Consider the following 144,179-nt stretch of genomic DNA (forward strand, 5'->3'; position numbering starts at 1 on the left):
TTTGCATTTATATTCCTAACTCCAATTAGTTTTTCTTTCCTCTTTTCTAAATGTGTGCCTGTAAGTGTCTTAATTGATATTAGTCTCAAGGAATAGTCTACATCTTTAATAACTGTTCGTACTTAGCCAAACAACACAAACGTCCATTTTAAGCCGGAAATCCGTATTCCAATCCCAAATAAACGAACTGGGATTGATATTGGTAACATAGTATTTTAGGATATAATTTTAATTTCCGAGAGAGAAAATTGACAGCCGATGTTCTGAATTTCCACCTGGCATTGTATTTCTGTAACTAAGTCACTGGTACACACGAATAATGACAAATCACGACGGAAACTTGGTTTTGTTACCTCCGTGCATGTTCACCAACGGAAGAAATTCTACTGACATCAATCGTTCAACCCAAGACCCGCCTTCTAGTGTCTGGAGAAGCGGAGAAACGATCAACTTCCCCAGTGACAAGATCAACGTAACCATTCCCCGCCTGGCGTGGATAAACGAACAGTCCATCGAGGCAGACGCCAACCCATACGTTGCAGACAGCGACTCGCACGACGCCGGTACGCCTTGCTGGAGCGAAGGAGTGTTGCTAGAATACTCCAGTCCGTGGGCCGACAAGGTGCAAGGTTCGGCTGTCTCCAGGCGGCCCAGGAAGACGCGTGTATCGGCGGGTTCGTCGTACAAGCACGTGCCGCACCGGGACAAGCCTCCCGTGCTTGTGGCTCGTCGCAACGCTCGCGAGCGACGTCGTGTGCAAGCAGTCAACACTGCCTTCAGCCGTCTCCGCAAGGTTGTGCCCCTGGAAAATAACAGGTGGGTACTATAATATTCAGGGCTTGACAATGAAGCGTTCTCCATGCGTGGTTTTAATAAGGTATTTATCATTACGACTAGTTTCGACGTGTTTTTATTAGGCATTTACCCCTGTGACTAGTTTCGCCGTGATTATAATGAAGTACTTACTTCTGTGACTAAATTCGGCGTGATTTTAATAAGGTACATTACTTTTATGATTAGTTTCGACGTGGTTTCAGTAAGACACTTTATCTTTGTGACTAGTTTAGGAGTGATTTTAATAAGATGATTTACCATTATGAATAATTCCGACATGGTTTAATAAGATACTTTATCTTTATGACTAGTTTCTTCTTGATTTTAATAAGCATATTTATCTTTGTGACTAGTTTCGGCGTGGTTTTAATAAGGTACTTTAACTTTGTAACTAGTTTCAACGTGGTTTTAATAAGGCACTTTACTTTTGTGACTAACTTTGACTTTATTTTAATAAGCTGCTTTACCATTGTGACTAGTTCCGACGTGGGTTTAATAAGGTACTTTACCTTCGTGATAAGTTTCGGCGTGGTTTCAATAATAATGTACTTACCTTTGTTACTAGTTCGGAGTGGTTTTAGTGAGATACTTTACCTCTGTGACTAGTATTGGCGTGTTTTAATAAGACACTACCTTAGTGACCGGCAGTGGCGGCTCGTGAGTTGTGGGGTGAGTGGGGCCAGATTAAAAATAAACTCATGTCGTATATACCGTATGTCTCTATAGGCGTCTCTCGATATGCCGTTATAGTTACAGCAACATATCAGTTCATATTATCAATCGTTGGACTGTAAAAAATACTGAAGAATAAAACATGCAATAATTAAAATATTTCTACACAATGTCAGTACATACACATTTATTAAAACAATAATCAATTTAAACAAATCAACAAACTTATCGCTTTCATATCTTACGCGGCTAGATTGGCAGCGAAGCTCAGAGGTAGCAAACTGGATTCGTGATTCAATTCTGGGATAGGCATAGATTTGAAACTGGCGTGGTCTAATTACTTGGTTGTTTCCTTTTTCGAGATTTCCTCCAGCTGTAAAATGAATGTCAAGCATTCTCATGATGGATACAGTAGAGCGTCTCGTTTAGACAGAGTGAAAACGTAAACAAAGTGCAGGTAACATGTGAGGGAGGAAGAGCCGTACGATAAACACGAGGGATGCACAAGGTTTTAGTTGCAACATTTATGGCGGAGCATTGATTGAAACTATATTTTCCAAAAACACAATACGAAAAAAAAAAAACAAAACAAATTGTATAACGTTGTTATAATATACACATTTTAACAAACAAGCGATTGTAACGTTGAAATAATTCAATATAACAAATCAAATTTTGCTACTTATATGATGTTGTTTTCAAGCAGCATTTTTACGGTCATGAATTTCATTCTCTGTAGGACTAACATAATATCACCGTCTTCTGTGGCTGAATTAACGAAACTACAGTATATTGGTCTGAAGTGACAACACTGTTTTCTAAACATAATTATCCTTTCTCAAAGTTCAATTTTTTCAGATACTGTACAGAAGACGGTGATATAATGTCAGTTATACAGAGAATGAAATTCATGACCGTAAAAATGTTGCTTGAAAGCAGTATCATATAAGTAGCAAAATTTGATTTGTTATATTGAACTATTTTAACGTTACAATTGCTTGTTTGTTAAAATGTGTATATGATCACGTTACACAATTTGTGCTTTTTTGTGTGTGTTTTTCGAAAATATAATTTCAATTACTACTCCGCCATAAATATTTTAACTAAAATAAGGTGACCAGATTCCCAAAATAAAAAAACGGGACACTTATTAAAGTTGACATGAATCAACACTTTATCTAAACATTCATTATTACTTTTATTTATATGATATAATGTCAGTGAGCAATAAGGTCCAGTTTTATTTATTTTGAAGTAATAAATACTACACTGTTTACAATAACTAGGCTATAGGCCTAATAATTATACATAATAGAATAGCATGGATACTTGACTTAAGTCATTGTTAACCATATTTTTATATTGCGACTAGCCTGGGTTAATTAGGTTAACTTATCTGTTTAAAAATACTGCAGGTTAGTTGGATCTTAATTATATCTATGTCACTGTATTCTGAACTTGTTTCATAACAAAATCTTTTACCTCATATTATCTTTGAACTATTTTAGCATTCTCCATGAAGATCAACTGTACAATCTGCATCATATTTCTTTGATGAGTGAATTTGCTCTAGAAGTGTTGGCCTTTCCTTCAGGAAACTATAGAAGTCCATACAAGACATTTTAAATGACATTTTATGATTAACATGGCCTTTATTGAATTCATTACGGTGACAATGATGGGAACAATATAGAATTAATCAGTGTTGTACGTGATTATTAAAGAAATTAAAAGAAAGAGAAATATTTCAACAATAATGTAAGGACACGGGACGCCATTTTTTAAAAAACGGGACATTTGTCGTCCCGAGCATACTTTTCTCGGCACAGGGGGCAAGAGGCTGAAAAAGGAAAAATCCCGTCTGGTCACCTTAAACTAAAATCTTGTGCATCCCTCGTGTTTATCGTACGGCTCTTCCTCCCCCACACGTTACGTGCACTTCGTTTACGTTTTCGCTGTGCCTAAACGAGACGCTCTACTGTATATCTCATCTCACCAAATTAACATCTCGCTGTCACCAATTTCATTGAAGTTGGGTAACTTCGCACTTGATGCAATGCTATTAAATAGCCAATTAAAATTACTTTCTAACTGCTATAGGCAATCAACACAAGTTTTCAGTTGTAGAAAACCCGTACTTGAAACCAAACCGCTTTCAAGAAAAATGCATAAAATGAGTAAATTAAAAAAATATTTTTGAGTAGACCTACTGATAGAGTTGTAGTTTACTTGCATTGTATGTTCATAACAGTGAATAGCCTTAATGATAGGAGTGGGATGTTCAAGGTATCCCATAAATCAATCATGCAATATAGGGAAAACTTTAATTTGGAAGTGCTAACCGTCTTTCTCTATACCAGTGGTACTCACTAGAAATTACAAGAACGCCGAATATAAGAAACAGTATCTGTCGGAGAGCCGCACCAAATTTCACAGTACTCAAACTTGGTAACATGCAGGCTTATTACATTTATGGATAAACATATTCATTACTGATTACTGTCATTGATTTTTATATTAATAGTTAACTGTGTTATATTATTATCATTATTATTATTAATAATATTATTATTACCATTATTATTATAATCAACATTATTATTACATAATTTTAAGATAACTTACAGTTATGTAGACTACTGCTGTGAATTTGAAGGTCGAACTCTGCTACTCTCCTGCACAATTTTGTCAATACGAGCTGGTTGATTTGTGACAGATAACCTCAGCAGGTTTTCAAAGTTCACATTGGTAAGACGAGATCTATGTTTACCCTTGATGAACTTTATCTTGCTGAAAGTCATTTCACAACTATGCGCTGATCCAAAAAGACACAACATTTTATGTGCACACGACACCAAGTTTTTGAACTGTTTTTCTGGAATTGTATTCCAAAATTAAATCTAAATTTTTTTTTTTCTCTTGAAAAATACTTCTGGTTCTGAATCCTGCTGGAGATCAGTAAGTTCATATTTTAGATTTCTAATCTCAATGCCAAAAATTGACAACCTAGTTACATCTGCTGTCGTTACTGACCAGGGATTTTCGACTAATCGAATTGGGTTTCGAAATTTTTTAAAATCATCAACTCTCGCGCTGAAATCATGGCATAGTACAGTGAGCAATTCTATGAAGGGTTGCAAGTTTATTTCTTCCCCTGAGTTTTCTTGAATAAGATGATGGAATCATGGGAAACTAGTAAAATTATTATTACTCAGATCTTCTGTATACATTTTCAATTTTTCTTCTAAAGAAAAAATTGCACTTGTCGGCAGAGTAATAAGTTTATTTGTACCTTAAATTTTAATTTGGACATCATTCAGTATTCCTATTATATCAGCCAGGAATCCAATTTTAACCACTATGAAAAAAAGTATATTCAGGGTATTCTTTAACTCTTCACTTAAAAAAAAAGAGTTTTATTTCATGGCGAAGATTAAAAATCGTTCCAAAACTCTTACTTTACTCAACCACCTGACCTCACTGTGATAAATAACATCATCATACTGTGAATTAAGCTCTTTGAGGAATTCTATGACTTGCCTATGATTTAGTTCACATGATCTAATGAAATTAACAATGTTAATTACTTTCTTCATCACAAATTTGAAAGTTTTGTCAAATCTAGCAGCAAGATTTTCTTGATGTAAAGAGCAATGTTATGTTAATAACTGGTATCTATTTAAATGTTTTTAACAGAGAAATAAATCCTGTATGACAACCTATCATTGAGGGAAAACCGTTTTGTTGACAAAGTCCACCACACAATACCATAACACAGTAAAAAGCACAATCAACAAAAGCAAACACGTAATACCGCACAACATGAAACAACAACTCAAACCAATCAAACCAGCAGCACCTAAACTCAATGCACTACCCAAAATACACAAAGAAAACATCAGACCCCTAATCAACTACAAACAGGCACCAGCACACAAACTAGTCACACACATGAACAAAATCATCAGAAACAACATAAAATTCAGAAAACAGACAACAACACATACCACACAGTGCAACACTAGCATCTTTCGATAGCACTAACTTATACACTAACATACCAATACAAGACACATTACAGATACTAAAACAAATGCTCATAGACAACAACACACCACAAGAACACATCGAAGAAATCATCGAAATCACAGACATCATAACAAAGCAAAACTATTTCACACACAACAACAAATACTACACCCAAACAGAAGGATTGCCAATGGGATCACCCATATCCAGCATACTAGCAGAGATATTTTTACACAACATAGAACAAACATACATACTCAACAATGAACACAACAAATATGCAGACAATATAATATACTGGCACAGAAACGTAGACGACATACTCATACTGTACAAAGGTAACAAAAGACAAATACACAAACTACACCAATACATAAACAAATTACACCCAAAACTTCAATACACACTGGAACTTGAAAACAACAACTCCATAAATTTCCTAGACATCACCATAACAAAAATTGACAACAAACACACCTTCAAAATATACAGAAAACCAACCACCACCACCTCATACATACACAACACATCTAACCACCCCATTCAACACAAACATGCCGCATTCAGGACAATGGTACACAGATTACTCAATATACCCATGAGCCAACAACACTACAATGAAGAAGTGAACACAATCAAATACATAGCACAAGAAAACGGTTACAATCCAAACATAATAGACAACATCATAAGAAAGACAAAACAAAAACTTAACAGACACAAAAACACGCAAAACACAACACAAACACAAGAACACAAGAAATACATCACACTAACATATGAAAATGCATACATAAGATCGCATCTTCATTCAGAAAGCAGAAATAAAACATAGCATACAGAACAGAAAACACACTACAAAGACATCTCAACACACAAAAAACACAAAGAAATAAATACGACCACGCAGGTGTATATAAACTCACATGTAATAGTTGCGAAAAGTTCTACATTGGACAGACAGGCAGATCATTCCAAACACGCTACAAAGAACACATTAAAGCAACAACCAGAGGACACAATACATCTACATACGCCGATCACATAACCAATGCTAACCATACATACAACAACATAAATGCGGACATGGAAATCCTACACATACAACCCAAGAACCAAAAACACAACACACTAGAACAATACGAAATATACAAACACACCCTGATCAAATTCTCAACACACAGATCAATTTCAGTACACACACACTATTTGACTCCACTATTCAACACTTTTCAACAATCAAACGCACCCACATAACAGGCAGAGAAGTTCGAGATGACGCCGAGATCTAGTAGGCTCTGAAGACGGTGTGATGATGCACCGAAACAGCTGTAAGCCGCACAGACTTACATAATTAACACGAGTAAGTCCACTAGTTAATAAATTACTTAGAAAATATGTATTTAGATTTAGGCTTATTATACATGTAGTTTAAATTCCGTCAATATCTATTTTATTACAAAATATTTACAGTATAGGTTTAGTCTTATATCATACTAGTTAAAAGTATATTAATATCCAATTTATTACAAAATAATTCTGAAAAAAAAAATGATTTTACAGTTAGCTACATACCAAAGTCAAGGCAACTGTAATTGAATCGATTATTTCGAAAACGTAACATGTGACATTTTCATGCCTATTTCATCCATTCCCTACACTACACTTACACGAACAATTAGCATACACTCACCCTAGTACACGACATAACTCTTCACAGATACGTCATGCATAACGTGACCCACCGAAGTGGTGTGCAATTTGAAAATGGGTCACAGTACTGCCATCTGTCCGCAGTATGCGGAACCCGAATCACGCAGAGTGAAGTGGGTAGGCATTAGGCACACACACACATACACAAACATTTTTTAACAGAGTGCTCTTTACTCTTTCCTATAACACATAGTTGTTAAAATCATAAAATAAGTCACATATTTCATGTATAGAAATGGATCAGAAATGGAATTTTAGTTTGGTTAATGTAATAAATGCTACTGAAGTAGTTTGCGCAGAATAGTACATGTTACGTTTTCGAAATAACCGATTCAGTTATTAAAGAGGACAGATAATATCTATTTAGATTTAGGCTTAGGCCTACATTATACTTAAAGTATGCCAATATATATTTTATTACAGCATAGATCTACTTATGACAAAACTTAATAATATAAAATGGTTTTACAGTTAGCTACATGTATGAAAGCAACGACAATAAGAAATAGGAGCAAAGAGAGTTATGATCGTTGGCAAAGAGTATATTCTGTCGTTGCTGCTGCCACCTACAGGCAAATTACTTGAGAAAGACGTAAAATCAGATAATTTCAAAATATCAGGCATACTAGTTACAAAAAGGCGAACATTTCTCGATTTTTTTAAAATCCGCCCGGACCCCGGACAAAGGCCTAAAAAGGAGGACATGTCCGGACAAAAGAGGACGTCCGGTCACCCTAGATGGAGAGGATATGCATTATTTTGGAGAAATATGGTCTCCAACAGTAGAGAATTTCTTGTTGGTGTACACACATCATTCATTCCAAAAATACGCTCTCACATTCTGCCGTTGAAATGATCAATATGTTCATTATATCAAGCAAAGGCTTCAGATCACTTTGATTTTGGAGTGATGCAGATTGAGATTATAAAAATACAGTAACACGTAAACCACGAATACATTCCTGTAGCCTATATCTTTCTGCGCCATGTTTAAAATTCTTTCTAGACTTCTAATGGAAGTCTTCAAAACAAATATCTGGGTCAGTCGCCATTTACTATTATCGGGGACGTCTAGATTTTCCATCAACTCTCTGAAATTGGTTTCTGTTTATTTCTCACTTCTAGAGTGATGTGGAGCTATTGTTGTTTGCTTGCGAGTTGCCAGGTTATTACTCAGACTTCGGTAGAACTGCCCTTGTTTAATTTCCTTTAGTTTTCCTTCATACTTACTTAATTGATTTTCTTCTACCAAATGATGTAGAGGATACAGAGAGACCTCCATCTTATTCTATCGAGAGCAGTTGTCCGCTACATTCCATTCAATTCTCCTTGCTCTCATAAGGATTTTTATTCCTTCCCAAGTTTATCGGGTCTTCCTTTAGGTTTCTTTCCTTCTATTCTTGCTTGCCAGTCTATTTTAGGATATCTTCCATTCCATCTTCCATAGCTACATGATTTTTCCTTCATCTACTACTACTACTACTACTACTACTACTACTACTACTACTACTACTACTACTACTACTACTACTACTACTACTACGATGGCATCACAGCCCAAAGTCGAGCCTTTGCCTCCTCAATTTTCTTCCTCCAACTGTCCCTGTCCTGTGCTAATCTTCTCCAGGCAGTTATTACGAGATATTCTGAGAATCGATTGTTACCGCATCTATCAACCTATTTTTGGATCTTCCAATTGGTTTTCCTTCATCTAAGGAAATATTATCGCAGATTCCTAGAGAGAAAACTGTCACAGTTTCCTCCATATTTCTCACCCAAATTTGAAGAGACACAATAGAACATACGCATACGAACTTAGGTTTCCAATAGTTTATGAGCATATAGCATTGATATAGAGCACTTCTGTAATTCCAAAGATAGATTCTCAAGCTCTATCAGGCATCTAACATGAGTTTTTTTTTTTTTTTTACAATTTATTTTGAAAAAGTAATTCAATTAAATGTTTTTATTATTTTCAGTCAATGACTTATCATACAATATTCAAGGAATAAATCCTTTATTCGAAAACGTTAATAGTAGTAAAAAATATGTAATATAAAAGATTTATTTCTTGAATATTGTATAATAAGTCATTGACTGAAAATAATAAAAACATTTAATTGAATCTAACACGAGACCTTTATTCATTACGGAAAATTGTAAGATGTTGTCATTTTTAAGTTCTTTGTAATCAGCTTTGTCTTGACTATCTCTATTTCAGCCATTACGAGATATCTCAAAGTGGTTAACAAGAGCTTCATAAACACACAGTACAGCTCTAACTGATCTGGCGCTTGAAGCAGTCCACCCAACTCCTAATACTCGTCAGATAGCTTTTTTTTTTTTTTTTTTTTTTTTTTTTAGGCGGAATACAAAATGTAAAGTTTATTGAAGAAATGTTTAATGCGATGAACTTCGTTAATTTACTGAATAACGTCACTGACTGCTACAGTCCATGAGGATTTACTTGTCTAGTCCCTTTTAGAAAGAGAAAGAATACTCACCATCTCTCTCTACCCTCATTTATGGTGACGGCGGTATGGTCGACACTCCTTCCAGCGACCAGGAGTTAGCAGCGGCGGCACTCTCTTCCTCTTCAAATTCTGACTCCTCTCCGCCAGAAAGTTCCTCGTCCGTGTCCGTGTCATCCAAATTTATTACGAATCGATCGCTAATTTCGTCTACTAGTCCGTCCTTCTCCCAATAAAATTGTTCGACTTTTTCCACGTGTTCACAGGCCTTTCTCCAATTATCTTCCGTCACTTTTGCAAGAGCGCTCTCAAACAACAATTTCACATCTTTACTTTTGAACGAAATATTACGCTTCGCAACGTCATTTTTAACCTGCCCCCATATTAATTCGATCGCGTTTAAATCACAATGGTATGGTGGCTGTCTCACTACAGTATGGGAGTGCATTGTCGCAATTTGGTCGATTTCGTATGTTTTGAAATTATCTTTTTTAGTTTTTACAAGTTCATATAATACAGGTTTCGTGGATCGTAAATCAAATTCAATGTTATTGTTACGAAGCCAGGACTGCATTTCAGATTTCGGTGTTGATGAAATTGGTGCCTTATTGAGTTCTGTTGAATGATAGGGGGCATTGTCCATTACAATGATGCTATTGAGAGGAATGTTTGGTAATAATTGATTAATGAACCAGTTCTTAAATACAGTGCTGTCCATCTCCTCGTGGTAGTCTTTAGTTGATTTAGATTTGAAAGTTAGAAGCGCGTTTGGAATGAAACCTGTCGAACATCCGGCGTGTAAAATAATAAACCGTTGACCTTTTCCTATTGGGGTTTGAAGTGGGAAGTCAATTTCGTGATCATCGCTTTTCCAAACTTTGCTTTTCGTATGGTTCACATTAACCCAAGTTTCGTCTAGATAAACAACGGCGCGTCCAGTGGCGCGTAATTCTTTCATTTTTCTTAAGAATTTAAATCTCTTTAAAATAACATCTGACCTTTCAATTAAAAATTTTCTGCCTTGAGTATTTTTAACATACCTAAATTTCATTTTTTTAAGAATTTCTCTCAAACTCCATATGCTTCCAGTGAATAAGCTTTCCTTAATTAATGCGTCATTTATATCCTTCAAACTAGGCAAAAAATCAGTCCGATACAAAGAATAAATTACTCGTCTTATAGCGGCGGCAGAAAATGAGTCAATTGCAGTTTTCTGAGGGGTCCTGTTTGGGCGTTTCTTTCCTGGAGTTCGCAGAACACTTCCACTTTCTAGTGCCTCCCTTTGTTTTTTTAAAATCCTGCTAACACTACGAGACGATATACCTGTCGCTGCAGCAGTTCTTTCGATAACACTCGACACAGATATTGTTTGCTTTCCGCGTTTCAGTGCCTCATATTCTTCAGTAAAGAATTTGTGTACATTAATAACCATGTTCATACTGTCCGACTTCAAGGCTTTCCCGCGTTTTCCCATATTGCCTACCATGATTATTAAAAACAAGAGCACAACACACATTACAATGTTTAAGATAACAGGGAAACCATGCAATTCCGAAAACATTTTGTTTAAATTGTGAATTATTGTATATTATATTATATTATATTATATTATATTATATTATATTATATTATATTATATTATATTAAATTGACACAACGAGACACACACTTACTTCACTATTCACTAAACACTACTGAATAAATGAACTCGAACAACGCCAAGACGCCACTGAGAGACCCACTAATTGGATTTGCAAAAGTGTGTTCTAGAAGGGCCAAGGGAGAAGGAGGGAAGGGAATTCCAAGAATTCTACAAAAGAAAACCTTTCCCCCCTTACATCTGTTGACAGTTGATAGACAAGGACCGCAGACAAGGATAGTAGAAATCACGCCAACTTAACCCTCATGCACTATAGCTTCAAACGATGGTTACTACAGTACGATTATTTAGTCCTGACAGTCGCCGACAATGTGCGCTGGGTCAGGCGAGTCCATTAAGTTACGCCAAGGAATGTTCAGGTTAGTCTGTCGCCTGCATTCAGAGCGATCGGATGTCACGCATGCGGTATAGCGTTGTGTTTCCAGTACAGCTAAGCTGTACTCCATTACTTTACCGACCGCTTGTCCTTATCTCTACTCCGGAGCTCTCCCCACTACTCCTATTACTTCCCCTCTTTCGCGTCTCTGAGCTGTCAGGACTAAATAAACGGTCTGTACAATGCAAGACGAGGACTTCATTAAGCATCTTCAGCATCATTACTGCAACGCTATTCTTTCTTCCCAACAAATTTGAAGCACTGTCAAAAGCAAAGGGAGACATTTGTAAGAGACATTTTCTTGTGAAACCTTATTTATAGAAACAGTTCAACATTACTTCTAAATAATGTTTGCACAAGTCGTACTCAATTCCACTAAATAACTGAAGAATGTGCTGCGTTTAGAGCAATGGCGTGCCGTACATGAAAGGCAAAAGAAGCATTTGTTTTCCTTGTTCATAAAGCGAAAAAGAAGAAATTTATTGGAGAAATTATATTTTAATCGTGAGAATTATGAATTCTCTAATCGTAAGGAAAGACTCCGCTGAAAAACATGAAAATTAAAAAAAAAAAAAAAAAAAAAAAAAAATATTGGCTATTTCACGTTTTTAGAATGTATATTTTCATACCACAAATGGATTTAGTTCAATTCCGATTATAAATATGTTTAAAAATGTTTTTATATTAAGGCTGTAAGGGAGCATGGCATTTAACGAGCTGTCAGAATTATTTTTTCATCAAAGAATTCTTTATTATAAATTTATAATTATAAATCTAGTTCATTTTTGTTCAAAAGTTGGCTCCCTGAAGTTACTAGATGAATGTAGGGAAGGAAAATTTTAATAAATATGTGTTACATATATATTCATTGTACTTTAAAATCCATTTTTCCGTAAGTTTATTTTTCTTGATTCAACACCTACATTTTTTATGCCAAATATTAATCAATGTGGATTCAATTTTTATTGCTACAAGTATTTATAAGGTAGCTGCATCTTTCTGTGCATTCATTTTATAATAAATGTTGCTAGTTTATTTTATTAATATTTTTAATTAATTATACAACAATTAACATATTCAAAATTTCAACTTTTTAATGTGAATAAATGAGATATTTCACAAACTGAATGCACAGAAATGTTTTTTTATGTCTGGTTAATGTAAGGAAGCTTAAAAATTGAGAGCTTGTACTAAAAACTTGGGTTTAAAAATATTTCTAAAAAAATATATAAAGAAATAAAAAGCCAAAAACATTTGGGAGTTCAAAATTTGGATTTTGTTAGTCCTTTACATAGTAAACATGCTCTCAAAGTTTGGTTTAAAAATGATTAGGAAAAAAGTTGTCATTTTTTAGTGGAGTGTCACCTTAAAATGTCACAAAATTCTTTCACTGAGCCCTGTCCTAGTCGAGGCGGATTCGTTATTCATATTCTTTGCTTGAGGCGCCTATACTGAACGATACGGATTCGTTTATTTCCGTTCGATGATTTTGCTGCTAAAGAGAGGAGAATTGCTGCGGTCTTCAAATGTATTTAGGTGAGCCGGCTGCTATCAGTATTGTACTATATATATAAAAATTTGTATTATTGCTTCCTTCACATAAAATTACACTACACGCCACTGGTTTAGAGGAATCAGGAAACACAGTTCTAATACAGATATCAAAAGTTGTTTGCTTACTTGCATTGGTGGATTCGTCAGTCATTTGCATCATTACTCCAATCTTTAACTTTCGAGTTGTTTTAGAATTAAATAATTCGACTTTTGTTATTTATTAGATTATAAAATATATTTATTTACAAATTTCCATCCTAAGACTTATCATTCTTGTTACAAATTAACATTTGCTGAAACATGTTAATAGAAAGGAAAGTATAAACTTTTCGCAGCCACCGGCATCTTCAGATACGTAGTTGTTTTACGATATCGAACATAAGTAGGCCACAATGTAGAATGTATCCACTTTTGTAATTAAATATTAATTTATTATATAACATTAAGAAGTGTAGTCATGAGTTTAATGTAGTAATAGCTTAATACAGTTATAGGAGATATGTTGATTTCAATTTAATATGCACTTGAATTTACTAAGCTGCCAAAATTGTACATGATATATTTATACATAGAATTCTGTTACAATATTTTATTACATGTGTTTATTTACTTACTTACTTACTTACTTACTTACTTACTTACTTACTTACTTACTTACGGCTTTTAACCCTGGATGAGTAACATACAATTCTAGGAACACAATGTGTAACGTGGGGTATTATTTTACCCCTATTTAGAAACATTAATTTAATTGTTAGATATATTTCAAATTTTATTAAAAACAGATGAAAAAGGTAAATTAGGATGTGAACAATCAATTATACCTGGATAATTAAACCATAGGTAACAATAAGCCACTTAAATTTGAACACTGTTGAACTACAACATTTTTTTCTGAATTCTGAATCACTCTCTTGTTTGTTGTTTCATTGTTGTTTTTAACGTTTGCACTGCAGGCATAACGAAACTTTGTGATCTTGGCAAACAGTACGCTTACATTCACTGTACTGTATCTTGCTTTTGCGGTCCTTGCTTCGAGGACAAAGATGACACCGACGTTTCGCTCCTTCTCCTTGAAGCGTGGTTGATGTCTCAGGAACGTTTTTGCCTAGTTGATCAGCAATGTTTTCTCTGATGAGGCGTGGTAGATTCTGCATCACAAGACGCTTTTCCATCCATGGAGTCGTCATTGCTTCCCCCAAAGACAGAAGAAACATTTCCCTGGGTTGCACGTGAGCTCCAACTGTTGTCATGTTGTGGCGTAGTATGACATAGGCATTCAAGCATGATGAGTTGATTATACCATAGAAGACACAAAGTGGCCATCTCTGTGTCTTCCTATTGCAGCTGTAGGTGCTACACATCTGATCGAACATGTCAACTCCACCTTTGGTTGAATTATAAAATTCAATTATCTCAGGAAGTCCTGACTCGGATACAGAAGCTCCTTAATGCATATTAGAAAGAAGTAGTACATACTTTCCTTTCTTTGGAACATACGACAAAAGGACGAGTTCGTTATCAAAGGCAAACATACTTGTATTCTCGTTTCTTCCTCTAATGTCTATCATTTCTTTAGGGATTTGTGGTTTGTTTTTCCTCAGCGTGCCCACCATTGTCAATTTACGTTGTGCCATTGCCTTGAATAATGGAATAGAGCTGAACCAGTTGTCAACTGTAATGTTTCTATTGGTGCCATATATTGGCTTTGAGAGCTCTTCAACAAAGAATTCAGCAAGTGGTTTGCCATTTGTATTCATTGTCTTTCCGGTATAAGGTATTGCAGTGAGCATGTAGCCGGTTTTTGCATCACAACACATCACTGTCTTTATACCATATTTGGCTAGTTTATTAGGAATGTACATGCGAAAAGGACACTTGCCTCTGAACGCAAGCAATTGTTCGTCAATTGTGCAGTAGCTATCGGGGTTGTAAAGCATGCGACACTTCTCTTCAAACCTATTTCAAACATCCCTAATAGCAGCAAAGGAATCCAGTTGTTTTCTTTCGGATCGTGTTGATTTTTCGTCAAAGCGGAGACAATTTGTCAGAAATCTAAATCTTCTTTGTGACATGACAGTTTCAGTAATGCGCAGACCTCTCATTTTGTGCCAAAGTAACTCTGTTGAAACTTGAAACGAAATAAATATAAAGCCATAAAAGTGCAAGTAATTCATCGTATGTAATGATACCCAGGTTTCATTGATCATCAGAATAATTCAGTCTCTGGCGTTCAATTTCTTCATTAGTGCACTGAATAATAGTCTCTAAAAATATCATTATCCAAAAATAGCAGAAAAGAACTAAGCGGAGTTTTCACATGCTTCGCATTTCCTTTTGCTCCCGGAATAGACACTACTATGTTTCGCTTAGGAGTGCGCCCAAATTTCACTGGAGCAACTGTCGACCAACGATATCCATTCTTCCCTTTGACACTAATTCTAGAAGGAACGAGAACGTGACACGCTGTAGAACTACTTGGTTTAGAAGATGGGTCTGAATGCCTAGGTTGTTTTTCAGGAGGAGTTTCCTCTTCACTTATCAATTCACTGTTCTGTAAGTCGTCCTGTAGTTCAGTGTCACTATGAACCGAGTTCAAGACTTCTTGCACGTTATCAGTAATCACATCATCTTCGTCTGAAGAATGTTCATTAGGATCACGAGGATCTTCAAGCATAAGTTCTTCGTATATTGCACCATAGTTCAAATAAGCCATATTAGAAAAACCTGGAAAATAGCGTAATACATTCTAAATTATAATATAATATAATATAATATAATATAATATAATATAATATAATATAATATAATATAATGCAATGCAATGCAATGCAATGCAATGCAATGCAATGCAATGCAATGCAATGCAATGCAATGCAATGCAATACAATACAATACAATACAATACAATACAATACAATACAATATAATATAATATAATATAATATAATATAATATAATATAATATAATATAATATAATATATCACTTGGAATGAAATTAGGAAATTGTAAGTATATCAGTCACATAAAATAAACTTGTACAATGATATATATTTTAGTAATGGAATTTCTCACCTAAAACGCTAAGAGTAACGTGGGGTTCCTCCGGACCCCAATCACTTGGTAACTCCACAACACAACTACTCACCACAAACACAAAGGAGGTACTAACTTATGACACATTGTTAGGAAAAGTAACGGAAAGCCAGATGTGCCAGTGCAACCAACACAAAAATATGTAGAAAACAAAATTCAGTGGGGTATTCAAATACCCCATGTTACTCATCCAGGGTTAAGGAACCCGGAGGTTCATTGTCGCCTTCACATAAGCCCGCCATCCTCCCTATTTTGAGCAAGATTAATCCAGTCTCTACCATCATATCCCACCTCCCACAAATCTATTTTAATATTATCCTCCCATTTACGTCTTGGCCTCCCCAAAGGTCTTATTCCCTTCGGCCTCCGAACTAACACTCTATATGCATTTCTGCATTCGCACATACGAGCTACATGCCCTGCCCATCTCAAACGTCTGGATTTTATGTTCCTAATTATGTCAGGTGAAGAACAAAATGCTGCAGTTCTGCGTTCTGTAACTTTCTCCATTCTCCTGTAACTCCATCCCTCTTACATACTTTATGGTTACAGCTCTGGCCTGGCGACGCAGTGGTTTGGGCGAGTTCACTGTTTGTCCGAAGGGATGTTCATTTTAGTCTTACCCTGGATGCGTTAGCGGTCACATCTCGGGAGCGTTAGTGTGGGCATACAGTCGCGCTAAGGACGTACTATACCACCACTGTATTGTGTATTGCAATTTAGTGTGTTTGTTACGTACATTTCATTTAGTTACTTAAATAGTTGTAGTGCTTCTGTTTTGTATTGTTTAGTATGTAGTATTTATTGTCAGGATTCACTGCTATTTTCTGTTTGTTAAAATGCTGCCTATTAGAAGCAACCTGTAAGGTCGGATTTTGCATTCACAGTCACGAGAAGTCATGAGCAACGTGTAGCGCTTTATGAAGATAGCGTCGGAAGAAAAAACGTAACGAATGTTGAAAAACTTGTAGCAGAGGTTACCGCTGTGTCCGTGAGCAGTATTAGCCAAATAATAAGGGAGACTAAAGACATTGATTCCTGGGCTTCAGCTTCCTTTAGTGCTCCAAGTAAAGAAAGATATTGATCGGCGCCAGAATCAACTGTGGACAACTTTAATGAAGCCGTCATAAGGCGAACCATACACGAGTTCTATATTTCACAGAAACAGCGGCCCACACTTAAAAAAAAAATATATATTATTGAAATTGAAAAACTATCGACTTTCAGGGAGGTATCTCGACTTTGAGGATAGTTTTTTTTAAATTAGGATTTCTTTGGAAAAAAAAATAATAATCACCAAATTCTGGTGGAGCATCACAGCATTAGGGCCAAAAACAAAGGAAAACAAAGAAATACAGAGATGAAGGCCGCCCCATCATTTACATGCGTGATGATGATGATGATGATGATGATGATGATGATGATGATGATGATGATGATGATGATGATGGGAAAGGTAACAGTGAAGCACTTATGAACATTACCGGTATTTTCGCATGAGTATATTTCATTGTTAATTAGTGATTAACTGTTAAATATAGTGATTCGATTGCTGCTCATTGTATTTCCACATTAGTGTTTATTAGTGACTATTGTTCCGAACTGCTGCTCATTGTATTTCCACATTAGTTTACTTCTTTAGTGTTTATTATTGTTCGGAACTGCTGCTCATTGTATTTCCACATTAGTTTACTTCTTTAGTGTTTATTATTGTTCCGAACTACTGCTCATTGTATTTCCACATTAGTTTACTTCTTTAGTGTTTATTATTGTTCCGAACTGCTGCTCATTGTATTTCCACATTAGTATTTATTAGTGATTATTGTTCCGAACTGCTGCTCATTGTATTTCCATATTAGTTTACTTCTTTAGTGTTTATTATTGTTCCGAACTACTGCTCATTGTATTTCCACATCAGTTTACTTCTTTAGTGTTTATTGTTCCGAACTGCTGCTCATTGTATTTCCTCATTAGTTTACTACTTTAGTGTTTATTAGTGACTGTTGTTCCGAACTGCTGCTCATTGTATTTCCACATTAGTTTACTTGTTTAGTGTTTATTAGTGACTATTTGTTCCGAACTGCTGCTCATTGTATTTCCACATTAGTTTACTTCTTTAGTGTTTATTATTGTTCCGAACTGCTGCTCATTGTATTTCCATATTAGTTTACTTCTTTAGTGTTTATTATTGTTCCGAACTGCTGCTCATTGCATTTCCACATTAGTTTACTTCTTTAGTGTTTATTATTGTTCCGAACTGCTGCTCATTGTATTTCCACATTAGTTTACTTCTTTAGTGTTTATTATTGTTCCGAACTGCTGCTCATTGTATTTCCATATTAGTTCTTTAGTGTTTATTAGAGACTATTGTTCCGGAGTATGAAGTGAACACAGTGACTGGAGCTCAGAAGTATGCAGACGCTGCAACGTGCGAGAGAGCAACGTGAGACTTCATTTCTAATATGACTGTATTTCCCTCCCTCGCTCGTTCCGTCTCGGATCGGTCTCCCTTCCACACTCGAACCTTCTCCTCTCACGCTTCGACGAGCTGTCACCATAAAGTAACTGGGCTGTATCCCAAATATTTTCGTAAGCACCTGATTCTCAAATACCCTTAACCTTTGTTCCTCTCCCAAAGTGAGAGTCTAAGTTTCACAGCCGTATAGAAGAACCGGTAATATAATTGTTTTATAAATTCTAATTTTCATTTTTTTAGAGAGACTTGATGATAAAAGCTTCTCAACGTCATCCGCATAAACAAGGAGCTGATGTAACCCGTTCAATTCCAAACCCTCTCTGTTATCCTGGACTTTCCTAATGGCATATTCTAGAGCAAAGTTAAAAGGTAAAGGTGATAGTGCATCTCCTTGCTTTAGCCCGCAATGAATTGGAAAATTATCTGACAGAGACTGGCCTATACGGACCCTGCTGTACGTTTCACTGAGACACATTTTAATTAATCAACTAGTTTTTTGCGAATACATGTGTTTATTAACACTGTTAAAAATTAAAATTTGATAATATAAATAAAATATCGTCATATATATATACATATATATGTTAAAATTTGATATAGATTTTATGTAAAAACATTACTGATGTTGTGGTTGATTGTTTATGAAATGTGTTTCATAATATCATCACATGAGTGATTAGATTGACGAATGCTGTCTATCTCCAAGCCAGTCATAGTCTGCATATCTAACAAATTTGGCAAATCATAAAATGGCGTGTTGAGTTTTACCAACGTGTACACTGTTCTGAACACATGGCACATATTTTCGTGATAAGCTATACCTACGGAAATTGCCTTCGATTAAGTTAAAATTTTCACTGCTGCTTGATGTACATTACTGTTTTTATGATCAAATATTTTCTTCCGTGTTCATTGCCTCCTTTTTTCGTCACTATCACCAAAAGAAACACGAAACACTGCAATCTTTCCACTCTGTAGAAAACCTTAGTCACTGAGTAGTCGTTTCAGAGACACTAACACTAGAAGCACTACAAGACTTAATTCTGAAGCATTAATTGCACTGTTATTATTGTTGTTCAGTCAACTGTCCGAAGACAGATTTAAACTTCACAAGTGACACCAAGAAGGCACCACTTGTGAGGCAACTAGGCCAGGAAATAAGGGGGTAGGGTGGCCAGTTCCTTTCTCCCTCCATTGCATACATCGCCGACTAGCTACATATGTGATCGTGACTAGCAGACGAAAATTTACGAGTTGTATTAAGAGTGACAATTTGTAACGTATTTTCTAGAGTCGGGCAGACTGCCTCATATTATCGCCCGTTCTCGGTTGCGTAATCTCCACAGTCTCGCTTAGTGCGCGCGTACCGAACGTAGCCAAATGACTCATTGATAGAGAACACGAGATTCTCTTGGTCCCGAGATTACCGATACTAGATCACTCCCGGCAGTCTCGGACGTCTAGGCGGGACTGTAGTAATGATAAGCAAGCAATATCGCTCGGTCCGTGCAGTCCTATAGGAAGCATTGGCTTATACATTTCCCGGTCCTTTAAATATATATCATGTCGTAGCTCCTATAATACTTAATCAATCGCGCTGTAATTTTTTGGATTGATAGCTCAATGTCTAAGGAAAGCATAGAAAAAAAATCGAACTGAAAATCATTTTTGGAAAGTGAGAAAAAAAAATAACTTCGATGGAGATTGATCTGTTCAGAATAGACATTTGCAACTTCACCTCTCGTAAGCGGAAAACTTTTTTGTTTTTCACGTTAGATGGGGGGTCAAAGCGAGAGAAATGTTGAGAAATGATGGAAATTACTTTTAAAAGTGATGGCTACTCAAAATCTTTACTAGTTCTCGAATAACGGCGAGTTAACCAAAGAAGTTGTTGGCGTAGGACTCATGACTCAAACGTTTGTTCCGTAAAATTTGTACGGAACCCTTCAACGCATGAAAACCCGTTATTGTACGGATGGTATTAAATGTTATTTTAATACAGTATGTATAACATGAGGCTGGCCTTCCATATAGGCCAGTGGTACTCATTACGCGGTCCGCGGCCCGCTTGCGGCTCTCAGAAACATTGCGGCCTATTACTATTACTATAATTTTTTTATGATATATATATATATATATATATATATATATATATTAATTTCTGTAATAATGCGCAACTGGAGAAAACTTTGGTTACCCTGCATCATTGCTGTCAATGAAGATTTTCAGCTACTACACGTAGCTATTTGTTCTTTTTATAAAAGGATAGAGTCATGATGTCCCATGTGCTTATTATGTCTTGATATAATAATGGGATGTAAACGTGTTTATCTTAATATATATTACAATAGCATGGATTCAAAATTTGATAAGAAGTGTCCAAAATATTCTCATCCAAGAACAAAAGGCTGAAAATATTAAAAATGTCTCTGATATCTGAACAGAAATCAATGCATTGCACTGTACATAAAAACGAACTAAAACCAAAGTATCATATCACGTAGCAGAAATTAAGCCATTTACAGGTGCGGAGAGTGTTAAAGGAGTGTCTTTCAGCTGTAGGCCTATGTGACACTTTATTTTCAAAATTTGGAAATTAAAAACAGATAACAGATTAAATAACAATTCAACCTTCTCGTACTATTGATGTGATTTTGCAGAAGAGTAGCAAAGTTCGCCCTTAATTTTCAGAAACACCAATCACATACTATTATTATTATTATTATTATTATTATTATTATTATTAAATAACTCATAATAAAATAATAATAATAATAATAATAATAATAATAATAATAATAATAATAATAATAATAATAATAATAATAATAATAAATCCACGTATTTTGTTAAGCTTTAATACTATGAAATGCATTGTGGCTCTCGGAAAATAACCATTTCTCAATACTGGCTCTTCAATAATTGCTAGTGAGTACCACTGATCTAGGCGGTTCGGGTTCACACCCCGGTCATGTCTGGATGGAATTTGTGGTGGATAAAATAGACGTTGCAAATGGTTTTCCTCGGGTTACTCCCGTTTCTCTCATTCATCCCACCAATACACTCCACCGTCTCTCATTTCACTTATCATATGTAATAGTCAAAAAGAGGCTGGAATGATATCCAGGAGTAGTGCGGATTTCCGATGCTTACCGAGGTTGTAAGAGCTTGAAGCTCCGGGCCCCGGGTTTGGGCTTGTTAGTAGATTATGGGACCTTGCCTGCAAGGTACAAGAAGGATGGCGTGCTTGTCAGTGTCGATACACGGATGCCACCCGGGCCATCTTTCGGACTTATTGTTAGACAATCATTGCATATAGGGGATACAATGGGCCTAACTGGCCAAAGTGCAAGGATCCATCCCGTATCCAGCCCTTGTGAAATCAATCAATCAATCAAACACAAAATTAAGCTCAAGTATAACATAGTACATCTCACTTCGATTTCAACACAAACTGTATAACCTTCAGGGAATAAGGACGTATGGAGACAGGTATCTGTGTTATGGTTACTTGGGTTAAAACGGGTCAACTTGGATGCGAGATGATAACAGCCGTCACATTTTTTCTCAGATTGGACGATATGCTCAAGAGCAAATGTCATCGATATCTCAATCTATTTATGAAGTGTAGACTGTAGAGATCACTCATTAACCCAGTATGCTATACGTGGTGATGAGTTGCGCTTGCTAAATACAATTCAGTCTAATACAAAAGAAACCGTGAGGAGTAAATTAGCGGATGGAACCTACAAATTAGTGGGAAAGATTGTAAATGACAAAACAAGTGCATGTTTGATAAATTTTAAGGTATGAATTTTTAAGGAAATTAAGGAAGTTGTTCTTTAGTTATAATATTTCATTTTGACAAATTAATACTAATCCACGGTAATACTATAAATTCGTGAATTAAAGACTAGTATTTACTGTATGTAAAGAAACGCACGGTAGCGTCGCTGTTAAGGCGTAACGCTCAAGCCGGAAGGTCGCGGGTTCGATTCCCGATGGGGTTATGGATTTTTCCACTGATCTAATCCTTCCAGCCGCACTATGGCCCTGAGGCCTACTCAATCTCTAACAGAAGTGAGTAGGCCTACCAGAGACATATTTCATTGGGAGGTAAAGGCGGCGAGCACGTAGGACTGACACCCCTACTGCCATTAAATGCCGAGTGTCTGTAAAGGTGGAAGCCTTAACCTCTCGCTATCCTCTCGACCTATTTGGCATGTCATGGGGTTGGCTTTACTTTATTTGTAATAGTACACTTTTTTAAAATCTTAAATATTTAAAATTACTATCTCAAATTATCTCATTTTGTAGTATTTAATTTTGTAATGACATAATTTGAAACCATAATTTGTCTTTTATGAGTTCTAACATTTATATTCCTATTATTATTGATTTACCATTTCAAATACTATCTCAAATTATTTCATTTTGTAGTATTTAATTTTGTAATTACATAATTTGAAACCATAAGTCTTTTATGAGTTCAAACATTTATATTCCTATTATTAATGATTTTAAATTGCTATTATACTGTCTAAAATTCTTTGATTTTGTAATATTTAATTTTGTAATGACATAATTTTAAACCATACTTTGTCTTTTATGAGTTCTAACATTTAAATTCCTATTATTAATGATTTTAAATTGCCAGTTATACTATCTCACTTTATTTCATTTTGTAACGTTTTATTTCATGTGAAAAAATTGGAATACTTTGCTTGTCTACTATGCGTCCTGTAATTAATTTTTTATTGCCAATATTCTACTACTTCAATTTATTATTCTAACATATTATATTGCCGTATTAATTATTTTATTGTCAATCATACTAACTCAAATTATATCATTTTGTTTTATAATATGTATTCTTATTGTAAAATCGTTCGTGTAATTTGTTGTCCAGTACCTACTCTTTAATTAGCTTTCATTTTTACTAATTTCGGAACCGTAGCCTGAGGCTTATTGTACCTAGACCCACAACTCTAATCAACACACGCATACACTGCAGGACTTTCCCCCTTACTGAGTCAGAGTATTCGGGGGGCCGCTGCGAGACACCACACACATTTGGACAATGGACAGACAACCAGTCCCCGTGAAGAGGTCCGAATTAAATACTCCTGACTTCACGACCGAGAATCGAACCCGGTCCATCTTGATCAGACCAAGGAGGCGGACTAGCTTTTACTTACTATTGTAAATATACACTCTTGTATATCCATTACAATAGCGGTATTCAAAAACACTATTGAATGAATAAAAACAATGTGAACGAAATACTGATAACAAGAAAACACGCTATAGATCCAATCACAGCTTGTTATTGAAGAGCTTAGGCAAATACTGAAAATGCTGCAATATTTTGTCTCCCGAGAAAGGCAACAGTTAATTAAAATAATGTGAATTCTACAAGAATGTCGTCATCATAATATGTTGTATTATTGTGTAGCCTACACACTTTATAAGCATTAACATTTCAATAAGAGTCACGAATTGTTGTGATGAGCGGTAATTAAGCCGGCAGTCAGTGTACGCATTTCATAACGATAAGTCGGTCGTGCGATAACAGGCCGGGACCCGGTATACATCTTTCTCGGGTCAGGATCATCAAGTACTCTGAGATTACCAAGAGCAGGTTGTGAGATTGTAAACTGCGCAACCTGCGCATGCGCGGCCATTTCATGCACTGCCAGTGATATCCTTACCGGTATTTACTTCATGCGAGTAAACGGAAGCTTGTTATTAGAATATTTACATGTGAATATACAAATGTGCAACGTAAATATTGCGTACCTACCTCTAAAGACAATTAAACGGAAGCTTGTTATTCGAATATTTACGTGTGAATATACAAACGTGCCACGTAAATATTGCGGATCCTTACCGGGATTCACTTTGTGTGAGAAAACGGAATTTTGCCATTCGAATTCTGTTTATGTACTTTTTGTATATTTACATGTGAATATACAAAATAATGGGCCACGTAAATGTTGTGTACCTGCCTGTAAAGGCAATTATTTAACTGGTTCGAAAGTGAGTGTATTTTTATTCCCTAAGGATGAAGATTTACGCCGGAAATACATCAGGGTGATGCATCGGGATAATTTTGTCAGTCAATGTATTTTTATTCCCTAAGGATGAAGATTTACGCTGGAAATATATTAGGGAGATGCATCGGGATAATTTTAGTCTCAAATGTGAGGTAAGTATTTAGTAGAATTTGAATAAGAGGTTATGTAACATCAACTGATATGTAGCCTATGTTGTAAAACTTAACTTGAGAAACAAAAACTAATGAGTATTAATTTGTTTCGCAGGTATGCGAGTTACATTTTGAAACCCAGAATATTGAAAGAGAAGCATCAGTGTGTGATTCGAAGACTGGGACATTATGAACAACAAATGTAACGTCCCCGTCTTAAGAAAGGTAAGTTGCAATTTGTAAAGGAAAATTAGTTAGGCTACATAAGCTGTAATAGCTTCCTATACACTAGTGTAATTTGTTAATACAGTACTGCGACTTGTTCACATCCTGAAAGACTCAGAATTATTATTTTGCTCCAGGTTTGAGGTTATGACCTCAACACCAATAAGACACATTGCTTTCTTTTATTGATTATTTTGCTTCCATTCTATAAAATATAATTAAATAAGAATTGCATAAAATCTTCACCATAATCTGAAATCGTTTTCATATGTAAAATTTATTTCAGATACGTGCCTTCAAAACGTCCTGACTGTCCATATCTTTGTGAAGCATCATCATCCAGGGAGAATCCTATTGATCGTAGGGAACGTCTACAATACAATCGCCTTAAAAGTTCAATGGAGGAGAGTTTATCTGTGTATAATAAACAAATGGAAATTATATTTAATTCTTTAGATGAACTTACTTCTAAATCGAAATTGGACAGTGATTGGGTACTAATGACGAAAGATCCTCTGTGTGTTTGTTGTTAATTTGTGAAGTTCCTTACCCAGAATACTGTAGCCTATTATGTAGTTATTACTAGTGATTAGTTATAGTGCATGTGAAAGATATACAAGTAAGAAGGATAGACAACGCAACTCTTCCAGTCATGGTAAGTGACATAAGATGTAAGTTAAACACTATAGTGAATGAAATTAGTGTTAGATTTAAAAACTGAGAATATGCAGTTACTGACAAACTGGAATTGATTCAACACTTGCTAAACAGTTTGTGTATCGATCTGTCAGGAAAAGAGCCAATTAGTTTGCTATTTTTATAGTTCAACAAGTTTCTCTGTTAAATTGTAAGAAGTCAGCATGAGATATTCATGGAAGTTAATGGTTTTCTGGTCACTGGTACAATCTGTATCCATAGGCTACATTGTTACAGATACATAAGAAGCAAATCAGGTTTATTGTTGCCTTTTGAAATTACATTAAGTAGGATCTGCAACAATTTTTCCACATATACAATAATAGATCAACAGTCTTCAAATTTTTTAAATTATTTGCCCAAGAAAGTATAATTTCTAAAAGACGAAGATAAAATTGTCTTACTGCTCGTGGATGAAATCCATTTAAAAGCCCAGTTTGAATACAAGAATGGGAATATAATAGTTGGTCAGGCAGAAGGAAATTCACAGTTTTTATGGCACAAAGTTTGGACACAAGTTATTTAGACGTAGCACATATCTTGCGTGTTGCAACCATAAAAGCCGAACATTTGTATATGTTTGGAAGCGGTATTATTTTAAAGCCGGAGGAGATAGATTGCCACGTTTTTGACATTGTCTCAGTTAACAATGCTATAAACAGAAATACTGTTTCATTATTTAGTAATGCCCCAATAGCAATCTCACAGAGCGACCCCTGTACTTTATTTTTGGCAGTGTAGGCCTACTTATTTTAAAGTGAGTTATGTCAGAAATAACTGGCTGAACCAAACAGATCAGGTTATTAGATTTAAATGTTTCTGTGATGATATAGCTGCAGAGAAGGAGAGACTTCTTTTGCTGCTCTTAAAGTCCTTCATGCCCTAGAAGACAATTTATTGAAATATGGTAAAACTCTGATGTGTTAAATTGTTAGTCGTTATTCAGCAGTGTTTTCCATTAAATCATTAAAATGTGCATAATACTAAAATGTTACAGGTGGCTATTAAAACACTTAAAAAGTTAAAAGTTTCAGGGCTTTAAATACTGTCCTATCCTCAGTAGCTATTGAGTCAGCCAGCTAAAAACACGTACCAGGAACCAATACTCTAAATTCTCAGAATAGTACAGAATTTAAGACTCGCTTTTCTGTGTGGTTGAGCAAAGGAATGACAGGTTTCAGTATGCAGGCAGTCGTTATTCTATCACACAACAGTTGTCTTGCTTGATTTATTTTCATTGGATCAACATAATGCATAGGAACTATTTTTTAACTTGTTGGGTGCAAACAGATGACCTGGAAGACAGATGTGGTAACTACCATCAAATGAGTGCTGGGAATTACCACATATCTGTCAGACAGGTTTATGAAACAGAAGCAAAATTAAGAGTAGAAATTTATTTGCAGTTAATTACGAGATCGAACAAAGTAGGAAATATCTTAATTTCACAAAATGAAATCTATGTAAATGATTTAATGTGAAAGGTGGTAAATGATGTACAGTTTCCCTGGAAAAGGACGAGACGATTGAATATTCCTAAGTCTCAGATGTAAGACACAGCGCATGATCAGGGACCAGAGCACTGATACACAAGATAACGAATATTGAGTTTTTAAATTCAGGCTATTTGGTTTGTTACTAGCATCGTTCCGAAATTCACTTCAAAAACTGCAAAAAAATATGATAATATTACTTAAATAAAAGATAAATGTATACATAAATCGTGTAGTTAAATCTACAATGGACCTTCATGACTAGATCGACACTCTGCACAGAAAGGAAAACTTTCATGTCGTTTCAATAGCTCAGACGGTAAGACTTCTGCGTGTTGTGCAGAAGAGTGCGAGTTCGATTCTTAGTCTACACAACGATTTTTTTGTCTAAATAACGTTGAAATAGCTAAGTAACGTTGAAATAGGGTTTTTAAAAGTCCTGAGATTAAGTGTTAATGATCGCAAACAATACAAAATTACAAGTTATAATATTATAAACGTTAATCTAATGAATGCATTTATACACACACATATACAATGTAAATGCATATATATTAAAAACTAACAATTAAAATGAAATTAAAAAATATAAGTATATAATAATAGACAAACTTTTACAAAGGTTTAGAGTCCTTAGGCTATGTCATTTGTTGAGTAATTATTACAATATTTTATTAATAGCTTTCCCATATGTATAAGAAATGCACTCGCACAAAACAATTTTTGTTAAAAGTATGGCTTTGGATTATTTCATTCTCACTCCTTCAGTTAATTTTAACTATTTTATCTACGTGTTTGCAATAGTGTTTAATTTAATGTGCATTCAATTTTATTCATGTTATGATTGAATGAAAAAGCACTGTTGCAGTTATTGACTAATTACATATATTAATACTAATTATTAAATGCATCTGTTAAGTAACCAATTGCAGTATCTTTTGCAAAATCTTGAATGTTTAAGTTGTCAATAATATTTCTGTACTATATACTATAATACATTAAAAGAATTTGCAATAGATTTGGGATCCTCTACTTTATAATCATTGGTTTTAATGAAAAAATATTTTCTTTCTTAGGATATCTACAAGTTTAAATTTAATAATATTCCGAATAGATTTAATTGCATTATCTGAATTTTGTACTTTTCTATTCAAATATATTCTATTTCCCTCTTTAATAATTTTTGATAAATTACACTGTACTTCTTGCGGTATTTAAGAACATGAGGATCATTACATTGCAACTCATTACATATAGATTCTTCTTTTTAATACATGAGATTTTGAAGTCCCTGCGTTATCTACATGTTTTTACTTTTGAATTTTTTCACAACATTGAGTGGAGAACATCCACTGAAATGATTTACTCTTAATATCAGTAGTACCAATATCATATATGTTTTTCCAAGATTCATTTTGTATACATAAACGTAAATAATCACTAGATACTACACCATTTACGATCCTTTCTTAGTTTTTAAATTACTATTTTGAAATTGTTCAGTGACATTGGAAACACTTAGGATTTGTTTATCATGTTCAGACAAGCCATTGATTATAGGTTCTGTCGCATAGGAATTCAGTCTAATTCTGTATACAAAACATTTATCAATGGCTGTGCTACTTCAGCTTGTATGCTGTGGGAAAATGACTCTGCGACGAAGTTTTCCAGTTTCAAGGAGTGAATTTAATTTACTTTTACGGAAAAGTTCCGAGAGATAATCTATGTTTATGTCACTACAGATCACAAATTCCATATGAGATTTCTAAAGTCTTTTCTTTACAAATTCAATGTTGGCTATAAATATTAATAAATAATGTAAGAAATATGAATGATTGTAGTTAGAAGTCTGATTTACATTATAAAAAGCAAGAAGTTACATTCCTCGGCAAGATTCGAACTTTCGATGATGGTTTTGTCGTCCAACGCACAACCACGGACCTATTCAATGTTTATGTTAATAACCTACAATTTAGCTGTAGCAATGTGGTGTCATAACTTGGGGTTTGTTTACTTAATGTAATTAGATTTAATTTGATTAGTTTCGCAACAATTGGACTTCCTGTTATATCCTGTTATTTAGATATTTAATTTAGGGTTGATTTATTAACTCTTACTATGCAAGATGCCTCTTATTTCAATAATTCTATATCACGTTAAATAGTCATTGTCTACACTGAAGTATTATCGTCATCCCTCATTTCTCATCGTAATGGCGACCCGACGTGACATGAGACAGCGAGTTATAGCTCTAGTTGAGGCTGGATATGGGGCTAGATCTGCTGGCCGTTTGGTCGGTGTTCCTGGAAGTACAGCCGCGAGGTGGGTTCATCGTTACCAAAATTTAGGGGAGGTCGAAAATCGCCCTATTCCTGGGCGTCCGCGGATTTCTTCATTGGAAGAGGATGCTGTCTTATTCGAGACAGTTCGACTGGACCCTTTTCTGACTGCTAACGAAATAAGAGCAGCATCTAACTTTCCCGGCTCTTCACAGACTGTGATCAGCAGGTTGAGCAACCGCGGTGTTAGGAGCCGGAGGGTTGCGCAAATGGAAATATTGGGGGACGCACAAGCTGTCGACCGCCTTGCCTTCGCTACCAATCGAGTGGATTTCGATTGGAGAAATGTAATTTTCTCCGACGAAACAACCATCTCGAGTGATTACGAAGGTCCTGTCCGTGTCTATCGTGAGGATGGTCTCCGACATGATCAGCGCTATGTGCACCGACGTGAAAGATCGGGGCGCTTTAGCATATCGTGTTGGGGGTGGATGTCTTACGATGGACCTGGCGTTATAGAACGCATCAATGGCCGGTTTAATGCGGGAACTTACGAGCACATTCTGGAAAATATATTCCTTCCCTCCGCCCGAGAACGTTTTCCCGAAGGAACATTGCTGTTCGAGTAGGATAACCATCCCGTGCACTATGCTGCAAGCATTCAAAGATGGTTTCAAAGGAGACCCGAGATCGAAATCATTAATTGACCTCCGAAGTCACCTGATTTGAATGTCATCGAAAATTTATGGGCGGAATTGAAAAAGAGAAAGATAGCCACCTATGCCCACCGACGCCCTCGAAATCGAGACGAATTGTGGGATCAAGTTGTTGACACCTGGGAAGATCGGATCAGTACTTATTCCACAATCTCGTGACATCCATGCCGGATCGACTTAGAGCTGTAATAGAAGCTGATGGCATGTGGACAAGATTTTAAGTTAACAGGTCTCTTTTTGTTTCTTATGATTTTTGTTTGAGGAAGAATACTTTTAACTTCCAAGAAAGATTTTTTTTTGACGAGGTTCAGCCCACTTGTAAGACCCAGAAATTGGGCATAAATTATTCCATATTTTTCGACAAATTAGACAGTCGAGGAACTCTGAACAAATTAATTACACCTCAATAAAAAAAAGTCTTACCCGGGATCGAACACGAGACGTTTCGGTTATAAAGTGGAACCGACACGCTACTATATGAGCTACCGAGACAAGACAGTGACAGCACCAGGCATTTGCCATTCGGTACAGTGAAGCAATGATATTTTGTGACTCGAGCTATGTTGTGAAATCCTGGCCTTAAATGGCTATCTTCTTCATGATCCTTATTCTGGTCCTTATCCTTGTTGTGGTCCTTGTAACAATTCTTGTACTATTTGTCATGGTATGTATCGTTACGTCGATATCGAGTGAACCGCGCTGTAGAACTTTAACTTCCGACGACCAAGAATCGTCTCATTCTTTTTCAGGGTAACTGTACATTATGAATTTAATGTTACTGTAATGGAGGATGACATAAATGATTTAGATGAGAGTACTTTTCCTGTATTGAGTCATTCCATGCCAAATCACTCAGCCCACAACCTTACATCCTCTGATCTTCATCAAATTTGACATATTTGCAGACCTTGTTAAAGTAAATATTCATATAAAATTTTAGGTTCATATCTTATATACTTTAAGGAATACAGGACTTCAAAGAATTTAAAAGTAAATGATTTTCTAGCATATGACTCTATTTATTGGTATAACTCAAATAATAGGCCTAATTAGTTTACAGACATGGGAAAGGCCTTAATCGAAAACTAATGAAAAAAACATTTCAAATGATATATATATATATATATATATATATATATATATATATATATATATAACACAGCTATGTTTGTAATCATTTAGTTTGCAAGGTCATGTAATTTGACCTGTGAACTTGAGTAACGCAAAATATGTCATCTCAAAAAATTCTGAAAAAATTACACAGAAATTAGCAATATTAACTTCATAATTACCCAGAATATCAAACTGGGACGCTAACATGTGATCATGAAATAAAATTTCATACAGTGAAATATACATCATAAAGCAATGTAAAAGTGAATTGGTCAGAGCTAAAAGGCATTAACTTACGTCAGTTTTTACAAGTTTTCAGGAGAAGAAAAAAATGTTGTATCTTCAAAAGATTTTTTGTACACATTTTTCACTCATTCAGTATTGTAGAGTACTAACAGCCACGACGTTTTCAATAATGGATAAATATTTGGAGATGTTTAATCATTTAAAAATAATTGTTATACAAAACTGACAATGCCTTTTAGCACGGAAGTTAATTTCCAGTAATGGAATCAGTTTGAAATTTTATATATCTTTATTTTTATTCACCGAAATATGGTTATAGAATATTAAACAGTGTTAAGAAGTAGTCTGCTGTGTTTATCCAGTAGTAATAGAAAACATAATAATTCAGTTTTTAAACTGTAGGTATTCAAAATTAATAACAAATACCCGCTAGATGATAGTAATAGGTTTACTTGTATAAAAAGTCGTCAAGTCGTTATTTAAAAAATTATATATATTTAAAAAATTAGCAAAAAAAAGCTGTTCAAATACATTATGTTATATTCTCTATCCATTACTGATTTGTTATCATCTCCTCCCCTGGCGGTAGTATCTTCTGCAGGTTATTTCAGAATTTTTTTTTTAACTCAGTGTCTCAGGTTTCACACATTTAACTAATATTTTAATATCCTGTATCTTTTTAGAATTGGTTCGTACTTTTCCATCATAATATGTTTTATCTTGAAACTTAGTGCAAAGAATGTTTAACTCTGACTTTTTCAGAGTGTCTGTTTCATTGAAGAAACATTGTAAAATCTGAAATATACAAGATGTTAAAAAAAGTATCCAATATTTTAGGAGGTGATAGTATGCATCAAAATAAGAAAATGTTAATAGACATGAGTCCTACAACACATACTTTCGGAGCTCTGTACACTTGCTCATAGGAGGTGCTCAATGTGACGTCCATTTATGGCAATGCATTTCTCTGCCCTACAATACTGCAGACTACCAGATAATCATACCGTAGTTGACACCTGGCATGGAATAATGATAGGTCGCAAGGAATACTGAAAACAAAAATCTGGTTGCAGATTTGAGCGGGATTCATCAGAGATGGTGTTGTGAATTTTCATAATCAGCATGTGTGGGCAGATGAAATCCCCATGCAGTTGAAGAAACAAGGCATCAGCACCGATTCTCAATCACCGTATGGGCAGGCGTTCTTGGTAATAGATTAACAGGGCCATACGTGCTACCACAGAGATTAACTGGGGATAGTTATCAGGACTTTCTTATTAACATATTAAGATAAATTCAAATGGTGAGTGATTCCTTACGCCGAAGGGCAGAGGAATGCATTGCCATGAATGGACGTCACATTGAACAGCTCTGTTGGGATTCTTATCATTAGGGATTATACTGGACACCAAATTGACATGGTAACACCTTATATGTTAAACTTTCAAGATTCATTTATTTATTAAGGCATTTAAAACATCTTATCCCCAAACATATCTTCAAAACTCATATTATGCACTTCTCTATGGTGTAATATCTTATGCATTCGTATAGCAGTGCTATGTATCCGAGGTGGAAAATTTCAAATACCTGGGAGCAACAATAACAAATATAAATGATACTCGGGAGGAAATTAAACACAGAATAAATATCGGAAATGCCTGTTATTATTCGGTTGAGAAGCTTTTATCATCCAGTCTGCTGTCAAAAAATCTGAAAGTTAGAATTTACAAAACAGTTATATTACCGGTTGTTCTTTATGGTTGTGAAACTTGGACTCTCACTTTGAGAAAGGAACATAGGTTAAGGGTGTTTGAGAATAAGGTGCTTAGGATAATGTTTGGGGCTAAGAGGGATAAAGTTACAGGAGAATGGAGAAAGTTACACAACAAAGAATGCACGCATTGTATTCTTCACCTGACATAATTAGGAACGTTAAATCCAGATGTTTGAGATGGGCAGGGCAGGGCATGTAGCACGTATGGGCGAATCCAGAAATGCATATAGAGTGTTAGTTGGGAGGCCGAGACGTAGATGGGAAGATAATATTAAAATGGATTTGAGGGACGTGGATATGATGATAGAGACTGGATTAATCTTGCTCAGGATAGGGACCAATGGCGGGCTTATGTGTAGGCGGCAATGAACCTCCAGGTTCCTTAAAAGCCAGTAAGTAAGTAACTTAAGTGCTATGTATCCAAATTTCTCATTCTCAAAAAAAAGGTATACAGACTTTCCTTATGATAAACATTATACAGAGTGTAACAAAAGTTTCTGTAACAGTATGTTAAAATTATTCTCTTGTTAATTTCCATTTTCTCAGGAACCATGACCAAATTTTATGGTGTAGGAGTTGGAACTACTTGATTGTGGTGTGATGCAATCCTTTATTAATAATTTGGCTGAAAATTTAATATTTACCATCAAATATTTGAAAAAAAAACTAAAATTTTCACTGTACCAGAAACTTTTGTTACACTCTCTAGATCTTTATTCATCAGAGAAAAAATTTTAACTGTCGTAAATCTATGCATACTAACCTGTTTATTAGATGTTGACAAAACTTCAACAATTATGTTAATAGATCTAAATTTCACAGTTACAGCACGAAATATAATTATCTTTCTGAACCAAATATTTACACTGAACAAATCAAACATCTGTTTTAGCTCCATAGTAGTTGCTACAATCAATAAATTGTCACAAGAGATACATATATTGTAAATTTTAACACATTTAAAATCATCTTGCAACATTTGGTAATAGAAACCCACTTTTATGATATTAGGATTGTTTTGAGTGCCACGTAGGTGTGAGGCTGGCAAAATAGACGGGGTAAAACGGCACATTAGAGAAGAGCAGCACTATAGAACAATGGAGTTAAGCATGTTGTTAATGCCTTGACAGCAGTTTTCAGTTTGGTTTTGATAGTTCACCTGTATTGTTAAGAATTATGTTTGACATTACAGATATAGACAAAACTCTGCATTTTACCCATATATTCAAGAAACAGGTTTATGGCTTCATTCATCAGGCATACTAGGAGCAAGTCCTGATGGACTGAATGATGTTGAGGGGAAAAACATGTACACTTGAAGTAAAATGCCCCTATATTCACTACAAATACATTAAACAATATTATAATTAATTAATAAAACACATTACGCACTTAAACTTCTTCCTACGACTGTTTTTGTGAACATTATATATGGTCGAAACAACATAGCCTAAAAGAAACTGAAATTTTGGAAAGTTAGAACTCGATAAAAAAAAAAATTCAGGCACCATACAAAAATATTTTGGTGCCATGGCAACCTGACGCCTGGATGTGTTGTTTCTAGTGAAATGAAACGTGTAGCTTCTTTCCTAATTTGGTTTTTCTTTCACAGATCCTTATTTGGAAAACTACAGTGACTTGAAAATTTGTTCACCACATTTTTTTCTGTTAATGGTATTAACGTAAGTCTATTCACATTATTACTTCTTATGTTCGTGCAACCATGGCACGCATTTATGAATGAAAAATGACTGCAATATTTGCATGTTTTTTCCCCATGAAGAGTCCTCAACGAAATACACAACAGGCTGCTGTGGAGCCCATACTGCCAAATATCCTACATCACAACCTGTCATACACAACTGACCTTGGATTTGATGACAGTAATAATGGTCCATATTAAAAAAAAAACATCATCATCCACAAACAATATATAATCATTTACCCCTTTCAGTGCCTGAGTCAATGTTGTTTTTTTTGTATTTATAGGGGCATTTTATTTCACGTGTACATGTTTTTCCCTGAATATCATTAAGTCCATCAAGACTTGCTCCTAGTACGCCTGTTGAATGAAGCCATAAACCTATTGCTTGAATCTGTGACTAATAACCCTGAGACTTCTAACACAGCTACTGCTTCATGCTGTTTTCCTCACTACACAGCTTTTACACTTTACATATCATAACCAACAAGTTTTTTAAAGACGAATGGGGGAAATCTATCCCACTGACAGGATTTGAGTAAGATACAAAGTTACTTGCAGTAAATCTACACTTTCTCTGAGTTCTGTCCATCTAGTGTTTACTGTCTGCCCCTTAGTCTCATCAGCAGAGTAATTGCTGCATCTGACAAGGTGCAGTGTTGCTTTAAGAAAGCCCCTTTCTCTTTTGCACTATTGTAGTTCTCAGAAAAGATAACTTTTTCCATACATGGTGCTAGAAATGGTTCCAGGTACACGATGTTCTAAACCTAATAACCAAGTAAACCCAACTGTATGATGAGCCTTCAATGAAGAAAACACTATCTTTTATGTCTATTGCAGGCTTCTTATTCAAAGGACTGTACCTATTCCTTTTCTGCTGGGAACAACTGTTCAATAGTCTTAATTTCACTATCTTCCTTCTGCTTTCTCACACTCCAGCTTCACGACTAGTCAGTCACCGACACATTGTGATGTGCGTGTATAAGCAGCGCTGCCATATGACATCCAACTGCTCCTCAAGGACAGAAACTTGCAGCACCACCGATATTATCATCTTCCATCGTTAACTATTAAAAATATCAGAAAATCTCAAATTAATAGGCCTATTCACACTAGTACTACGCATGTTGAACTAACCTCAAACATGAAGTATCAATTTACACAGTAATTTACACCAACCTGAAATTCATGTTTTATTTTTCATACTAGTTTTAATATTATATTGGTATCTTACATTATTTATACATATCATATGTCTTTTACCAGCTAGTCATACTTACCTCACAATTAGTTGGGACAAAATTATCCCGATGCATCGTCATGCTATATTTCCGGCGTAAATCTTCTTCTTAAGGAATATAAATACACTGACTTTCGAACCAGTTAAATAATTGCCTTTAGAGGAAGGTAGCAATTTTCGTGTGACATATTTTCGTTTAATTGTCTTTAGAGGCAGGTACGCAATATTTACGTTGCACATTTGTATATTCACATCCTAGATCATACATAAAACAGATTGCCCAAGCTTATATTAAATTTAGACGCAACTGGAAAATAACGGACGCTACGCGTCGCTAGTGTCGAGAAATGAGCTTGCAATAACCAACACTAGATGGCAGAGTACCTGAAAGTACATAGAGTAATACGACTGTGGGATGACTTTTTTACGTCATGCCATCTCCAAATTTCTTTCTCATTGTAATGTGAGGTTATGTTACTTTGATGTGTTGCTAAATTGTAGCCAACTCCTCTTGATTGTAGCATACAGAAGCTTGTTTTACCCAAATTCATCAACACACATAGATGACATTTTGGTACATGGCTGATATAATGTTGTTTGCGTTCAATATATAATCTGTCATCATTTGATGTACGATATCTAATTGTTTTTAATTTTCAGTATACAATACCTCACTAGCAACAATTAACACAAAATACTAAAAAGAGCAGATTTGTCTGCGTTTGTTGAATGCACATCAAGATGCTCACGAAAAGGCACTAATTTATTTTGTGTGCACAAGATTACAATTTTTTAATATGAAGGAAAAGCAGGTATTCCTCTTCTGAAATTTATCCGATAGGGGAAGAAATACAACTCCCTCCCCCCCAAACATGTTTCCTCTTTGCTAGGCCTACATGTTTTCATTTTACAGGTGTATTATATGATGTGATATGGAAGCAGATAAATAATAACTGTACGTTTCTCGTCCACATTAAATTCAACGTGTTCATAACGTAGGCCTGATATATTGCTTCATGTAGGCTACACAGCTGGCAGTGTTCTTTTTACGAATAAGCGGTCGTACTAATCATTTTCTTTTCATCTTAACTATTGCTAGAATATGCGTTTGTGTTTTTATTTGCTCTGTATGTTGTTAAACAACTACTGAACATCGTCTTTGGTTAACAAATTGTTCTAGTATTCGTTTCATATCAGTCTTACGGTATTGAATTATGTCCATAAAGTGGGCGAGATGATATCAGGCTGGAAAATTCGCTCTGAATGCATTTTTTTTACACAATTGTCTAATTTTCAGCAGATTTACGATACCCTGTGCGGTTTCTCTGCCAATGCAGAGTTAATTGCAATATACGGTAATTCTGTTATTTTCCTGACACTTTTATATCCGTTCTCATATACGTACTGATTTAGATTCTTTACCCTACTGTAGGTATTTTGCTCTCTACAAATCATCGTTAGTCAAATGAAATAATCTATAATGGTTGTTTGTAACGAATTAGTAGACAACCTCAATCCCTCCTGATCGCCTCCCTTACGAATTTCTTTCTCACTTTAATCAAATTTCATTTATACTGGTCCTTAAATTACATAAACTAGTGCTGAGGTAGTTACGGTGATTTCTGAAGTGAAAATCGTTCAATTTATAAGGGTGAAATCAAAAATAATTTTTGTAGCCTTTCCTTGCCCTTAATTGAAAATTTGAGTAACTTCATATTACGACAATATTTCTTCCTTCTTCTGCAGTTAACATAATCGCAGATGGACATTTCTAAATGAAGTTTGTTACACAGAAACCTTTGAGACAATATTGACACTTGAAGTTCTTTATATATATATATATATATATATATATATATATATATATATATATATATAGTTCATCTATAAGAGTTAAACTAGCGCTGCACCATGCCATGCACCCCACCCCTTGTTTTCTCCCTTGAAATATATCGGTGCCGTATAGAGTTCCCGGGTAACTCAGTTGGTAGAGCGTTGGTACGTTAAACCAAAGGTCCCAGGTTCGATGCCCGGCCCCGGAACAATTTTTCCCTAGAAATTATTCAAATCAACTTTGCAGGGAGTTATACCTGAAAATCTTGATTAGTGCTGAGGTAGTTTCCTTCATACTCAGCTTCTTCACCTTGCATACATGAGTCTGTAACAGGTTAGGTTTGGTCAGTGCTGTCATGGTAATTTTTTTCTTGGCCATGCACCCCACCCCTTGTTTTCTCCCTTGAAATATATTTTACTCTCCTCTCTCTATCTCTCCAATTGTCATTTAGTTTTTTTTTTTTTAATATTAAAGAAGAAGTAAAATTGTTTTGCTTTACAATTTAATTGTACAAGTTTGATTTAAAGAATACATCATGTAGCACCACCATTGATGCACAATTGTCTCGATGAATCCTGGAGTGTATATTTGCAGCACTTCTCGTTTTTCAACCATTCTTTTATATAATTCTGGATTCCAGTGCTGAAAAGAGGTGGATAATTTTTTGTTTATGAACATCAAACAAAATACCGGTAGGTACAGTAGGAACAGCAAGAGATGATCTAAGATCTGTATAGATCTCCACGTACAAAACGTAGGCACCCATATGCCGTATGGCTCCTTACAGACAAAATTTTCATTTCCCCATACGATTAATTAAAAAAAAAATTGTAGGTTCCATACGATATATGGCCTCGTGTGGCCTCCATGACAGCACTGGGATCAGTTAGTTTTAGGCACTTTTACACCTTGCATATACAATCAACTGCATCTCCACAAAAGAAATTCCTTATAAATTGAACGGTTTTCACTTCAGAACTCACAGGAACCGCTTCAGTGCTACTTTCACCCAGGTAGTAGTTAGCAGTTAATCAGTTCAAAGCTCTTGTTATATTATGAAATAGCATCACACAATGCTACCAAAATAAATGTTCCCAGTGTTAAAATTATAGAGTGTAAATTTCGCTTAGGGCAGTTTTTGCTCTGGAAAATTAAAGGAAACAAACAGTATATCAAACCAGCAGCTGAGACACAAAGCACCTGAAATTCGAAAGTGGTTAAAAATTTTTATATTTCGTTCTTTCTTATTTACCAGCAACAGAAGTACCAGTATCAGATTTTTTGCAGAGCTAATATCAGAGGCCCCTCCTATTAGAGAATGTTTTGAGTATTATTATATTCTGGAAAACTACATTGGCACATCAACCTCCCCTCCCCCCGCCTGAATTCTGAACTGAAGCACGAAAATTTCAAAATGTACAAACTACAGATGCGGCAGAATGTTACCACAGTGGTCTTCAGCAAGAATTTTGTAAGACATATCCAAATATCTTCATGGTCATTATATGTATTAAAGTAAAACATATACTACATGTGAAGTACCTACTAAAAATGAGAGAAATAGAAATGGGAAGGACAATAAAAAAGTGGAATGGACAAACACTAAGAAACTATTAATCTTGAATCAGTATGAACAATAGGACACTTTTTTTTGTGCCAGTGGTATAGAATATGAAATTAAGTTGCATCAATAAGTTTTTCGAGTTTAGCATTACTTTAAGTATTTATTGTCCCCCTGTTGGAAAGATGGAATTACTTTGTTTGAAGCTTGATTAAATTTTATTGTACCTTAACTCAAATTTGTAAGGTTCAATAAAATTCAAAATAATAACTGCAGGCCATTTTAAAATAAATCTGTTGGATGTACCTGAATTATTTCTTAATTTATTAGGACCATAAAGGTATTGTTACAAGCGATAGATTGAATCATTTTTATCTTAATAATTTAATGTAGGATGATTATTTCGGGAATTGTTATGCTCTAAATTGTGAGGATATTTTAATACTTTTTTAAAATATAAATTTGGAATATGTTTCCAGTTAGTAAAGAGTAATTCAGAGAGACAGAGGTCTCAAGCATATTTATTGACACATGCCAGAATTATTAAATATGAAAAAAAGAGTTCTTGCACTAACATACTGTTTATAAAGTAACCAAATCTTAAGAAATACAATATATGTACTGGTATTGTATATAAAGGCATAGGAGTGAATATAAATCTGTTTTAAGGAATTCCTATTTAATATTTCTGCTATAGGAACATTAGAAAATAAATACAACGCAGCATGGAAGCTAATTCAACTCTTTTTATCCAGTATTGTTGATGAGATGTGTTATGAAGATAGACCGAATCATTCAATATAAATGTATAAATAGGACGAATAATAGATTAATTTCAATGTATATAGTATCAAAACTGAAAGCGGTAACTAGTCTATGAATGATGTCTTAACAAGTATAAATAAAATGGACTCTTGACAATAGACACACATTTGGCTTCAGTAATAACTAGGACTTCAAGGAATTTATGGTAGCTCACCTGTCAGGCAAAACTCTGAATAGTCAGCATTGTCGAACTATAGAAGCGCGATTAAAAAGTATTTTTTCCCCACCCATTACATATGATTGCTTTTTTCAAGTCCCGGTAATAACATTATTAAATTAATTATCCTACATATTTGGGTGGTGCCTTTCTTTGTTTCTGACATAATTTATGAGAGTTTCTCTTTTACACTTCAATAGAGAAATACAACTTTCAGTGGACAATGAACTCTAATGGAACTCTAAGAACCACAGCATTAATGTTTTCTTCTTTTCTTTCATGCCCTTTAGTTTTTGTTGCAGATAACATCATACTATTGGATAATTATACATGCACCTTTATAATAAAATTGGCATATATTTCACTGGTCTCAGAAGTAAAATTAAATGTATAATAGCTTCTCGGTGCAAAATATTTACTGAAAATTATTGCAGGATTTGAATAGAAATGCCACTTCTCAGGCAAGGTTATTCGTGGATGACTGTATAATATATAGAAAAAATTAGTGATAAATCTCATATCACCGCCTTGCAAAACTAGCTTGACGTTATTGAAAACGGGACTACAACAAATAAAATTAAAATCAATGTGAGCAAAAGTAAATCAATATGTATCCTTCTGTAAAACGCAAAATTAAATTCGTCTCATATACCAATTAAATGGATCACCAGTGTCACAAGTAAACACTTAGGTACTGTATATATTTTAGTAACAAACTGGTTGAAATAAGTCACTAATATTACAAGGATAGCCTGGAAAGCACTAACTTACATTTCTTTATGCGTATTCTTAAGAAAGCTAACCGAAAGTCAAAAGAATTAATGTACATAACCCATGTTCGGTCCACTGCTGTGGAGTAATGGTAGGCACATCTTACCGTGAAATGAGTGGGCCCGGGTTCAAATCCTGATTGGGGCAAGTTACCTGGTTGAGGTTTTTTCCGAGGTTTTCCCCAATTGTAAGGCGAATGTCATGTAATCTATGGCAAATCCTCAACCTCATCTCGCCAAATATCATTTCACTATCACCAATCCCATCGAGGCTAAATAACCTAGTAGTTGATACAACATCGTTAAATAATCAATTAAAAAAAAAAGACGTCGGATAAGCAGAGGAAGTTACAAAAGCTTGTGGTGACGAATTTAAAGTTTCCGTGATGTTCAAGAAAGGAAAGTACTACAAACGGGAGGAAAAGTAGATAGCCTATATTGGTGTATTCATCACATGATATTACACAGGAGATATCACCACATATGGTTGTAAATAACCAAGGACATTTTAAATCTGAATGTGTATTTTAGTGTAATCAAGTGTTGCTTTGTATAATAAGAACTGTAGGCACTGTGTATAAATCTCGATATGCAACGGGAAAAAATAGTAATCAACTTGGTAGAAATGTTCGTGTGTCACAATATAATTCGTAATATTTTATTTGTTAATGGCACTGTTTTTTTTCATTAAAGTATGTCAGCAGTTACATGTACTACACAAGTGTCTTAATTCTTTGCAAAACAACTATTTATGTCATTTGGCACAATAATATGAACATTTTCCATTTTGATAATAAATTAAGTGGCAAGAAAATGTTCGTCACACCATATAATATTTCATATTTTTTACATGATTAATTATTCCTTTTCATTAAGATTTTCTGTTTATATTTTGGAATGCTTATGTTAAAAGACAGTGATGTCTCTTTCATAAACTCCTAAGTATTTAATTAAATATCCTGTGAAGATCATAGTTACTTCGAAAATGTTATGTGTGTCACTATGGAATGACCATCAGTATTGTTAGTATTGTTACAAATTACAAAACCTGAAACTGTTAGAATGGGATCAGGAGTAGTGACAAAAACATGTAATGTTGTAGGCCTACATCAACATGACTATTTTAATCCAGTGTCTAATAAGGTGTGAAGGCCTTTTGAGGTAAACAGTATTGAAAATGTGAGGGAAGGGGTATTTCTTGGTAATGGATTAGGCCTGTATATTTTATAATATTATTAACTATATATTGTTAAAGTACCTAGTAAATATCGTAATATGTATATTATATAATACTGTAAATGGGACATCACAGGCTGCAAACCAGATTATTCTTGTTTTTGTATAATTATACGAACATGTATGAAATAAACAAGACTACTATTGCTTTGGTTAGGATAGTATTACTTATATATTGTAATCAGGCTATATGCACAAATTTTCTAATATACTACTATCATAACTAGATAGGTAATGTTAACATTAATTTTCATACGTTTTTGTGGTTCAAGTTAAAATAATTCAAAGTAAAGTATAACGAAACTCCGACAACATTATAATTATGAACGTCAAATTCTCTTATTTTATTTATTTTTCAGTGTTTGGTCCCTTATTTCCCATTGTTCTTTGGATTTATCATTAGTAAAATATAAATTAACGGATAAATTATGTTATACACCCAGTTGATAATATAAATAATATTCACGACAAATATATAAAAACAGAAGAGATAACGAATCATAATTTAGCCGACGGATAACTTTATAACATGGTCTACATATTCTATATAGGTAGATTGGCTTTGCGCCGAGAGACTGTATTGTATTCTATTCAATACAAAGGCGTACTTTATCTTATCTCTTCGCTTCGCCCACGTGACAACTATATTTATAGCTGCCTCGTTCCGAACTTTCCAAGGTCATATAGGCCAATAATATTTATCCATGGTCATCAGTTGTCGACAGTACATACGAGATAATCTCGTAAGCAAGAAATAATCGATTTAGACCGACCAGACCGGTTCAGAGTTCGTGTCTCGTGATGGTGTTGGTCATTGTGCCATCTGTTAACGATTATTGAACTTCATCAAGCCGGCCTTCAACTGCTAACTCGAAAGTCTATATAAAGGAGTTATCTGTTAGTATATATGATCTAGGATTCACATGTAAATATTCGAATAACAAGCTTCCGTGTACTCGCATGAAGTAAAAATCGGTAAGGATCTCACTGGTAGTGCATGAGATGGCCGCGCATGCGCAGCATGAGGAGTTAATCTCATAACCTGCTCTTGGTAATCTCAGAGTACTTGATGATCCTGACCCGAGAAAGACGTCCCGGTATTCCTCGTGCCCGAGAGTGGGAATCTCGAGAATACGATTCTCGGAACTGGCGTTATCGGCCAGCTAGTATCGTCTGCGAGAACGAGCGGGAGTAAGAGGCTGTTTGCCCGACTCTAGTATTTTCCTAGGTTCTTGTAGCACAATAAAAATAAAAGTGAAATAAAATATAATCTGTCCATCTATAGTTATATACAATAGAAGTAATATAATACAGTTATATGAACACTTCATATAACTGTATTATATTCTTCCAGTGGCGGCTGGTGGTTTGAAAATATGGTGGTGCACAATGGATATTGAAGAGGAGTTAAACATACTTTTCTTTAAACTTTAAAGCCGTGTATACCTGAGGGCGTATAAATATAAAGCTAATTTATATGCAATTAATAAGTAAAATGACTAAATACAAGCAGACCTATTTATACAGAAAGTCCATCCGTCTTTCCTTGCTGCTTGCAAACTTCTCAATGACCCTCTGATTGAAGTCTGGAATAGCCATGATGAAGTCGCGTTCAATGGACAACATCGCCAAAGCAGATAGTCTTTCTTGAGACATGGTGTTCCTAAGGAATGTCTTAATCCTCTTCAGGGTAGAAAAACACCTTTCTGCTTCTGATGTTGCCATGGGCATTGTTACTAGCATACTTAACAGTTTGAAGCATTCACTTAGTGTATCACAAAGATTGTTTTGTCTTATGAAATCTAAGAGACCTAAAGCACCGGACATAATCCTGAATTGTTCCATTCCATAGAGCACTGAAAGTTCTGTTCTTAGTTTCTTTGCATGTAGAAATGTGTAGCATTCACTAGAAAATTGAAATAGTTTTTCTGGGAAATTTAAATAATAATCCGAGAATCTCTCTGGCAGAAACAAAGATGTTGCTGTCAGATGTCCTGTAAATTTAAATCGTTCTTTCACTTCACATATAATTATATCACAAACTTCTTTTGCTTCCCTCTGTCTTACGGATTTTTCACTTTCTTCATGTCTCATCCTTTTGTTTTCATGTGCCGAAAGAGTCTGGAATAGCTCATCTACTGATTCTCTAATTTTCACAATTTCACTTTCGAAACATTCAATTTGAACTTTTACCCATGCTGGATCAGTTTCACGCTTTTGTAGCTGGTTATGTAGAATGTCTACAAAAGGCATTATTTTATGAAAAAATGTCAGCCAAAAAAACAAAATTCTGATTGCTCAACATTTCAACATATCCAAAGGCTTGCTGAATGGTACTATTGCTGCTGACTTCGTCACTTTCAAGAAGGGTCTTCATACATTCAATGAGCTCTTCTCTGTATTCAAACACAGTGTTCACAGACCTCGATTGAAAATTCCATCTAGTCTGAACTGAACGAGGCAAATGTTTTTTCACGATTTCATCAAGAACTGCTGTTCTTTGTGTCGAGTTCGAAAAGAAAGAACATATCCCTTGTAGATTCGCAAAGAATATTTTCACATTCCTGTTTACTGACGAAGCATGCAACATAATAAGGTTCAGTTGATGTGCGTGGCAGTGAATGTAAGAAGCCTTTGGAAAAGTTTCTTTGACAATCGCTTGTACTCCATTAGAAGAGCCTCTCATGACGTTTGCCCCATCATATGTCTGTGCTATGAGCTTATTGGGATCCCCTTCAAGATGGCGATTAATCTCAGTAACAATGCAAGATGCCAGAGATTTAGCATCATGATTACGTGGAGTTAGAAAATTCCAAAACCTTTCAACCGGTTTCCCATTAACTATATATCGGAAAATAATTGACATTTGAAATGTGCAAGATATATCAGTTGTCTCATCTGCAATTACAGATACATAATCTGCATTTTTTATCTCCACGGAAATTTCATCCTGACATACTTCTAAAATTCACTGCAACAGTTCGTTTTGTATTGTCTTTGATGTCCCTTTAAATACTGTAGCTTTTTCAAGGTGCGATTTCAAAGCTCCATCCAGTTCAGCACTAAAGTTAATTAAAGCACGAAATACTCCTGGGTTGGAAGATGTTTCACTTTCATCATGGCCCCTGAGGGCTAATTCTAAAGAACCACAAAAATCGAATACAATTTATTATAATATTCAAAATTTACCTATTATTCGTTACTTTTTGATTGTGTAGTTCATTTGTTCTTCTGTAACTAGAATCCAATTGAGCAGCAATATTAGTATTTCCAAGAATACTGAGATTCAGAACGTTTGTAATGTGAATGGAAGAATTTTCGTGTTTTTTTATCCTGTCATGGAGATGATTTATATCAGTCACGCCCTTCTTAACCCAAGCTTCTTCCCTGCCACCTCCGAATAACAAACACGGGAAACAAAACAGAGCATTTCTTTCACTGCAGCCACATATCCAATCATTTTTATTATATATATCAGGGTTAAATTTTCTCACGAAGTTCCTACTCTTGCTCTTAATTTCCTGGCATATGTTTAATGAAGGTGTAGGCCTTCCCAATCGTTTTATCTCTAATTTTTCCTCCAATCTTAATGAGGTAAAACTCGTTGAAATCAGGGATGCTACGTTGTTCATATTTAGTTTAACCTATTGAAATGAAAATACGCTAAAATTACATACCAGTCTACAGTATTGCCATTTAAAAACCGTCATGCGTTCATAATGTTATACTTACTAATGCCACAACACAAAATAATTTCAACACATTTAAAGAAAATCATACATATTCACTCCACAAGTACGATCATGAAAAACAATTGAGTATAGAATCGTCATCAGAATGCTACAAAGTACCATGTGCAACGTTTTCGTTCATAAAATTCAAATGCAGCTTTCGTAGGCTGTCCGGAGATAGCAGCACCTATTGTCAGAACGACAACTCTTAGAACTTTAAAGCAAAATACAAGCTCCTTTATGTATTGTGCCGTTTATGTGCATGTAGATTGAGAAAGTAATATGCGAAATATGCGACTGATCATTGTACAAGCCGAATGAATAAATTTTTCATGCTTATTACTTCGGGCAAATGTCTAGTTGAAACAGATACTTTTCCAGTGAATTTAGTTTCTTCTGCACTGACGTTGGTGTCCATGTCTGGGGGTGCGACAAACCGTTCTCAAGAGGAAAGCAGTAGACCACGCCTCTAACCCCCCTGTCCCCGCACTAGCCGAACATCTCTATAAACTGCCTTACATAGGTTTTCAACATCTCTGCAAACCAAGAGGCTCGGAGGCTCCTGCAGACGTACAAAACAAGACGCCAGCTGCAGATAATCATGAATGAAAATTGTAAAATAAAATTATATTTTTAATAGCAACAAAGCTGAGAGATTAGCAACATTACTGGGGGGTGTACAAACCTGCAACCCCCTTGAGAAGCCGCCACTGATTACTTCTATTGTATATAACTATCCCACTCATGAACACTGTTGCATCTGATCTAACTTATGTAATTTAATCTGTCCATCAATAAATCAATATTGTGTAGTCTACATCAGATGATTGGATTGAGAGTTCGCCACTGGGATCCGAACGGAGTGCTCTGTACTCCTCTATTGATATTACATCTTATGTATTGCGGCTTGCGTCCAGTGATGTTATAGCGAGTACAAAATTGCCGACGGCTATGTGTTCAGTTTCAGCGAATGAAATCGTCCGTTTCTTGCAATGAAGAAAACATAGGAGATGATGGTGGGTTAAGCAGCGGACACTACAATGCAAAGTTCTGGGAGCTTGAACATTTATTGAAGGAGAGCTTAAAAATCATCCTGAGGATTAAAAAAATTCGTTAAGAATGACAGAGGTACAGTTTGAAGATTTGTTTGAGCGAGTTCGACCTCTAATAACAAAATAAGAACACAAAAACTGTATGAAACAAGTAATAGCTGCCAAAACAGAATTAGAATGTCGAATGAAAGAGTTCATTTTCATAAACCAAGCAACTTTAGGTTTGTAGATCTCATCGGTAGAATTTCCTGATCTCTCACTCTCAGAAATTTTCTTTAATTCCTGGCAAAATGAACTTAAAGTTTTATTAATTTCATTATAACTTCCTTCGGTCCAAACCTTAGTATATTTAGGGTATCAGACATTCGTTTAGCCGCTGCTGCTTGTTTATCACGATCCCGATATTCGCCCAATGTTGGATTGTACCGAACATGTTTCATTTGATACCTATAGTTCCAAAAATTGAATTGTATCACTGTCACTAAATCTAAAAACAAAGCTAACAAGACATCTTGCTTCACCAAAGCCATTCGGCTCACGACTGAAAATCAAACATGTTTGATCCCTTCACGAACGAATCGTGAGCTGTTTGACGTCATAGGCAAGCTTACTACATCGCGTTCACATGGGTAATGGCTTATGAAAGCGTAATTGACAGAAGCGTTTCACGCCACGTGGAAACGCGGCATAATACAATCTTTGACGTTTTACTGGCACACATCGCGTCAAGTACCGAAATTTACTGAAACAAATATGAATCCAGTACACTGTCCTGAATAAAATTTACGCATTTTAAATGCGAAAAGAAAATTTCTGGGGAACGAAATATTGGTGGGCCACGGCCCCGGCGGCCCCTAAGGACCAGCCGCCCGTGTATATATGTATACAAATTGTGCAATATCGCGGTCAGTTTTCCTTTTTCTAATTACAAATCTCTCTAATATGTTCATTTTTGTAGTTAGATTTTAACTATACTTACTGTCGTGATTCTATAAACTCTGGCATCCAGAGTTTACAATAATAGAAACAGAATATTAGTTTTAAGATAATAGGCCTTCACACTCTTTAAGTATGAAAGTCGTGTGGCTAAGGCACACAACTTCCTTACTTAACGACTTGCTATCTCAGCAGTTCGCAAGCAACATTGGGAGTCAGAGCTAAGGTGTCTGCTGCCTTAACTACATACAGTCTGTAAAAGGAGTTATGTGAATTATTAGATAATTAATAAAGAATTTCAATAAGGATATGAGAGCTCAGGTGCAGCATGACATATCGATATTATTACTTTAATGGGTTATTAAAAAAACATACTAGTATGGAATCTCGTAAAGAAAAATGTCGGTATGGCATACTGTGTATACCGGCCCATTAAAAGCACTGGTTATCTTTAATCTCAAGTCTGCTGTTATATTTACTCGACTTCTTTTGACAGTTTTGTATAGGAAAGAGCAAACAGTTCCTGCCCACACAAGTAAGTCGTGGACAACGGCATTAAAATATGTTTCAAGACTCGTTCTGAGAGTTCTGTATGTTTAGCATGAACTTCCGGCCAAAAATAAAAAAGGTGACATTCACTTAAACGATTTTCCAAGCGGTGTCACACGGTAACTCATGACGGTATTATGAATTTTTGCACGACCGAAATGATTATAGCTTTTTATTTACTATTTTTGGAGAAATTGAACACTACTGTGAACTTGAGCAGAAGAGGAAAAATAGGTTAGATTTTATTTATCATTGATCATTGGGATTCACTTCGATTTCGTGATCAATTTACAATAATTTAAAATTAGGCCTACATCAAATTTCCTGCTTCGAACAAACATGATCTACGAATTCAGTTTGGTATTAGAAAACATTTCTTTTTCACGAATTCACATTATGAGATTCTGCATCACATGGCATACAGGGAAATATGTGGCCATTTAGCGTCCTAAATACTACTGTTACATTGGAAATACAAGTCGTACGTGCATGTTTCAAAACACCACTGTTACATTACATACTAGTAGTACGTAATAAAGAAGAAATGCGCACAAGTGTGCATAGGTTGTTGATTAGTCTTCGGTGCTAAGTTCGGTTATTGTTTTCGGGCACCCGGTGCACTGCAGGACGTGGTACTTATCACACCAAAGTAGCACATACCCATGGATGGGAAACTCGTGACCATAAAGTGCTAAAAAAAACCTTGAAAGAGAGAAATTCAGATGGAGCAGCTACAAGTTGTTTGTAGTTTCGCTGTAAAAGCAGTTCACTGCCGCGGTGCGCTCTGGCGGCTCGTGCAGGTGGTCGTGATATCTACGCCATGATTTGAATTTCAGAAACGCTGGTACAATAATTACAGTAATTTTAGACAGACTGCACCTAAACACATATATAAAATATTATATTATTTCCTAGCTTTGTAAATTAGTTTAGTACTGGAAACACAAACTGAATAAACCTTTCCAAAAGAGAACAAACTTAGCTGCGACACTTATTTATTATTATATGTCTTATTTGAAACATAAAACGCGAGAATTTACAAGTCCTTATACATTAAAGAATATTCCCCTGTTCTCAGAAATGTAATAGTCTATATTCGCAAACAAACACAAATTTAAGGAAGTATTTTTCACATGTCACGGCAGATGACATAAACTTACTTCTAAGCTCTTTTTGTACATGGAGAGCTTTTACACTTCTTTCTTGTATTAAACTCTGACTCCAGTACATACAGTATATATGGAAGCAAAGAGTACATTTGTAAATTCTGACTTAGGCAGCATTACGAACAGTTCGATTCCTGATTTCGTTGGAATCTGAGTGGCGTGCTGTTCTGTAGATTTATCAATTCAAGCTATAAATTTTCAGGATCTTCTATCGGCTGTGAGCCAAAAGGATTTCAGAAAAATCTCGATTCCTTGTCAATTGTCACTGTTTCTCCAAACTTACCAGTGAATTCTCCTGTAGGTCTTGAAGTAGGGTCTTATGTTTCATAAGATTTTCTTATCACTCTTCAAGATAGTTTATAGTCAAAGAAAGTGAAGTTGTGTATGTTCTACATGATACTGTCACATTTCAAATTTATCCATAAATGCTCTTAGCTAGTCGATCATATGTCGTGCAATTCTGTAACTCGCACGCACAACGTGCTAACGATATTTGATATCCGTCTCATCTTGTTGATATCCCATTTTTACCTTTAGCTATTCTAAAGCAGATCTAGACAATATTTCTTCACTAAAACCTTCACTGTGTTTATTCGTAACATAAAATGTCATGCGTAAGGAAGTTAATAGAACATAATACAAGCTTTACCTTCTTTCTTAATAAAAAAATCTTTCTCTTCCAACTCATCACTAAAGGGAAATGATCTGGGGATTATATTGTTTTTCACTTAAAACGAGCCGCCACTTACTGCAGACGCGAGCAAACTTGTATACAGACACTACAGTACAGAGTCCGTTCTACCTGCACTGAGGTTGTGTTCACACTTCGAGAGTACGAGTTGCCCACCCATGCACATAACTGTTCCAAAATACTACTGTTCCTTCAGGTACTAGTCATACGTGCATGTTCCAAGATATCACAGTGCACTTGTGTGGTTACATATGGCACTGTTATTTGGAACCTAGTATTTTCAAGGAACTGGAACAGTTGGAACTGTTACGAGAAAATAACAACTTTTCCCATCTCTAAACTGAACCTAGCTTCGTCGTGTATGAACCGGTTACGATGCAATAAAGCAGTGGGCAGTCGTCTTACAGTCTCTATGAGCAGTCGTATATCTTACAATTATCTTTCGCGCGCAATTGTGATACAACCTTATCCATTATTACAATCAGAATCCTGTCCCCCTCCTCCAGATATAGTGAACATAATCTGACTCACTTGATGATTCAGGTAATGTGAACATGGAGTAGTCTATGACGAATAGTTTAAATCAGAGTCAGCAACAGAATCAACTTTATCTCCCTCAAACGAACTCTCAACGGAAAATTAATAACGTTCTACTTTTTTAATATTAACACAACGTAATCTAATTCCCAAGTTAGCTTCAGCTTGCATTACACACTTCATCACTTTACTATCCACTAAGTTTGTCCCCTCAATCTAGAGCCGTTCTGATTATCGAGATTAACGTGTACCGGTATGATATTCTCGGATTTCAAATTGTCTTCTTCTTTCTCATTATGGGTTTTTAATTTTCCAACCTTCTCTCTTCGCTGAAATCTCCATTATTTTTTTTTCAATCTTGTCTACATTTACTTTCTCTTCTATTCTCCTATCCTCACAAAAGTTATCATCAGTTGTCTTAAGAAATTCCAGACAGAGCTGCATATACCATAAGTTTCTCTATAGACATCATTATTGAATCTGAAATAATATCCGTATGCATAATAATTAAGTTCGGAACAAGTCGCTGTCAACTTTACGTATTTATGTGACCTCATTCAATAAAAGTGTCAACTGAAAATTGTCTATCGAGGAAATTGTCACAACTTAAAATAATACCCTGAAATCTGCTTAATGATATGACTTCATTATGGAATAGTCACAACCCAAAATGTGATAACTAAAAACAATACTATGAACGGAAGGAGATTATGTTTAATCTGAACAATTAAAAACAACATTTATTTACTTATGACTTATGACTATTAAGAATGTAAACATTTTCTCATCTCCATACAAAAGAACGTCACAACTTAAACAGTGTCGTTTATTCGGCACAAGACTCTTATTACGCCTTATTTCAATTATTGTGACGCTTTATTCTGTGATCTCGGGGTGGGTTTATCCCATAAACTTCAACGTGTTCATAATGTGTATGTTCATTTCATTTGTAATGTCCGCTACTACGATCACATTTCGCCTTTTTTCGATAAATTATTGAGGCATAGGTCAAACAAGAGAAGAAAGTTACATTCCCTTTCTCTCTTATACCGAATTTTGCACACCTCTGCTCCCTCTCATTTATTTGTCCGATTCCACAGTCTTTCTCGCTATCATAACTTAAATACTCGGTCACAATATGATAACACGCTAGAAATGCTACTCCACCCACCATCTCTTTATTCATCTTTCACTGTTGCTACTTCTCGTCAGTGGAATTCTCTGCCACCTGAAGTCAAGGGCTGCCGAACTTTAATTTCTTTTAAATGTAAATTACAGAAAATATCTTATGATGAAATGCCAGACCTAACGCTTTGCAAATATTTAATTCAATGTATTTCACTGTATTTATTTTTATTGTGTAATCATGTAAATCGTGTTTATTTATCACTTAACACCAATATGTATTCAACTGTGTTGTTTTTTGTTATTTTTTTATTATTAGTTTATTACTTTTTATTGTGTACATTTTATTCAGTTGTCGGTTTCTGGTTTAATTATGTGAATCCTACTTGTAATCTAATACTAATATGTATACTCATGTGCTTATTTCTATTTTTACTGTACACATTCTTTATTGAATTATCGGCTTCTGTTTATGTGTGATTCGTAATTGATTCTCACAATATTAATATGTATTTCACTATGTTTATTTCTATTTTATGAGGTAAATTTTTATGTAACTAGCTCTTTTGATCTCATTATGTACCTAAATCGTATTAGTATGTAATTACTTAAATCCCATCCAGTTGTATGTTCAACTAAGTATGTAAGCAAGTTTTAATCCTGGTTGAATATAAGAGAAGGCCTTACTGCCTCAACTCTGCCACGTTAAATAAAGCCATTATTATTATTATTATTATTATTATTATTATTATTATTATTATTATTATTAGGCTATTATCATTCTCTAACGAACTTGGAAATGTCACTTCTCCAACTCGCGGCATGCAAACAGTGTTGCCAATTCGATTCTTAAAAACTCGCAAAGATACACTACAGAAACCGCTAAATTGTTATATTGTCAATGTAAAAATAAGATAATTTTACCGCTGTGAGTGTTAAAAAATCCGAAAAATCTCTATATGAGCAGTAAAAATTTTATAAATTTTACCCGCTAAACTAACACTGAAAAACGCTAGATCTAGAAGGAAAACCGCTGAATTGGCAACACTACATGCAAATCCTGCCAAACAGGAAAGTGACACAAGTGTTCCCAATCGGTTAATATTGAAAGTAGAACTGTGTCATTTTTTCAATCCTGCATCTTTTACAGTGCTGACTCAAAATCGCTATTTTTCTTAGTTGTGTTACTTTTCTGTATCATATGTGACTTGCTATGTGCAGTCCTGTGTTGTCTTCTCGGTGGCACTGTGCAGTGCTTACCATATGACCAGGGATGCCCGCAATGTTTGTCTTCATACGGTCTTACTAATAAAAACTCTATATACAGACATTTAGGCCTAACTGTCTTATACTTATACAATGAGTAGCTCATTTATACGTCGTGTGTAAATGTCTTACTAATAATCACTACATACGTCGCGTATAACAAGTGAGCGTATTCCGAATCTCACCGGTGAGCAATCCGATGGCATCACGGTGTTCCGAATTCCACCGATGACATCATTGATGCTCCACCGGTGTCGCACCGGTGCCATCAACTTGCAGAGGTGGTGGCAGTCTCCATCAGCTGTCATCAGTGAATCTGATTGCTTCTTGTATAGGGCGGGAATTAGCAGACGAATAACATCGTGCACTGTTGTGTCATGGCGGTGTGTTCTGCTTTAGTTCCGCTGTATTGTTTGTAATGAGCACAACGTAAAAACAATATGTTAATGGCTTATGAGCGAACATGTCAACGGACCAGTTATTACTACTGGTTCAAGAAATAAATTGTTTATGCTGTCTTTTCTTTGAACGAGATGGGAGTACGAAAATTTCGCAAAATTTTGCTAGCGTAGCACAAAAAACAACTTGTACAGTCGCCATGACAGCATCGATCCTTCCAGCAGTTTTGTTCCTTATTTTGCTGCAACGTGACGTCATTGATGCCACCGGACCGGTGAGATTCGGAATACGCTGAGTACAACTGTTACACAGCTACGTCATAGTTTCGTCATTACTTCGTTACGAAAGATAATAGAATATCTGGGGTTCTCTATTGAATCCGGTAGAGCGCTCTAGTGTGGCGTGTTAAGTATCGATAGTACAACTGGCTCTAATCGATTACCATACTATATTTTGGTCAAAGAGTACAAGCTACAGTAATATTATTGTAATTATTCTGTGCTCTTTCTACCTCTGAATTTGAAGAACTTATAGAAAATATTAATAAACCGACTGTCCCAGAGAAAATTTCTTATACTACTCCACAAGAATTGTCTCACGTCATTCAAAGGCTTCCAAATAAAAAATCTCCAGGCCATGATCTTATACCCAACATTGTACTAAAGAAGCTCACCAACAAAGCTCTTACTTACTTGAAGATAATTTTCAATGCTGCCCTTTTAATTGGGTACTGTCCTCGAGCCTGGAAGCTTGCTGAAATCATTGTTTTTCATAAGCCTAACAAACCTAAGCACTTTCCATCAAGTTATCGACCTATTAGCTTACTGCCCACGCTATCGAAATTGTTTGAGAAGGTTATTCATCATCGCATTTGTAAATTTACGTTCCAAAACAAGATAATACCAGATTTTCAGTTTGGCTTTCGTCCAAAACATTCTACAACACACCAACTGCAAAGAGTCACGGAATCCATTATAAAAGGCTTTGAAGAAAAACAGTATACTGCAACTGTGTTCCTGCATATTACCCAAGCATTTGATACTGTTTGGCATGATGGTTTAATGCTAAAATTATACAGAATTGGTTTTCCTGACTATCTCACACGCATCGTGAAAAGTTTTTTATCTGAGCGTCAGTTCTCAGTACGTATAGATGGCATTAAATCAACGCTTCGTCCAGTTTTAGCCGGAGTACCACAAGGATCTATACTGTCACCACTTCTCTTCAATATCTCCACATATGACATTCCATGTTTACAACCGTTACACCTAGCTATGTATGCTGACGATACAGTTCTCTTTTATTCTCATAGTAACCTAAATACTGCAATCAGCACTCTTCAGACATCCTTACAGGAGCTGTCTAAATGGTTCTCTGACTGGAGATTACTACTCAACATTACGAAGACAGAAGCTAAAATCTTCTCTTTAAGGCCTATTCATAATCCACCTCCTTTGGTTCTTCTAAATGAACAAGTTACATGGCTCTCTAGTCAAGAAGCTGTCAAATATTTGGGAATATTATTAGACACGAAACTTACATGCAATGCCCATATAACTCTCATTGTTACACTAACCTCTTCTAGAATTCGAAAATTATACCCTTTGGTTAATAGACGTTCACAAATTGGATTAGACTGTTCAATGCTACTCTACACCTCGCTTGTACGACCTCTTTTAACTTATGCAGCGCCAGTGTGGGGGACTACAAATAAGACACAAATGCATCGCCTACAAGTTCTCCAGAACAAGTTCCTGCGTACTGCAACAAATGCCCCCTGGTTTGTAAGAAATCAACAACTGCGTCAAGAATTGGGAATTCTTCCACTAGAACAGTACATCCACTCAATGTCAAAATCTTTCTTCAACAAACTTCCTCGTGTTCCTGGAGCTGTGACATATAACATTGGAGCAAGATCTTGTCAGCCATCTAGACTTAAAAGGAAACTCCCTCAAGACATCCTTCTTAGTGATACTGACGACTCTTCATAAATTTAACACAGAAAATCATCATATTTTTATTCACATAATTCACAAAAATGTTTAATTAATTAATTTAAATTAATTAGAGGAGCCTTTAGAGCCAACCTCAGCATGATATTCTGCATGTGATATTCCATAATTTAACAGTGGTCTGTATAGCAAGTTTGCTGGTCGACCAATATTAAACATAAAAAAAAAATCTGTACTCTTTGGTTTGTTCGTCTTTGGTTACTAGGCAACCATCATCATAAAACGACAGTCGATACGAACAGCTGTTAGAGGGGGCGGCCGTTTTTTCTCTATATACAACGCTTAAACAAGGGGTTTCGTGTATATAACTACTGCAAAGCAATTCCCATTGTATAGTTACAGGCTGTTTATACGTCCATCGCTTCTGCATGGTTTATTAGTAAAGTTTTCCGTCTCAACCCTGCATAAGTCTAGTATAAAAACTATACACGGTTTATTAGTAAGACTGTTAATGTGTGGGCTAAGAAAATATGAACCTCTACAGTACACAAAAATATGAAAGAAGAAAATACGAACGAATAAAGTTTATTATTATTATTATTATTATTATTATTATTATTATTATTATTATTATTATTATTATTCATAGTGTTCTGCCCAAGGGCAGGTGTATCACTGCAAATCCAGCATTCTCCAGGTTTTCCTATTTTTTTGCCATCCTCTTTGTTTCCGCATATGATCTTAATGTCGTCTATCATCTGATATCTTCTTCTGCCCCAAACTCTTCTCCCGTTCACCATTCCTTCCAGTGCATATTGTTATTATTATTATTATTATTATTATTATTATTATTATTATTATTATTATTATTATTACTATTGCTATCTTATTAAATTCATGAAAGACGACCTTGTACAAATTATTGCCCACGCATCCTAACGGTAAGCCATCTCATTGCTTGACAGTATTCATCATGCCGAGATCTCCCACTGGAAATGTCTGGCTGAAATATTAAACACCCGCTTGGAATTGGGAGAGACGTGACTTGAACCAATGCGGGCGAATCCGTAGGAGGTCATCGATACTAACCAACCCTTGTAACAGCTGTGTACTATTTAGTAGGAACTTGTGTCCGACTTCCACAATAATTTGTAAATACCGCATAGGCCCATAGCCTAGTCTAAAAACTTTTACATCCAGTTGCCGAACTCTTAAGGCTAGTCCACAATAAACTGGGAACGGAAACGACAACGAGAACGGAAATATTGTTGAAATAAATGTATTTAAATGTGAGTATTCACAATTAACATTCACGTTCCTTTTCTCGGGCTCCTCATACTTCTCGTTAATTGTGAATGCTCACATTTAAATACATTTAGTTTAACAATATTTCCGTTCTCGTTCTCGTTGTTGTTTCTGTCCCCAGTTTATTGTGGACCAGCCTTTATACCGTAGTTGTTTATACTTCCTGAAATGTGACACTTTGTTAGGATAAAGGAACGTTCTAAACAAAGGCTATTGTCAAATCAAGCCTGTGTTTCACACATCCCAAGTAACTTGAAGGGAATAAATTAGCCATCTGAGATTAACTTGATCAGAGTTTATAGTTTGTCTTTCAAGCAATTTTAATTGTATGCTAGCAGCTAGACCAGATTGGGCACCAAGAGCGAATTCTACTCTCTCACGGGGAGCCATATGACTTCTCTTCAACCCCTTTCTTCCCCGCCGAACACCGCGCAGCGTTGATGCCGTTTTGGATGAATATTAAGTGTCCCCGGTGCCGAGCCCTGAGCTAGACGGTCACGTGGAATAATTCTCGTGACGAGAAGTCAAAATGACGCCGAACCTCCAGCTGAGGCAACACAGAATCAGGAATTACGTGTATACTGTGTGTGTGTGTGTGTGTGTGTGTGTGTGTGTGTATGTGTACACAGGATGAACCGTAAGTAATGCCATTAATTTCAAGGGGTTATTCTTTGAGTTATTTAAAACAAAATAGTTTAATACAGTTTTGCTCCTTTGTGCTTCCTTTTCGAGAAAAAATTATTTTACATTAAACATTCCATAGCGTATTTTGGGAAAGCTATTGAATTAATTCTCAATATGCTCAGTCAGTTTAAGAGAGGAGTGCATTATGATAATAAATTATTGAACTTATTTTAGTATTGTCCTTTAAATGTGCAGAAATTTGATCCAAACTAATGGAAGTTTTCGTTCCGCAAAGAATTTTAAACCCTGTTGCGCTGGGACAACACTGTAAAACTGGCTGGACAGATGCAGCTCGCATTTGCAACGATAGGTGGACAACGAGAAAAGGAACGTAACACAATTTGCTTTTAAATAAGGATCGGGAAATTTGACTTCTTGTATGTCAGTTTACCGTTTACTTCTTTAAAAATTAAAGTGGACGGATACTATTTCTAACTGACTGAAGAAAATGCTCATAGTACGACAAAAGGAGATTTTTTAAATCATTAATTACATTTGTATAATCTAAAATAAGCTTTTCTTATTGGCTGTGTTCACAGAATATGTAATTAAAATTAAGTTGAAGAGTTTGAAAATAAAATTTTTTGTACATCAGCAATATAAACAGTCTTTATCGTTAGTGAAAATCGTGCATAATATGCCACATTATTGTACCACTGCCGTAAAATATTACTATGACAACTAAAACGTCATGAATTCTATTAAGAAGGCATAACTTGTATAATAAAGTTAACATTATGAAACAATTTGCCAGTACTATAATATTTAATACTAGCCATACCCATGCGCTTCGCTGCACTTGTTAGAAATACATATAAAGTAATTACATAATTAAAGAGGACATATGGTCCAGGGAACATCCATGTTTGGTAGAAGGATAAATCGTTTAATATGTTACTTAATTGAAATTATATTTAAATAACTAGCCGTACCCGTGCGCTCCGCTGCACCCGTGCGCTCCGCTGCACCCGTTAGAAATAAATATAGGCCCTAAAGTAATTACATAATTAAAATAGAACATTTGATCCAGGGAACATTCGTGTTTGATAGAAGGATAAATCGTTTAATATGTTACTTAATTTAAATTGCATCCAAATAATTAAAATGTGATCATTTTGGTCCAGAGACACTCATTTGGTGCAATGACAATTCCTTTAACATGTTTCTTAATTTTTATTACATGCAATCATAGCTTAATGAAGATTGACATCATTTAGATTTAATGTGTATATTTTACTTTACTTATTATAGGTTTCCACTTAATTATGGTAATAACTTAATTTCAACCCTTGTTTTCTACGTATTCAGTAAATGGCGCTTGGCCCACTATGGTTCTGAACCCTTCAAATAACTTAAATTATATTATATAATATTATATTATATAATATTATATTATATTATATTATATTATATTATATTATATTATATTATATTATATTATATTATATTATATCAGAATTTACTCTAATAACATTATAGCATTATGTCCATCTAGAGAAACTACACTTTCCAATGGTGAAATAATAATTAATATACAAATCGGTTAATTTAGCTTCCGATATTACTTCATACAAACATCGAAACATTCTCTGTAGGCTATCTTCCATAGCTTTCGATTGTTGCTGTCCAAGGCGCTTTATAGACGAAGTCATTTGTTTTTTAATTCATTACACGGCCTTGGATGGCAGTTACTTTAATTTTAAAACTCATTTATCTCATTAAATATCAGTCCTATCAAAATTTTTCATGGAATAAAGCTTATCGCAAATTATGTTTAAAGAAACTTTTGTAATGTAACATTTTTCACAAAAATCAATAATAAGCGAGATATTTCGATTTATTTAATTCAGGCCCCCTTTTAAATAATTGAATGCCATATAGCCTAAAATCTAAGTTATAACAAACTTAATTTATATTCCAATTTTCATCGAAATCCGTTCAGCCATTATCGCGTGAAAAGGTAACAATCATACAGACAGACAGACAGACAGACAAACAGACATACAAACAAAAATTTCCAAAAAGCGATTTTCGGTTTCAAGGTGGTTAATTATATATGTTAGGACCAATTATTTTTGTAAAATCGAAAATTACCAGAAAAATTTCGGCTACAGATTTATTATTAGTATAGATTAATATACGATCATTTTGATCCAGTGAGCACTCATTTAGTGCAAGGATAATTCCTTGAGCATGTTTCTTAATTCATATTATATCGAAATAATTAAAATAGCATCATTTGGTTCAGGAATCATCCGTTTTTGATGCAAGGATAATTCCTTTAACATTTTTCTACATTAATGTTGTAAGCATCCTTTAATAAATCGCTCCAAATTAATGCCAATATTGGATTGTGTAAGAAGATAATTCTTTATGTTGGCCCCACTGTGCATCTCTTTTTTTCTTTGTTAAGTTTATTTATATACTTTTCAACATCTGTGGTCATGTCGCGTGTTTAAAATGTGTGTGTGTGTATATACCAGTAAGCCATTTTTACTTTTGTTGAGTTCCTGTTCCTATTGTGTGTTGTAGATGACTTGTGTTCATGTAACTGATTATAAATTTTGATTAATGTTTATCGTATTGGTAATTGAGGCGGTGATAAATCATGACATGTAAAATTCCAATCTGACATTTGTCTTTATAATTGAGGGAAACCATGAGAAACCCCAGTCAGATTGGTCGGCCAGAGTTTGAACCCGTGACCTCCCGAATACGAGTCTCAAACGGTACTGTCTGAGCCAACTCGCTTGGTTGTGCATCATTGCTTATGTTAATAAAAAATGAAAATGAATGTGGCATATAAATATTATTTTAGGAAACACAGGAAAAGAATATAGGTAAATTATGAGCTCAGGAACGCTATTCCGTGACACTTTGTTAAATAACTCAGCTCCAGTGATCTCAAAGGTAAAATACTAATTATTACTCCATATGCGTTGTATTTTTGGTCCAGTAAAAATTCTCACCTTTACGACAAAACTCTTATAAATATTATTATCAGGGAAAGGATTTATATGTAAATACATATTTACTTATAAAGCTAATATAATTTATATTTTGCATTATCTTTATGTTTCACAATGTGTAGGGTTGAAAAATCCTACTTTTATTTTCCATATTTTTCCATATTTTAGAGTTTAGTACATATTTTCGTTAATTTCCATATATTTTCCATATTTCATATAAAACAGTCCATATTATATTAGGTTTAACAATAAAACAAAACAAAATTCCATTAACTTTTAAAAATGCATTTCAACAATAGAGATTTAAACACATGTTCAGTAATCCCTTTAACATCAGAGTTATTTGAAAATTAGCAGTCCTATCAACAATGGGAAAGTAAGTTACAAAACTGTATTAATTTAATTTAAAATTTTTAACAGACTTCAGTTGTGCAGCTCAACAGTTAAATGCCAGTCAGAGTACACATAGGTTCAGTTTTGTAAATCATACTATAAAGACGGTAAATATGCCAAAAGTACGTCATTCAGTCAATTTAAAATCAAAACTAACAAGTTACATTTCAGAATTTAAAGAAGATGGTTTATCAACTGACAATAAAATATTATTTTGTAATTTGTGTCAGTGTGCAGTATCATCTACACAAAAGTTCCTGGTGCAACAACACATTACAACTAGTAAACATCAGGCCAACAAACAACTAAATTCCAAGCAGAGACAATTGTTTTTAACACAACCAACAACATCGAATGTAAGATCTGAGTTTAACATCGACCTGTGCCGTTCTCTCATCTCTGCTGATATTCCTCTCTACAAACTAAAGAATAAGGTCTTCAGGGAATTCCTTGAAAAATATACTCAACATACAATCCCGGATGAGTCAACACTTAGGAAGACGTATGCTCCATCCATCTACGATGAGACAATACAGAAGATAAGAGATGAAATTAAAGATAGTTCAATTTGGGTTTCCATTGATGAGACTCCCGACAAAGAAGGTAGACTTGTTGGTAATGTAGTTATCGGTTTGTTAAGTGAACAATATTCTGAACGAATTCTTTTACATTGTGATGTTCTAGAAAAGTGCAATAACAAAACTATAGTTAAACTGTTCAACGAAGCTATGGGTATCCTGTGGCCAAAGGGTATTATGTACGATAATGTGTTATTCTTTATTAGCGATGCTGCCCCTTAAATGGTCAAAGCTGGACAAGCATTATCTGTTGTATATCCTAAATTGACTCATTTTACTTGTGTGGCGCATGCATTTCATCGTGTGGCAGAAGTGGTCAGAGACAATTTCCCTAAAGTAGATTTGTTGATTTCATCAGTGAAAAAAGTATTTCTCAAAGCTCCCAGTAGAGTTAACGTGTTGAAAGAAATGTACCCTGAAATTCCATTGCCACCAAAGCCAATTTTAACTAGATGGGGTACATGGCTAGAAGCAGTTGAATATTATGCCGAACATATAGACTCTATTAACAATGTTCTCCTTGCATTGGACTCTGAAGATGCAGTCTCAATTGATACTGCGAAAACAGTTACCTGTGACATAAGTGTGAAGAATGACTTAGCTCACATTCAGCATACATTTTCATGCATCATAAAAACGCTCAAAAGTCTCCAAAATAGGCACCTTTCACTATCTGAAAGTTTTGAAATTATAAATAGTACTGTGGAACAACTGAATCGTGGTAGAGGTAAAGTTGCAGATGCAGTAAGAGCTAAGGTGGACACTGTACTTTCAAAAAACCCTGGATATGAAGAACTACAAAAGGTTGTTGCTGTGATGAGTGGTGAATCAACAGTGAAGATTAACTTGGACTTATCCCCAGCAGACATTGTGAAATTGAATTATGTACCAGTTACTTCTTGTGACGTCGAACGCTCTTTTAGTCAGTATAAATCTATCCTCAGAGACAATAGAAGAAGATTCACTTTTCAGCACTTGAAAGAAATGTTTGTAACCTATTGTTATGGTAACAGACAATAAAAATTGTGTTTTGTTGAAACTGCATTGGAAGATAAGGTACGTCCATTATATTTTTTGTTTAGTTTGATTAAAATGTACCAATATTTAACGTACATAGTCATTTTTTTATAATTTTAAGTCCATATTTAATTCCATATTTTGGTAAAAATCCATATTTAATTCCATATTTTGGTAAAAATAACTACATATATATTTACATATTTCATATATTTTTAGTCCATATAAATCCGTTCCCTGATTATTATGTTCTGTGGACAAAAAGATATTGAAGTGTATAAAATTAGAATATTTCATGTGGACCAAATAAAATTAAATAAAGTAAGTAAAAAGGTTCTATTTATAATTCTATAATTTCCATTTGTACGCTTAGGCCTACATTTTAAGCCAACAGGGAGAATTTGATCCACTTCTTTTTGATATTTAACTATAGGATTCAAAATTGCCTCTATGATTATGATCAAACTAATTTTCAACAATATTGGTTCGTTGTCAACATAAAAACCATATATATCGATAATTAAATTGATCGAAGCACCACTTTCATTCACCTTTTCTTTTGCAGCTTTGCATATTATTATATTTTGGGTGGGTCTTATAATGCATCTGTTCCTGATAAACATTTGTACATTTTTATATTCTCATCATAGAATATTGCAATGGTTCGATAACACAATTTCTACCATTCTCTTACCTCTTGACATATTATTATTATTATTATTATTATTATTATTATTATTATTATTATTATATTATTATCATTATCATTATTACACGGCATAAATAACATATACACGGCTCAAAGAAACGGCCTGGTATGTTAATAAACAATGACAAATGAGCAGCAGGTAACGTAACACAGCAGAAGAAAATATATATCATTGTTACAAATATCAGCGAAATTATTCTTGCAACAATATTGTGGTTTCAAAGTATGCCTAGTCTATATTTATATTGTGCAGTTACCCAAATACCATCACATAAAAATCAAAATTGATTAATGGTACCGGTACTGAATGATAAATTTCATATTTCACCATGAGATATTATTTTGAAAGCATAATGTTGATTACGTTGGTTTACATGATTCAAGAAGGAACATCCAAATAGAACCTTGTCACTCTCATGAAAGAATTCGGTGCGCAATTAGAACCTTTTCAAACTAATTTATCACGAACAATAATTGAGATATGAATAAATAAATTATATGGTAGATTGCTGTGAAGTAGCAGAATTCAATGCAACAAAAATCTCAGTTTTGCTAAAAATGTCAGCTAGAACCTTGTCATTCTGAGCCTGCGAAATATTGATGATCCGTAATTGATGAAAAACAGTTTTTTAAGTGAACACATTCACAGCTCAGAAGACGACAAGATGGACCAAAACATCACTAAGGATGCCTTAAATTCCCTTGCAGGATATAATTATAGCATTCAAATGCAGGTCAATTTATAAGCCGCTTGATTCTTTGGAACAAAAAGTATTCCACAAGAAGATTAATGACTGGTTTTCAGTTATTTTTAAAGGGGGATTATTTTCACCTACACTGGAATGGCTGATCCAGTGGCGTATTCAGGATTTTATCAAATGGGAGGTTATTACAATACAATTCTTCGAAACCGGCACCCAAATAACTGGCAATATCAAAACAACAGCATTTTTGGCTAGGCAAAAAAAAAAAAATGTTTATACCTGCCACACTGCCAGTCTGAGCTGTGAGTTTTGCCACATTGGGAAGTTCGCACGAACTTTCATTTTCAGTAAGAGCCTAAAATTAGTGTATTATTTCTATTGTGTAATGTGTTTTAATAAAGAAAATCCACACAGTTATGTTTATTTAATTATGTTCGGGTCGTCAGTGTTGCCACATTAGAAAGTTCGCACGAACTTTCGTTTTCAGTGAATTTTCGAACCTAAAATTAGTGTATTATTTCTGTTGTGTGATGTGTTTTAATAAAGAAATCCACACAGTTTTATGGTTATTTAATAAAGTTCGGGCCGTCAGTGTTGCCACATTACGAAGTTCGCACGAACTTTCATTTTCAGTAAATATTCGAGTCTAAAATTGGTGTATTGTTGTATTGTGTGATGTGTTTTAATAAAGAAAATCCACACAGTTATGTTTATTTAATTATGTTCGGGCCGTCAGTGTTACCACATTAGGAAGTTCGCACGAACTTTCGTTTTCAGTGAATATTCGAACCTAAAATTAGTGTATTATTTGTGTTGTGTGATGTTTTTTAATAAAGAAAATCCACACAGTTTTATGGTTATTTAATAAAGTTCGGGCCGTCAGTGTGGACACATAACGAAGTTCGCACGAACTTTCATTTTCAGTAAATATTCGAATCTAAAATTAGTGTATTATTTGTATTGTGTGATGTGTTTTAATAAATAAAATCCACACAGTTATGTTTATTTAATTATGTTCGGGCCGTCAGAGTTGCCACATTAGGAAGTTCGCACGAACTTTCGTTTTCAGTGAATATTCGATTTATTTCATTACACCCAATAACTTGCAATAACACATTGCTCAATGGTGTAATTAGACATATCAACCATCGTTTAGCTTATGCGATCTGAAACAGAAACAAACTAAATAAGGGGTAACGGGACTTTGTGGCCTCACTGTAGATACGACAATAAAGTATCATTGATTGATTGATTCAACCAGATATTACACATGCAATTGCAAGAAAAATGCACCATTCATCACATAGCAAACATCAATCTCAATTTTCGCATAAATAAATAAAAATTACTTTGGCTTTTCGACTATTAACAAAGCTACTTTTCGTAAAGCTTGTAAACTATACTTTGAGGAGGACGAGGTGTACGAAGTGTACGATCATCCACTCCTCCTCTATATTTCTTATAATGGCTGTTATCGCCAGGTGGACGGTACATTGGAAAGATTGGATGTGCGCAGTGGAAGACTTTTGGAAATAAATAGTGTGAATTTGTATAACAAATATAATTAACAATAATGAATAAGAATATACATGAATGGTAAATGAAATAACAAAGAAATGTGAAATAAGTGAATGAAAATAACATAAGTTAATCTGAACTAATACACAACGATATCTGAATCGTGAAAGTATTACTAGACTGGGCAAACATACTTATAGGTCATAATACACTCTAATATGGCCATCTCTCAATAATCAATAACTGACCTATTAACCATCTAGTCATGAAAACACTCTCTGAATATATACTTTACCCATCTAGATATGAATCTCAAGACAACGCCCAGTCAGTACACTAACTCCATATATGGCCCATTCAATCACAGATACCATACAATCTGACTAACCAAAGTAATCATATATAAATAAACTCAATAACACAAAACTTTACCCAGTATAAGGCATCACATAACTGATCACTATACATTACCAATTCCACATAGAGCTCGCATGAACTGTGCAGATTGCACTGACACAAAATCTCTGTACTTTACAATAACGATGCCCAAGAGAGAGAGAGAGAGATACACGTTATATAAGTAACCGACGACAATTTCAAATCTCAATGATCGTTCAAATAGCAACGAAAACTCAATGTACTCGATTCCTGAAATAGAGGCAATGGGAACCAATAAACCAAATGGAGTAGGGAAAATACTACAACAATAATACGAAGCCCATACTATTCTAGTTCATTACAACGTCAAATGGAACTTAACCCAAAGATCGTAATCGCTGCTCTATAACACAAACCGTCTTGGAACATCAAAACCTCACATTTCAAATCATATATCATCACGTAATCCCGAATCATCAAACCTCACATATCAACTTATTCTTCATAACGTGACCCCCAATACAATTTACCTCAAATATATATATATATATATATATATATCACATAATATATCACTCGACACAATCACAATTACTTGCCCCCTAGACGTATCACTAGCAAGCGATATTTCAAAGTACGATCCACTACAATCTCTCAAACACATACAATCGAAGATAAAAATATCACGACGCAAATTTACCTACTCCACTGATACAAATCTGACACAAGTAGTAAGCACGCTAAATCACAAGATATACATCTGAAAGAAACTTCCATATAATGCGTAAATATGCAAAGAAATACAGTGACGCACTGTTCTCGAACTATCTATCACGATAAACTTAAGTTACGAGAATTGAAAACAGTTCGAGCTCCACTTGTCGAGTACACGTGATGTTATCTATCCGGCGTGTGAGTCTTGAGTGATCTTATATCTACGGTGAGCGAGTCCTAAGTGATGTTCTCTCTAGCTGCCCGTGACCAAGTAAACTCACTCTCCCTCTCCCCTCGTGAGACGTAATGAACCGGCCAATAGGATAATTTGGAAAGGAAAAATGAAAGGATTCATAGCGCTATCTATAATGTAACGTCTGAGAGCGCTCTGACGGACGAAGTGACGTACTAGGTGAACGGCTATAATGGCGGGCACGGCTCAACTTGAATTTGTAATAATTTGTATAGTAAAAAATAAATGCTGTATTATTTTACCATTTATTAATGTTATTGTGCTCAATGAACTCTCTTAATTTTGTGATATATTTTGTGTAACTGATCTGAACTGCGCCCGAGCACGAGCTTCTGCTCTTTTGGGCTGCAATGCCTAATGTAGCTCAAGTGTAAAGTATTAAATAAATAAATAAAAAAATAGTCTAACTTATACATGAAAATATTTTATTATCTTGTACTAAGCAAAAGTGTAAAATTAATATGTTAGGAGTCTGGCAAAATGTGCTTAATATGAAGAAGGTTCTCGAACCCATAAAGTTTAAGAATCGCTGTCTACACAACTGACTTCATATAGTGAATGACGAACAGTAGGTATCCTACAAGCAAAACTAAGCTCGAACTCCTCGCGGCGCGCATGCTATACCCCCCTTATCCCCATGCTGGGAACGGGAGCATACGTCATCTGCGCGACACAGTCACGCCCGCTGGTTTCTGCGCACTGAGTTTTCCTTGTTGGATGCCTATAGTACCCGCTATTAGTAAAAAGAAATCCTATATTGGTGACGAATTTTGACTGATTGTGGCGCTGCTGTGTGCGTGCCAAGGTAAGTCTTCTGAGGAAGAATCAAGACAGTTGACATCAAGTCTGGAAAAGTGGCACAAGAGTGTAGCTGCAACAGTGCCTAAGAAAATCGAGTCGTTTTGGGAATTATACTGCAATAATTATAGAAGCATGTAAGGAGCGGAATTTTACAACATCAAAACAAGGAATCAGCTATGTGTTGCCATGGGACTTATTCCAAAAGGAAAGAAACAGGCGAACCAGGACCTGCGATAAATCGATCTCCACGCTTTATAAGGAAAGTAAAGCCCCTGATCTCTGGCAGTAGCCTATTCACAGAAAGAATCATTGCACTTAAGATGGGAATATCCAACTGGGCTTTGAAATTGAAAAAAATGTCACAAGTGCAGAGTATACAGAATGTTGCCAAGACACATTATAGAACGTCGTATAAAGTGTAGGAAACTGTATGGGAATCAACTGTCAGGAGAAAGATGGAAATTTATGATCACTTTATATGAGGCATATGTCTATCTTAATCACTACCGTACAACAAATGCAGCGCGATTTAATACTGTCAAAGAGATGAAGAAATTTCCAAAAATGGTGCTCTGATTGCGATTTATGATTATTGCTGGACTCAGTTATATATTCGCTGTGTTGCTAAAAAGGGCAAAGTCAACTCCCTGTACTGCCAAACAGAAGTTCTGACACTTCTCACCCCAATATACGAATACAATTGGTTTGATTCGAATATTTATTGGTTCGATTCGAGTATTCTTTCTGCTGAAACTATAGCTGTTCCTTTTTTTTATTAACGAGTAAATGTTGTAAATTCCTGTCTCCCCTAATTCAGGTTGTTTCGTAATTAGCTATAATTGTCCAATTATAAATGGCCGAAGTTAAATTTAGGGATCAGAATTAATAAACATCTGAAATGGGACAAACGTACTAACTATTATTGTAACAAATTACGTAAAATTACGGTATATATGAGCCGTTCAGAGCAGAAGTGGTGTAAGTCAAAATTGGGTAATGAGGTTTAAGGTAAAAATTCTGTAAAATACAGCGCAAAGTAGCAATTAATATGTCCTTCGTGTTATCCACTGACTACTAATTGTTTAAATACATTGAATATTAAATGCTACTTTGCGCCATATTTTACAGAATGTTTACTTTAACCTTCATTACCCATTTTTGACTTACACCACTTCTCCTCTGAAGGGCTCATATTATTTTTTTCTGTTTAGAAATTACTTACCAATAGACGTACTAAGTATAGTTTAACTTGCTTTATTTCAGTCTGTAGCTCAATATGGAATATTAGGATGGGGTAGTACTTATGAAAGTAACCTAATTCTACCATATTAGTCTATTCCAGAGAAAAATAATTAAATTATGTCTTAAAAAGTCATTGATTATCCTACCGAAAGTTTTTTTTTTTTTTAAAGAGTTTGAAATTTTGAAAGTACATCAAATTTATATAATTGCATTAGTAAATTTTATACACTAACATCACACAAATTTCAGATCCACAAACATGAAACCAAACGTATGAATCACTGCCTGCTGGATCGCATCCTATAACTGCGTAAACTGCCTGCTCAATCAAAGTTATTTTCCTGCAAGGTGGCAGGAAGTGCCCACCGCTAATAATATTATCAGTATATGCAAAGTCACTACCTACCACCTAGCGGCTACCAGCGCATGAGCGTTGATTAGGCAAGCAGTGTAAACAACCATAGGATGTGATCAGCAGGCAGTGGTTGGAACTCAAGTGTTAAACGAGCACTGCTTTCAATCCTAAGCTTTGTTCTAGCAAGCAATTCAGAACGCGTTCCGAACTAATACCGAACTTCTTTCGACGCATGCGCCATTTCTATATGATATCAGAACTAATTCAGGATTTTACGTTGTTGGAACGTTTCTTGAACTGTTCATTTAAGGCCTTCGGAGCGTCTTCTCAAATTAAAATTATATTCATCTTCCGAACTTAATTCGTGATGAAATATATCACTATGTCCTTCCAAACCACTCATGATCTACTATTTTTTCGACTAGTCTCGAAGCATTTTAACGGTAACTTCAGATTAAATCATCTACGCATGCGTCAGCAGTTCAGAATTCCCAGTTCTGCTCTTAATCGAGGACCAATTTCACTCGTTCCGAACGAGTTCTGAAGCACATTGGAACAGGGAACTGGGAGTTCAGTATCGGTTCGGAATCAGTTCTAGTCTTGTTGGAACACACATTGAACTACTGCGCATGAGCAGGCAGTTCAGAATCGATTCCGAACAGTGCTGGAACAAACCTATAGCAGTAATATTGGCCCTAGAATTTATAATAACTTAATAAAGAAATACTCTCATCTATATAACTCAAACAGTTTTAAGTTTTAAAATATATGTAAGCACTTTGTTATTAGTGAATACTAATTTTAAGATGTTATTTATTGTAATTTATTCACGTAATTTTGGTATTATATTGAATCGTAGAATTTGTAAAAAATAATAATAAATAAATTCCCTCATCTATTTCACTCAAATAATTTTAAATTAAAAATATATGACACCACTTCATTATTAGTGACAATTAATGTTTAAGATGTTTCTTATTATCATTTATCTTCGCAATATTATTATGTATGGAATCCTCACCTGAGCATGAGATCAATCTCTTTCAGGAGAGAGCTAGACTTTTTTTATATATTAATAATAATCAAACAGTTGACAATTATTGTTAAAAATACAATTTATAATTGTTTACAATTCACTACTATGAAATGTCGGTTCTGTATATTACAGACATAAATAAAGTTGAGATACATCAAGATCAATCATCGAGTCATATTTATGGTTCGAACCTCACATTCTTAGATAGAATGAAGCAGAAAATAGAATTAACACCTTACTTTTCCGTGAAATTTCCATGAAGTCGCTGGTGCTGTTACCATGGATTTCTGTGACTCCTGAAAAGAGCACCAGGAAACAGGCGTCTACGTACTATAGATGGCCTATGGAAAGCCTGTAAGGAGGGGTGGTCGAAGATGGACAGGGCTGTAGTAGGTACGCAAAAATCTTCGTGAGTGGAAATTGAGCTGCAGAGCTAGAATGAAGGAACATCAAATAGAGCGTGACAAATAGTGCAGACGTGTCTTTATGTCCTTATAATGCAGCACTGTTTAAAAAAATGTGTTTTTTTTTTAATTTGATAAACATACTGCAAACCAATGTTCCCTCATTAAAATTCATCTCAAACAAACACAGCTGATACAATGTTGTATAGATAAAGTAAGAAACTGACGCCTTCTTAAACAAAAAGACACGCTGGCCGTAATGTATCCAAGATAAAAAAAATTTAAATAAAGCTTTAATATATGAAAGCGAGAATGAGTTTTACAGCTGTGTGCTGGGGATAGCCTACATCTTATTATCCGGAACCGAAATGCTAGGAAATAATACCACATTGAAAAACAAGACTCTTTGAAATATCTTGAATTGCGCGACTGTCCCTCAGGTCAACCTAGGATTGAGGCTCGAACCTGAGGATTACCATCAGATTAACTGTGGACTAACACATCATGTCCGAGGTAGCATTCGAACCCATGACGAGTCTTGAGTAGGCCTAATATCAAAATGCGCATAAACCACGGACGGCTTAACTAATGTTATAGAAACGACAACACAAAATTTACATATGCCCCCTAATGCTTATTCTGTGTTTTGTATTCAAATTATTGTTTGTTTGCTGACTGGCGGATTATCTTACTTGCAGGGGTAAGAGAGTAAGCAAGGTGAAGACATTACACAAAGCCATCGAGTACATTAGTCAACTGCAGGATCTCTTGATGCGAGGTGACTCTGCGCACACTCTGGTGAGTGATACATGAACTCATTATATAGTATCTCGAAAGAGTGGAAGACTTATTTAGGATAGGAAGTAATAGTGAAAACTCCGCTGTAAACTTGCGATAGTAGAATTCCTCAACAATAATTAATTCGAGCGTTCAAACAATGAGCATTATAGTAGGCCATGTCTGGTCAACTCTTCTCTTAATTATAGAGGGACTCCAGGCGACAGGCTCCATAATTGGCGATAGTTACAAATGAGGCATTTTGAATACTAAAATATCTGGAACAGATTGTGTTTGTGCTTATATTCCGATATAACAAATGCAAGTTACATACCATTCATTCATTCATTCATTCATTCATTCATTCATTCATTCATTCATTCATTCATTCATTTATAGTGATCTGCCCAAGGGGAGGTCTTTCACTGCAAACCTAGCATTTTTCACTCTTTCCTATTTTTTATCTTCCTTTAAGGGAACCAGGTAGTGATTTTTAATTTTGTATTTCAAAATAAAGTACAAAACTGTTCTTTAAAATAATATAAATATTATGGGGTATTTCTGCATATAACTTAAGCCTTTTAAATGATCTCTTTAAATTAGGTGGTGCATGTAATTCATACATTCTTCTTTTTTTAAAATGCAGTTTTCCATAAGTTGACATTTTTCAAACTTAAGTGCATTTTTCTCTGAAACTACTGAATCAATTTACATGAAACTTTTACAGTGTTATCTGCAGCCTGTGTTCTACATAGTACACCTACGGGTTTAAGAATATCACACACATAACACGAGAAAAAATGTATATAAATTGAACAAAATTGTAAAAAAATGTTAAGCAAAGTTCAGTATTTTTTTCTGCTTCACTAGGGGTGAAATATTTAAATAAATTTTGCTTTAGAATTTACAATACACATTACTAGATAATTATAAAAAGTACAAGGCATATGAGAGAAGATTGTAGCAAGTAATGTGCACCTGAAGAATCAGGTACACTTAGCAACATGGGAAAACAGGTTATCAGTTAGGACCTTTCTTTCGCACTTGGATACAAAACAAATTAGTTGTCTTCTATACCACTGAATTCAAAATGATTGATTGTATAAACCTAGAAATTTTTATTCCATTCTGACCACTAGAAGCCTAGAAATACTGAACTAAACTTTTGTATTGCAATTTTTTAATCGCACAAGCACCACTACCCAGTTCCCTTAAGTATCCGCATATGATCCATGTATCTCAATGTCGTCTCTCTGATTTCATATCTCCCGAACTTTCCTCCCGCTCTCCATTCCTTCCAGTACATCCTCAGTAGGAGTTTCTTTTACCCAGTGGTCCAGCCAATTCCTATTCCTCTTCCTGACCAGTTTCAGCATTATTCTTTCTTCACCCATTCTTTCTAGCACAGTTTAATTTCTTATTCTATTTGTCCATTTCCCACATTCCATCCTTCTCCATATCCACGTTTGAAATGCTTTTATACTCAGTGCATTTCGAACTGGCGTTTCAAGGTCACGTACAAGCCATGCAGGAGTCACTAAATTGACAATTGTGAACTAAAGCACTGGTAATCCCGGCTGTCCCCGCTGACTTTAGTTGAGGATGGTCCAAGAATTGGGTAAGCACGCGTGGGAAAGGCAGTCAATTGCTTGACCTTGATCCACCAGTTCGAAATACGCTGACAATAGTCGTTTCTCTTCACATGTTCACATGTTCACATGTCCAATACAATGTCAACTCCACACAAAGCACTTTACTAGTCTTGTCCTCAGTTATTTTTCCAGACACACACAAGATGCCTCTTTTTTTATTAAAAGCTTCCTTTGCCATTACTATCCTCCTTTCGATTTTCTGGTAGCAGCTCATGTTACTGCTTATAGTACACCTCAAGTATCTGAAGCTGTCCACTTGTTACGCTGCCTCATTTCAAATTCTCACGTTTATTTTTTTAGTTTTCTTCCGACAATCATGGTCTTCGTATTGTTTGCATTTGTCTTCATCCAATATTGCTCACAACTGTCATTTAGTTCCAGTAGCATATCCCTTAGTATCATCTCCTCTTCTGCTAGCAACGTCACATCTTCAGCAAATCTTATGTACTTATTCTTCTTCCTCCTACTATCACCCCTGTCATGTTCTGGAAACAGTTCTTCACTACAGTCTCCGAACAAAGGTTTAATGGGGTATGTGATAAAAGACATCTTTGTCTTACTCCTCTCCCTATTCCACTTCCCTCAGATAATTTTCTCCTCTTCTAAGTTTGAGTCGTTTTATATAGAGTTACAGAATAGCCGTCGGATTTCTCGTAGTACTGCCCTTTGGAGCTGAGTGAGTGGTTAAAAAGCCCAATGACCTCAGACGGGAAGTGAGATCTCAATAACTCCAATGTTTACTCTTGAGCGGAACTCTGGTGAAGATTGACATATCAAAACTTACCAGAATATCGAATTGATTTATTGTGATGCTCTGTGATTTCAAGGTGTGATGAACCCCGCCGAATTCGTACGTGGTGGCTACATTTTCCCACAAGAGGGTGTAGAAGACTGGTAAGGTGTTTCTCCAGCCGGTAGGTGGGGAGCCTATGGCACAGACAATAGGTCTCAGTGAAACTTCCTTCTTGTGAATTTTCGGCAACCCGTATAGTCAAGGCGTCTTTTGGAATGTGGAGTAAAGGACTTCGTTACTTAAGCTGGCTGGTTGTCCTTCTTTAGTAAGGCTGATGTGCGCCTTTCTATGGAGAAAGGCAAGCGGTTGGGACTAGGAACAAGCTTGTGATTGACCCATGGCGATAATCATTACTGAACGATTATAATTATATCGAATAGACATAGTTCCATGGCACTTCAAGTTAGCAGAGCTAGTTATCGAAAGCTTCAAAGCAACTATCCAACTTACCTGGCTGAGAACCCGAGAAGAATTATTCCATATCCAATGCCGGGAAAGCCTCTAGTCCTTACTTACGTACTTACTTACAAATGGATTTTAAGTAACCCGGAGGTTCACTGCCGCCCTCACATAAGCCACCCATCGGTCCCTATCCTCAGCAAGATTAATTCAGTCTCTACCATCATATCCTAACTCCCTCATATCCATTTTATATTATCTATCCTCCCATCTACGTCTCGACCTCCCCAAAAGTCTTTTTCTCTCCAGTCTCCCAACTGACACTCTATTTGAATTTCTTAATTCGCCCATACGTGCTACATGTCTTGCCGATCTATAACGTCTGGATTTAATATTCCTAATTATGTCAGGTGAAGAATACAATGCGTACAGTTCTATATTGAGTAACTTTCTCCATTCTCCTGTAACTTCATTCCTCTTAGCCCCAAATATTTTTCTAAGCACCTTATTCTCGAACACCCTTAACCTCTGTTCTTCTCTGAAAGTGAGACTCCAAGTTTCACAACCATACAGAACAACCGGTAATATAACTGTTTTATACATTTTAACTTTCAGCTTTTTAGAGAGCAGACTGAATGACAAAAGATTCTCAACGGAATAATTGCAGGCATTTCCTATATTTATTCTGCATTTAATTTCCTCCCGAGTGCCATTTATATTTGTTACTATTGCTTCAAAATATTTGAACTTTTCCACCTTTTCAAAGGATAAATTTCCCATTTTTATATTTCCATTTCGTACTATGTTCTGGGCACGAAACATAACCATATACTCGTACTTTGTCCTTTCAACATTTACTTCCAAACCTATCTCTTTATATTATAAAATTATTTATTTTGAAAATAAACTTCTATTTGATTATGTACTTCATTTTGGTTCACTCAGTAGGAAAACTTGGCGTTTCTACCCTAACGCCTTCATTACAAAGAAAAAAAAAAGTAAAAATACATTAATAAATTAAATTATTTTGAATTTGTGAGGAATTAGTCCAATTAAAATATTATAATATGAATATTGCATTTATTTCTTCTTTCTCTTCAATTTGAAAAACATTGATGAACAACTCTGAATAAATAATAAAGAGTTTTAACTCTTGAGTTAAAAATTAGTGGTCCGCGAAAAAAAAGGAAAAGATTAAGAACCCTTGCTTTATTATTTATTTCACTCGCTGCGTGTTTGGATCTATTTCTGATTTGCAAAGGATAGACACTTTAAAATGTACAGGTATAAGTGAAAATTGTTACATATTAGTTGTAATATTGTAACAAAATTAATCCTATACGCAATTTTCCGGGTCTGACCCCATAGGAAAAAGCCCAAAAAGTTATAAAAAAATTGAACATATCTTGTTTGGAGGCTCTAAGACAACAATAATGATTGAAGGGGGAATTTGCAAACAAAGTTTGGTTGTGCTGTATGTGAAGAAAATATGTATTAGTTTATACCTCGAGTCCCTGGATGGCATTGTACGTTGTACACAATGTCGCAAATAAACGTCAGAGTTTCCACTATTACTTTATATCAGGGGCGTATTCTGCGGACTACCGGGGCTACCGGCGGTAGCCCAAGGAAATTACAAAAGAAAAAGTTTATAATATAACATAATGTAATAATTTTGTATTATTAGTTTTACCACAGTAATTAAAATTAAAGTAATTGTTAGATTTATATGCGCTCTCTGCTCTCGAAAAGAAACAAGTTGTCAAGGCGGCATCACTGGAGAAACCGCTTGCTACGTGAGGTAGTCTGTGACCGTACCGCGCACGCTGTCCGGTCGCACAACTGCCCATCCCCCCGCTCTCTTCTGTTTCCAACGTGCAGTGTAAGGCCGGGTGAGTTGCCGCTCTCGTGATCGGTTTCTTTGCAGGCGCGAAGCAACAGTACGCTTAGCACGCTAGCTCATGAATGTAATTGTGTTCTTGCAGTGCAGTATTTTAAATTTGTGATTTGTTCGAGTGTCTAAGAGTTATATTAATTGTGAATTATTAAGTTTTTTATTTCCCAGTTAAGTGATATTGTGAAAAATATGGCAGAACAAGTTTCTGGAGAAGTTTGTGTTGAAAATGACTGTGTAATAGAAGGTTTATTAAAAGTGCCTTTTAACCGTCGTACATACAACGAGGAAGTTGAAATTGTGACAATGGAAAGACCAACTCCTGAGTTAAATTTGTCCATGGACGTAAAAGAAAAACAGCGTGAGTACACACGCCATTTCACTTCAACATCATATGGTAAGTGGAATTGGTTGTGTGGTAGTTCTAAACTGTCTAAACTATTTTGCTGGCCATGTTTGTTATTTAGCCGCGAAACTAATGTGTGGTCAAAAGAGGGTTTTCTAATATCAACTCCCTTCGAACGGCAGTCCTAAAACACGACAAATCAAAAGCTCATATTTGTAGTAGCATGAACTTTGCAAACTTTGGGAAGACAAGAATTGATTTACAGCTAGATAAGCAAAAAGCTCTACATATCAACCAACACAATGCTCCTGTGGAAAAAAAAATCGGGAGATTTTACTGCATCTTATTAACGCAGTCTGCTTTCTAGGAAAACAAGAATTGGCTTTTCGGGATCATTATGAGAGTGTGGAATCAGACAATAGAGGAAATTATATTGAATATTTAAGTTCCTTAAGTGAATTTGACCATTTACTGGCCAATCATCTTGAGAGTTCAACAGTATTTCGTGGTACTTCTCCCGCAATTCATAATGACTTCATATTTGCTATAAGTGGGGTTATGATAAAGGACATAAAATCTGAAATGGAAGAAGCACCTTTTGCGGCCATTGTGGTTGATGAAACAAGTGACTGCTCTAATCAGAGTCAATTGTCCACTGTTTTAAGATACGTCGATAGTACTGCCAATGTACAAGAACGGTTTATAGGATTCACAAATGCCAGTTCGGGCAAAACTGCTTCTGCTTGGTTTCAGCATGTGGAAGGTGTTATAGCAGAATACAATGTCGGCAATAAGTTAATTGCACAGACATACGATGGTGCTTCAGTTATGGCGGGAAATATTAATGGCTTAAAAACAAAAGTTCAAGGAAAGTATCCTCAACCACTAATTTGTCCATTGTTACAGCCATGTTCTCAATTTAGTTTTGCAACAAACTACTTCATCCATTCCAGAATGCCGCATTTTTTTCAAAACACTGTCGGGTTTAGCTGCATTTTTCTCATCATCTCCTAAAAGATCAGAAAAACTCAAGAATTTATGAAAAAGAAACTCCCAAAAGTAGCACCAACTAGATGCAATTTTACATCTCGGCTTGTAAATACAGTAAAGTAATACAGAGAACTGACTGCTTTCTTTGAAAATATCATTTGTAATGACTCTGAAGAAAACTGGGTTGATGATGTAATTGTGCAGGCTCAAGGATATTTGTATTTTTTCACACAGTTTCAGAATATATTTCTTCTTGAAGTCTATGCTAGAGTGTTCGCACATACAGATGTGCTCTACAATATTCTTCAGACAAAAAGTCTAGACATAGCATACTGCTTGCAAGAGGTATCAAAGTTAAAAAAATACTATATTCGAGTTCAGACGTAGTGGGTTTCCGTCCATATGGAGTAATATGGAAAATGAAAATTCTTCAGCCAATACAATGGAACCACCATTAAAACGAAGAAAAGGAGATGATGAATTGAAATACAGGCAGCTGTACTACAGCATACTAGATCGTATGTACATGGAAATTACTGACAGATTTTCTAATTATGGAAAGCTTCAGTTCACATATCTTCTAGATTCTCAAAAATTTTCTGCTTATAGAGAAAACTTCCCGAATGAGGCACTAAACAAATTATTTCAGTCCTATAACAGTCACTTTGATCAAGTACGTTTGAAAAATGAATTAAGTGTAATATATTCAGCAGAGGTCTTTGATTTTTCGAACAAACCTATCCATGAAATATTATCTGCCATATATGAAAACCAGCTGAACCAAGTTATTCCTGAAGTCCTTAAATTGGCAACATTAATTGAAGGGTCCAGGGGAAAAACGTGCTAAGTCCAATTTTATCAATTTTTTGTTTTGGATGCCATGTAATACCTCAGGCAATAGAGATTTCAGTGGTTTAATTGTGCAGAGTAAAAACTTGATTAAGACAGAAATATTTGAAAAATGATAACTCAGAGACAATAGAATGTAATGGACCTTGAAACTTTAAACTTGCTCTCCTGTAAAAACAGTAAAATGTGACTTAGCATGTTCTTCCCCTGGACCCTTCAATTGTGACAATACCAGCTACGTCAGCATCAGTAGAAAGAACATTTTCTGCGTTGAAGAGAATAAAATCCTACTGTAGATCAACTCATACACAAGAACGTTTATCCGGCTTGGTACTGATGTCCATTGAAAAGTAATTTCTACAGAAACTTCGCAAGCGGCCCAACTGTAATTTCAATGACGAAGTCATCAAAGTATTTTCGTCCCAATCAAGACGTCTGAAATTCATGTATAAATAGGTAAGGAATTTTATTATAGGGACTTTAAAATATATTTTGTGTAATAATAGGGTCAGTGGTAGCCCAGGCCCTTAAACCAGTATACGCCACTGCTTTATATCCTATTAGAGGAAGGTTTACATTATTGTCACAAATTGAACATAGTGTGTACTTAACTTACACTAGAGAGGATCAGACACGATTCTTCCGACGCCGGGGTGGAATCCGGTGTGGCTTAGTGGATAAAGCGTCAGCACGTAGAGCTGAAAACCCGGGTTCAAATCCCGGCGCCGGAGAGAATTTTTCTCCGTTCCATTATTCTTTCATCCAGGATCAGAGTAGTTTATTGTCACTTCGGTTGTATAAATCAATGTAAACTGGAAAATGCTGGTGACTGCATTTACAAGACAAGTTAAGACAGTAACACTACGCACAACAACAAAATTCAGTTCTATCTTTGAAACCGTGACACAGTAGATTTTACTTCTGAGATGTTAGTTACATTTCACTTCCGAAACATGCAACTAACAAAAATATAATATTATGATTATAAACACTGAATATTAAAACTTAGAGCATATCGAAGAGAAGTTAAAAATGTAAACATTTAGCTTGTTGCCATTTTTAATCACAGAGGCAGCTGGCGTTGCGATGAATTAGCAAAATAATGCCGTGGCAATTGCAAGGTCTGTTTCCGCGAAGATAGCCAAATAAACAGCGCCTGCGATTATCGTTCAGAGGTATTCGTCGGATGTATGGTTTCTTTCAAAGAGTACATGCTACCAGGACTACAAGTGTCGTTAAAAAAGTAATGCCCCACATTATTTTCTCAGCCATTAACAAAGATAGATAAGTGCACTTTGATGGCTTGAAATCTAATGATAACTTATTCCCGCGCGTGTCCGAGCTGCAAGTCATTCTGACAGCGGAGCTGTAGTGAACTGTTGAAATGGCGTCTGTTGCAGATTCCCGTTATACAAGCAGCAAGCAGTAATTCAATTTTTGGTTCTCGAAAAAGAAAATGTGATTAACATCCATGAACATTTGTGTGCAGTGTATGGTAGTTGTGCAGCTGATAGGAACGGTGTTAGGCGGTGGGCTCAAACAGATTGGGCGTCAAGAAGTGCAGAAACCGAGCTCCGATATCTGCCGCGTACTGGACGCCTTCCATAGCTAACAGTCCAGACATGATGAATCGCGCAGATTCCTTATTATTCGTGCGGATCGGCGCATCACAACACGATAAACGGCCCTATAACTGTCGATAAGCATTGGAAGTATTGTTGTTCAATTATATTGAGGCTCTGGAATATACAAATATTCAAAAGTCTGCTCAAAATGGTTACCACAAAGTCTCAACGAAAACCACAAGCTGCAGAGAATAGCCATTTCTTCTGAATTGTTAGAGCGATTTGAGGCCGAATGGGAGACCTTTTTGTTCCGGAACGTAATTGTTGAAGAAACTTGAATGCATTATTTTGAGTCGAAGACAAAAAGGCAGTCAATGGAGTGCCATCATTCTAATCGCCCAGAAAGAAGAAATTCAAGACAGTTCCTCTGTAGAAATAGTCGTAGTTACTGTATTTTGGGATTGTGAAGGAGTCATACTTGTGTATAACGTGATGGCAAGAAGAGCAACCACTAACTCGGAGGCGTATATAACATACTGAACAATCTCAAGAAATGTTTCCTGAGAGTTTGGCCTTACAAGAATTCAGCAGAAATATTACCGTATTCCAATATTATAATGTATGCCCTCACATAAGCCTGTGAACCCGGAAACAGACCACCAAAATGGGTTGGACTGTGCTGTCCCATTCGCCCTACAGCCAGAATCTGTCACAATCAGATTTTATTTTCATCTCTGGGTTTCTTAAAGATGCTTTGCGTGGGAAGTGACAACAGCGTAATTGATGCAGTGAGGAAGTGGCTACGCATGCAGGACAAGAGCTAGTACCGGCAAGAAATACATGCACTCATTTCCTGCTGGCGTAAGGCCGTACAACGTGATGTAGACTTTGTAGAAAAATAGTATGTGAAGAAGAAACATCCATTTACATTTTCGTCCAACAGTAACAATTTTCATCAAATATATTGTGATAAAAAATGTGGCGGATTACTTTTTTAACGACCCTGGTATATAGGTTACACTTCAATGACTAAATACATATGTATTTAGTGAAGCCGATTGGCTAATGGGGCAACCCCGATGGTAGGCGATTCTTATACAGGACTTACATATTCCATTTGGCGGTGTATCTAATGATTTTAACTGTGATATTTAATTGAGACACATTTGGCAGCAGTGAAATACGATTTCTGCTTATTTCTACGGGCATTCACATGCGGCAGTATGTGTAGTTGTGTCATATACGGCTGTTATAATAGCTCTCTGAAGAAAATCCTAGGACCTAGGTGTTATATTCCATAGATAGTCCGTCGACTTAGCTCTGTGGTGGCGTGTCTGCCTCCAGACTAGTCGGCCCGGGTTCGATTCTCGACAGGGTCAGAAATTGTCTTGTAAAATTTCTACCTCGGGACTAGAAGAGATGGCTGTGCACAATTTCTAATCACTAAATTGTGCACCATTATGCATGGGTTAAATTCCAAATCTCTCCGCAGTGTATATGAAGGGAAGGTATAATGTCACTATTGAGAGTGATTCGTCCGTCGGATGGGGACGTTAAACCTGGCGGCCCCCTTGGTGCTATTCGACAGGAGTAGGCTCCGTGACGGAAGCGGGTTTCTCCTTCTCCCTTCCTCACCTTCATCATCAATCTCACCCATTCCCTACACTACACTTACATGAACACTTCGGCGTGGCTCAGTCGCTTGCCTGCCGGTCTGAAGTTGCGCTCGGGCGCGGGTTCGATCCCCGCTTGGGCTGATTTTCTGGTTGGGTTTTTCCGAGGTTTTCCCAAACTGTAAGGTGAATTCCAGGTAATCTATGGCGAATCCTCGGCTTCATCTCGCCAAATACCGTCTCGCTATCACCAATATCATCGACGCTAAATAACCTAGTATTTGATACAGCGTCGTTAAATAACCAACAACAAAAGGAACACTTAACATACATTCACTCTAGTACATGACATAACACTTCACAGATACACATCATGTATAACGTGGCCCGCCGAAGTGATGTGCAATTTTAAAATGGGTCACAGTTCTGCCATCTATCCGCAGTATGCGGCACCCTAATCACGCAAAATGAAGTGGGTAGGCATTAGCACACACACGTTCCATGGATATATGGTTGTTAACACCTAGTAAATTGGTGACATTTAACAATATAACGAATGACAACGCTCCTCAATTTTATAAACATTTATATTTCAGATTTCATACAATCCTGACGTTAAAGAAAAATGGATTAAAGCCGTACGAAAATAAAAATGGGAGTCGATTCGTCACAGTCGGCGTGCTCACAGAGTCAGACATCGACCGCTTTTCCTTACTTTGTTTCAGCATAAAAATAGACACGATTTAAACGATTCATTTTGTTTATCATCATTATGATAAAGGCTTGAACTCTGTATAAATGTACTGTGTCTTACATTCGAATCTTCTTCTTCTTCTTCTTCTTCTTCTTCTTCTTCATCTTCAATTGCAATTTAAAGTTATTTTATTATGCAACCCTAATGTAAAAATTAATGTAATATACTGTATAGTTCAGCCTTACGCAGCCAATCTAGAATAGTTCTGCTTTGTTGATTTCGAAAAAGAAAATCGTGTTAAAAATATTACATTTCGCGTTTTATCGCTAATTAGTTGTAAGCTTTTCGAAATAATTTCGTGTAAGTTGGAAAGAGATTTTACGTCAAAAAATATTGCGTATTAGGCGTCAAAATAATGATAAAAAAGCTTTCATTGTTACTTGCCATTTAGGAGCTATACTTTTTTCTTTAAGACGCAAATGCTCTTTATTTTTGAAACGATGTTAAGACACACTGTTTCGTTTCTCCCAGTCTACTCCAAATTACAAAATTTACACATTAAAAAATTAGTCTCAGATATATAAAGATCCTCACTAGCAAATTCTGTAGCTCTGGAATGAAGTGTAACTGTCCACATTCGACCCATCTTTACAACTGAATGTTGGAAATAATTCCTAAAATAATAACACTCTTGTCCTTAATCTATGGTTTGTTAACAGCGATCATCGTCGGCGTTATAAACGCTGGCGATGATCGTCAGGAAGTGGTTTCTTTATCAGCGTACAATCGCTGTCAATTCTCATTTGTTTTGCTGCCATAACTCGATTCAATATTTCTACATGGCCTTCTCTAAATATCGATTATTGAACATTTTTGTGGCTATGTGCGTCCTGAATTTGCTTCAGAAACAACCTTCAGGATCTGCGTGGCGTCCAACGATCTACGTTGGCGATAATCGCTGTAAAGAAACCGTGCGGATTCATTTTAACCAACGAGTTAGAAAGAGAAGACTATAGAGTGGCCATGTTGTCCTGTACAGCGCTCTTTGCGGTGCCACCGCGAAACACGGCAGATCTGAGCTAAGCGCCCACCTTTGTAAAAATTCGTCTGCTTACAGTGTTGTATAACGGAGGTAAGAGGTACAAAAAAACAAAGAAAAAACATGCCTGTTGTGTGTGCTGCATATAACTGCAATGTCAAAAGGAAAAAGACAACTGATATGTCATATTTCATGTAAATTTTATGAAGTTAAGTGCATAGCTTTGTTAATTAGCAGCATTTCTTTTTCGTGCATAAATGTGTAACAACGCCCGGCATAAACAAAATAAATGGTTCACTGGTAATGTACTTAAACTAAATACGGATAAAACCAATACAATTCCGTTTCAGACCCAGTGAAAAACAAATAGCAATACAATAATAAAACTGTATTTCGACACCGGCATCCTTTATTTCTGCTCCTTCTGTCCTTACTGCTTATACAAGAAGACGATGAGCTGTAGCTTATAAGAAGTAGGCCTATTTCGAAGACAAAGGATTAATCAAATAAATGGTTCACTAGCAATAAAGTTAAACTAAATACGGATAAAACCGCTACAATTCCGTTTCAAACCTAGTAATAGCAATCAAATATTAAAATTGTATTTCGACACTCGCATCCAAAATAACGCAAAACTCTGGGGTAGGTCGTATTGTTGTTAGTATTTTGACTGGAAGGACATTAAAGAACATAATTGAGCACCCACGTGCAATAATGGGGTAAGTATGAATATATTTCGTAACTACTTACCCCATTATTGTACGTAGGTGCTCAATTATACACTAATAATTATCTGTGGTGCCACAGCCCTTGAAAGACTCAGACAGACCAGCCGGCTGTTGGCCTCACGTTCACATTTCGATAATAATTATACTTTACTGTAACAAAAAAACTGAAAGCGTGTTTTGTCATGTTTCACCCACGTTACAAGCTTGGAGGTAAAGGTTGTTTACTACAGACAGGACCTACTTTCATTCTATATCTTATGATATAGTAAATAGTTTTGCAACGTGTAGAGACTGGGAAAACAATTTAATAAAATCATCCGAATCATACTCGTTCATTTTATAGGCAATCTTGCAGGTCGCATTTAAAAGAACCTAGGAATATTAACATTTTCTTCAGTATATTTGCTAGGACTTCTTGTCATACTACATGGCAATTTTGCTTAGGTTATTCTTTTAAGCATTCCTTCTAGGAATAGCTCAAGTGTTTTAAATTTAGCGTACATAAGTTTAGATTAAGTTCCTAGCACGTATTTGACGAAATACTAGGTTTTTCCACTTCAGTTTAACTGATTTATGTAAACGAAATTAAGACAGCTGACGATTCTAATGTCAGTTATCACCACGCCCACTTTGTTTTGGGCTCATAAGTTCATTACCGACGGTCGTTCAATTTTCTTCACACATGGCGGCGCAATGACCACTCTATATCTTTCTCTTTCTAACTCGTTGATTTTAACTGCTAGCAGCTCCAGGTGACAGCGATGTGCGTCCGGCGATGATCGTCGTAAACAAACCGCAGTTTTACTACAAGGTGGTTATAATCACAGTCTAATACAGTCACGCAACTCATATGTGTAAAATATGCCAACATTTGACAGTTGGCGCGACAGTAGCCCTCTAGCGGCAGGCAAGTTAAAAGTGTGCACACGACATATAACACATCAGAAAACGGGTTTTGCGTAATTTATTTTATATTTTTATGCTATACAATAAGTATATATGGTTCTTACTAATTCTATTTTAGAATCCTGGAAGAATTTCACACGCAGTTAATCTACAAGTTTCAGAAGCTGGGAATAATTCTTTCTGCTCCTTACAACTGAATCATGACCCTGATCACGTATCATGGTTTGAAATAATATAATTGTTTGTAGGTGGACGGTTAATTCAATTCATTCCTAAATATATTTATAAACCATTGGAACTCTATATTTCCTGTGAGAAAAGTCAAAATTGTAGGGCATATCTCATAGGGTACATCGCGTGGTGAATTTCTCTCCCTATTTCCCGGGAAATTAACTATTTTCCATGCCGCAAATTGGAGTAAACTCGACCGCTGAGGTAAACTTAAAAATAAAAAAGGGGAAGATTTAAACCTTAATTTGACAGACATTGATTTATGAAGTTCATTATTTTTCAATGTTTTAATTATTATTTTGAGTCGCTAATAGTGCTGATATTATGGTTTAAATTTTTATGGAAAGTTTATCGCATTTTACATTACATTTCCAGTTTTCACACATAAGCTTAATTTTAACTTACCCTATCTATATAATACGTAATTTACATGCACTTACTGTTATTATGACGTAGGTGAGAACAAATGAATACACAACTTTGTTGAAAAAATTGTAACTTCAATTAACTCAGAAAATGTAGGCCTAATTTTATTTTCAGAGCAGAAGTGGTGTAAGTAAAAATTGGGTAATGAGGGTTAAAGTAAACATTCAGTAAAATACAGCGCAAAGTAGTTAATATTGAATTTATTTAAACTATTAGTAGTCAGTGAATAGCACGAAGGATATATTAATTGCTACTTTGCGCTGTATTTTACAGAATTTTTAATTTAAACCTCATTACCTAATTTTGACTTATACCACTTCTGCTCTGAACGGCTCAATTATTTATTTATTTATGTATTCATCTAAGCGATAACAGCTCCCTGTATTAACAGGCTGCCACAGAGACAGAGCATATTGAGCAATAGGCAGTTGGAAGTATAATGTAAAATCAACACCAATAACAGTCATGCAAATTATTACAGAAAAGATTGCTGTTTATATTAAAATTTAAAAAGGCTCTTTTATTTCTTGAGAACTTAATACGTCTGCCACATGAATCTACACCAACACATCAGAAATTTATCGACACAGTCTGGATTTATTCAAGAAGTGAATATTTTGCAAAAGGATTATAATACGCCATGAAATCTTGAAAAAATTAACATCCTAATCCCTACTTGAATGCAATATAACATTCAACTTTTGAAAAATATAGAGAAAAAAAAACACGAATACAAAAATTATGGAATTACTTGCATTATAAACTGTAGATACATTATCCAAAATCGGAATGGTTACACATTTACACATGATCTCTGAAAAACAATAATATACTGTAACAGGTATTTACTTTGTTTTTATTTAAACTCTCCTTCCTGACATACAAATAGGTAACTGATAACTAATAAATGTTTTAACGAACACAATACGTAGGCTACCTACAACGTGGATTATTGGTTATGACTGAGTTATGATTTTCTCTTGGTCTTTAGGGAATCTGAAGAACGACAAATTCGGAGATTTAAACTTGTTGTTACTGCAATTTTCGTCATTGCACACATTGCCTTTATTCCGACGCATGATTAAAACGTTATTATAACATCTCGCATACCTTTAAAGCACGTGCTGGCTGTATCAATCCTATGACCAGTGCCTTGCCTGCCGCTTGAGCGCTAGTGTCGTGAATGTTGGCAAAAAAAGTGTTGAAGTTGCGCGACTGTATATATTAGACTGTGGTTATAATTAAACTGACGGTGTTCAGCGTGGCACAGAACGGAGTCTAATGATCGTAAGAGTGTGAAACTTCGTAGATATGGTAATTAACCAATGAGCTCGCGAATTATGCTACAAAATAATTAATTCCAAGTCTCGCCACCAGGTGTAAATATGGCGCTGTAAGCAGTCAAAATGTGAAATTGACTGTAACTCTGACGTCAGTATGTTTTTCCGGTTGCATTTCACTGCGTCAGTTCTCTGTTGCTTGGTGACGCGTGTTGATTCCTTTAGCGAAGTGAATGTTCGTTGAAAATTTAGAAGGTCGAACTTCTCCTTATGAAACGCAATGACTATTGAGAAGAGAGACCGTGCACTGCTAGTGAAGTTGTTTTAACCAGAATGACAGCAATAGCAATGCTGCATCGCGGGAATATCGCCGACAGAAACAGTTGAGAAGAGGTCCCATGTCAATTAATGGGCTGAAGAAAATGATGAAAAAATTCGAGGAAACAGGCGAATTAGGTGTCGCACCAGAGAGAGGATGGCTGACATAAAGGCTAGCATACAAGGACATGTCGCTCTGATTTCTCCAGGTATGCTGCGAGCAACTGTCGACCATGCCGTGTTACGGATGCAACATGTTGCTGAGGTGGGAGGCCATATTCAACAGTGTTTGTAACCATAGTCCCTAATAAACGTGCCGATATCATGTGTTTGATCTTTCCTGCCTTTTTCCTGCGCCCATACCACGTTCTGACAGGTTATAGCGCCATATCTTCACCTGGTGGTAAGATGTGGAACTAATTTTTTTGGAATAATTCGCGAGCGCATTGCTTAATTAGCATATCTACGAAGTTTCACACTCCTACTATCATTACAGTCCGTGCTATGACACGTTGAACACCGTCAAGGTGATTATAATTAAACTGACGGGGTTTCAATTGATGCACAATATGAATTTTGTAGGGATATAAGTGTAAAATGCACCTCAAAATCTTGCGAACTGTTGACCAGGGGAGCGACAATTCACGTGACACAGCTCGAGCACTGGTTACAGAATTTGAGTCATGTGTTACACGGTCAGCTACAGCTACAGAAACTTCGTCAACGACTTCCATGGGGATCGGCCGTCATCCTCTCACTGGCGCGACGTCTAATTCACCTGTTTCCTCGAATTTTTTCATCATTTTCTTCGGCCCATTAATTGACATGAGACCTCTTCTCAACTGTTTCCGTCGAAGAAATTCCCGCGATGCAGCGTTGCTAGTGCTGACATTCTGGTAAAACAACTTCACTAACAGTGCGAATAGGGTTTATAAAGAATGGACACAGAGCGAATTTTCCTGCGTTTTGTTTCTCTGTGCGCCAGCGGCTAGTTCCACTTTCAAGCGCTAGAGGTAGTGTAATCGAGCATACGCTAAGATAATTAATTGAGAATAGAGTTAAGGCACACGATCCAAACATCGCCTACCTTATTGCATAATCCAGTAACGCTTTGCTTCAAATAAATTAAAGTTAACAGCTTTTCCTTATTTCTCAGTGACAAACTAGTTGTAGTAATAATATTTTATATTTCAGATATAATGCATTATATTATAAAATAATATAATACATTATAAAATTAAGTATCGAATTCGTTTAATATTTGTATAATAATATAATATAGGTATATGGTTTTGCTTCTCGTAAGAGTTTTGTTTTTCCATTTTCAGCGCTATCAAATCATTACATATTTTAATTGTTGTTGGGGTCAACGTCTCAACTCTCATTATAAAGCAACTCTAGAGTCTAGACATTGCAGTTAATGAAGGATTTATTGTTTTATGGATCCAATTTATTTTATGAGTACATAATATACCTAGATGTATTAATTGTATGTGTTATATTTCCGCTGTGTCGACTGCTAGCTGGTGTGATGTCAGCGCCAACTCTAGGGAGAAAGCAGAATCTGACGCTTTAGCTGGCTTGAAGGTCATTGAAAACAGTCCGGCTACATCAAAGGTACCGATGCGACGTGTACATTCTTTATAATCCCTATTCGCTGGTCTCTCTTCTCAATAGTCATTGCGTTTCACATGGAAAAGTTCAACCTTCTAAATTTTCAACGAACATTCACGTCACTAAAGGTATCAACACGCGTCACCAAGCAACAGGGAACTGACACAATGCAATGCAACCGGAAGAACATACTGACGTCAGAGTTACAGACAATTGCACGTTTTGACTGCTAGAGCGCCATATTTACACCTGGTGGCGAGACTTGGAACTAATTATTTTGTGGCATAATTCGCGAGCGCATTGGATAATTAGCATATCTACGAGGTTTTACACTCCTACGATCATTAGAGTCCGTTCTGTGCCGTGCTGAACACCGTCAGTTTAATTATAACCACTCTGTATAACTCCAACAAACAAAAGCAACCTTTCAGATGGAGAGTGTCTTTTTCCAAACGAGTTAGAAAGAGAATATAGAGAGCCCAAGTTGTCCTATACAGCGCTCTTTGCGGTGCCACCGCGAAATATGGCAGATATGAACTAAGAGCCCACCGTTGTAAAACTTCGTCTGCTTACAACGTTGTGTTTACGGAAGTAGAACTACGAAAAAAAACCAAAACAAAAAATAAACATGTCTGTTGTGTATGCTGCATATAACCGCAATATCAAAAGGAAAAAGACAACTAATATATCATATTCCAGGTAAATTTTATGAAGTTAAGTCCATAGTTTTGTTAATTAGCAGCATTTATTTTTTCATGCGTAAATGTATAATAAAGCCCGACATACATACCGTGTGTACTACAGTAGTTTTCTTTTCTTGCAGATTCTCTTTGAAAAAAAACAGGAACTAGAAAAATAGTGGGTAATAAATATGAAATGGAACAAATTGTGTCCCTCCGAGCATAGCTATTTGTGTTCACGACACTTCTTGTGTCCTTCCTTCCTGCTTACAGAAGAAGACGATGTGCTGTAGCTTATAAAAAGTAGACTTATTTAGAAGACAAACGATAAACCAAATAAATGGTTCACTAGTGAATGAATGAATGAATGTTAGCCATGATGTCCCATGTTGGGCACCGGCCTCCTGTGATGGGGTTAGAACCCCCTTCGACAGGGATGGCTCAAGTGTACTCGCTTGGCGAGCCAATCCAGGCGAGCTTGTCGTGTATACTACTTTTGTGATATGGTTAATAATTCTATTAGACTTTAACCAGTCTCAGCACTCTGTTCTTTGTTCATTTTTTCTTGTATTACACACATTATACTGACACTTGCACTTTGACAAACACTGATTGCTATTTACACTATTTACCTGGCACTTTCTCAACACTGACTTAACTATTTACAAAACTTCTCCTACACTTTCACTAATACTGACTTTGCTATTTACAATATCTTAACACTGGTTCCTTATCTATTTACAATGACCTTCCCTAGTTCTTTCCACAAAACTCTGTTCTTTGCTGTCCTCGATCATTGTTTCCCCGCCTCTCTGGTAAACATGTCAGACCATCTGAGCCGTGGTCTTCCCTGTCCTCTCTTTCCGACGTAGGGGTCCCACATCGTGACTGCATGGGTCCATCTTGCCTGGTGTAGTCTCGCCACATGTCCCCCCCAGGTCCACTTCGTTACCGTGACTCGTTCTGCCGCGTCAGTAGTGTTCGTCAGTCTTTGCAGTGTTTCGTTAGTCATTCTGTCTCTTAGCGTGATGCCCAGTATTTTTCTTTGCATCTTCCTCTTGCATGTTTGTATACTTGAGTGTTGTCTCTCGGTCAGTGTCCAAGTTTGGCAGCCGTATAGCAAAACTGGGATTATACATGTCTCTAGTGCCTCGAACTTGAGATTGCGGTTGATTGTCTTGTCCGTCCATATGAACTTCAGGCTCCAGAACGCCTTCCATGCCGATGAAATTCGTCTATTGATCTCTTTGTGGTTTCTTTGTGAGAAGGTAATTATTTGACCCAAATACACATATTCAGAGACATACTGCAATTCTGTGTCGCCTACTCTGACTGGGATCTCCTGTGCGTTTGTCATCACTTTTGTTTTCGTGTTGTTCATGGTCAGTCCAATATAAGTACTTTTGATATTCAGTTCCACAATCATGTTTTGCAGTTCTCCTGCTGAGTCAGCGAATAAGACGATGTCATCTGCGAACCTCAGATTAGACAGTCTTCTGCCACTGATATTGACCCCACGTTTCTCCCATTCCAAGTTTCGAAATATCTCCTCAAGTGTTGATGTAAAGAGTTTCAGAGTTATGGGATCGCCCTGCTTTACGCCTCTTTCCAGGATAAATGGTTTGCCTTTTCTCTCTGTTTTTATTTGCGCGTAACTTTGGTTGTAGATCTGAGATAGGATCTTGATGTATTTGTTTTCAATCTCTTGTTTAGTCAAAACTTGCAAGACATTTCTATGTTCAACCGAGTCAAAAGCTTTGTTGTAATCAATGAATGCTATGTACAGTCTCAGGTTGAACTCGGTTGCCTTCTCAAGTATCTGATTCACAGTCTGGAGATGATCCGTCGTACTGTATCTCGTGCGGAAACCCGCTTGTTCGGGCGGTTGATTCTCGTCTAAGATCTTCGTTAGTCGCTTAGTTAGTATCTTGGAGAACAGTTTATATAGATTAGATAGTAGGCTGATAGGTCTGTAGTTGTTTAGGTCGTCTTTCGTTCCCTTTTTGAGCAACAGTATTATTGTGCTCGTTCTCCATTGTCTCGGGATTTCTTCTGTTTCCAGAATTCTATTGAATGTAGTCAAAATCGGATTAACTATTGCATCTAAGCTCAATTTAATGTACTCATTTCGTATCCCGTCTTCTCCTGGTCTTTTCTCGTTCTTCAATTCTTTTATGGCACAGCGTATTTCACTTGCCAGAATGGAAAGAACTGGCTCATTATTTGTGTTCGTGCAGATGCTTCGGTTGCAGTTTGGTGGTAGGTTTCGTGTTGTACTTGCGTATAGATTCTTGTAAAATTCCGTAGCGGCTGCTGTAATGTCACCTCTCGGAGATATATGTTGTCCTGAGTTCCCCCTAACCCCTAGTATCCACTGCTTCTCCTGGTATAAATGTTTCTTAGCTTTCCTGGTAGACTTGAAGTTTTCAATTGCGTTGCGTGTTATGTTGGATCTGAGTTTTCGAAGGTCTTTCCGGATTTCTCTCTTTGTCTTTTTGTCTAGTTCTTTGTATTCCATTTTGTTTCTTTCTGAGTCGTCCCTGTAGTGACTTAACATTGCTCTCTGTTCGATTAGCGCGATTGTTTCCTGGCTAAGTTTGTTTCTTGTTTCTATTTTTTCCTTTGACGCTTCTGCTCAGCTTGCGAAAGGCATTGTTCCAAAGTGTCGTACAGTGCTTGTACACCTTGTTCGGGGCCAAATTCTGATTGTTCTAGGTTTTGTTGTAGGTAGGACACGAAAACATCTTTCTCTACTTCTGTTTTGTTTGGTTGCAAGTGGTACCTCCTTTTCTTGTTGATTCTCATAGTTAATTTAACCATTTGGTGGTCCGTATCAAATTTTGGGTTGTCTATCATCTGGATGTTCTTCGCACAACTCAAGTCGTCTATGAGGATGTAGTCGATTTCATTTTTGGTGGTGCCATTTGGGGCGCGCCAAGTCCATCTTGCGCTGGGTTTCTTTCTGAAGTATGTGTTTACGATTTTGAGGTTGCACTCTTGTGCGAATCTAATTAGCCTTTCTCCCCTTTCGTTTCTACAGCCAAGTCCATAAGGACCTATGTTTTCTTCGTCATTTCGTGCACGTATTCCTACTTTACTGTTGAAGTCGCCTATGATCATATTGGTCTGTGATTTGTATTTACTTAGCGTATTCTCTAGACTCTCGTAAAAGTCGTCAATTTCTTCTTCTGTACTGGACACAGTTGGAGCGTAGACCTGGATGATCGTTAGCTTCCGCTTGTTGAGTTGCAGGACCAAGACTGCAATTCGTTCTGATACTCCCACTATTTCATGAACCAGTTGTTTCGTATCGCTGTGGATTAGAAAACCCACTCCTCTCTGACTTTTCGTTTGACCAATGCAGCTGAGTAGGTTGCCATTTTCTTTTTCTGTTATCGACTCGCCCGTTCTTTTCACTTCACTTAAGCCGATCACATCAAATCTGGTGTCTCCTAAAGCATAGTCTAGTTCTTCTTCTCTTTCTATGGTACTTAGAGTTCTCACGTTTAGGGTAGCTACTATTAGTTCTTTGTTTCTTTCTTCTTGCTTGGGAGAATTGTAGATTTCTACTGTGCTCTCTATGTGTTTTGGAGTTGGGGTAAAGCATTCCAGTTTACCCATTGGTCGTTTATCATCAGTTTCTTGTATCCTACTTTTACGTTGTTTCCTTTATCTCTTTCTTCCTTAGCTATTTTCCTCAGTTTGCCTTGGATTTCTCTTTCTTGTCTGGTCATATCGTCATCTATGTATGTGTCAGAGCCTTTCAACTTGACCTTGTTCTTCATGATAGTTATTTTGTCATCTAGGTTCTTCAATTCGACTATAACCATTCCTCTTTCCAGTGTGTCTTTACCAATATAAGTTATTTTCGGGCTAGAATCTTTGTATTCTATTTTGTTTAGAATATCTTTTACTTTTTCGGTCAGTTCGTCTTTGTTGTCTGCTTCAAGAGCCTTGCTTTTGATTATGATGTTGTTTTCCTTTTCCCTTCTTTGTCTCCGTTCTTCCGCCTCTTCAAGTGCTTTCAACTTGGTTTCGAATTCTTTTAGTGTCTCTCTTGTAGTGTTGTCTAGATTAGTAATCCTCTCTTCGATGTTGTTGCATTTCTGTTCTATTTTCTTATCGAACCCTCTTATTTCCTCCTTCAGTTCCGTTATATCTCTCTTTGTTTCGTTTCTGAAGTCTTCATTTTGCTTCCTCAGATCTTTTATTTCTGCAAGGATGCTTGAGAACATGGACGAGATATCTTGTCTTTTATTGTTGCCTTCATCGTCGCTAGATATTTGCGTGTGTTTGCTCTGTTTTTTTTTTTTTTTTTTTTTCGTTTTCCCCGTCATTTCTTCTTTTGATGTTATTACGCGTTTGTCACAATGTTGTAGAGTTCGTTTCGCTTCTACTTTTTCCACTTGGTAGGCTTATTGCTGTGTAACAGCTTTTCTCCTAAGCGCACAAGATTCAACACTCATAGGGCTTCTTACTGTTTCCACAGTTCCATGCAGGGATACGATGTTTCTTTAGACACTGCTTACTTGATACCACCTATACAGGCCCAATCTATGTAGCAGTTTTTGTAATCCGCGTTTCATTCATAAATTTATACCGACAATTTTTATAGTTCCACGATTTCTCCAATTTGGCTAACAATCGTGTATGTGAAGAATGTCATATACCTCCAGATTCTGGACAATTCTTCGCCACAGAACACTCACTATCACAATATATCACTGTACAAACCTCAATCTATGTAGCTATTTCCACCATCCGAGTTCCTTCCACAAATTTATATCAACAATTTTGTCACTTTTACAGTTTTTCCGGTTATGCTAATAATCATGCATGAGTAGAATATAATATATCACCTGATTCCAGATAGTTCTTAACCACAGAAGACCCACTACCACAAAATATCACTACTTAATACTTTCCGAACTTAAAACACCTTCGTGCAACACGGCCACCCAGATCTGGAAGTCATTAGTAATGAACTTAAATTAAATACGGATAAAACCAGTAAGTTACAATTCTGTTTCAAATACAGTGAAAAACAAATAGCAATAAAATATTAAAATAATTGTATTTCGACACTCGGATCCAAAATTCCGCAGAACTCTCGTGTAGGCCGTATTGTTGTTAGTATATTGACTGGAAAGACATGAAAGAACATAATTGAGCACCCACGTGCAATAATGGGGTACCGGTAAGTATGAATGTATTTTGTAACTACTTACCCCATTATTTGCAAGTGGGTGCTCAATTATATACTACTACTACTACTACTACTAGTAGTACTACTACTACTACTACTACTAATAATAATAATAATAATAATAATAATAATAATAATAATAATAATAATCTGGGTTGACAGCCCAAGGGCCCATACAGACCAGAGGCTGTTGGCCTCATGTTCACATTTCGATAATTATACACTACTGTAACAAAAAAAAAAATTGAAAACATGTTTGGTCATGTTTTACCCAAGTTACAAGCTTGAAGGTAAAGATTGTTCGCTACAGTTAGGGCTTACTTTCATTCTTTAACTTATGGTGTAATGCATAGTTTTCGAACGTGTAGAGACTGGGAAAACAATTTAATAAAATCATCCGAATCATACTCGTTCATTTTATAGGCAATCTTGCAGGTCACATTTAAAAGAACCTAGGAATATTAACATTTTCTTCAGTATATTTGCTAGGATTTCTTGTCATACGTACATGACAATAAAATTTTCCTTAGGATATTCTTTTAAGCTTTCTTTCTAGGAATAGCTCAAGTGTTTTAAATTTAGCGTACATAAGTTCCTAATTTTAGATTAAGTTACTAGCACGTATTTGACGAAATACTAGGTTTTTCCACTTCAGTTTAACTGATTTATGCAAACGAAATTTTGAGAGCTTGATGATTCCAACCTTACTTATCGCCACGCCCACTTTGTTTTGGGCGCCAAAGCTATAGCATAGTCTAGTATATACAGTCGCGAAGCTCAATACGTAGTAAATATGCAAACATTAGATAGTTGCTCACCACTAGGATAGCTAATATCGCCTCATTACAGGCAATGCAAAATAGTACCGTCACAGTCTATGGTTTCCAGCACCCTCAAAACTCAAGCTTCGTGACTGTATATAGTAGACTGTGGCTATAGTGAGGGTCACATAAGAACATTTCCTAAACAGCAAATATTGCCGTCTTGTCAGTGTTGCCAACTGTTACCAGATATCACACGATCCTATGTACTAAATTACTTATTTACTTACCGTACTTCATGTTGGAAGGTTATTCTAAATAATTCAATAATTTGTAACATATTTTCTTAGGCAAACAATAGGAGAAAGGGATCAACATGTCAAGTATTTTGTCTGATAATACGAAATTCATTGGTTTGACTAAACAATTGACTCACGAGACCTAATCTAAAAATATATTTTGTTTGACCACATGAAATTATTAGTACTAACTCCGAAAACTTACCTGACTATAGTCTTGAATTATAACCACAACGCAACACATAAAAAATAACTATTATGCATTAATATTAATACTGATATTAATTAATTATTAGTATGTGCAAATTTCACTAGCTTCCAGTAACCGGCTCAGAAATCTAGTACAGTTTTAATTTCATGGAACTCCAGTACCGACAAATATTGTCGATATTTGTCTCAACTGCCAACATACCACTTACAAAATCACTACCATTTGTAGTATTTGTCAATATCGAAATTCGAAACGAAGTTGGCAAAGGAAAAGTCAACCTGCAAACTAGAAAATCACCACAATCTACTAGCATATGTAGTAATGGGGGAAAAATAGTTAGGTTTCACCCTTAGGGTATGAAGTAAGGTGACCCGGACTATAATAGCAGACGGTCGTTAAATTTTCTCCAGACATGGCAGCGCAATGGCCGCTCTATATTCTCTTTCTAACTCGTTGCTTTTTCCCTACTGCTAAGTGTCAAATATCGGGTTTGAAACCAGGAGTGATCTCTTAATCTCTTTTGGAATGTGTGTTTTTCCAATTCTAATATTCAGCTTGTAAGAAGAGAGAATGTTATGCTCACAAGTTAAATGTGTTTATAAACGGTGCATCAAATTTGTAAAAAAAAAAAAAAAAATCAAATTTTTCATAAATGTCGCTTTTTTTGGCGGAAATAATTTATTTCGCTCTAAAACACATTATCGCGAAAATTCGCCATAAAAATATTTCTATTTTTGCTGTTGTTACAAATGTATTCGCAAAGAAAAACACTTTCTCTTCAATCAACGATTTGTCGCTTTCATCGTTAATGCGGAAATCTATGGTCTCTAGTTATATTTATATTTGAAATAGTTTTTCTCTAGATTAGCAAGTTATAATGTCTATTTTTTTTACAGATTACATAAAAAATATAAGTAATTTGAACTTTGTTAAGTTAACGCAGGATATTTCAAGGAAATACGTGTGCATGTTATGGTGACAAAATGTAATTGCTTATGAGGCTTCAGTTCTTAGCAGTTCACGCGATAAAGTGACTGAATAGTCCATATGAATAATTAATGTATATTGTGAAGTCAGTGGGGCTTACCATTCTGGAGTCGCGCGCTTTTGGATTGACTTCACCGTGCTCAATGTTTCGAGGCGTATAAAGGCAACTTCCACAAAACAGAACTGAGTTATTGTTTATCTCGCCACAAATAACTATATTTGAAACCAAATGTTCCAAAAGAGTGCATGGCGAAGACATTGGATGGAAATAAAAATTATAAATAAATAAATAAATAAATAAATAAATAAATAAATAAATAAATTAATTAATTAATTAATTAATTAATTAATTAATTAATTAATTAATTAATTAATTAATTAATTCTGCTCTGTTTCAGGGTTACGCCGAGTAGAATATGTCCAGTTTCGGGATTGAAATTCCAGTATTGTATTTGATTGAATGTTTTATTTTTCTTTAAGTTTACAAATGGAGAGTACGGATCTATGTTAAGAAAAGTAAATAATGAAGGGGATGCAATATATTTTCTCTTCATATGAAGAGACATTCCGAAATTAGTCCCAGCTCACAAATTTTTCACTATAGTTCACTCAAAGTGTATCATACGTGTTTATTATCACTTTAATATTTCCGAACTCGAGATTACGAGTAGAAGTCAAACGAGTGGTCGTACGGGTCTGTAGCTGCCGAGTTGTTACTGAGAGAAGCCGTGCGGCACGGCTAATTTTATACACAACTTCGGCGCTCTCATGCCCTTAGCAAAGAGAGGTGGCGTCATTGGACGTGGTCACACAAGTTACATTGCTTCATGGTCTAATTACTAATAGCGTTAGCATTCTGCTGTCGCCCTTAATGTTGTTACAGTATGCATGTGAAGTTCTGCTATTTTTTGTTCCACCACAAATATCTGAACGGATAATCACACTCGCTACAGGAAAATGTATATTCTTCAGTAATATGACAAGATCTCAAAACTCTGTATTTTGCGGCCATGAACTGTGTATAGGTAAGTACTGCATAGAAATTATTTAGCTCCTGTAGCGTGCTGTGAAGCAGTGCATTGCAGCGTAGTACGACTTTTCATCCCAGCTCACGAACGTCCCAGGAATTATTTTGTCACAAATGTTATCGAACCAAATGAATATTCGTACAACGCGACTGTTACCAAAGCGAGACACTTTTGTCCCAAATCTTTTGTCGCACAATTATATTCTGTTTTAGACATATTTTAATTACTTTTCTCTGTAATAAATCTAATGAATTAAGGCGTAGAGGGAGAAATTATCGACCACCACTGTTCCCAAATAGATTTTGGAACTGTTATGAACGTGCTGTGGCTGGACTTCCCAGAACAAAAAAATACATGGAAGGTTGAAATAACAAAATAAATCAAATCATGGGAAACCCGCATCCACCAATTAATGCGTTCCTAGATAAATTACAAAAGGAGGCATCTGTAGTGGCCAGAGAACTTCTGCATGTTGAAGTCGGTGGATCTCCAAAGAAGGGAAGAAAAATTCATGTAGCCGTAGATCGTGAGGAACAAAGAGTTGTAAATCGTTATAATGAGTATAGGCTAAGGATAATTAATTGTGAAATTACACAGTAGGCCCTACTTACACGCTTTGGGACATGCTGCTTCAGGACATTTATTCTGATATATGTACTTGGATTAAATAAAGCTAGTACACTTTTTAATCATTTGTAATTTATTTGTTTTTTATCAGAATTACATAAAATATAGAGATTACCTTAACTTCAGTTTGGAACTAAAAAATTGGGACACAAAACAGAAGAAACTAAGCATCTCTGGGACAAAAAAAAATGGGACGAAAGTTATTGGTACCATTTGCTTGGGACAAATCGTCGTACATTCGTTTCTTCACACCTTCAATCAGTTACGATTCAGTCAGCATTCAGTCGAGAAAGAATCCAGTTGCATTGCAGTGCTATTTATGAGTTCTTTTAGTGCCTGCTGCTTATCAGTTTAAGTTTTTTATTGTAAACAAATATGTTAATGTAATTTTTCAGATCAAAAATCTTGGAAACAAAACACCTGCCCGTTGCAGATTTCTGGAACAAGTATGTAGTTATTCAGAAAATTTGGGCCCGGTTTTTTCAACCTAAACCTTAGTATAACAGTGTGTTATTCCATTTTAACTGTAAACTTAACAGTTGAAGCATTTCTTCAACTACTGTTAGTAGTAACAGGCTGGTAAAACCTATGTTAATTTAACTGCCGAATTTCATGCAGTTAAATCATTTAAGGGGTTAAGTACAGCTTACAGCAGTAAAATTTTGGAAATATTCAACATTTTTTCCCTTCATTACTGTACCTTGTACAATAATGAAAATTAATGTGTGTAAAACACTGTCCTTCTGCTATATGCAAAAAAATATTTGTACGATTTAAAAAAATCATTTACATTTTTTTTACCGTGCAGTGATGAAGTGTTTCCCAATATCTAAAACACTATCGAACATTCTGTGATGAAATTTTTTGTGTGTATTTATCATGTCATATCTACAGTATTTTTAATTGGTTATTTAACGACGCTGTATCAACTACGAGGTTATTTAGCGTCGATGAGATTGGTGATAGCGAGATGGTATATGGCGAGATGAGGCCGAGGATTCGCCATAGATTATCTGGTATTCACCATACGGTTGGGGAAAACCTCGAAAAAAAAATCCAACCAGGTAATCAGCCCAAGCGGGGATCGAACATGCGCCCGAGCGCAACTTCAGCCCGGCAGGCAAGCTCCTTAACCGACTGAGCCACGCCGGTGACTGTATCTACAGTATCTACAGTATGATGCAAGATCACTTCTCTATCTTTGGTAAATTGTTTCATAAAAAATAAAAATTCATTGAAAAAAATGGTGAAATATCAATATTTTCTTCTAATACAAAACAAAAATTAATATTATTTATTAACGAATGTAGTTGAAAGCGCATTATATTTGTAAACATGAGTTTCAGCAATAAAATAAAAGAGAGAAAACTTGAAAAGATTAACAAGTTTATGAGTTATGAGGGAAACGCTTCATCACTGCACAGTGAACTGCCACCATTATGAATTTTGAAAAAAAAAAAAAAATATATATATATATAATTTTTTTTAATCGTAAAAATATTTTATTCATATAGCAGAAGGACAGTGTCTTACACATACCAATTTTCATTATTGTACAAGATATAGTAATGGAGGAAAAAAATGTTGAATATTTCCAAAAATTTTACTGCTGTAAGCTGTACCTAACTCCTTAATTCCCTGTTTGCATAGAAGTATCCAATATGGCTGATGCGTTAGATGCTGAACTTTTATATCTTGATTATTTAGAAAATGATATCGATGAATACATAAACAGAGCGGATGATTTCTTTCATTTGACAGAACAGAAGTTCATACAAAGCTATAGCCTATTTTCTGTCAAACCTCACTTTTCGCTTTCAACGTAGATCCGTTTATTTGTTTATTCTCATTAATTGGTTTATACTGCGAAATTATTTTCAGCAGAAGGCTTATCTCGAACGAAGAGAAATTAGTCACACGATTTCTTTTTGTCTCAGTGTTTTCCATTTCACAACAGCAATACCAATATGCCGTTCCACGCTACTGTGATACAGAAAGAAACAGAAATCAAACCTGAGAGGATAGAAATACAGTAGTTCTATCCTCTCTGAATCAAACAACGGAAACAAGCGAGAATCGCAATTGTCAGAGTTCAGAAATAGAATTGAGCCTATACTTGGTTATAGGTTATGGTTAAACTCTAGAATCTCTGATACTAACAGAGACCTAACAAACAGAATCTTCTTCTTCTTCTTCCTCTTCTTCTTCTATTCAAGTATTTAGGCTTATCGCCTGTTACGCCTCTATTTGCTGGTCTATCCAGCGTCTGAGGTACCTACTGGAGAAGCGAGTAATTTCCCTGATAGGGTTAAAATGTGAAATGTGAAGTTGAAAAAACGCAATATTTTTAACAGCAATTCATACTTTTAACTTAAAGTTAATTAACGCTATGTTAGGTGCATTTTAACAAAGGTTGAAGAAACCGGGCCATAATCTATTTTCTTTCAATGGATCACTGACTAAAGTTTGGATACTTAATGAACTGTCAAAACCCTTGTCACAGTCTCTCTACTTGAGTAGTAGCTGCAGAGATATCAACAGGTAACAGATAGATGTCCAAATTACATTAGATGTAATTTTTATTTGCTTTTTTTATTTAGCCGACCCGTATTGTTATTTACACTGCTAATAGGAATATTATTTCTGTAGTGTGGAAGAAGATGGAGCAGTTTCTGGTGATAAAGAATGCGCTAGAACCAACTGCCTAGTTGCCACAGGGAAACGAAGAGCAAAAAGAAGTATAGTATTTTGATTCCTACTTGGATATTGTCGTTGTTGAGACCAGTAACAACAAACCAGAATACTGTATGTAATTTAAGACAAAGTATTGTCAAACAGTGCGATGTTTACAGCAAAAATGCGTCGTCGTTTTTAGTGGGTCTACCCAGATTGCAAGGGGAACCCGAACGATTCCTTCAGAAAGTAATATGGTATACACTGGCGTCCAAAGATATCTGACCTCCAATTTTCTGATCGTGTAAGCGAACTTTCTAACCAAGGGATAAGTCAAAACCAAAGATATAACAAAATTAACAAACTTTGAAATATTTGGTTCCGCTAATTCTTAATTGGTGACCCTATTATTGGGATGAGTAAAAGTGTTGAGGAAAATGTTGATGTAAATTAAATTAGCAGTTTCCTGCTAAATCTAGTGTTTTTTTTAAGTCATTAGAGGAAGATGAAATTTTGAATTTTATAATGCGGGTATATTTATATATTATGGGCTACACTGACTATTACCATCCCCATCTATTAATAGAAGTAATAACTAAAGAAACCACACTTACAGGAACAAATTATCGATCACTATCGATTAGTAGAGGTCAGATATCTTTGAACGCCAGTGTACTTGTAAACACTTGCAGAGAATAAAATTATATCTTATCACTCAAAATCAGGTAACGAAAAAGCTTCGATGGCATCCTACTCATAATTTTACCAACTTCCTCAAGCTGGCGAAATCCTACCACCGGCATCGTTGAAAACCGCATCAAGTCTTGTATAAAGAGTATAGTTAAATGTATACTGGGTGGAAAAGTCAAGAAACTAGTTGACACAGTTCCTTTGTCCAATAACACAATTTCGCGACGAAACGAAGACTTATTAGTGGACATGCAAGCTACTTCACTTCTACGAATGAAAGTGGTTGAATCAACAGATATATTTATTATAGACTACCTACATAATTAACTTACACAAAAAAAAAATATATATTTTTAAAGATTTTATTTAAAATCTAGCAATCGAAGTGTTCACTGTCCCTTTTAAATGGCAAATTAATCGATACTAATTCGTTGGCTGTTGCCATACGACGTTAATTTCTTAATTTATTTTGAGCAAATCAAAAGTCGAAAAATATCTCTTAATAGATGATGTTCTTGCTGGACTTTCAAATAGACGAGTGATGAAGGAGATGAAATTCGCATTATTGTTTCTGTACTTTTTCATTACCTTTTACATACACGTCAGTTTTCAGTAGGCATTAAAGTATGCTTGGAAGAAGGATCATGAAAAGCATTCCTGCTAATGTGATCTTATTTTGCATCGCGTGATACGAATTATTCATGTTTTAACAGACACTAGTCTCTCGGTAATAACCTTAAGCAGGCCAGGCTGAAGCGAGTCAACCACTTTGTTTTTTCAGAGAATGCAAAGTCTGTAGCAATATCTGGCTGCAATGAGAAGGGTAAAGCGCAAACAAACAAGCCAAGAATTTCGTGCTAACGTTACTTCACAAGCGTATCCACGCCAAACCAGGGAAAGGGAAGACATTTCTCTCTCGCTTTGCCCGTCAGTAAGAACCATGTACAATGAGCAAGTCAGAAAGAGTTTGGATCCATTATAGTTCCTACTTTGAGCTCAGTCACTTCGACTCACCATGCTAGTTTCAGTTCTCAAACACTGACTTTGATTCCCCAACTTCTTTCTTTTGAGACTCTTTGTCGACCTAGGTTTGTTCGAGCTCTCAACAACAGAGTTTACCCGTTTCCCCGTTTCTGTTGTCGAAAAATCGAAAGCCACATTTGTTTGAGCCCTCGACAAAATGAAACTTGTTCTCTAGGTCGAAAAATCAGAGCTGAAGTCAGTTTGAGCCCTCGACATAGATAACTAATCTCCAAGTAGAATTCTATCTCACTGAAATTCTTCTAATCCTATATCATATTATCAGGGCAAAAGTGATTCTCTCGTAGGCCTACTCAGACTCTCTTGTTTCACCTCTCTTCCCATATCTTCAGCCATATCACATCGTTGTGTCCTGAGCACACATCGAAGATTCAGAACAGACTTCTCTACTGTCTATTTCAACCGCGGCACTACTGTTTTTTCTACTCCGAGAGCTAATGTAAACTATCTCATATTCTATAATAAACCAATATTTATTTATTAGAAGTCTTTTCTGCTTTATTGTCTCGTCACACCACATTCCCCTAAAACTTCGGCCCTCTTGTTAGTTATTTCCTTTTCCTCTCTTTCCGCCTCTACGCCAGAGGAACGCAACATCAGCACACAACACTGACTTTAATGATTTTATGGAATTTTCATAATTGTTTTGGAGCATTAGATAGCAAACACTACCTCATTATGTACCTTAGTAACAGTGAGTATTTATAATTCCGCTATAAGAATTTTTATTTCTTAGTATTTTTAGTATTGCTTCATGCTAAATACAATTTAATGCTATTTATGTTGGATTGAGGGTGACAGTGGTATTTACTAGGAATAAAAATGATTTAATCACAACGTATAGCAGATAGACTATGTATTGTGGGTCCCTAGCACCACGGCATGGCGCGTCCTCAGGTTGCGGATAGAGGAGACGGCCTCCAGATATGGAGGGTAGCTGCGAATATATTGAATAAGCAGTCGTGGACAGCAGATAAGGGGTGGTCCTCCAGCTTGGGGGTTGGGCGAAGGGCTAACAACCCATCACCGTAAAAAAACAGCTTGTTACGAATCCCTACAATAAGTTAGGAACATTAAATCCAGACGTTTGAGATGGACAGGGCATGTAGCACGTATGGGCGAATCCAGAAATGCATATAGAATGTTAGATGGGAGACCGGAGGGAAATAGACCTTTGGGAAAGCCGAGACGTAGATGGGAGGATAATATTAAAATGGATTTGAGGAAGGTGGGATATGATGATAGAGACTTGATTAATCTTGCACAGGATAGGGACCAATGGCGGGCTAATGTGAGGGCGGCAATGAACCTTCGGGTTCCTCAAAAGCCATTTGTAAGTAAGTAAGTATAGTAGACAGAAGCAAACTTATGTTAAATTTTCATCTATGCACCTAAGTCACGAAGAACAACTCAAAATTTATTTTGTATTGTGAGTAAAATTCTGATTTTCTTATTTATCCGAACTGCAACGTAATGATTAGTCACAGTTCGTTTGTCGCAAAGTTTGTCGTCACACAAAGATGATACAACACAGTACCATATTTGTCACAAGAACATTCATTTTTCACCGTTTAAAATTTTGATATTGCCTATCTGTCAGAAATAATATTTACAATTCATTCAGAAGAAAGAAATATTTTCCGGTATTATAAAAATAACCATGGAAACGTTTTGCGACAATATAAAAATAAAAAAATATATGACATCTAAGAGCCACGAGTTAATGAAGCTATTTTTGTATAAGCTGTATACAATACATTTTCTACGTTGTTCGTTATTTGCCGAAAATAAATCTATAAATTCAATTAGGCCTATTAAATCTGTTATATCTTTCTTTCTTTCTTTCTTTCTTTCTTTCTTTCTTTCTTTCTTTCTTTCTTTCTTTCTTTCTTTCTTTCTTTCTTTCTTTCTTTCTTTCTTTCTTTCTTTCTTTCTTTCTTTCTTTCTTTCTTTCTTTCTTTCTTTCAGTTTAACCTCTCCTTCTAGGTACATTTACACGACCCACGCCACCCGGGCCTGTTATATCAGTGAAGAATTTTATTCTCTATGGTTCATGACGTCTGCTCAGGACCTCCTATATTACCGGACCTGACACTGTAAGCGGAAGTAAAGAAACATAGTGGACAACTGAGTGGTTAACGCAACTGTGAAAGTATACGTACTTCATGTGATGTTTATTGTGTTTCTTGTATCATTTGCCTCTAGTATAATTGTTGAAGGGTTTATAAGTTAGTATGTAATAATAGAATTGTGACATTATAATTAATATAAATTGTTTTCGTAAAGAACAAAGCTTGGAAGTGTTGTTATGTCGTTACCACACTTAACCTTAAAATGCCTTGCACGTGTAGTGTCCCAGGTTGCAAATCGAATTACGATAAAGAAAGTCCGTTTGTATATGTATTTTTGTTTCCAAAAGATAAAGATTTAAGGGATAAGTGGACAAGAAGCATTCATTGTGAACATTTTACCCCAACAAACAACTCAGTGGTTTGCATACAACATTTTGATTCTGATTTCGTTATCAGAGAAGATAAATTTCCATGTGCGGACGGTTCGTTTATAACTGTGCCTTGAATAAGTTTGATGGTGCATTAGAACATCTACATAAGTTGAAATTGACAGAAGTACACAGGAAATTCTAATCTGCATTGGTGGCTATGTTTCTCATAGTGTACTTAACTCGTTAGGATCGAATACAGAAAAGTGTGTATCATGTGTGTCAACTTTGTCTACAACCAGGGACTTGATAATTGAAAACAATACAACATTTTCTTATTTTAATGCCTTAAACCGTGGTCTGAAATGCCCTTCCGATTTTGTTGTTAGTTTGTGTACACTTGTGTATAAACTATTTAACATTTTACGAAACGAAAAATTTTAAAATGACTTCTTACAGTTGAACTGTCAGAGGAAGCTTGACATCAATTTAGCAATGGCTTTCTTTGAATTAAATACCACAGATTTTGATGTAATGTGTGTGAAATGACTTTAAGTGAAGTGCAGCAAGTATTGGCCAACATATTTATTAATTATTACTGCAAGGTTCAAAATGAAAAGCATACATTGAAAGACAAAAATAAAACCCATCGAAAGTGTTCCAAGTTCAAAAAATAGGCTGCTGTGCTCTCCAAGCTGTGAATTCCTCATCCTTTTTAGTTGTACAGCCTATGTAATCCCTTGTGTATATATAAGTGGATATTACAGTGATAAGCTATAGTGAATAAGTTAGTGTCATTTCATTCTGAATCAACATCAGTGGTTATAGTGAGAAACTACAGTGAATAGTGTCATTTCATTCTGAATCAACATCAGTGGATATAGTGAGAAACATCAGTGGATATAGTGAGAAACTACAGTGAATAGTGTCATTTCATTCTGAATCAACATCAGTGGATATAGTGAGAAACTACCGTGAATAGTGTCATTTCATTCTGAATCAGCATTAGTGGATACAATGAGAAATTATAGTGAATAGTGTCATTTCATTCTGAATCAACATCATTGAATATAGTGAGAAATTACAGTGAATAGTGTCATTTCATTCTGAATCAGCATCAGTGGATACAGTGAGAAATTACAGTGAATAGTGTCATTTCATTCTGAATCAGCATGAGTGAATAGTGAGAAACTACAGTGAATAGCGTCATTTCATTCTGAATCAGCATCAGTGAATACAGTGAGAAACTACAGTGAATAGTGTCATTTCATTCTGAATCAGCATCAGTGGATACAGTGAGAAATTACAGTGAATAGTGCCATTTCATTCTGAATCAGTATCAGTGGATAAAGTGGGAAACTACAGTGAATAGTGCCATTTCTTTCTGAATCAGCATCAGTGGATACAGTGAGATATTACAGTGAATAGTGTCATTTCATTCTGAATCAGTATCAGTGGATAAAGTGGGAAACTACAGTGAATAGTGCCATTTCATTCTGAATCAGCATCAGTGGATACAGTGAGAAATTACAGTGAATAGTGCCATTTCATTTTAAATCAGCATCAGTGGGCACAGTGTTAAACTGTACGTAATGAATAGCTAGCTTTATTTTCAACCAATCTCAGTGAATACAGTGACAAAGTTTAGTGACTAGGAAGACAGAACTCCATATTATATAATTTCCAGTTGCTGATGAAATCGATTTGTATAATCCAGGTAAGATTTCCTAAATCCTGAAGTAGCAGCTATTCGGTATTATATTACTGCCTTCTATTTCCTCACAAATCTGAATTTTACAAGAGTTAATTGGTCAATTGCCAATATTCATATATAAAAAGATATAGGCTGCAATCTACGAAAGCCCTCTTCTGGCCGCCATCTTGGATGCCATTGTCAGGTCCGGTAATATAGGAGGTCCTGGTCTGCTGTATTGTTGCTATGGTAATAATTCGTTATAAAATGCTTCATAACACGTTGCTAAATAAACTAACATAGCAACGTGTTTCCCAGTTTATTCAATTATAAAGGCAAAGTTTTTCAGTACAAGAGTGTCAAATAATGGCCTACTTTCTCAACGTTAGTAGATAAAAAATTAAATTCATGGAAGCATTTTGCGTTACTATTATAAAAGTCACAGAAAGTTTTGCGGTACTATAAAAATAAAAATCATAGAAATGTTTTGAATTACTATAAAAATAACAACCATAGAAACGTTTTGAGTTACTATAACAATGAAATTCGTGGAAACATTTTAAAAAATTTAAATCATGAAAATGTTTAGAGATACAGGTACTATGAAAATAAAAATAATGGAAACGTTTTAAGATATAAAAATAAAAACCATGGGAAAGTTTTGAGATAATATAAAAATAGAATCCATGAAAATGTTTTGCGATATTATGGAAATAAAAACCATAGAAACGTTTGAGGTACTATAAAAATAAAAACCATGGAAACTTTTTCAGATATAATAAAAATGAAATACATGAAAGCGTTTTGCGATACTATGAAAATAAACACCATGAAAATATTTTGTAATACAGTATTATAAAAATAAAAATCTTAGAAACGTTCTGGGATACTATAAAAATAAAATCAATAGAAATATTTTTAGATACTGTAAAAATAAATACAATGTAAACTTTTAGATACTATAAAAATAAGAACCATAGAAATATTTTATGATAATATAAACATAAAAACACGCGAAACGCTTTGCGATATTATAAAAATAAGAAACCATGGAAACGTTCTGCTATGAAAACGAAAAACCAGGGAAACGTTTTAAGATACTATAAAAATAAAAGCCATGGAAACGTTTTGAGATAGAATAAAAATAAAGTCGATGGAAACTTTTTGCGATAGTATTATAAAAGTAAAATCTATGGAAATGTTTTGCGATACTATGATAATGAAAACCATGGAAATGTTTTGCGATTCTGTAAAAATAAAAACCGGGGAAACGTTTCGAGATGCTATAAAAATAAAGTCCTTGGAAACGTTTTACGATACTACAAAAATAAAAATCATGAAAACGTTTTTGTGATACTAAAAATCCCATGGGAATCCTTGCGATAATATTAAATAAAAACCATGAAAACATTTTCCTTTCATTAACAAAATATATTCATATAACTTCATCATCTGAAGATTCAGATTCAACATACTGGCCTTCGTACATCATTTGTAAAGTACGACAATATACCATATCCTGCACTTTTTCCACCAACGAGTGCTTACTACAATCAGAAAAATACTCTCTGCATGAAGGCAGTGCATAGACGATCATAGCAAGAACTCGCTAAGTGTGTGGAAGAGGGCTCTTCGCCTCTTTCTCGCTAGCGAGATCTCTTCAAGTGTGTAACGGTCCTAATCCATGGGCTATATTTTGCTTTCAAATATGAATTGGAATCTACTGTATCTAGAACGTTGATCGCCAGCGCTTAACGTCGCAAAGAAACGCACAGATTCATTTATAGTAGAGGCAATAGGACGATCATCGCTAGTCATATTCGTCGGACCTTCTTGTCGCAAACAAACAATCGCCTACAATATGCATTACAAAAAATGATGAAACATCTTTGCCTCTCAAAAATAAGGACTTTTAAGTGGAATAAACCTAAACCCAGATGAATATAGAGTATATTATTACAACTATAATATAATTATTATTATTCAATAATCTTAATCTTACTGTTTACATAGATATTTGGTTATTATAGAAGATCAAGAGAAAATAATACATAATTATATGAGTCGTTAAGCTTTGATAACAATTGTGTGCAGAAGTAGATTTTTGGGTATTGTATGGAAATGAAACAGCTGAGCCCAGTTGTTTGAAATATACAGAGTGTCTGACTCAAGACGTTCATAAATTGTTTTAGACATCACGCACAACACGACTAGGGGTGGGTACTTTTTCATCATTGAAATTATCTAACTCGCAGTGCTTCTATTTTAGCTTCAATAATGATTGAAAACAGCTAAATAATAAATAAACATAGACGGGTGGACTGATTAATATATTGATTCATACGATGCGTTTCAGGAATAAAACATTCAATTCTAATACGCGGACCTCTCAAGAGAGTTCATGGATCTCAGCTAGAGTAATGGGTTCTATGAATATTTTTATTGCCTCTGAGAGTTCGATCCCCGGTTTTTCCTTACGTACTGTCTAATTTCGAACTCCAGGTTATTGTAGAACGTTCTAGTTAGAGCTACTTTAATATCGGGACTATAAGAAGAGTAAATGACTCAATAAAACACTATCCAATGATAAATGCGGCTGTAGAACACGTTGGAAAGCCGAATGAAAATAGATAATAATTAACAAATGGGAAGGGATGAAGTAACATTAGCGACACCGAATAGAGGTATGTCAGTGGGAAGAAGTAAGGGGCAGAAAAGTTACAACTTAAGAGGTTGGTTCATAAGTGACAAAACTTAGGAAAGTGATAAAGTGAAAAGAATGATAGTGACAGAAAAGACGGTAAGGCAAGGGAATAATAGTGAAAAAGGATAAGATACAAGTAATACCCAGAGAGTGATAATAAGTAAGTAATGATACAATTAATATAATAAAGAAAGTGGGAATGGAATTGTAGGCCTAATGAAACTGTAGAAACTACTTCGCCTGAAAATATACAGATTAGATTAATGGGAATGAGTGGTCAGTGAACGTTAGTAATTCAAATGAATAAATAAGTTAACAACTATGGAAACAGTTCAACTAATGTAAACAATGTTGGGAACAATTAATAAGAGATTGAGAGAAGTGATTGTTTAGTTAAATGAGATTAGTAAGAATAAGTTAGATTACTAGGAAAGGGAAGGGTTAATAAAGAAAGGGAGGGAATCAGAGGTGAGTGACGTGATAGAAAAGTGATCAGGGTCATTTATATGTAATAGACGGATGTTTAGAAAAGCGTAAGCAGAATATTATGTAGCCAAGGGAGTGATGGCACTGTATGCAGAAATGTGAAGGACCATCACGACCGATGTAAGCTGGTGGAATAAATACGAGTATATCATGTCATGTCATATCATATCATATCATATCATATCATATCATATCATATCATATCATATCATATCATATCATATCATATCATATCATATCATATCATATCATATCATATCATATCATATCATATCATATCATATCATATCATATCATATCATATCATATCATATCATATCATATCATATCATATCATATCATATCATATCATATCATATCATATCATATCATATCATATCATATCATATCATATCATATCATATCATATCATATCATATCATAATTAACAAATGACTCCACATGTTTAACAAAATAATCATACGAAAGCATTCATACGAACGCTAATACAAACCCTGATTCTGTCTGCGAAACCACTGATTACCTCCCACATGTCTGGGCTGATATTTGGGCTGTATAAACAAAAATGAACGGCTTAAACCAGACACTCTGTAGAAGCATAACAAAGTAGGTGATCCTTCAGTTCGTACTAATTTGACCTAATCATGAAAGCTGTATGTAGTTCCTAAACGTTAAAAGTCTTAAGTTCCAAGACAGGATGGAATACTCTAAAGTCTACTTCTGAATTTGTAACATAAAAACTAAACGTTGGGATACATTTGTAATATATTACTATATTTATTTACAGGGATGCAGAAATCCTGGAAACCATCCTGACGGCTTAGCGGAATTACTGGACGATTTTGAAGGCAGCTTCTAGAAATTCTCACTCGAGAATTTAGAAATACCAATAATTATTAATTATAATTAAATGTGATATTTTTATGGAACTGATTCTAGTCATTCTGATAGTACTGATATGCATTTGTTTCATTCTATGTGTTAAAAGAACTGTTTTTTTTTTTTTCCAGTAGTAGAATAATATTACAACAATTTATATAACAAATTGTTTTAAATAACTAGATTTATTATTCCCATGTCCTCTTGTAAGAATTTCCAAACCAACACTCCACATTTATACCAATCGAAGTCATTCTTGTGCTTTAGACAAAGGGTAGTAAGTGCCTTTGCTTAGTCTTAGTGGTAGCGCATTCTCTTAGACCTTTGATAGTGAATTGACTTTGTGTATGGATTAGTTTAGGGAATTAATGTAGTGTGAAAATAGCCCTAGAGCCTATGTGGTGAAGACACTTGGGAAGCATGGAGGTAGAGCCCCACGCTTTCTTTACCTCAGCACTAGAATGAGGTAGTGTGGTCGGCACCACGCTACGACCGCCTTGACCCCCGGGAAAGACGGTACCCTTCATAAACATACTTCTAAATAATCAAAAGTGCCATAGGACAAGACATGATCCAATAGAGTGACAATAAATATAGAAAAATGTAACAAAAGAAAATTTGCATTGTGTGGGGTTGTTCCTTAGAAGGTTTCCGTGTTAGTTAGAAAACAGACCAGGAGAAATGTAAACTTTTAAACGTTGATAAAAATAGGATAAATTATGACCCTGAAAAAATCATACAGCATTTAAAAAAGAAGGTTACAGATAATTTGTGTGCAAAACTTTTATAGTTGATTAGGGTTAAAATTTATATATATATATATATATATAATATCGTTGTTCTGCAATTGATCAATTGATCAGGTCAGGCAGGCAATTTGCAGGAAACATCGTAAAATGCTTCCTGCTGTTACTTAGTCCATCGAAGAAGCCATTAAAATATGCTTTTGCCGAAAAAATAATTACACACACTTTGAGAACAGTTTCTTTTTTTCATATGGACAACAGTAAAATCATCTTAATCACTTGTTAAACAAATCTAACGAATAATGCAACGTGTTTTGAAACCGTATAGGTATTAGATCAAGCCTGCACAAGGTCTGCGCTCTCCGAGCCGCCTCACAGCTCATGAGCGGAATGCAGATATTAGCTGCGCTCTGTATAAGGGTGGACTGGAAGAAGGGGTGATCTCGTACAAAATATACACAAAAGGAAGTACTAATACGAGTGTTTATGAAATGAATTCCCGTTCAGTTTTGCAAAACTATCTTGGACTATTATTAATTAATAAAGAAATATTTATTTTACAGAAATAATAAAATTCTATAGCTTCTTAAATGTGCAATATCATTTTGTTATATTTTTATTTATCAGTACATGAAAACGAGGTTTTATGCTGTAGGCAGCTGAAAGGAACAGTAGTCTACTGATCGTAATGAGACATCAGTTACAGATGTTCGATGTCTGCCTTTATTAAAGTTGATTATAGAAAACAGTTGAATAGGATTAATGAAACAGGTTCTGGGAATGATGTGATATAAACTAAATATCATCCCTGATCACATATATAGAGTGAACTGTAAGTAATGTTATTAATTTCAAGGGATTATTCTTTGAGTTATTTAAAACAAAAAAAAGTTTAATACAATTTTTCTCCTTTGTGCTTCCTGTTCGACAAAAAATTACTTCATATGAAACATTTCTTAGCGTATTTTGGGAAAGGTATTGAATTAATTCCCAATATGCTCAGTTACTTTAAAAGAGTATTGCATTATGGTAATAAATTATTCAAAGGGTTTTAGTTTTGTTCTCTAAATGTGCAGAAATTTGATCCAAACCAATGTAAGTCTTCGTTCCGCAAAGTTTTTTCTGAACTGCGAGCGGTTGCGAGCGTCGTTAAACAAATCATAATTAAATTAATTTAACTGTAAATCATGTCCGGCCCAGATCTCCTTCACTTCTTATCACTGTGGCCCACTCTTACGAAAAGGTTGCCGACCTCTGACGTAAAGTATGTGAACGAATAACATTGTTCAAAGTGACAAACGAATAACATTGTTCAAAGCGACAAACGAATAACATTTTTTCAAAGTGACAGACTGTGCACACAGATTTTCACTATGAATAAGGCAATGAATTATCTTAACCTTATCTGCATCGAGTCCTTGTTGAGTCAATAATTTTCATACTCTTCCCAAAAGTCCTGTTTCATGTCCGGCAGGGGCGGCCCGTCCTTATGTGCTACAGAGCTACAGCACAATGATAATTTTTGCTCAAATAATGTATTTGTAATACCATAGTACTTAATCTGTCATTTGACAATTTCCCGTGTTTATGTTCATAACGCCTTATAGAGTGTTTAGTCTTCGCTCTTCGCTCTTTGGTACCTCAGGGGGTGCATTGTGCTACTCAAAACTCTACATGAGAATGTAGACAATTAATGCGCATGTGCGAAGCTGAAATAACTGCTCTGATTGGCTATTTTCACGCGGGAAAGTGCTGTAGTCAGCTTCAGCACAACACAGCTTGGAGATTGCAAAAGTAAAGCGTAACGAAAGAATGATTGTTTGTGGAAGAACTCGGAACTATATACAATGTATTTGGTAATTCAAGTGTCCGACTGCTGCTGCCATCTACCAGTTTTTTGAGGTTCTTCCTCAATCATTCAGCAAGCGACGGAAAATGAAATCCGAAAATTGAAGCCAAGGAAGTATGTGACCGTATAATTCAGGAAACTACTCAACGTTTCCAATCTTTAAGCTACCTAGACGCAACAAAATTGTTAAACAGCGAATTTTTTGGCAATTTTTGCATAATTTTCCAGAACGCGAACTTGAAGTTGCTGTCAACAGCTATACTATACTGAACAAAAGAATGTTAAAGACGCAACTTGGAGTTCTATACGGAAGACCCGACTTCCGAAATATAGATGGAGCTGTTCAATTGTTACAATACATAGCCTCCAACAATTCACAGGATCCATTCTGTAAAATAACGAAGTTGTTAAATATTTTGGTTACAACACCAATGACCACTGCTGAGCCAGAAATATGTTTTTCTTGCTTGAAACGCATAAAAACGTTTTTAAGGAACACTATGTCCCAGGATCGCCTCACTGCTCTTGCAATACTGTCAATAGAAAAGAGTATAATGTCCAAGATGGAGGGGTTTAACGTTTAACACCAGGGTAATTATTGACAAGTTCTGCAGAAGAAAGGAACGTCGTATGGACTTCATATTTCGTCACTAGGCGAGTCTTAAATTAAAATAAATACATATAAGTGTATACAATAGGCACACTCATTATTTTGACCACCAGCCGCTACTGATGTCCGGTCATAGAAGGTGCTCCATCTGTTGCTATGCACACTAAGTTCTTCCATGGAAGTTGAAATTTGGTCATAATTTTTGTTACAGATTAAAAAAATATCGTCTCCTCGAGTTCAATCCTTTAGTGAAACGACATCTACAAGATCTTCATGAACATTGAAATCTGAATCGACACTCCTGCGCCGTATCTTTTAGGTCGGTACTTTCATCAAGAGCTAGTGAGCAATAAGTAAAAGTCTTCATTCTTGCTATCTCTTGTCCCTCCAAGTTATCTCCCATTTCTAATACGCGCTCTGCAATAATATTACGGGACAAACTTACATGTTTCAAACCATTAACGTATTCTGAACATATCTTTTTTTTTTTTTGCAACAGTTACTAGACGGTCTTTCACAAATTCTCCGTCAGTAAATGGCTTTGAAGCCGTTGCAATTTTTCACAAATTTCGTAACTAGCACGAACAAAGTTTGTCCTATTAATACCTGATGATCAATGAAAGTATGAAATAATTACATAATTGAAATACCATTATTTGGTCTAGGGAGCATCCGTTTTCGTTGCAAGACTAATTCGTATAACATGTTTGTAAATTAGTCTTGAATACGTTGCGCTGCTGGAAAATTTTTTTCTTCCTGAGATTTAAGAGCCCCCACAACCAATTAAAAACTTAGGTAGGTACTTATAGCAGTACATCCTTTATCAACACACGTTTTAAATAATATAGAGCAGTACAACACCTTATTTCAAATGATATCGTTTGGTGACAAAAGCCTTCTTCCAGCTGAAAGTAACAACCTTCAGTTCTTACAAATATATTCTATTTCAGACGCTGTTAGATCTAACATAATATCAAGCTTAAAAGTAGAATTAATCGAACAACTCCAGAATCTATTACATGGTAATAATAGTTACATTCATAGGTCTGAATACAATTTTGAAAGAAATTCAGGAGCAAACGACTTATAACTTAAAATAAATTAATTATTCACTAACAATAACAAAGCTGTATTTGAAAATATAACATATTTAAGTCAATAATATTTATTTATAACAAGTGCAGCAAAGCGCACGGGTATGGCTAGTATCAAATGAAAGTTTCTAATAAGAGAAAAATTGACGATAAAATGTGCCGATCAAATTGACCGGTGCTGGTCATACTAGGTAGTCTGGAAGTCCCGGTCCTCGTAGTGTTAAGTTGCTAGCTCCTTTAAGAAACAGAAGGAAAAGATTTAGGCTTTGCCTTCTCTGCAGTCAAAACGAGGACGCTATGCATTTTTTACTACCTTGCTCGGAAATTTATAGGACAAGGAATATATTTATTAAAAGTTCAATGTGCAACTTAATTTAAGAAGAGCGTATTGAAAATTATGTAGATCATTAAATGAAAGAGACATGAAAAAATAAGGAAACGTTTTATATCCTTATAATAAAGAAGAAATGGAAAGAGAAAACTAAGATGTAAGCATATGCAAATTAAAAAGGACTAGTTATACAGAGACATCATTTTATTTTTACTTCAATTTTTATTGTACCTGAGTTTTTGAATGCACTTCACTCCCACTCCTTCTAGTAGCAAACTTCCACACACAACCAAAGCCGCATATGCAGTCAAAGTCGTCATAGTAAACAGTACAGAGTGAGTATAGTATGTTCTAGAAATATGATCGCATTTTCCAGTGAAGAAAGAGCATTTATTCACTATTGAATTATATTTTCACACAGGTACTGTGCGTCCGTTTAGTTACGTCGCATCCCGGTTTCCCCCACCCGTTTCTGCTGGCTCCTCTGTAAAGGCTGTAGACTGTCTTAGCTCTTTTCTGAAAACATTTGCTGTTAGAATTGGACTTTGCGTAATATTGTGCAACTATTTAAAATAATTTAAATAAAAGGGACTCATTAAGTAATTGTCACGAGATTTTCCCCCTTTCTAAGACCCACCTACCTAACCACATGGACGGACAGTAGGTAGCATATCGGACAGAAGGGAAGATGAATTGACAGTACGTAGGGTAAGGTTATATAGTAGGTACAGAATTATTTCAACAGGCGTAGGATTATGGCTCCCCATGTCCCCTGTTTTGAGTGCTTTGGATTATTTCTTTGGGGTTACTGTGAAATAGTTGTGTTTGCTAAACATCCTACAACAATAGAAGAATTAAATAATTACATTCAAGAAACCATACATTCAATTTCAGAAGATATGCTTGAAAACGTTTTTGATATTATGCACAAAAGAACTGAACGACCACCATCTTCTATAATTTGTTTAAATATCCATATTTTGATTAATTTTTAAATTTAAATGCACTGTAAATATTGTATGCTAATGTGCTGTATACAGTATACTATACATTGCATAACAAATACGTCCGATTGGATAGTTCAGTTAGTGAGTAAAAACACTTACTGTTAATTCTGTACTGTATTTTGATTAAATAAAAACCAGACGAAAATGATCAAACTCAAAATCGTAACATTTCCTAGTTTACGTAAATGGATGCAATACTTTTCTTTCCTTCTATACCTGGTGGGAGAGAACAGGATCCGTTCTCAAAATGAAAACAGTGTAAAACAACAATAAATAATTTATTCATACAATAATAAATAATGTATTAAGAAATCATACCTTTAAAATGATGTTGCAGTTAGTTCTTGACACTTAGGAAAGTTAAGACTTTTACGGTTTTCTTCGTACGAATATTTTCGTAAACGTTTTGTTAAGGTTATTATTAGTCCACCTCGAAAACAGAAATGCAAAAGGATCACCATTAACGGATGATGCATAAAGTGTATATGTTTCATTGGCAAGAAACATTCATATTCATTTCCATATTCATATAGTTTCAAGCCAGTACTGTACATCTTCAGGAATCCTTTTCTGGTCATTATATTTGGAGAATCTTTAAATCTCATTCAAAATTATCGCTACTTCTTAGTCGGCATCTAACATTATTTAAAGTCTTTTTTTAACACGTGTTTAGTTTTCGTTTGATGCTTTGGTAACATGGACAATTCAACTTTGTTGCTTTTCTTTTATTCTGATAGTGATAAATAACTTAAACTTATATCTTACAACTTTATTAATAGGCGGTAATACATTATGCAGACTATTTTGTGGTTTTACAAGTATTGTGAGTAAGCAGAGAAACATTGTGAATCTTCACTGATTTATATTGGGTGTGCAGTGTGTTGTAGTGAAAGTGGAGTGAGCTTATAAGTAAATTCTGAGACTTACAGTGGCAGAAAAAATAGATTTATAGTGAACGGGTGTGAGTTATAGTGATCGTCCTAAATTCCTTGTAATGGGGTCTAGGCTAGCGATTTGAGGTTAATATAGTAAGTACAATTCTACGGAATAATAAAGATGTAATTGATGTTATGTTATATGAAATTTTGTATCAGTGAAGAAGTGTGTTGTGTCTGTGAAATGTGTTGTGACAGTGAAGTGTGTTTGTGTCAGTGAAGTTCTATAGTTTACAGTGGTAGTGCAAAGTATTTGAACAGAGAAATGTTTTTGAAGTGTTAGTGAAATCAGGATAGTGTCAGTAAAGTGTGTCTTAGTTCTAGTGCAGAGAGTGAATTGATAGCGAAATGAGTATAGTGCTGAAAGGTACTTATGCAAGTTTGAACATATATTATATACAGAGTGTTTCAAAAATACGGGGCATAATTTCAGGTATGTATTTCCCACATGTAGACAATCAAAATAGTTCATTACAACATGTGTCCGGAAATGCTTTATTTCCGAGTTATGGCCTTCACAACATTGAAATTCACCGGAACGTTTTTCCTTCCGCAGGTCGTTGCCGTCAAAGGAGACATTAAGAGGGCACTCTGACAGTTCATTCCGAGGCGAAGGTTACATTCAGTGTTGTGTAGGCGTTAGACTGTGCGACATGTATTCAAATCAAGAGCTGGCAGAAATACACTTCATGTACTGTAAGGCGGACGGCAATGCTGCGCTGGCTCGTCGTTTGTACCAGGAGAGGTACCCACAGCGACAATGTCCAGATCGGAAGACATTTGTACGTCTCCATTACCGTCTGTGCGAGTATGGAAAATTTAACTCTCCTGGTTTGGGAAGGGGACGACCAAGATCTACAACTCCAGAAGTACAGGAGGAGATTCTGGAGGCTGTGAACATGACTCCTTCTATCAGCACACGAAGGGTAGCGTTGCAAGTCAATGTTCCTCATACGACTGTCTGGAGACTATTGAAAGAGTATCAATTGTGTCCTTATCATTTGCAACGTGTACAGGCCCTGTCACCAGCAGATTACCCTGCACGAGTTAGGTTCTGTCAGTGGTTCTTGCAGCAGTGTGGTGTAAATCCGAACTTTCCTGCCTTAGTATTATTTACAGATGAAGCACAGTTCACACGAGATAGCATAACAAATTTCCACAATCAGCATGTATGGGCGAATGGAAACCTACGTGCAACTGTTCTATCTCATCACCAGGTGTGGTTCTCCCTCTACATGTGGGCCGGTATCATTGGTGATCGATTAGTTGGACCCCATGTACTTGTAAACAGACTTACGGGGCAGGCGTACACAAACTTCCTGGAAAACACCATACCTCATGTTTTAGAAGACACTCCACTGATCAATCGTCAACACATTCACTTCTTGCATGATGGCGCTCCTGTACACTTCAGTCGTACAGCTCGCCGGTACTTGGATCGAAGGTTTCCTGATCGATGGATAGGTAGAGGTGGCCCAATTGCTTGGCCTCCACGCTCACCTGATCTGAACCCTCTCGATTTCTACTTGTGGGGCCATTTAAAATCATTGGTTTATTCGTCTCGGTGCCTGATTTGGAATCCCTTCGGAATCGAATTGTGGCATGTTTTGAGGACTTACGCAATACTCCTGGAGTTTGGGATCGTGTTCGCAGGTCAATGAGACATCGATGTGAGGTCTGTATTCAAGCAGGAGGTGGACATTTTGAACATCTTCTGTAATGACAACGACCTGCGGAAAGAAAAACGTTCTGGTGAATTTCAATGTTGTGAAGGCCATAACTCGGAAATGAAGCATTTCCGGACACATGTTCTAATGAACTATTTTGATTGTCTACATGTGGGAAATATATACCTGAAATTATGCCCCGTATTTTCTAAACACCCTGTATAATCGTGGTTTTAAGTTCTAATTTAGGGTTAAGATATAAATTAGATTTACTTAAATTAATTATGTTATATTAAGTGATTCATTTAATTTAGGATGCTCCTTGTTAATATTATTATATATTGCTATTATTATTTTATTAATAATATTGTGACTGTATTTTATTATTATTGTAATTATTGATTGTAATTAGTTACCACTGCCACCGGGTATTTACCCATTTGCAGTGTGAATAAATACATAGGCTACATCTTTTAAGACAGTTCATAGTTACGCGGAAGCCTCGTTATCCACGCGCGGAAGCTTATGACGTATCCCATAAACTTTAAATGGAAACCAGTCAATCAGAGCCTGTGAAAATAAATATCTTCTCTCCGAATTTCCAATGGAATAAGTTTTCGCCAGCATGAGTGTTGTAACTTTCCATTTTGCTATGTGGAAGAATGATTTTCGTAGAACTAACTTGCAGATTTGGTAATTCCGTGTAATTCTTTACTTTGATGGAAAAAACCAGCAACACAATGTTATTGTTTAATCGCGTGAATAAATCATGTTCATTCTCTCTCTCTTTCTCACTCATTGACTCACTCACACATGGTCTGTATTTAATTAACAATCTCATGATATATGACGCAATTTTTGTTATTTTTCTTAAATATTCAACATTTTGTCGTTGGGCGGTAGTAGCCACGTGACAATGGACAACGGGTTAAATGAAACTAGAGAAACACGTTTTGATCATGCCTCCATTATTGCAATATTATTATCTCAACGTGTCTCTTAAATCTACGTTTACCATTAGTGGTATATTGAATTACGGTACACTGTTAAAAATAACGGGGCTACTTTGGTACTTTGAAGATGTAAGAACTGAAGATATAAAGATAATAATTGGGAAGAAATGAAGAAGACACTGAAGATAGTGGAAAAGAAAAGAGAAATTATGAAGAAAAAGAAAAGGAATGAAATGAGAGGATAAAAAATTATCATCATAATCATCATCATCATCATCATCATCATCATCATCATCATGTCTTTACATAATTATCGGATCCTGGGACCTGTTTCGATTTCGAAGGAGTCAGTGCTTCTTTAGACATAAAATTTTTATTTTCCTGATGATTTATAACTAAGCAATTTGTATGCTATGAGGTTATAAAAGTGATACATAGTCTAATTGTTTCGAGCAGTGTATTTTCAGAAAATGATTGCTCAGAATTTCAGATCTGACAATACTTAAATATAATCACTTTAGTCACATTCTAGTCATAATAAAAGTGGTACTGTGTGTTTTTAGATCAGTATTATTTCTAGATTCCCAACTGGCTTAGTAAACTTCTTGTGAAGTTACATGTAGCTTCTTTTCCAGCCTATGCCTTGAGACAGAATGTTTGTGGACCAGATTTCTCTTGGAATATTTTTTTCTTTCCTCTTATTATCATTATGTTATTATAAGCAATGATAAACTTGTATGAAACACTTTCGATGGACAAATATTTTTTAGTAGAACATAATATAGACTTACACAAAATTCTGCTTCATGCAGTCATATTATTTCCTTTGTGTGGATTGACTGCTTTCCTTTTCACACAATTTCGAGTTGATAAATGCGTGACGGCACGTGGGGTCGGCGTGAATTAGAATGTCAATTCATAGCGGATGTAACGAATACCATACTGACTGTACTAATAAACCAGCAATTCTTGTAAATTAGTACATTTTATTTTGAAAACGGGCTTAAGAATTTTGATGCAATGCATTACATTATAATGTGACGATGTACCGTTTTTGGTGCGAGAAAGCGATTTAGCTAGGTTTCGGTTTTGGGAAAGCTCATTTGTTGTTTAGTCAACTGTCCGAAAACAGGTTTGAACCCTACGAACATAAAATAGATAGAAGAAGCAAGGCTTGCTGGATAGTGTCACCAGAGTTCGACCAGCTAATCTAGGGCAGAAGCGATATGGCATATAGAAAGGCCAATGTATGTCTAGTGGAATATGAATGTTTTGAATTGATTTTGGCACAAAAAATTAGAAATGGTGATAATATTTCGTAGATGGTTACACTTGATGCATATTAATAGCCTCACTGCAATGTATTAAAGCGGGATAATGTTATTTAATTATGTTTATTTCGGAAAACTTCAGTCCGTGTACGATTTCCTCACTGCCAGCAATTTATCTTTAAAAGGAGCAGATTTGTGGTGTTTATCGAATGCGCATCATTACGCTTACGAATTCAAATACAGAAAAACAAATAGGCCTAGGCTTACTTCAAGTTACCAAATTACCCTATTCGTTTCATGTTCCTGTTTCAGTTTTGCAATCGAATCTTCAATACGTCTCAGATTATTTCAACAAAGTAACTACAGTGTCCTATTAAATTGTAGAAATGGTAATGGCATATATTTGCACCCGCTCGTCACCCCCCCCCCACTTTGGCTATACGTCTATGGTTGAACTGAAAGTTATCTAGGTGAAACTAGCGTTGAGGTAGTTTCCGTGATTTTTGAAGTGAAAATCGTTTCATTTAGAAGGAATTTTTTTGTGGATATGCAGTTGATCGTATATGCAAGGCATAACAAACGCCTAAACTAACCAAACCTAATCTTTCTCAGATTCGAATATGCAAGGTGTATAAACTGAGTACAAAGGGAACTACCTAAGTGCTAGTTTAGCCGAAAATTGAATTACAGCACACCAATTTTCAAAACCATGTCAAGAAAATGTCATCGAAGTACTGCTCAATGATCAAGAAATTTCGGCGTTGGAGTTTTATTTCCTTGTCACACTGAGCTAGTTAATAGGTGCACAAAGCTTGTGACTGAAGCTTCCACTTCCACAATGGGTAAAAAAACATAGATAATTTATAAGGACATGAATTGATTCAAGAGGAGTTTTATCCAGGTTTGAAACAAAACCAGAACACATAGTATAAAAATAAAAAATGTTAGGCCTACACTGTTATTTAAATTGTTTTTATTCCGGTATAAATATCCAATTTATGTGATATAACGTAGAAATATTATTTTCCTCTAGTTTTTATATAAATAATTATTGTGTCATGATTTCATTTGTAAGCTTTCATTTTAACACTACCTAGTCTATTATTATTATTATTATTATTATTATTATTATTATTATTATTATTATTATTTTATATTTAGTTATAAGGTCTATTGTGAGGATTTAATTATAATTTACAAGACATCCAGTTTCATTGTTACCTACGTATAATTACCGAGGGAATTTTAAAACTCTGAAACATAATGGGTTAACATGTTTCGTTACATTTTTTCAAACATTCATTTTATGCTAAAGAGCGAAAAATTATGTTCTTTCCCATTACTCTTTGTATAAGTAGCTGCCAGTTTGTGACCTATTCCTTTTTATGGGATCACATAATTATATATTTTATTAATCTGCGAATTAAAGTATTATATAAAGACACGGTAGGCCTATATTCCAGTTTTACTAGTAAATAAACTTGCCGAACTTACGAATAATTTCTAAAATATAAGGCTCGGTAGAGCCGTAAAGATGTTAATCACAAAATCAAAGCTATTATATTTAATATTTCTGTAAGACACAACTTTCTCACACTATTACAGTTTTCAGATCAATAAAAGTTACATAACCTATGTTTTCATTCTCCCCAAATGAAGGGTACTTGTCAGACTAAGAAATTCAAAGTACTGTCAAATGTCGTAAAGAAATTGCCATGATTAAAAATTTTTTAAAAACAATAATGTCCTTCCTTTTGTCAACTCCTTCGTTTCAATCTTACTTAATACATTTTCAGTAACTTCCAACTTAAATTTCCTTACTAAAACGTCGACAGTAAAAGTATCCTATATGTTCATAAGACATTTATAGCAAGCTTATCTTTAAGTTATTTCATGTTTTATTATAAAACAAGCCATTAAAACAAGACACTTGTTCAATTAGGATCTACCGAAACATTTTTTTATCTTAATACATTCTAGGATATGCTGTCATATCTACAATCATTGTAATAAACTGCATATACGTACAGCATACTGTGTAATGTTTTGCCCGAGATCAGCTGATCTGAAAGAGCTGTTATTTTGGTGCCACGTTTATTCGGTAGAGTAGTATTGAACGCCGTCTCTATTTACTTTAATGCTCGAAGTTTGAACCACATAAATAACACCAATAAGGCATTACTTATGAAGCAACTAAGCCATGAGGTAATGGGTAGGGTGGCCAGTTCCTTTTCCCCTTCATTGCATAAGTTACATTGCTGACTAGCTATATATTACACTAATCATATTTCAGATGCACATGCCTACAAACAATTATTGTTCTTCCTCTTACACATATCGTCAAGTGAGATGTACTGCCTTATAATAGATGTAGCCTTCATATCAGCCAGAACCTCAATCAGATAAGCTTATTTAGTAGATTAAATAGCCAGACTGATTTCTACGAACTTATAATTTACTAATAATAAAATTAACCTGAGGGACACATTTACAATTCCGACAAAAAAACTTGTCACGAAGCAGTAATAGGTGAATAAATCCATGTTAAACTTCTCGAAAGCGACCCCTTCTTGCTCCTCGATTTTCGATTGCCTGCGGGACTCTGAAAGAAAGCAGTGATACCATGGAGAACTTAACACCGCAGTCGAATAGCTACAGAACATATTTAAGCTTCTCTGATTGGGCTTAATATTGATGACATAGACTTAGTATTACTCGTACACTCTTTTTAAATAACATAGGGAAGTATAAATTTGTTAGTCCCTCAGCATTATTATGTTTTGTGTGCTTTGTGTTTTATGTTCAGAAAAGAACAGTATTTTGTGTCAAAAGTTCTTCTATTATGTTCATTCTACTTTATTTCATTGTTTATTCTTAATTAATTTCTCTCAGATTCGCCTTACATTATTAATCTTGCTAAGACTTACAAAGAAGGCTCACCAAGTGATAGGCCTAATGGATTTTCACAACGATTTTTCCCCCATATGTTTCATTTGAAATAAGGGATTTCTCTACAAATTTCTAAAATTCGTTGAAGACCCAGCCTTCGAGATATGATTTTTTCAAAATAATCGTTTGACACTCATATAAGTCTCACATCTCCATTGCCATCGTGAAGAAGAAAATGTTTAAGGCACCAAATGTTTATGCATTTCCTTCAAAATCAGGGAAGCTTATGACAACTCACCTTTTCAAGTTGTTTCAAGAAGTATGCTTCCCATCTGTCAGTGATCATAGCATTATTTTTGTAGACTCGTGAACAAATTATCGAAGTATGGAAAGAATAACTCCAGAAGGTAAAACGGTGGAAGCGTTAACAATTCCTAAGCACACAAATCCGGGTTCAGCCTCTTGACGTTTATGGCTTTAGGCCAGGCATCGCAAAATGTCACAAATTCATGACGCAATATAAATACTAGGCTTATCCGCTACAGTCGCAACACACAAACTGAAGACAGGGGGTGGGGAGCATCGGTCGCAGTAAGCAAGACAGCAGAGGCGGTTTGTGATCTTCACTAGGTTTCGTGTTCATAATGAAGAAATAACAAGAGAAAGCAGATAAGGCAAACTCGGCTAAGTTCGCAGTATTAAGGTTTTCTGTCTATAGTTATAACCAAAAATGCTTCAAAAATTACCTTTATGCAGCAGTTAATCACTAGACATGATTGTATTGGCTGGTATAAAAATTTTATTTTTTAAGTGTATCCCAACAGGGAAATAGCTCCATCTAAAACACGAGATCATATGTGTGTGTTTCAGGAACTCGTGTAACTTCGCAGTACTGCTCGGGTAATTTCTCAGTTATACTTGTGCAATTTTCAAGAATAGGCCTACTCTTTTTAGCTCAAAACATGTTTTTATGTAATCTAAACATCAGTACATGTTTACACACATGAACTGAACACACATTAACAAACTAGGCATTAAATGTAGAACAACTGGGCTTCAACTATTATCACTAATGACAGGAACAGGCTTGCATATTAATTGTAAATTAATAAATTTATATAGCACATATCTGCATTAAATCTTATGCCAAAGATAGAAAAAAGCATTATGAGAACTATTTAGGCCTAATCGCTTCCGCTGGCAAGACAGTTGTTGATTCTCCTTTCTCTGCCGTTGTTTGAAGGTAGAGATACTTTGTTCCTTTTGGGAATACAATTTTGTTAAGTTTCGTAACCAATGAACACCCTGTTTCATCTAAATTTAAAATGAGATTAGGCTTGGTGCTCAGTTCTGCCTTCTCATACACACTTCCTAGCACATCATAAAAATCGTTAAAATTCGAGAGAGTTGAGGCTGTTACTCAATGGTAGGACAGATTTTCTGCCTGGCGCATACTTAGCCCATAACACTTCTTAAAAGAAGTTCGAATCTGCGTGCCATTCGAACTGCTCTGCCGGCAACTAGCGGAAACTAGTTAAGGAATTGAGTACCGGGAAAAGCACATTAAGAACAAACTATATCAGATAAAATAAGAAGCAAGGGTTCAAATTAATCATAAGAATGTGGAGAATTCATTAATCACAGTGTGATACTTACAGATCTGAATATCTCGACGATAAAAGTCCAGAAACACAACACTGCAAATTTACTCACTCTATCTCAGCAAACACACACCTACTAAAGCAGATATATAGTTGTATAACTTTCGCCAGAATGCGTTCCAATAGGATCTTCCTGCATGAAACATCCCCGACAGGTTCTGGCATTTATCCGTTTTTTTTTTGTAAGCTCAAACAAACACGGACAACTCCACAACTAATTAATATATGAGATACTGAGAAATTAGACGTACTGCGAAATAAGCCGAGTTTGCCTTACATTAAGAGATACATAAAACAAAAATACAAATTAAATAATTTACCCCCGTATGAGCAAACACTCGTGGTCGGGAGTTCAAAACTACATTGTAGATAAGCAGATAGAAGAAGAAGAAGAAGAAGAAGAAGAAGAAGAAGAAGAAGAAAGAACAAGAAGACAAAATAAACAATTAATATAATTAATAAAATTGTACATATTACAAAAACAAGAGTCTATATTATAAAGAACAATCACAATTGAAAATGTTTATAACCAATATTCACAAGTATAATAATATAAGACTAATATTAAGCAATTAATTATCTAACCCCATGTTAAGTTCACTTAATAATTTCACTTTTGGATTCTGTAAAATGAAATAATACGTTTATTCTTGTATTATAATTATGCCAATATGTGTTGAAATGTTTCTTGTTCTTGTGAAAGAAAGTTAATATTATATATTTATTATCTTCTCCAATTTCAAAACGTTAAAATCCAAATAAAGAACTTTACCAGGTAATCAATAGGCTTTTTCAGAAAAAAAAATGAAGAAATGAATATCTTTTTAGGATTGTATTTTTTTCATACGCATCATATTATTTTTTTTATTATAATATTTCCATTCCGTAAGATCTCAAAATTAGGGATTGCCTCACAAGTAGCCACTGCCAATTTTGCACGAAGGCTGACATCTGGTAAGCGTGTTCTCCTTTTTTATTTGAAATGTTTAATTTTGAAAAAAAAAATGTTCACAAATATACGTAGAAGCGATTGTGGCAGCAAATGATCTAAAACGTGGATATTTAGAGGAGTCAATACTTTTAAATAGGCCTATATCTAACCAACACAATCCTTATGCTTGCTTTTCACAAAGGTGCGATTTTGGAGATCAGTAACTTCAAATAAATTTTAAGTCTGGTCGTACTTTCAGAATGGGTGTGTTAAAAGGATTTGAAAATAGAGAGAAATCATTTTCATCATTTTCTATTTGTAAAAATTACAAAACCTTCTCTCTCTAAATTATGAAAGTAATGTTTCCAGGATGTCGTAATAATGTAGAAACATTTCAAAGTGACTTCAGACAAGGAAAATGATGAAGCTCATTTTCTTTCCAAACTTTTATCACCAGGGAAAAAGATTGGAGAGAGGAGTTGTCACGTGGAACTTCAGGCGCTGTTTCACGAAATAAAATTTTGCGATGCCTGCTTTAGGCCTCGGAAAAATTTAATTCTGAAGTTCTCTGGTAGTGTTTTGTTACTTGTCACGAATATTATATTGCATCAGAAAGATAAAATTGCGATAAAATTGCAGTCCTTAATACATAGTCCTAATTAGTTTTTATCTCCTACATATGTGGATATGTTAAATTCGTCACTCCTGTAGAATTCTGTTTTCACGTTAATGTACAGAACTGCTCTAAAGCTGACTGCGAGAAACTTATTTTTCTGAAATGTTCGTGGTGCAAAGTTGCATTGTATTTTGAGCATTTTTACAATGATTTTCACTACTGTGATCAGTACAGTGAGTAATTTCAGGTATGCTTACATTTTCTTATCATTTCTTCATATACTATTCTACAGTAAGGTCCGAAAGTCTTGTCACTTGTCCCCCCCCCCCCTATTTGTATGTTGATGTGCATCCATTTTGAACATGTCACAGCAGATGTGTGGCAATGATTGATACTTTACGTTCCAGCAAAATATATTAAATATTAAATAAAATAATCAAACAAAATAAATAAATAATATATATATATATATATATATATATATATATATATATATATATATAAACTCTAAAGGGTCTTCTCGTCTCATAAATAAATTTAAGTTTTTAACTTAAAAATTAAATTAAACAAAAATAGTAAGAAACAGTTTGTTTAATGATCCAGAACATCAATATGAGACCATCATTGTCGCGGTACAAAATGATGCGGCGCCATGTCCTGTGTAAAATTTTCCGCAGCAAAGGCGGTGTGATTTCCCTGAATGTCTCCGTAACAGCTTGCTTCAAATCTTCAATTATCTGGTATCGATGTTTCGAGACATGCTTAATTATTCCCCAAAGGGAAATCACATCGCCTTTGCTGCGGAAAATTTCACACAGGACATGGCGCCGCATTATTTTGTGCCGCGACAATGATGGTACCCATACTGATGTTCTGGATCACTAAACAAGCTGGAACGTGAAGTATCAACCATTGTCACACATCTGCTATGACATATTAAAAATGGATGCACATCAAGATACAAACAAGGAGGGGGGGATGACAAGATTTTTGGACCTTACGCTACAGTCAATTTCATGAATATTATGTATCAGATCTGTCATTTGTATAACTTTTATTATTCACGGTGAATCTGATAGTATGTACGCAGCTAAATGAGATTTATTGTTTGACATGTCTAGCACATAACATTGTTTGCATTTGCATTAGCTGTTATAGCTCTGGATTGAAGAATTTGAAGAAAAATAATCATGTCTTGAAAACTTTCCGGTTGTAGAAATTTATAGGGAGGTTTCTTATTTCAAATGGCACGTATGGGAGAATAATCGTTGTGAAAATCCATTATCACGTCGCACAGTGATCCTTTTTCGCTATCTGGCCGCGCAAAATACAAAAATTGAGTATAACATTTTTTTCATGTTTTATGGAGTTTTCAATTAGTATAATATCCAAGGATGCCAGTTTTGTTTTAGTTATGCTTATTTGTGCAGCTCTTGTGTTGTAAAAGAAGCCAGAAATATGACGTTTCCTATCGTATCCCCGACCTGAAGCCGAGCTCATAATTTATGTTCGATAACTGTGCTTGAAAGGACGTTTTTCTTCCGGCGATTTTCATCTTTTACTAGTGGATATGGGAGACCAAGGTATGTGCTATGATTGTGATATTTTAAAAATCCCACACAACTTGAGCTTGAAAATTGAGAAATTATTGTTATTTTAACTTCTAGTTTTGAGTATTTTTACACCCGGAAATCTAGAATTGTCAACGATTGGTCAAAATTTTATCAGAAGACTAAAGCCAATACCTTATTCTTTCGCCTATATAAAAACTAGCTGCTACTTTTTGCAACTTTGCCTTTTTTCAGGTTTTAGTACTCTCAGAAGAGGATCTTTTTCATGTTTGCGCCATACAGATGACAAAGCAGAAAGAAGTGATGAACTATTTAACTGTTTGCTCTAAAATAATGATTTGAAAACTTACAGATAATCCGTTCTAAAGATACTGTTAAGACTGTTAATTTTGTTTGCTTGTCACTGAATCCTGAGTAAATTCCAGTCACAAAAAGAAGTAGCTAGAGAGAAATTTATTTTATACTAGCTAAAAGCACCCGGCTTTGCACGGGTTCCTTTCTGCTTCTGTTTTTAATTAAACTGCTTATTACATTTTCGGAAATCTCGGAAACCTAACTATAGACGACCAAAACGAATTGCCTTTACTAAGCTAAGATTTATTCTTTACTTAACGTCACTTACATGAATTGATGAACTCCTTAGCGAAATGCCTGCCAGCGTTAACTCAATTTAAAACAGTTGTAAATCAGGCACCGAAAAGAAAACATGTCATCATGTGCCTGACGTTCAAGGTTTTTTTAATTTATATATTTGTTTTTATGTATTTATTCTGATGTAGTTAAGGCCATTAGGCCTTCTCTTCCACACCGCCAGAAATACAAATAAAATAATAGAAAAATCGAACTATGAACAAAGTAAAACCCAACAATAATATGATTCTTTTTCCTCTTTCTGATCAGTTTCAGCATCGAATCAATATCTACATATATAATTTAATTTATATTGGAAGATTTTTTACCCCTTGACCGCTGTACACCCACTTATATCATACCTAGTTTTTTTTTAATATGACTTGGAAAATTATATCTCACAAATTCAGAACATATTATATTAATTCTTATTTTATACACAGAATACAGATACAATATGAACTTGCAATACGTCATTTTTTTTACATAAAGACTAATATTCTGAGAGACGTATAGGCTTGACGGTATTTTTGAAATTAAGAGATTGTTATTTCCACAACCCATAACATACTACATTTGCAACGTGATTATACAGATAAAATTTCGCAGTAACATATTTTCGGACGTGAACAACAATATTTTGAGAGACGTATATTTTAGAATTAATACAATGCTATTGTCAGTCGGCTTATGTACATTCACATACTACATTAGCAACATGACAGAAATATCATTGAATTGCTTTCTGATATGTGTAAAATCTCCCCCCCCCCCACTCCTTTGTACAAAATATAGTCGAGGATGTGAAAAACACGCAGTTTTTAAGTAAATGTCTACAACTTTGAGGTACTGTCCTTGAGCTTCATTTTAATATGGTCATTACAAATGCCAGTCGCACTGAATTGCAATTGCATTAAATAGAATGTTTATCATAGCAATACGTGAGATAAAAATATCTTATCCTTTCGTTTTTCCAGTTAATATTGCGACTTTATTACGTTTCGCATGGGTTCTTCACACCAATTCATGTTGGTGCATAATTTTGGTGGGTTAATATTTCGCAGTAGTACGTCTGGTTATTCAATATTAAGCAAATTATGTGGTAGCAATCCTTGTAGTTTGAAAGAATTCTAGAATTCAGTTGGATAAAACACAGCCTGCTCAGTATCTACAACTGCATCGAAAAATTCATAATACGGTCATGGACTGCGTAAAGACATTTATTGTACGAATTATCTAGTTTTAGCCTTCATGATGTTTACCAACAATGTTATTCGTGTTATAATTTCCATGGCCTTGTGAAAGTCGATGTTGAATACAAAAGACAATAATAAAAAACAATTGACTATAGAAGATAACATTTTAATATTACATGTTTGGTCGTATTTATTTCTATTTTTTATATTTTAATTAATTTAACGTCCATTTGTACAATTTTAATATAGCCTATGTTTTTCTCCTGGTTATGATGGTTAAATGTACCCACATTCACTTTTACCATATATATTAAGATACTAGCTGATAGCACCCGGCGTTGCCCGGGTTTCCCTTTCTGCTTCTATTTTTAATTAAACTGGTTATTAAATTTTCGGAAGTCTCGGAAACCTAACTATACACAACCAAAACTAAGCTTTCCTCGCCCATGAAGATTAATCTTTACTTAACGTCACTTACATGAATTAATGAACTCCTTAGACAAATGACTGCCAGGGTTAACTCAATTTAAAACAGTTGTAAATCAGGCACCGAAAAGAAAACATTTCATCATGTGCCTGACGTTAAACTGCTGTTTTAAATTTATATATTTATTTGTTTTTATTGATTTATTTATTTGTTTTTATTTATTTATTTATTTATTTATTTATTTATTTATTTATTTATTTATTTATTTATTTATTTATTTATTTATTTATTCTGGTGTAGTTAAGGCCATTAGGCCTTCTCTTTCACACTTCCAGAAATACAAAGTAATAGAAAAATCAAACTATAAACAAAGTAAAATCCAACGAAAATATAATTTCTTCTCCTCTTTGTGATCAGTTTCAGCGTCGAATCAATATAATATACATATATAATTTAATTTACATTGGAACATTTTTTACCTCTTGACCGCTGTACACCCACTTATATCATACCCAGTTTTTTTTTAAATATAACTTGAAACTATATCTCATAAATTCAGAACATAGGCTATTATATTAATTCTAATTTTATGCACAGAATACAGATACAATACAAACTCGCAATAAGTCATTTTTTTAACATAAAGACTAATATTCTGAGAAACGTATAGGTCTACCGGTATTTCAGAAATTAAGAGATTTTTATTTGCACAACGCTTAACATACTAAATTTTAAACGTGATTATACAGATATCATTTCGCAGCAACACATTTTCGGACGTGAACAACAATATTTTGAGAATTAATACAATGTTATTTTCAGTGGGCTTATGTACATTCACATACTACATTAGCAACATGACAAAAGTATCATTGAATTGCTTATTGACGTGTGTGAAATCTTTTTTTTTTTTCACTTCTTTGTATAAAATGTAGTTGAGGATATGAAAAACAAGCAGTTTTTAAGTTAATGTCTGTAACTTTGAGCGACTGTCCTTGAGCTTCATTTTAATATGGCCATTACAAATGCTAGTGGCATTGAAATTGCAGTTGCTTAAAATTGAATGAGTATCCTAGCAATACGTGGGATAAAAACATCTCCTTTTATTTTTGCAGTTAATATTTCCAATTCTTTTACGTTTCGTATGAGTTTTTCACACCAATTCTTATTCGTGCATAATTTTGGTGGGTCAATATTTCGCAATAGTACTATTGATTATTCAATATTAAGTAAATTATGTGGTAGCAATCCTTGTAGTTTCAAAGAATTCTAGAATCCAGTTGCATCGAGGAATTCATAATACAATCCTGGATTGCGTAAAGATACTTATTGCATGAATTATCTAGTAACAACAATGTAGTTTAATTTCATGTTAAAATTTCCAAGGCCTCGTGAAAGTCGATGTTGAATACAACAGACAATAATAAAAGAACAATTGACTGTAGAAGATTTTGTATTTTAATATTATTCATGAAGATTTGATCCATTTATTTTTATTTTTTATAATTTTAATTAATTTAACTTCCATTTGCACAATTTTAATGTAGCCTATGTTCTTCTCCTGGTTATAAAGGTTAAATGTGCAAACTTTGGCACATATTGGTCAAAGCGTGTAGATTTGTATAGAGAACATACACACCCACATGCATACATACATACATACATACATACATACATACATACATACATACATACATACATACATACATACATACATACATACATACATACATACATACCCACATTCAATTTTATATATTAAGATCAGTATAATTGTATGGTAACTTTGTTTGAGACAGCATAAATAAAATACTACTGCTATATTATTTATGTAGTAAAACTCCCTTTATGGCGGGTTAAAATAAAATAACGTATCTAAAATAATGTAAATAAATTATAAAAAAAAAAGAGTAACTAAGCTCAGGTTCGAACCTGCGACTCCTTACACTATAATCACCTATCTTACCACTACGCTACAGAAAGCTATGTTTTGAAGTGCTTGAATTTAAGTATTGAATATTACAGCTATTGATGCTATCAACTGGTCAGGTCGTAAAATTCGTAAACACTTAAGAAATGACGCATTCCAAACTATGGTTTTGGACAAACCATACCTTGCGTGGTAAAGGGGTTATTGTTTATAGTGATCTCCCCAAGGCTAACTCATGGGTAAGCAATCGAAAGGGCCTATCTTCTTCAGAATGGACCAATGCTTTAAAAATGTCAAGCAATATTTCGGCGGTTCGCGCAATACCGGGCAGAACTCTAAGCACAACCCGCTGCCGTCATCCAGACTGTAGCGAGCTTGAAACACTTGGACACGTGCTTGGACAATGCCCCAAAGGCGAGCTGCTGATCAGTGTTAGACATCATCGTGTACGACATGCTTTTGGCGATATCGTTAAAAACTTTAAATTGGGAGATTCATGAGGAAGTACATTGTGTATCATCAGATGGTTCTTTTAGACGGGCAGACATTATTGCTATCAACGGACGCTTAAAACGGGCTCTTGTTCTTGACCCTACTATCCATTTCGAAAGAAACCTAAATCAGGCCACCGAAGTTGATAATGAGAGGAAGTCTATATATGAACCTTGTCTGCCGTATCTTTCTCAAAAGTACAACGTCCCTCTTAAACAATGGTCCGTCATTGGTTTGCTGTTTGGCAGTAGAGGTTCAATTACAAAATTCACATGGAATTATCTTAAGGAACTTCACATTCCTTTTAATGATGTAATGTGTATTCTTATAAATATTATCAAGGATTCTCTTCAAATATTACATCATCATCTCTATTTCAATTAATCAACTCATATTTGGCTTCAACAATTAACTTCCTTTTTTCTTTGATGTATCACATCACATTATATTGCAAATGTTTATTGTATTCAGGACCCTTGTGGTCACTCAAAATTCTTTGAGCTGATGTCTATAATTTAGAAATTTATTATTAATGTTTTACATTTGCTATCTATTATGTTTGATTTTGAATTTATAAAAACTAAACAAATATGTGTTTTATGTCATTTTGTATCATTATTGCCCATGATACATTCAATCAAGAGATCGTACCTCATTTACGTAGTTTTAATTTAATGTTATTTTATTTTATACTAGCCGTATCCGTGCACTCCGCTGCACTTGTTAGAAATAAATATAAAGTAATTACATAATTAAAATAGGGCGTTTGATCCAGGGAACATTCGTGTTTGATAGAAGGATAAATCGTTTAATATGTTACTTACAGTAATTTAAATTGTATTTAAATAATTAAAATGCGATCATTTTGGTCCAGAAAGCACTCATTTGGTGCAATGACAATTCCTTCAACATATTTCTTCATTGTTATTACATGCAACCATAGTTTAATGAACAGTGACATCATTTAGATTTAATGTGTATACTTTTCATTTTACTTGCTATATGTTTCCATTGAATTATGGTAATAACTTAATTTTAACCCTTGTTTTCTACGTATTCAGTAAATGGCGCTTGACCCACTATGGTTGTGAACCCTTCAAATAACTTAAATTATATTATATTATATAGTATTATATTATATTATATTATATTATATTATATTATATTATATTATATTATATTATATTATATTATATTATATTATATTATATTATATTATTATATCAGAAGTTACTGTAATAACATTATAGTATTATGTCCATCTAGAGAAACTACACTTTCCAATGGTGAAATAATAATTAATTATACAAATCGGTTAATTTAGCTTACGATATTACTTCATACAAACACAGAAACATTCTCTGTAGGCTATCTTTCATAGCTTTTGATTGTTGATGTCCAAGGCCCCTTATAGACCAAGTCATTTGGTTTTTATTTCGTTACACGGCCTTAGATGGCAGTTATTTTAATTTTAAAACTCATTTATCTCATTAAATATCAGTCCTATCAAAATTTTTCAAAGAATGAAACTTATCGCAAATGATTTTCAAAGGAACTTTTGTAATGTAACATTTTTCACAAAAATCAATAATACGCGAGATATTTCGATTTATTTAATTCAGGTCCCCTTACAACCCCCCTTTTAAATAATGTATTTTGAATGCCATGTAGCCTAAAATCTAAGTTATAACGAACTTAATTTATATTCCAATTTTCATCGAAATCCGTTCAGCCATTATCGCGTGAAAAGGTAACAAACATACAAACAGACAGACAGACAGACAGATATACGAACAAAATTTTCAAAAAAGCGATTTTCGGTTTCAGGGTGGTTAATTATATATGTTAAGACCAATTATTTTTGCAAAATCGAAAATTACCAGAAAAATTTCGGCTACAGATTTATTATTAGTATAGATTCCAATAACAATATGGCCGCTTTTACAACGGAAGAAGACGTGACTGGATGACGTCAATAAAAAAAACAATTGATTGTAGAAGAGGCCATTTTAATATCATAAAGGCCTTTTTACGTTCTAATTTTTATTGTTTTCAATAATTTAACGTCCATCTGTCCAATTTTAATGTAGCCTATGTTCTTCTCTGGGTTATGAAGATTTAATGTGCAAACTTTGGCAAATATCGGTCAAAGCGTGTAGATTTGTACTGAGTACATACATACATACATACATACATACATACATACATACATACATACATACATACATACATACATACATACATACATACATACATACATGGCAGCAAGGGAGACTCGGGAGTTGGCTCAGGTGTCGCCATATTCATTGATCAAGAATTAGTCCATGAGCTGCAATATAAACTCCACAGGCGGTGCTCGAACAACCAAGCGGAACAGTACGCCATTCTCAAAGCACTAGAACAACTCGAAATACTCCAACAACTAAACGATGTTCGAAAATCAGCAGCCATTCATACCGACAGCAGAATCACACTCGATTCGTTACGAAATTTCAATAACCATCACCACTTGATAGAACATATTAGAAAACAGATAAGAAAGCTGGAAACATTAAACTGGACTATTCACTTCGCTTGGGTCAAGGCGCACGTTGGACTTGCGGGGAACGAGCTGGCCGACCACTTGGCAAAGCAGGCAGCACGTAACAACAAGATACCAGTGAGCTTCGAGAGGATACCAGTCAGCGACTTCATGCGGGAACTTCAGGAAGAAAGTGTGGTTAAGTGGGAAAGTGAGTGGCAAAACACGAAAAATGGTGCAGTGACAAAATCGTTTTTCCCCAGTGTAAAAGAGAGGTTACGCGTTAACATTCCACTGAATGGAAAGGTCACAACTTTTCTAACTGGACATGGAAAAACCGGTGCTTACTTATACAGATTCAAGCTGAAGGACAACCCGTCGTGTACGTGTGGAGCAGAGGAACAGACCGTCGACCACCTCCTTTTCGAGTGCCCGAAATTGGACAAAGAAAGACTAGCGTTCCAGCGGGAAATGTTAAGGAAAACTGGCAAGTGGACTTTCACAAAGCTTAAAATAATGCAAGAACATGCGCATACATTCACAAACTATGTCAATGTTATAAATTTAGACGAGTAAATGTAGGATAATTTAATCTAGGATAGATAAGAGTAGGCAATAGATATAATGAAAGACTCAAATTTTCACAACAGAATAACAGACCTACATACGCTTAGAGTGTGACAGAAACGAGACATAATGTGTTATATTGTAAACATACAGGTAGCAAGGCATGTAGTATTACCTTTATTGTAATGGGACATGCCGTTCAACTAATATTAAAAAAAAAAAAAATACATACATACATACATAGCCACATTGACTTTTATATATAAGATGAACAAAATATAGAAAAAGTTTCCATAAGTGGCTTGTCATCTAATGCTGAATATGCTTTTGGTGTCGTCAGATCGTGTAATAAGCAGTCTCACAAAGTAAGAGCGAAAGAGAAGTGGATCTATAGTCTACTAATGAAGTTCTTTGTTTATCAAGACCCCGCGCCTGCTTCAGGAACTTAATCTGAAGCTTACAGCAGCACTGAGAACTAAAAATAATTGAAAATACTTTTAACACTGAATTAAAGAAAAAATTAGTAGTGACAACTGTTCCTTATTAGTGTACGTCATGTCATCTTCTCCATTATTTTATATTCCTCAGAATTTACATCATAATAAAGAACTAGCTATGTCATAATAGAAAACACTGAAGTAATAAATGTGTGGTACACCCTCAAAACGAATGTTTGACTACAATACCACCCTCCTTAGAAGGACCACATAAGTAGCACATAGCTGCGGAAATGGCACGCTTCTCACTGCAAATGTATATGTGAATTCATTACTGTGAGTATATAAATATAGAGAATATATAGGACTACACTCACGTGTAGCTAGTTTTAATGTATTATGTATTTTGTTGTTAAAATTTGAGGCACCCACTACTTTCTGTATGGAAAGAAAATGTACTTACTGATTGTAGTGAAATATCTTACTTGATTAACATAAAGGAAACTATGTATTGGTTTTATTAAAATATTATGTCATGTGTGAAGTTAAGAGTGCAATTAAAATAAAAATTATAATGTAACTGATTTCTTCCATGTATTTTACTTATACAGGGACATCATTTTATTTGTACTAACATTTTTAATATTAACCTGTCTATACCTTTAGAGAACCGGAAACACCGCTTGCTCCCCCCTCCAAGACTGGAGTTCGATGATACTGGCGTAAAACACAAATCACTCTACTAGGTATAGGAAGGAAGAAAAGTAGTTCATCCATTTACGTAAACTAGGAAATATCGCGATTTTGAGTTTGATAATTTTCATTAGGTTTTTCTTTAATCAAAGTGCAGTACTGTATTAAGAATAAGTGTTTTTACTTACGAAGTGAGTTATCCATGTGAACGTATTCATTATGCAGTGTATATTATACTGTCTACAGCACATTAGCGTACAATATAGAGAAAGAAGTTAAATTGAAAAATAATCATAATATGAACATTTCAACACAATTTTGAAAATGGTGGCCGTTCATTTCGATACAGGCTTCAGTTCTTTTGTGCATATTATCGCACTATAGACTATTGCATCTAATTCCAATTGCCAGTTTCGTCCTTCGTGCTAGTAACTCATGTTGAAATAATTCTGTACCTACTCTACGTACTGTAAATTCAATCTTCACTTCTGCCCGACCCGAAAATATACAATTACTCAGACATGCTATCTACTGTCTGTCCAAGTGGTTATGCCGCAGGATTGTAGAAAGGGAGGAAATCACGTGACACTTAATTACTTAACAAGGCCCTTTTATTTAAGTTAAATTAAACAGCTGTATAATATTACGTAAACTTCCAATTCCTAAGAGAAATTAATGTTTTCAGAAAAGAGCTAAGACAGCCCAGCTATTACAGAGGGGCGAGCAGAAGCAGGTGGGGGAAATCGGGATGCGACGTAGGCAAACGGACAGTACCTGTGCGAAAATATGATTCAATATTGAAAGCTCTTTCGTCACTGGAAAACGCGAACATATTTCTGGAACGTACTATACTCAGTAACTCAGTACTGCTTACTATCTGCGGTCTAGGTTCTGTGTGGAGTTGGAACTTCCTTAGTAGAAGGGGTGAGAGTGAAGTACATTCAAAAACTCAGGTACAATAAAAATTGAAGTAAAAATAAAATGATGTCCCTGTATATTTCATACATGCAGTGATGAAGACCTGAAGTCCTACAGTGTTGTTGCCTATAGAATACCTGTATGTCTGTGATTGAGTTAATATTAAGCCTAAATTAAATTCGAATCATGTCGATATGGATAAGGAAAATGCTTAGCATATGTACAAATTATTATTTTAACGTTTCTACATCATTTTAATACTGAATCGAATTTTGCGCGGCCAGATACCGTAAAGGATCACTGTGCGTCGTGAGCCTTCCTTGTTAGTGTTAAACTTTTTGGAAATAGAACGGCAAAATAAGAAATTTTATGTTCTCACCCTCCCTGGCTTTACCAAGTTCATCGGTATGCAAAGGTCTTCTGCGTACAACATTGTGTTGGGAAGATAATGCAATTCAGTGGCGGCTAATAAACATTTAATGCCTAGTGTCAGGTAATAATAAATAGTAACAATAATGACATTATTATTATTATTATTATTATTATTATTATTATTATTATTATTATGATCATCATCATCATCGTCATCATTAAACTCGCAAAAATATATACAACTGTATACAAAGTCCAAACAAATTAGAGGAAAAATGCACACTTGTCGGTTAATAGACAGGCATTCCATCAATAATGTAACGTAATTTATTTATTTACCTGGTAATTTAACGACGCTGTATCAACTACGAGGTTATTTAGCGTCGATGGAATTGGTGATAATGATATGATAGTTGGCGAGATGAGGCCGAGGATTCGTCATAGATTACTTGACATTTGCCTTTCGATTGGGGAAACCTCGGTAAAAACCCCAACCAGGTAATCAGCCCAAGCGGGAATCGAACCCGCGCCCGAGCGTAACTCCGGATCGGCAGGCAAATGCCTTAGCCGACAGAGCTATGCCGGTGGCAGTAGGAGGCGTTGAAACATCAGTCGTATTGTAAACAATGATAGAAACATAGTCTATAATCATTAGTTCTTTTTTATTTCTACATGGTACGCTTTCAACATGCAGTCAAGCAACTTGTTTTGAATGATTTTAGAAGTACGAACCCTTAAATGCTGTTGACTTGGTTAAGTGCTCTTTTAATTTTTTAGGTCTTTATCTAACTCAGAACTGAAGCGAACTAATTCACAAAACACGCCCCTGTATTCTAAGTCGTCGGATTTATCGTACCTTGTTAATATTAAATCTAGCCAACTGCTGCTTAAAATTTTATACAATTTATTATTCAATTTAGGACATACAGTATTTGTTTTCTTCAACTGTCCTTCCTTAAGTTGGCTGTCCTTCCTTAAGGAGATTCAAGAATAATTTAAAAAGTTGTGTATAAAATGCAAATTAAAATTAAGGTGACATACGTATAACACATACTTTTTAAGGTGACATGTATTTATTTAGCCTGACGAGTTACTTCCTTGGTTTGAATTGTAAATTATTTAAAAATAGCGTGTAAGAGGGCCTTAGACTAGAAATGTTTAGTTTAAATGTAGTTCTATTTATAAGTATGCATAAGGGTGTATTTATTTGACTTATTTGAACTGTTGTATCAGTGAAGCGAGGTGAGTCACTGAAGTTATGGTTTTCCAGTGCAGTGAATAGTTCCGATCAGTGATAATTTATAGCATCAATGAACTGTGTTCTATAGTGTCAGTGAAATGCGTGCTAAAGTGTCAGTGAAATGCGTTATAGCGCCACTACAGTGAGTGAGATGAGAGTACAGTGAAAGACTATTGAAACTTACGTAGGGCCTATACATAATTATGTAGGTTGTAGGCTAATGTAAAATTAGGTATTTTGTTTATGTTTTATTATTATTGCGTTAAATTATATTGTGTATTCTTATTGTATTGTGTATAAAATTGTATTGTGTATTGTAAATTTATTGTGTATTGCTTATCATTTTATTGTGTATTGTTTATATTGTGTATACCACTGCCACCGGGTGCTTGCCCACTTGCAGTGTAAATAAATATATACATACAACTTGCCCTTGTGTTTTGCAATCGCGGGTCTGTAATGTAAGTTTAACTGAATTTCAATATTCTCTTTAACCAGCACAGACAAACTGAAAACGTTATTCATAAGAACCTTTGATTTTTTGTATTTTAGTTTATCCCTTAGCCCTAAGTATAGTAAATCTGTAAGACTCCCTTTTTGTCGACCAGGTTGGCGAGTTGGTATAGCGCTGGCCTTCTATGCCCAAGGTTGCGGATTCGATCCCGGGCTAGGTCGATGGCATTTAAGTGTGCTTAAATGCGACAGACTCATGTCAGTAGATTTACTGGCATGTAAAAGAACTCCTGCGGGACAAAATTCCTGCACATCCGGCGACGTTGATATAACCTCTGCAGTTGCGAGCGTCGTTAAATAAAACATAACATTTAAGACTCCTTTTGACTAGTTACGCTACCCTCGGAACAGAACACACGGGAAACAGAACACTTCTCCATATCTTATCCACAGAATCAGTTATTTTTTTATAATAAACATCCAAGTTCAATTTGCCAGATCTGTTAACTTTAGTCGGCCTACTTTGCTGTTTTTATGAATATTTAAACGCAGTGTAAGTCAATTGTTTAACAAGAATTTAGTTTTCATAAAATGTTAATACTGAAAGCGGAGATTTAAATAAAGTGATAACTGAATTAATTTCTTCACAACACTACATAACGCGATAACACTTCACAGGTTTACAGTTTCGCACTACAGTTATAAACTGAAATAAAAGCATTCTTAAACAAAGTATTTTACGAAACCGGCAAGGATTTTATTATCTTATTTTTGCATCCTTTCCTATAAGAAACTTATTCCGACAAAGCGGAAAACAGACAAGAGTGCGAGGTAAGGGAGTGAGATAGTACCCAAGCATTTAAAAACGAAAGCGGTAAACGGTGCCTGCCATGTTTTAGATACTGAAATGAATGGGAGAAGATTAAAATTGCGCGCGCATCCCATTATATTGCTTGTGAGATGTAGTGGCTGGCTCAGATCCATGCTGCAAACACTGGTTGTTATACAACGTGGTTGGCGGCAACGATAATATTGACGGTAGAGTTTGCACGTACAAGCGAAACTTGTTTTTCTCCGGTTTTACGTGGAAAATATGAATTCTCCTTTTCTCTCTTGTGTTCTGGTAGTGCCATGGTACGATAGCACTGCCTCTAAAGCCTGGGCGGCTTTAGAGGCAATTAAAAAACGGTGACCTCTACTGACGATAGTACACAGAATTGATCTTCAACAGCATTATTTCATAAGAGGAATAAACAGAAAATAAATACTTATTTTTACATAAAGCATTTTTCTTTCACATATCTACCCAAGCTTAACTTAGTCAACCGATAACTATAAAGATAGTGAAACTACTTCACCAACAGGAAGAATAAGTTTGATGTCCGTCATATATATTCAAGAACATATTGTATTATGTCATGATAGCGACATTGCATAGGAGTTTGACCAGGAAGTGCTGGTCTAATGTTCAGTAGACATGAGCCCAAGGCAAACTGGCTCGGAGGAGTGAGGACTTACTCATTTCCTCTTGCGCACATTCTAGCACCGAGTTCCTGATATTGTCACTAGGTGGCAGGCAGTACATTCTTTGTTACATCTCTTCAACAGACGACGCTTCCCCCTAGAGGCAGAAAACCTACTTTATAGTTTTGATACTATTCTGTCTGTGTCTATTACACTTGAATATTATTTTAAAAAATTGTACTTTGTGACAACAGTCATATTTCAATCGGCCTGCATTATGTTCAAACACATAAATGTATGGAATCGTATTTTTGTCGCATTGGAGAACTGTTACGATCTATTCTATATTTTGAAATTAATCATGAACTGCAAATTTACAGCACAACCTGTTAGACAGGTCTATTCAAATCCTACTGTCTGAGCATAACGAAACCAATAGATCATACACTGTACTCGTCTTTTTTATTTGTCTTTTTCATTCTCCTATCATTAGGCTTGCCAACTTTCGTAAGTAAAAATTAGGGACACAAACGTTACTGACAATTTTATTGCACTAAATTATTTCCACCTACACTGAACAACAAATTTTTACTTTTTGTCTTGCTCCGAAATAAGAACAGGTGAATATTACTTATATGTTTGCCCTAAATCTGAATTTAAAATCCAAATTGCCTCATCACGTACCATTTTCCGGGGAAAGTGAATTTAATTTTTAATTAAAAAACTTCCCTTTTTTATTTTTCACTGCTACTGATGGTTAAACGA

At 35.2% G+C, this 144,179-nt stretch overlaps 1 protein-coding gene across 1 annotated transcript; it reads left to right on the forward strand.

Annotated features, from left to right (window-relative positions):
* Positions 1 to 319: 319 nt before the first annotated feature.
* On the forward strand, positions 320 to 112,092 carry LOC138700436 (uncharacterized). The gene is made up of 3 exons (XM_069827053.1): positions 320 to 816; positions 72,123 to 72,222; positions 111,852 to 112,092. The coding sequence occupies exons 1-3, from the start codon at positions 320 to 322 to the stop codon at positions 111,921 to 111,923; spliced, it is 669 nt and encodes a 222-aa protein (XP_069683154.1). The 3' UTR covers positions 111,924 to 112,092.
* The last annotated feature ends 32,087 nt before the right edge of the window (positions 112,093 to 144,179 follow it).

This window comes from Periplaneta americana, chromosome 5, assembly GCF_040183065.1.
Source record: "Periplaneta americana isolate PAMFEO1 chromosome 5, P.americana_PAMFEO1_priV1, whole genome shotgun sequence".
Lineage (NCBI taxonomy): Eukaryota > Metazoa > Arthropoda > Insecta > Blattodea > Blattidae > Periplaneta > Periplaneta americana.

Coding starts and splice junctions, on each gene's coding strand:
- LOC138700436 (XM_069827053.1), top strand. CDS start 320: ATGACAAATCACGACGGAAACTTGGTTTTGTTACCTCCGTGCATGTTC. Junction 817..72,122: donor GTGCCCCTGGAAAATAACAG/GTGGGTACTATA, acceptor TCTTACTTGCAG/GGGTAAGAGAGTAAGCAAGG. Junction 72,223..111,851: donor GTGACTCTGCGCACACTCTG/GTGAGTGATACA, acceptor ATTTATTTACAG/GGATGCAGAAATCCTGGAAA.